Consider the following 144,179-nt stretch of genomic DNA (forward strand, 5'->3'; position numbering starts at 1 on the left):
TAGTGACCCATCATTGGTGTCAGTGGGAGGAATAGTGCCCCATTATTGGTGTCAGTGGGAGGAATAGTGCCCCATTATTGGTATCAGTGGGAGGAATAGTGACCAATCATTAGTGTCAGTGGGAGGAATAGTGACCCATCATTGGTGTCAGTGGGAGGAATAGTGACTCATCATTGGTGTCAGTGGGAGGAATAGTGCCCCATCATTGGTATCAGTGAGAGGGCTAGTACCCTAGTACCCCGGTGTCAGTAGCAAGAACTATGCATCACTGTTACTCACAGTGGGGGGGATTATGCCACAAGGGCCATAGAAAAGTAAGCAAAGGGCTGCAAGGCCACAGTTTGGAGACCACTGTTGCAGCAGTTGCATTCTGACCACCACTAATCACCAATGTAAGCAGCATCCACCCTCCAACCAACAATGAATTGATTTTAGCAGGGGGTTCCCTGAGTCCTGAAAATTATTTCAAGGGGTCCTCTGGGATAAAAAAAAAGGTTGAGAAAGGCTGCATTAGATGGATTTCAAATTCCAGTGTGTGAAAACAAGGCCATGGTATTCAGAGGGATTGCATATGTGTTTTGTACATTTTATATTTTTCTTTATTTTGGCCATCACTTAAAAATATATATTTTAGAACATTTGTAATGTGAAATGTTGCAAATATTTGATTTTCTGTTTATAGGCCATCAAGTAAAGAAATAGGATTGTTTTTATGTTCAAAGGCTCTCAGTTTGAGTTGTTAATGAAAGAACCCCCCCCCCAAAAAAAAAAAAAAAAAAAGAAAATCTGCATGCTTACCCCTCAAATCCTCTCCCTCCCCAAATCTCCTCTCCTAGAACCAATTCTATACCCCTAAAATTTCCCCTCTGAATATAAATCATTGTCCTTTTTCAAATCCTCCTTCTTAGCACAAAGCATCCTCCCCAATTATCCCTTCTGAGTCCTCTTCCCCACCAAATTTAGATGTACCCTATATATTGCACCACTGCCGCTACCTCAACATTCCTCCTCCCAGCACTAATCCTCTACCCCTCAATCCCCCCTCCGGACGCGCACCCGAGAACATCCGTGACCGATGGGTCCGGAGGACCCGGTGCATCACAGATCACGGTAAATAGTCGCTGATCGCGCCATTTACCACGTGCTTGTTCCGTCAAATGACGGAGTGATCACTTGTAAACAAACCGGTGTCACGTCATGATGCCGGTTCCTTCCTCCCCTCTCTGTACCGATGGGTACAGTGCAAGGGGAGAGATTGCAGCAATGCTGTGGGCTGGATGTTTAGTGCCCACAGTGCTGCTCAGTGTAAATAATCTGCAATACTCTGCAACACTGTGCAATACTCTGCCAATACCCTGCAACACTGCAATACTCTGCAACACTGCAGTACTCTGTCAATACTCTGCAAAACTCTGCCAATACTCTGCAATAAATTTTAACAGAAACAAAGAATTTTTTTTTTTAATCAAATTTTCAGTCTTTTTTGATTTATAGCGCAAAAAATAAAAAAAAACAGCCATCATTAAATACCACCAAAAGAAAGCTCTATTTGTGTGAAAAAAAGGACAAAAATGTCATATGGGTACAGTGTTGCATGACTGAGTAATTGTCATTCAAAGTGTGAGAGCACCAAAAGCTGAATTGGTCTAGTTAGGAAGGGGGTTTAAAGTGCCCAGTGGTCAAGAGGTTAAATATTGACACCAAACTTATTAAAAATAATGGCCACCAGATTGATACCTCTTTTACCCAAATGGATTTCTGCAGACCAAACAGGTTTCATCCCTTTCAGAGAGACAAGGGATAATTCTCTACGCACCCTCTTATTGATTCATCACGTCCGGAGGTGCTCCCAGTCCACCCTCCTCTTATCCACGGATGCTGAAAAAGTTTTTGATAGGGTGGACTGGGAATACCTTAAGATGACTCTCAAATACTTTGGGTCTGGGCCCCAAAATGTTTTACCGCATTTCTTCCCTGTATTCTTTCCCAACGGCCCAGATCAGAATTAATGGGACATTTAACGACCCTCTAACACTACATAACGGAACTAGATAAGGATGCCCCCCATCTCCCCTGTTGTTTGCCATCTCCCTTGAACCCTTTTTAGCACATATTAGACACAACAATAGCATCCAAGGAATCAAAGTGGGTCCCAGAGTACACAAATACGCAGCATATGCAGACAACATTCTGTTTTTTTATCCAACAACCGCAAATTTCCCTACCAAACCTCATGTCCGCTTTTCAAACTTTCCAAACTTTGTCTAATTTTAAAATAAATTTATCCAAATTGCAAATACTAAATATTAACATACCCAATTCGGCCAGTGCAAGATTAAAACCTCAATTTCCCTTTCAATGGAAAACAGACACGTTAAAGTACCTAAGTATTCATCTTACTCCTCATCTCCATTCCCTCTTCAGATGCAACTATATTCCCCTGCTCAACAGTATTAAATCAGACTTGAGACAGTGGTCATCTCTCCTACACTCCTGGTTAGGTAAAATAAACCTTATTAAAATTAACATATTACCTCGAGTTCTTTTCCTATTTCAAATGGTGCCTCTGGGTGTGCCTGTGGGGTTCTTCTCAATATTGCAGACCATGATATCCCGCTTTGTTTGGAAGGGAAGACACCCTAGAATTTCCTGAGAGACCCTTTTCCGCTCTAAAAATACGGGGGGTCAATCTCTCCCAAACTTTAAGGCATATTATCATGCAATTGCGTTATCCAGGATCGCAGACTGGAAATATGATATTGATACCAAATTGTGGGTACAACTGGAACATGAGCTTAGCGGCTCTGATCTGATTACCATGCCATGGATCCCCCGCTCTTCAAGAACATTCTCGCCTAACATGTCACGTTTAACTACTTCTTCACTTGCTATTTGGGACTCTTTGCACAAAAAATTATCTTGGGACTATAACTCTCCCATAATGCCATTACTGAATCACAACTTTTTTCTGTCTGGTAATATGGACACTGGCTTTAAATTATTGGTGCCTGAAGGCCCTCTTCTACTTTATCATCTCTTTCAATCAGGGAGCTTCAGACCCCTAGCGAATATCCTTGACTCTAAGCAGATCACTTTCTTGGACAGATGGAGATACAAACAGATACAGCAATGTGCCCGCTCTCTACCACGTCCAATACGGAATACACAAGAGTTAACACCGGTTGAATACATGTTCTTTCATAAAGATCCTCCCCTCCATTGTATTTCACAGTTCTATAAAGCCATCTTCCAGCTCCATAACCCTTCATACCCAGTTTTCCTTGCCAAATGGGAGTCCGACCTGAACTCTTACCTTTCAGATGAAGAGAGAGATAAAATATTACAGTTTGCTCATGTTTCCTCTATTTCTTCCAAGACAGCCAAAATTAATTACAAGCTGCTGACAAGATGGCACTATACCCCAGCTAAGCTGCACAGCATGTTCCCCTCCAGTTCCCCACTGTGTTGGAGGAATTGCGGGAACACAGCTTCCCACGCACATATCTGGTGATCGTGCCCAGTAATTCAACCCTTCTGTACAAATATCATTCAACTTGTGAATCAGATAACGAATTGTCTTTTACCCATGGACCTGTGAACTATACGCCTGCATAATACGGTGGAATCAGTTGGTTCTTACAAGCATTCCCTTACTCCACACCTGTTGAATGCCGCCAAGGCCCTCACCCCTGCCATCTGGGGTCAAACCCCCCCCCACACACACACACACACTGAGATGTTGGATACAGGCAGTAGAAAATATCTGCCTTATGGAAGAACTTACTCTTATAGCCAGAGACAACCTGATGCGCCACATCGCAACATGGGCCCAGTGGAACAAATTTCAAAGTTCCACTGAGTACAAGGATATTACGTATGTGCCCCCTGAAAGCTCATACCTATCCAGCCTTAAGATATGTAGACTTAGCCTATTGACATGCAATTCTGCTTGAATTGTGATACCATGTGAAGTCCATCGACTACCAGCCTTCTACCTTCCTATTCTCCTATTTCCCTTTCTTTTTCTGATCTCACCCTTTTCCCTCTATCTACTCCTCCCTGATTCCTCTTATCCCTCCTCTTCTTATATTTCTCTCCCTATTCCCTCAAAATACTCAATTGTTCGCTTCATTTATCATGTGAAATTGCACTTGCCACCCTCACACCCTCCCAGACCCAGGTCAATAGTCAGAATTATATGTTCTTTAAGATCAGATTTTCTGGTCCTGTGTGTCTCCGGATTAGGATTACTTCATACATGCATGCATATGTTTTTTCACTTTGCAATGTCCTTGTTGTACATTTTGTATGCCTTTTTCTTTGCCCAATAAATAAATATTAAACAAAAAAAAAAAAAAAATACACAGACCTCAGATGCTATGCAGCAAATACCTGTGAGATGCCCTTCTTCCCAGGCTCATCATCATGACATATCAGGGTTAAGGAGGTGCCCAGGGGAAGATGACGTAACAGTTTAGACAAGCAGACATCTGTGACAGATGTCAGCTGCTACAGGGCTATGGGATCAGTGTCGCACTGGAAATACCACTGTGCGTTGTTTCCTTACCCACCCTCTGCCCACATTTGTTGCGGGCAGATGGGGAAGAATAAACAAATAATTTACACAGGGGCAAGCCGGCAGTCCCGAACCAAAAGTGGCAGGAGCTGGAGGGCACAGAGAGCACAGCCCGTGCCTCCTCCTCTCCAGATCTGGCTTGTCTCATCCAGCACTAAGTTAACAGGAGTAGCAAAGCTGTTCTCACTACTTCTGTCAGCTTGTAGGTAGGAACTCTCCACACAGCACTTTGCCACCTTACATGATACCACTGCGCCCAGTCATGATTGCAGCAGAGCTTTCTGAAGGGACAGCATACTCAGTACACTGTCCCTTCAGAGGGAAGTGCGCATGCACTGGTGACTTCACCAGCTGCACAGCACAGACCAAAGATTTAAATGTCAATAAAACATGGATATTAGCTTTAAGAGCTCCAAGCAGGAGGACCCAATTTCACAAACTGTTGAATGACACACAGCCTGCTCGCTCATCTAGCGGAGATGGGAAAGTTCATGCAAAGACCACCATCAAGTTTGCAGGCAGAATTTAGAATGTCATGGATTACTACATTATAATACTTTTTTTCATAAAATACTTTTTTTTTGCAAATAAAAAAGTAGGTTATAATGTAGAAAATTGTCAGGACGCTATCCACAGCAGAGGCTCACAAAGACCTGGCATTCCTGCCAGTATCTTACATGGCTGCACAAAGGCACGCTGATGCAAACAAAAGTGCACTGGAGCACGGATGTGTGCACAAATGCGCACTGGCTCACAGCCGTACACGCTCCCGGCCCGGACTGTCAACAAACGGCCTTTATAAGGGAGCCAGTCATCCTCTGTGATTGATGGTTGATCTTCAGCTCTCCAGTGCATTTGTTCCTGTGTTACCTTGCATCTGTGGATACCCGTTAATGACTCGGCTTGCCCCTGGACCTGTCTTCTGCCTGCCTCCTGATCTGACTTGGCTTGTTTAACAAACCATCTTATCCTGCTCTCCTGTGTATGACCCTCGCTATCCTCTTGACTATGCTTGCTCTTGTCCACAACCGGTATCTGACCTTGGCTTTGAACTGGCTTCTCTCCTGACTCCTGCTCCTCCTGAGTCCTGCTACTTCCCAAGGGTGGCACCTGTCTGCAGACACTATCTTAGTATCCCATCTGAGTACCTGGACATGTCGTCTGAGAACACTGCAGTCAGGACATCTCTGAAAGCAATTCCAGCAGGCGACCCGTGCTTCTTTGAACCTGTGTTCTCCTGTTCCAACTTTAGAGGAGTCTGGAACTTAGCCGCAAAGGAAGCCCTCTCTCCATTGGCCTCCAGCACTAAGTATGTGATAAAAACATTTAAAAAATTTTGAAATAAAAATTGACCACAAAACATTATACTCTGCAGGGTTTTAGTTTTATTTAACTTAATCACAATCCATCAGTGAGACGTCTTTTTGAGTCCCAACACATCATTATCCTTTTAGGACTAAAAATGAACAAAGATTTTAGCTTCTTGAAAAATGACTTTTTTTGATGAATGTGGTACTCTAGTCAAGTACTGTATGTGGCAATTGTATTTGGCTAAAGTTCATTTTTTATGGCTTCTCCCATTTGAATCTTCCACTGCTAGACAGGGTTTCCTCTCTTGTGGATTCGGCTACTATGTGAAGCCAGGTCTGACTTCCTTTTAAATCCTTTCCCACAGTCTGAACAGGTATACTGAAGATCACTCTTGTGAATTATCTGATGCGAAGTAAGATTTGATTTATCACTAAAACATTTGCCACATTCGGAACAGGAATACGGCTTCTCCCCCGTGTGAAGTCTTTCATGCGTGATGAGAATAGATTTGTGGAAAAAACGCTTGCCACATAGAGAACAAGAAAATGGCTTCATCCCCGTGTGACGTGCCTGGTGTTTGGCAAGACTCGACCTTGTGGTGACACATTTCCCACACTCTGAACAGGAGTACGGCTTCTCTCCAGTGTGACCTCTATGGTGAACCGTGAGTAAATGTTTCGAAGTAAAACACTCCCCACATTCTGAACAGAAATATGGCTTCTCCCCAGTGTGAGATCTCTGATGGGAGATGAGGCGTTTTCTCTCAAAAAAACGCTTTCCACATTCCAAACAGGAAAAAGGCTTATCTCCTGTGTGAACTCTATAGTGTTTAATGAGTAGATGTTTATAGGAAAAACACTTCTCACACTCAGAACACGAATAAGGCATCTCGCCCGTATGAATCATCTGATGAGAAATAAGACGTGCTTTCTGGAAAAAAGATTTCCCACATTCCGAACATGAAAACGGCTTCTTGCCTGTGTGAGTTCCCTGGTGTGAAATCAGATGCTGCTTCTGAGAAAAACACTTCCCGCACTCCGAACATGTATACGGGTTTTCCCCGGTATGAATTCTTTCGTGTACTATAAGATAAGATTTAAAGAGAAAACTTTTACCGCATTCAGAGCAGGAAAATGGCTTCTCCCCAGAGTGCATTCTCAGATGTGCGGTAAGATTTGACCCTTTAGCAAAACATCGGCCACATTTAGAACATGAGTATGGTTTCACACCGGTATGGATCCTCTCGTGTTCAGTAAGACTGGATCTTTGAGTAAAGCCTTTCCCACAGCAGGAACATGAAAAAGGCTTGATGCCTCTGTGAATTCTCTCATGCTGAATGAGACTTGATCTCTCAGTGAAACCTCTCCCACATTCCAAACACGAATAAGGCTTCACCCCCGTGTGAATTTTCTGATGCTGAAGAAGATTGGATCTGCGAGCAAAACACTTTCCACATTCGGGACATGAAAACGGCTTTTCCAGTTTGTGATTGGCGCGGTGTGAAATAAGTTCTTCTATCTGGGTGAAAGACTCTCCACACTCATAACACGGGAAAGGCCTATTTTCTGTCTGCGATACTTGCTGGATGGTATGATAGGCATGGTCAGGAAACCACCCCCAACGTGTGGAAGCACTGGGTGGTGGATCTGCACTAGGAGGTTCTGGATGAAGATTTGCGGCTATGGGGCTTTCTTCTGAAGAATCAGATGTGACCTCATCATCATCTTCTATTTCACCGGCAGAAGGGGAAATGAAAAGCTTGTCGGTGTCACTTCTGTATTGTCCATCTGAAGGAAATAAGACAAATGATACTGTAACATAGCTCAGAAATATTGGATTCTTCTTTCTTTTTTGTTTGGTGAAGTAAATGATCTTTATTCCAGATGCACTGTGTAATGAAGTCAACTTATCTGCATGATTTGGTCTGTGAGCTCCTGTGTGGAGTATGAAATGAGGCTACATTCAGCAGGTATCCTGTACCAGGATAGAGCCAGACACCTCTGCACCCACAAACTGGAGATAAGATCTCTGGCTGAATTCAAAGTACCAGATAACAAATAAAAGAGTGTCAGACTGTTCAGTTTACTTCAGTGATGGGCAGAGGAGCTCATGGCTGCAGTTCTCACTAGGCTCTGAATTCCTGAGATAGATAGTTCCATATGGGCTGTGTTTTGGTTTCTGGACTGCTGGGATTTGTAGTCCTGCATTGCCTGTGTGGCTTTCTGGACTCTACTCTCCCCTCTGCTCTTCCTGCAACTGCTGTCTCTATGGGCCTGAAGCTGCAGCCAGAACACAAAGCCCTCTGAGGACCTGAAATGAGTTTGTGAAGGACCCTTTGCTGTCTGGAGCTCTTTTCCCCTGCCTCTCTGCTTGGACTTCCTCAGCTAAGGTTGCTGTTGGCTGGTGAGTGCCTGAACCCTTGTTGTGCCTACTGTACCCTGTCCTTCATTGTGCATGGATTGTTGCCCTGAACTTAACACCCGCTGTACCAGATTAAGGCCTGATACTCACTGTCCCTTCACTACTGGATTGTTGCCCTGTGCCTCTGGACTTACCTCTTGATGTGCCCTGTTGTCACCACGTTATATTTCTGCCTGTCTCTCACTGTGTTTGGATTATTGCTCTATGGAATCCACCTTATCTGACTCCCTGCTTTTTAAGCACCCCCAAATGAAGAACCCTTTGGCCAGGGGAACTAAAACCACTCTTGATCTCCATGTGTGTTCTGATCCACCCACACCTCCATCACAAATATGATTAATAAAGCTGGATTTCAGACAAATAGAAAAAGACACCCTATAGTTCACACATGTATTATTTTATTAAAAATAAAAATAAGGACAGTGATAAAAGGTTAGGAACTCTGAGGTTTTAATTGTCCCATATCACTAATACTAATTCACTTCATTTCTTGTCCTGGTGCCACAGTTTGAAAAAATGAAGGGAATCTCTTCAGTGGAGTCCCAAAGTGGAGTGGAGTTCCCAGCAATAAAAACCTTGTAGACAAATCCATCCAGCACCAGACCCTTAACACATGAGGTTTAGAGTGCACAATCAATGGCTCCAGGCCATGGTTGCACTTCAGCCTCCTCCACATACAATACAGGGTTAATAGCCCTGCATTGTACATGGTGATGCCAAAGAGCCAACCACATGCCAGAGGGTGAACAGAACAGAAATGGAGCAGGTCAGAGTGGGGATAAGGTAAGCAATAGCAAAATTCTCTACATGCAAATATAAGGTAGTCTCAATGTTATCTGTAGAATCTGCTCCTTCTCTTGGTTATCGATAAAGAAAGTTGGAGGGTTGACACCTTTTAGATAAATCTTAAAAAAGTGAAAAGTTTATTAGTGGAAGGTCCAGTGCCACATGACTGCTTACATGACTGGTCAGGACTCCTCCAAAACAAAGACATCTTTATTGATATCTTTGATAAGTTGCCATCAGGCAAAAAATGCAAATGGTTTGTGGATTGGTGACTCACTTTTTATAGCCTGCAGAACAGCAAAGACATCGACATGAAGTACAAACGTGCATGTGAACATACATACACAAAAGTGTACTATGATGTGTCAAATGGTCCCCTCACGGCCCCAAGCCTATACCAGCTGAGATACTATAAAGCCAGCCACCTTAGCCAAAAGGCCAGAATGATGGCCGAGCAACCCTACCAAACACTGATAAGAACAGATACTACACTTGAACTTAAATGAAACACAATGGAAGAGAAACAAAAAACTTTTACAGCAAGAATAAGGATTGGTGATTTTCTTTTACTACTCACCTGTGCTGATCTCTATAGGAATTGCCTCCTCTTTAAACTTCACATATCCTTTTTCCTCCTCCTCAGCTTTGACGTCTCTCTGAGTGTCTCTGGTGTCTCCGGGGTCTGTGAATAAAGATGAGAGTGAAGCCCCCTGTACTGAGATGTATGAGAGACCCCAGAGAGTGTGTGTGGGGGGAGACTGGTCACGTCTCTTGGCTGGTAACACACAATGACATGATGTGAGGAGGAGAGCCGGAGTCTAATAGAGGCTGATGGCTCCTGACTCCCCCACTGGGCACATACTGTCTCCCCATTACTGTCTACTGACAGAGGAGGGGGAGAAGAAGAGATTGTTGTAGTGACTGAACAAGGAGAATCTGGGACTCTTCTCTGGATTTAGTGTTTATTGCTCACCTGTGCTGATCTGTGAAGGAATGTCCTCCTCCTTACACCGCTTATCACTCATCATAGAAACTCCTTCCTCAATTTCAACTTTAACAGTAACTAGGCCTTCACCCTAGATAGAACAACATCATATATTTAAATAATAAATATGATGGAAAGAGAAGAATTTTAATGAAAACTTTTAGTTCCTACCTGATCCTCCTGAGGGATCTCCTGATGTTCCTGTGTGGAGTCCCGGGAATACAGAGGACGGGGACATCTCTCTGGGGGATTTCTGTTACTGGATCCATCTGTATGAAACACACACACTGACTGAATACATTGTTTCTATGTCTTTATATCAGAGGATATGTGAATCTAGGTGCATACTCAATACAAGAAATTAAAGTCTCCTCTTACCCGGTGATGTGAGGGTTGGCTGGCTCGCCATCATGACCTCATTCTACTGATCCTTATTTATTTTAAAATATTCCCACTCCCTTGCATGGGAGACTCTTCTTGAAATATCAGATGACTTTTGAATACTGCAATACATTGATTAAAACACAGCAATATTAAGGGTTCGTTCACACTATCAGCAATGACCTGAGTTTTTTCTGCAGTGGAACAACATAGGTCACTGCTAGGCTTCACATATAAAATATTTTTTTCCTATGTGTTCCATTGACATCAAAACACTGTGAGCTATGGAAAAATGTAGCTTAAACATAATTCTCCACAGCATACTGCATGCCACCACACAGCAACGCAAAGCAACATGCTGCTATGCACATGAATGGAGTGTCACTGAGTGACACTTCAAAAAAAGTTAAGAAAAAAAGACAAGTAATCAGCATAATACAGATCACAGAGAAGAGGTGACTGGTTACTATGGGCAAACATTAATTCCTTTCCTCAGGCTCTTTGGTAAACGAGGCCCAAAGTCATTATTGAGTTCATCAGGTTACAATTAGTGATGCACCGAAATTTCGGCCGCCGAAACATATCGGCCGAAAATGGCCTTTTCGACAAAATGCTGAAAAGGAAATCTCGCCGATAACGGCGCTGAAAATGGGGGTGGGGCCTGGGAGGGGCGCTCCGCAGTCCTCTCTTCTCTTCTCCTCCTCCCCTCCCTCCTCACCGTGATCTTCGTTGTGTCACGGAGCTTAACTACACAGACCGCAGTAACAATGTCCCGCCTCCTGTGGCAGATGGCACACTGATCCAATGGTGGGACATTGAATCAGTGTGACGTGATTACAGGAGACGGGACATTGTTACTGCGACCCGGGCAATTCCAATGCAGCTCTGTGACACACGGAGATCACCACTCTGATTCGGGAACTGGCAAGCTACATGACGGGCACTGGCAAGCTGCATGACGGGCACAGGTGAGGCTGCATCTTATAGGCACAGGCAGGCTGCATCTTATGGGCACATGTGGGCTGCATCTGAGGGGCAAATGTGGGCTGCATGACGGGCACTGGTGAGGTTGCATTGATCTCCTGTACCATGTCTGCAGTCTCTGACCATCTCCTGTACCATGTCTGCAGTCTCTGACCATTTCCTCTACCATGTCCGCAGTCTCTGACCATCTCCTCTACCATGTCCGCAGTCTCTGACCATCTCCTCTACCATGTCCGCAGTCTCTGACCATCTCCTCTACCATGTCCGCAGTCTCTGACCATCTCCTCTACCATGTCCGCAGTCTCTGACCATCTCCTCTACCATGTCCGCAGTCTCTGACCATCTCCTCTACCATGTCCGCAGTCTCTGACCATCTCCTCTACCATGTCCGCAGTCTCTGACCATCTCCTCTACCATGTCCACAGTCTCTGACCATCTCCTCTACCATGTCCGCAGTCTCTGACCATCTCCTCTACCATGTCCGCAGTCTCTGACCATCTCCTCTACCATGTCCGCAGTCTCTGACCATCTCCTGTACAATGTCTGCAGTCTCTGACCATCTCCTGTACAATGTCCGCAGTCTCTGACCATCTCCTGTACAATATCCGCAGTCTCTGACCATCTCCTGTACAATGTCCGCAGTCTCTGACCATCTCCTGTACAATGTCCGCAGTCTCTGACCATCTCCTGTACAATGTCCGCAGTCTCTGACCATCTCCTGTACAATGTCCGCAGTCTCTGACCATCTCCTGTACCATGTCGCAGTCTCTGACCATCTCCTCTACCATGTCCGCAGTCTCTGACCATCTCATCTACCATGTCAGCAGTCTCTGACCATCTCCTGTACCATGTCCACAGTCTCTGACCATCTCCTGTACCATGTGCACAGTCTCTGACCATCTCCTGTACCATGTCCGCAGTCTCTGACCATCTCCTCTACCATGTCCGCAGTCTCTGACCATCTCCTCTACCATGTCCGCAGTCTCTGACCATCTCCTATAATGTGTCTGCAGTCTCTGACAATCTCCTGTACCATGTCCCCAGTCTCTGACCATCTCCTGTAATGTTTCTGCAGTCACTAACAATCTCCTGTACCATGTCCCTAGTCTCTGACAATCTCCTGTACCATGTCCCTAGTCTCTGACAATCTCCTGTACCATGTCCCTTGTCCCTGACAATCTCCTGTACCATGTCCCTAGTCTCTGACAATCTCCTGTACCATGTCCGCAGTCTCTGACCATCTCCTCTACCATGTCCCCAGTCTCTGACCATCTTCCTATAATGTGTATGCAGTCTCTGGCAATCTCCTGTATCATGTCTGCAGTCTCTGACCATCTCCTGTACCACTGTACCATGTCCCCAGTCTCTGACCCTCTCCTGTAATGTTTCTGCAGTCACTAACAATCTCCTGTATCATGTCCCTAGTCTCTAACAATCTCCTGTACCATGTCCCTAGTCTCTGACCATCTCCTGTACCATGTCACCAGTCTCTGACCATCTCCTGTACCATGTCACCAGTCTCTGACCATCTCCTGTACCATGTCACCAGTCTCTGACCATCTCCTGTAATGTGCCCCCAGTCTCTGACCATCTTCTGTATAAAAATATTTTTAAAAACAGTCACTTTCGGTATAGGTGTTGTTTCGGTATTGGTTTTGGTTCTCGGCCTAGTGTATTTTTCATTTTTGGTATTGGTTTCGGCACCAAAAAACCCATTAAATGCATCCCTAGTTACAATCAATAAGCAAATTATGTGATCATTAATGATGGACTTAAAGCGGAACTTTACCCATAACAACTTGCTTCATGCTGGAGGCTTCCATTTACTGAAGCCCAGAGACCCCAAACAGCAGTAAATCATATAGTGGAACTAAACCCATTGATTTAACAGTTACATTTCTGGAATGCCGGGATTGCTAACTGTCACATTTGATTGTGTCCTCAACCAAACTGTCAAACCATCAAATAACTGGTGTCATCACTGATCACATGTGCAGCACCATGGCATTTGCAGTTCAAACAGAAGCAGCTTCCTTGACTGTAAAGGATAGAAGGGTTTAATTCTGCTTTATGGCTGTCAGCAGATTGGCCTCTACAAATTCAGCAGTGCCTAAAAATGGAGATCCACTGAGCATGTCCAGAGCAGGGTGAGACAGTGTATTACAGGGGGTCCCCTAGTTACAAACATCCGACTTACAAACGACTCCTACTTACAAACAGAGGGAGACAACAGGAAGTGAGAGGAAATCTACCCCTAGGAAGGGAAATTCACTCCTGCAAGAGCTATTATGGGAAAAAGGTGTCTCCACTGATGCTTTATCACCAAGGCTTGTTTCCACAACAACCCAAAATTTTCAAAATCCAATTGTCATTGGGACAGAAAGTGAGGTGAAATCTTCTGAACAGGGGCACACACAGCAAAACAAATGTTACAGGGGTAATAACCCTTCCCTATGCTATCTAAAAAGCTTAAAAATAGTTTTTTGGCTGCTGCTACACTTAAAAAATGTACCTGTTCCGACTTACAAACAGATTCAACTTAAGAACAAACCTACAGTCCCTAACTTGTTTGTAACCCGGGGACCCCCTGTACTGCATTTTAAACAGTATAGACACTTATTAGTAATGTTTTACATACAGTAGCTATACCTGCAAAATGGGCCAGCCTGAAGTCATCTAGTAGGACTTAATTTTCTTGGTCTTTGTTTAATCTGCAGTTGCCACGGTGCTACACATGTGATTAGTTATAACATCAGCCAGTTGATGATATGCCAGTTATCATTCACAGCATGCCTTAACCACTTCCGGACCGCCCATTGTGGATCTATGTCGCTACTTTGCCTTTAAATACCGTATCTTTTTAAATGGCGGGCAGCCACAAGATCACTTTTATGGGTGGCGGGAGAGGTGCCGGTGGTCTTGTCGCTTACTGGAGCCGTGGGTTGCAGCGGAAACAATCTGATCACCGAGATGGATGGGCAGGAAGTCAAGGGAGGGCAAGATGGCCCCCAGTCCATTCTTTGCCCTTGGAAGACCGGAGGTCTTTTTGACCCCACATCTCACAATAAAGAGGTCCTGTCATGCTTTTTTTCTATTACAAGGGATGTTTACATTCTTTGTAATAAGAATAAAAGTGATCAACTTTTTTAAAATAAATATGGATAAAAAAATAAATAAATAAAGTGCCCGTCCATCGATGCTTGCGCACAGAAGCAAACACATAAGCAAGTCACTCCCACATATGTAAACGGTGTTCAAACCACACATGTGTGGTATCTCCCCGATCATTAGAGCAAGTGCAATAATTCTAGCTCAAGACCTCCTCTGTAACTCTAAACTCGTAACCTGTAGAAAATTTGAAATGATGCCTATGGAGATTTTTAAGTACCAAAGTTTGTTGCCATTCCACGAGCGTGCACAATTTTGAAGTATGACATGTTAGGTATCAATTTACTTGGTGTTACATTATCTTTCACATTATAAAAAAGAAAAAAAAAAAAATGTGCTAACTTTACTGTTTGCTTATTTTTTAATTCAAAAAAGTGTACTTTTTCCCAAAAAATTGTGCTTGAAAGGCCGCTGCGCAAATGCTGTGTGACATAAAATATTGCATTAACTGCCATTTTATTTTCCAATGTCTTTGCTAAAAAAATATATATAATGTTTGCGGGTTCTAAGTAATTGTCTAGCACAAAATACAGATTTTAATTTGTAAACAACAAGTGTCAAAAATAGTCTCGGCCCAGAAGTGGTAAAAAAAAAAGTCACCTTCCTGGCACGTGTCGGGAATGTAACTGTCACATTGGTTGTGCTCTCAACCAAACTGTCAAATCATTAAATGGCCGGTGCCATAACTGATCACATGTGCAGCATCATGGCAGTTGAAGATCCAACAGAGGCCAAGATGGTAGCTTCCTTGGCTGAAAAAGATAGGAGGGTTTACTTCTGCTCTAAAGTCCAACACCTTTTTTACTCACCTAACTCCAGGTAAGTCCCTGCTCCTCTGAGAGCTGAATATGGTGACTAGCCTATGTTGTATATGTCCCCATTGACCAGTCAATTGATTATGAGGTCACCCTGTCGCTCCAATCTTTGGTTGCCCAAGAGAACCCTTTCCTGGGTAACTAACACAAAGTGTCCTTGTCAACCAGGAAACAACATGGTAACCTGAAAAGTTACCCTTCTACTCTGCAGTAAAGAAGACAGGAGACTCACCTAAGCCCAGGTAAGTCCCTGCTCCTCAGAGTGGAGAGTGATGATGTAGCACTGTTGTATGTATCTGTGCTGCTCAGTCCTTTGAGCCTCTGTCACTGCAGTCTTTGGGTGCATGGAAGAACCCTGTCCTGGGCAACCAGCGGAAAGTGTCCTTGTCAACCAGGCAACAATGTGGTAACCCACGTGTTGGAATGCTAAAGTGGAAGGTGAGCAAGAACTGGAGAGAAAGCACTGAGCAGCAGAGGATCAGCAGAGCTGAGGGAGCAGAGCAGGAGAAACTAGCACTGTCACACGTAGTGCACGGTGTGGGAGCAATATAACGGGAGGTGAGCGGGGACCAGTGAGAGAGGAGGATCAGCAAACTAAAGGATCAACAGAACTGGTGGTTAATACTGAGTGAGGGATCCGCAGAGCTGGGGGTTACTACTGAGCAGAAGATCAGCAGAGATGGGGGTTACGACTGAGTGGGGGATAAGATGAGCTGAGGGTTACTACTGAGTGGGGGATCAACAGAGTTGAGGGTACTATTAAGCAGGGGATCTGCTGATTGAGCATACTAATAAGCTGAGGATCTGCTGAACGAGGGTACTAATGAGCTGGAGATCTGCGGGGCCGGGATGCTATCTGGCCCCCTTTAAAACAAATTAAAAATCAACACACATACTAGGTTAATTAAAACTTAAAAAAAAAGCTTAATTGAAGCATCACAGAAGAATCAAAACACATCAAAAAAGCATGTTGAAGCAGTAGGGGCATGTGTGTTAAAGTCAAAGCAAGTGTAAACGAGCCCTAAGGAAGACAGAAGGGTCATATAAGTCTAGGTAAGTGCCTGCTCCTCTGAGAGTGGAGAATGGTGATTCAGCAGTTATATTTGTTTGCGTTGGCCAGTCCCTTCATCATGAAGTCCCCTTCTCACTGCAGTCTTCAGGGGCCTGAAAGAACCCTGTCCTGGGCAACTAACAGAAGGTGTCCTTGTCACCCAGGCAACAACATGGTAACCCAAAAACAGACCCCTCCACTCTAAAGGAAGACAGAAGACTTGGAACCAACATGCAACATGTTCTAATCAAAGCAGAACTTGACCTAAAAGGAGAAGTTCTGCTGTTGCGCACCCCCCCCCCCCCCCCACCTTCTCTACCACCTATGGACAGATTTTTTTGGGGGGGTGGGAAGACCTGGTTTTGACAGATACCCATTCCCATTTCTGTTTGCTCCCCCCTTTGCCTGCAGCTCTCTGGGACACATTGCAGGTTCCAGAAGACCGTGGGACCATTCACCAAGCACAGTGCACACTAAAGATTCCGGCACCGGGGACCTGAAGACCAGTAGAGCTGGCCCTCCTGTACCGGGCTCCATCAGTTTAGTAGAGGGTCCAGAGGCCGGGAGGGGCACTTTTGAACACACATATTAAAGTTCTCATTCATTCAGAAACAGGAGTTGGGGCCCCATCAGTTCGGAAGGAGGGGCCCAGGGGCAGAGAGGGGACTATTTACTAATTTTTTTAAGTAAACCCACCATACTGCGGCTCCTGTCAATTAAAATAAAGTTCAGGCCCAAGAGAAGATGGATAGCAAGCTCTTAGACTCCACAAAGAAATTTGTGGGCACCATGGGCGATGTACAGTATATGGATCCCATAGTAGAACCCGTGGCTTATCCTATCTTAAGGAGTGTTCCACTTTGTCCTCTAGCTTCTCTTCTCTGGTCTCTTTCTATTCTTTTTCCTTGATGTCTGCCCTCCTTCTTCTAACTACTCAGTTTGTCTCTTTCTGCACTTTTTTCTGGGTCTCCCTTTTCCTCTTTGATTATAGATTAAGCTATTGGTTGGTCACATTGTGGGGCTCGACCCCACTGCAAATCAGTTCAGGCTAGACATTTTGGTGTCCCCTGGGTCCCAGGTTCTCACTTGCAAGAGGGTTGGGACTTCATGACTCTATGGGCCTCATCAGACATTACTCCTTTGGAAAAAAAAAAACACTTGACGGTTTAAGATTTACACTTCAAGTGCCTTCTCAGGCCTCTAAGGCTCTGATTTGTTTTGTTTTTTTCTGTTTTATTGTTGTATCAATCCTTTGCACTAGTACATTGTTGTCACTCCCATTCTGTTCTACCTTTTTGACTATTTGAATTTGAACCCTTATACTTCATGTAATGTCAGGTTGCTCACAATTGTTTTCATGAGATGCAACTGCTTGTGTACACTTGTCACTTTTGCTTATGTCAATAAAATTGTATTAATAGTAAAATAAAGTTCCAGACTCCTCTTCTATATTAATGCGCCAAAGCAGGTCAGAACTTTATTTTCATTGTCAGGAGCCGCGGCACGGAGGTTTACTTTAGGGTTGCCACCTCTTTCCTTTAAACCCAAACACATATTAATTACACAGGTTCTGTGGCTGATTAAGGTGGTAATTAAACTCACTTGGTGTTTTATCTGCAATAAATTAGCGTTAAAACCTGTGTAATTAATATGTGTTTGGGTTTAATGAGATGAGGTGGCAACCCTAGGTTTACTTCACCTGATCCAAACAATTTGAGTGAATAGTCCCCTATCTATCCCCGACTCCTACTTCTGAACTAGGGAGCTTTTAATTAGTTGTTGGGAGCCACAGTTGGCAGCTGTGTGGGCTCTATCAGGCAGGCTATATGGGGCCCCACAAATCCTAACAGTGGCTCTGCGTCCAGCTTCATATCACACCTCCAGAGGGCCCCTGGGGATGCAAAAATTCCCCATAATAGACTGTCCTACATACAGTCGGCAATGTCCTCTTCAAGGTGCTGCTCAAGCGACTTGCTGCCTGTATACTGAGCACAGGGGGTCGCTCAATTGGCACCCGCACCATTCAGAGAACATCTTGTATTTTTTCAATGAATACTAGGTGTTCCCTGCTCACGCAATTTATTTGGGGTTCCAAACGATCAAGGTGCTCTAAAGCCCTCCTGGTCAAACATAGATTAGCAGGAGGTATGGGTTTACTTGACATTCATGATTATTTCCGAGCATCCATCCTTACACAACTTAAGAGCTGGTTCGACCCGGCACCAGACACTCTCTGGAGCAGCATCGAGCAGGATTTAAGTCCAACTAAAAATCTAAAGACTCTCTTACTCCTAGACGTATGGCGACCATTTTCCATACACAGATTATCACCTACTATCCAAGCCTCACTGGTAGCCTGGAGGGATCTCAGAAAATTACCACTTTCAACTACCAACAAAATAGATATCCCTATACCCACAATGATTCTTGCCCATGCCATTCCAAATCTCTCCATCACCGACTGGAAAGACAAGGGAATTAAGCTGATTGCAGACTTATACCATAATGACTCCCTCATACCCTTTGCCACACTCCAGAGATAATTCAACCTGTCGCCTACTGACTGCTACAAATACAAAAAAATCTCCCACCTCCTTTGATCTATCAAATCACATTACGTATATCTCTCAAAAGTGACATGGCGGTTTTACACCACTAACCCTACTTCCCTTAAGGGTATTTTTTTTTTTTTTTTTTTTTCGAAAAGCCAAAAACTTCCACCCGATGCCAAAAAAAGTGCACATACATAAAGAGTGAAATACAAAAACGTGCAATGGTTGTTACACTGATCCTCCACTAGGGAAGGACCTTACCCTGATTCCCCGGGGTGTTAGGCTCCAGACGGAGACTGAGGTACTTTACTTGGGTCCGTCTGGCCGAAACCAGACGGACCCCCGTTCTCTGGAAGGTCTGCCGAAACAGACCCACCCAAGTACTAGGTGGGACTCCCCCGAAGGGAGACCCCGTGAGAGAGGGAGAACCAAGCCAGAAGGCCTTTGTCCATCCCCTCCTACGACTTTCAGAGTAGGCCCGAGGACCCACACCCTACTCATCACACAGTGACAAACGTGTATACACATCAAACAAAAGAATACAAAAAAGTGACAAACACAGGGATAAATAAAAAGAAAGTGGGGAGAAGGAAGTGGGAGAGTGAAAAGTGGCCATTGTGTAATACAATGGCCGGGCCTCGGGTATTTCTCTATTCTACAATCTATTCCAACAAAAACTAAACTTCACTAAATCCCACCCTTACATGAAGTGGGAATCCGATCTAGGTACAACCATTACAGACTCACAGTGGAAAGATGCACTTTGATCACTTTATAAAGCCTCTAGGTGCATTAACCACTGGGAGCTGTCCCAAAAAAATAGCCCTTAGGTGGTACCTCACACAATACAGAATATCCAAATTTAGGCAAAACAACTCCCCAATGTGCTGGAGGAACTGTGGTGCGATAGGAAACCTACTCTGTATGTTTTGGGCCTGCAAACACCTAACCAGCTTTTGGAACTCCATCTTCCGCTCAATCTCAAGCATCACTGGGGTTCTAACACTCCCCAACCCAAGCCCGATAAATCCTAAACATAGGTATTGAAACCCCCCCAGTTTGAGTAGTGAATACACATATTCTCTTGGTGGCTAGAACATTAATAGCAAGACATTGGACAGCGGACAAAGCACCAAACACATCTGAGGTATTCATAACCACTCAAACCCACTTTGTATACAAATCTCTACTGGCTAGTAGATGTGGCAATAACAGTTTGATAATAAATGGAAAATATGGATAAACTGGTTTAAAGTTAACAGATGAATCACCTCTTTACAGTGTTACATATCACCTTCATCCAATTTCCCCCCCCCCTTGCTCATGTGAAGGTCAGACCACAGTTTGTGTCTGTATTTTCTATATACGTTCTTCTCTGTATATATTTGTCACCATATTGCATTTAATAGCTGATAAAATAGAAACAACCTCCTCGTACAGTCCCTCTTGGTCCAGTGGTCATTTACGTTATGGTTGAGACAATTAGGCTGACTATTTGGGATGGACAGGTTCAAACCACTCAATGTTGAAGGACTAATTATTTGTGCCTTGAGATTATATCTCCAACACATCCAACCGAATGTATATTCTTTTATCGTCATTTCTTTTTATTGATGTACTTCTTGTTCTTTTAAGCGGCTGTATACCCTATACGATCATTTTTCAATAAATTAATAATAGCAGGCTATAGTATAATTTGCCATTTCTTTATTCTTCTCTTACCTGCTTACTTACTGAGTAATCTTGTTTTTCTTTTAAATGACGTCATCTGCACAAGCGCCGTAAGAACTGATTTTTCGGCAAGCAACAGACCCTGCCGGAAAAAAATGCTGGGTCTATGCCGGGTGCGTCACTTCCTACTGTTGGCATCAGCCCCGAGATCCCCTGAGACTCCTACCCCTTCTGGAGTAAGGCAGAAATAGGATCGGCTCCTATTCGCTGTAGAAGGTTTCCGTAGTGACCGGAAACAAAAACGAGGCGTGGATTCGGCGAATAATGCGCGAAACTATGTCAACGGAAACCTACTGAGGGCACTGCACAAACACGGAAGGACCATAGTTGTGATGGCGGCGGCTAGGAACATGCGGGAGCGATCACAAGTCTCTTTATTTCTAAAAGTAAGAACACTTTTGGAGCATATCATTAGTAGCATTGTAATTGAAAATAACTAACTTGATTGATATATTGCTTAAATGGGGTATCATTGTCAGAGTTTACTACCGCTTTAAATACTGTAATTTGAAAATTTTTCAATAAAAACCAATTGGAAAAAAAAATACTAGGTGTTCCCTGATTGGATGAGACAGTGAGGAGGAGCAAATGCGATCACAATCTCTGAGAATGTCTTGTTTTTCTTTTCTTTTTTTTTTTTATTTTAATTTCTTTTTTTTCAATTAATACAGAAGTGCTCTCTGACTGGACAAGACAAATTGTGATTGCATTTGCTCCTCCTCACCTCCTCATCCAATCAGAGAACGCCTACTATTCATGGAAAAATACAAGACGCTCTCTGTATGGCGGAGGTGCTGAGCGGGCGGCCCCTCTGTGTTTAAACAGGCGCCAAGTTTCTTGACTATATGCAGCACAAGAATACGCCCCTAGCGCTATTAGCCCCAGCAGAGCCCCCCATCTAATGTTCTACATATAAGAGGACTTGCTGAAAGATAAGGCTTTGTGAAGGTGACATGACCCTCCCCCATTCAGTCCTCATAGAGTGCTGGCACCCCCTTCTCTTATAATAAGAACATCATTGTTATTATTACCTCCTCCTCAATGGACACTCTGCAGCCCGATTGGCAACACCAGGCATTTCCAGGAAGTATTAAAAAAATCTTCCTCTTCTATCTGTGGGCTCTAAGAAAATGGCCGCCACCCCCTTCAAACTCCCTAGCTTTGCGCCTTGTGATTAAATACAAAACAAATAAAAACTGCCGTCTAATATAGGAGCCGATAATATCAGATATTATCCACGATATTTTGTAAATACTTCTATCTAAAAAGCTATCTCTTTTTTTTAATTACAACGCTGTGGATGTAAGAGACATTTTGCCTGGGAGGGTTTGCCCTCTAGCGGATGCTCGGTGTTCCGCCGCCCGGGCAGTGGGCGGTGCCAGGTAGAACGGCGTACGGGCTGCAAAAACAAAGCCAAAGCCTGGTTGCTATGGTGACGATTCGCGCGTGCGTAATGTTAATAAATAGCTCTAGTCTCAGTGGAATACGGCGGCCATTTTCTTGTAGGTCAAATGGAGAACTCAGGGACTTTCTACTATTCCTGAGGGCAGGTAGGGGTGTGAGGCTGGAGAGTGTTCTCCTAGTGGGGGGAAATGTCTTGGTAGGAGAGGAGTTATTGTGAGGTCATCGCGCTATGAGCCTCTAAGTCTAAGGATGTTACCCTGGTCAGGTTTTCAGGTTTGATCATAGCTCCCAACTGTCCCTGATTGGGAACAAAGTCCCTCTTGTCCTCTTTCCTCCTCATTTGTGTCTGATCTACACTATATTGTCAAAAGTATTGTGACGCCTGCCTTTACACGCAAATGAACTTTAATGGCATCCCAGTCTTAGTCCGTAGGGTTCAATATTGAGTTGGCCCACCCTTTGCAGCTATAACAGCTTCAACTCTTCTGGGAAGGCCGTCCACAAGGATTAGGAGTGTGTCTATGGGAATGTTTGACCATTCTTCCAGAAGAGCATTTGTGAGGTCAGGCGCTGATAATGGACAAGAAGGCCTGGATTGCAGTCTCCACTCTAATTCATCCCAAAGGTGTTCTATCGGGTTGAGGTCAAGTTCCTCCACCCCAAACTCGCTCATCCATGTCTTTATGGACCTTGCTTTGTGCACTGGTGTGCAGTCATGTTGGAACAAGAAGGGGCCATCCCCAAACTGTTCCCACAAAGTTGGGAGCATGGAATTGTCCAAAATGTCTTGGTATGCTGACGCCTATAGAGTTCCCTTCACTAGATTCAACAACCCCACACCATAATCCCCCCTCCACCAAATTATTTAGACCAGTGCACAAAGCAACGTCCATAAAGATATTTATGAGCGAGTTTGGTGTGGAGGAACTTGACTGTCCTGTCCTGCACAGAGTCCTGATCTCATCCCGATAGAACACCTTTGGGATGAATTAGAGCGGAGACTGCGAGCCGGGCCTTCTCGTTCAACATCAGCGCCTGACCTCACAAATGCGCTTCTGGAAGAATGGTCAATCATTCCCATAGACACACTCCTAAACCTTGTGGACGGCCTTCCCAGAAGAGTTGAAGCTGTTATAGCTGCAAAAGGTGAACCAACTCAATAATGAACACTACGGACTAAGACTGGGATGCCATTAAAATTCATGTGTGTGTAAAGACAGGCGTCCCAATACTTTTGGTAATATAGTGTACCTGGGCTTCCAGGGGAGCTTAGCAAATGTTAACTAAATATCGCTTGCCCAGATATGAACCCACTAAAGTCATCGGGAACCGAATGTTGAAAAACCGTTCTGCCCATTTCCTAGGCCAGTATTTTTCAACCTTTTTCCAGTCAAGGCACAAATTGTGCACAATCTTGGGGAACACCAGTCTGAGGGCTCGCTCATACCAAGAAGAACATGCTTTTTTTTTTTTTTTTTTTTTTTTGTGCATTCCTGCCTGTCACATTTTTTAAATGGGCTGCTCTATGCAAATGAAACGTGCAAAAAAAGGTACCGGCATGATCTTTAAAATCACACAGCGCCAAAATGCATAGTACTGTAGTACCATGCATTTTAGCAGGCATGAACATACGCACATTTGCTAGATATTTGTGGTGTCATTAGGAATTAATGGTACCTATGCTCAATTGCAAAAAAAAAAAAAAAAATCACCCTTCTACCACAACCTCCCCCCAAATTCCCACTCCAAGCAAAAAAGCGCCCCTCACCACCCCCAGCACCCAAATCCCTCCTCCCAGCACAACTTCCCTCCAATTTCCCAATCCTAGCGCAACCCCCCCCCCTCCCAACCCCCCAAATCCCCCTCCTAGCACAAAGCTCCCCACCCCCAACTTCCAACCCCCCCCCCCCATCTCTTAGCACAACCCCCCTGCTCACAAATCTCCACTCCTAGCACAACATCTCCCTAAATCCCACACCTGATACAAAGTGCCCCCCCCCGCTCCTAAATCCCCCCTCGCACAAATTCTCCCCCAGCAACCCCCCCCCCCTCCAAAAAAAAAAAACACCTCCTAGCACAAACCCCTCCTCATAGAACTCCCCTCCCAAACGCCCACTCCGAGCACAAACTTCCTGCTCCCAAATCCCTACTCCTAACACAAAGCGCCTGCCTCACCCCAAATCCCCCCTCTTAGTTCACCCACACAAATCCCCCCTCTTAGTTCACCCACACAAATCCCCCCTCTTAGTTCAACCACACAAATCCCCCCTCTTAGTTCAACCACACAAATCCCCGCTCCTAGCACAAATTCCCTCACAGTAAGCCCCCTAAAACCCACCTCCTAGCCCCCCCCCATCCCCACTGCTAATAAAAACTGCCCGGGTCAGCGAGTGCCCATGGTGAAGATGGGAAACTGCACCCCTCTGTTCCCCTGTTGGGATAGAGAAGGGGACAAGGCCAATAGTGGCAAGTGCCAAAATGTTTGTCTTGTTTGTGGCATGCAATGAAACAGTACCAGTGAGAAAGGTTAAATTCATTAGGGGCTAACATACATATAGGACACAGAAGACACTTCTAGTGCTGACAATAATTTATTGAAATATCAAAGGTAAACTATACACTCACAAAATCAAATAAAAAGCCAGAATATAATGCAGTGAGTCTCAATGTGTCAGCTCAAGACAGACCCCACAGAGATAAGCATGATGACATCATGGGACCTCAGTTTCGCTCCCATACGCGTTACGTCCAAACTCAGGACTTTGAGGCCTTTTATCTGATTTTGTGAGTGTATATTTGACCTTTTTGATATTCCAATAAATTATTCAGTGAGCACTAGAAATGCATTCTCTGTCCTATATGTACCTGTGTGATGTGATGTGCCGAGGAGGATTGTTGGAGGATATAAAGAGGAACACAGTCCATGGAGTTGCACCCATTTATGGATAAAGCGTTATTGACTTTTTTATGTATCTTTAGAGATCAGATGTGGAGGTGAGCAGATCTACGTATCACTGGGTAGAGTGTTTTTTGGGGTTTGTCTTCTTGTGCATTTGGTGGATCAGTGGGGGTGTTATCATAGAAGGCTGTGGAGCTGATGGTTGTGGGTGTTCTTCTATCTATTTGATGGCACTTCACTAAGGATTTACTGATTTATTTATTATTTTTTTTTAATGTACACTATTTCTTTTTTGTACATTTAATCACATAATGTATTATATGTGCTCACTTGGTTATATTGGAAGTGTAATATAAAAAAAAAAAAAAAAAACAGCAATATATAGTGTTTTTAGGTAGCACTTCACTGTTTCCTATTATTTCAGACTCAATTAACCTCTTGGTCTTTTTTTTGCTCTTCTGACATTGAGTCTGAAATAATAGGAAACAGTGAAGTGCTACCTAAAAACACTATATATTGCTGTTTTTTTTTTTTTTTTTTTTTATATTACACTTCCAATATAACCAAGTGAACACATATAATACATTATGTGATTAAATGTACAAAAAAGAAATAGTGTACATTAAAAAAAATAAAAATAAATCAGTAAATCCTTAGTGAAGTGCCATCAAATAGATAGAAGAACACCCACAACCATCAGCTCCACAGCCTTCTATGATAATACCCCCACTGATCCACCAAATGCACAAGAAGACAAACCCCAAAAAACACTCTACCCAGTGATACGTAGATCTGCTCACCTCCACATTTGAACTCAAAAATACTTAGCCTGGAGCACTTCCAGGTTCAGAACTAGAATACATAGGAACATAGAAGAGATGATGTCCAAATCACTTGTGAAAGGAAGCAGCCAGTAGAAAAAATGTTAACAAAAGCCCGGTGGCTATAGTAGTGACCAGGAGTTTGTATGAATGGTAGTGATGAAGTAATTGTTTCATCTGGGGAAGCAACCCCATTGCACCCTTACAAACTTACAAGCAATCTTGGCTCCTCTTCTTCTCCAGGCTGCTTACTACAGGGACACATGTGCGTGCTTGCTCATGAACTAAGTGTGTCTATGGAGCTGTGCTCCGTAGACACGCGCAGCACAGCTTGGCCCCACCTCTACTTCTTCCTTACAGCATTTGGTTGACAGCAGCATGAGCCATTGGCTTTTTCTATTGCCCAAGTCACTGTGTAAAAAGGAAGAGATGAGAGAAGAGATTCAGCTGTGCACAGTGCTTGATCAATTGAGAACTCAGTTAAGTATTTAGAAGGGGGGAGGTGGGGGGTTGGGGATAGCAAATATTTGTTATACCCCAATGCAGGGAATGCATTAAGGTTAAAAAAAAAAAAAACATTTTGGCTTTAGAACCACTTTGAAGCCCAACTCTGGGAAACTTGAAAATTCTCCCTTTAAGGGAGAACACTTTAAGGGTTAACTGCTTGTTTAGGTCTAGGGAGTATAGACAAAATTATGTACTTATCCAATCCTTTGCTCCACTAGACCAGTACCCTCAAGGTTTTCTCCTCCATGCTCCTGCAGCCTAAAGGACATCATCAAAACTAGGGCTTTTTTTCTTAGAGAATAGGTGCAGGAATTCCCCCCTTTTGAGTCAATCCTTGTCTCAACACCCTACCCACCTCCGAGCACTGTTTCTTGGTTCCACCCCCTACCCACCTCCGAGCACCGTCTCTTGGTTCCACCCCCTACTCATCTCCAAAAAACAGTCTCTTGGTTCCACCCCCTACCCACCTCTGAGCACCATCTCTTGGTTCCACCCCCTACCCACCTCCGAGCACAGTCTCTTGGTTTCACCCCCTACCCACCTCCGAGCACCATCTCTTGATTCCACCCCCTTCCCACCTCAGAGCCTCATCTTTTGGTTCCACCCCCTCCCCACCTCCGAGCACCATCTCTTTGTTCCACCCCCTACCCCCCAGAAATATTAGATCCTCCCAGCAACAATACCCCCCAAGCAAAAATAGATTCACTCCTACAAAATAGACCCCCACCAGCAACAATAGACCCCCCCCCCCATCAGCCAGCATCAATAGACCCCCCAGCAGCCAACAACAATAGACCCCTCCTTCAACAGTAGATCTCTCCTAGCAACAATTGACCTCTCCAGTAGGGATGAGCTTCGAGTTCGAGTCAAACTCATGTTCGACTCGAACATCGGCTTTAAAAGTCTATGGGAGAAATCAAAAGTGCTAATTTTAAAGGCTTATATGCAAGTTATTGTCATAAAAAGTGTTTGGGGACCTGAGTCCTGCCCCAGGGGACATGGATCAATGCAAAAAAAAGTTTTAAAAACTGCATTTTTCTCGGGAGCAGTGATTTTAATAATGCTTAAAGTGAAACAATAAAAGTGTAATATCTCTTTAAATTTCATACCTGAGGGGTGTCTATACTATGCCTGTAAAGGGGCGCATGTTTCCCGTGTTTAGAACAGTCTGACAGCAAAATGACATTTCAAAGGAAAAAAAGTCATTCAAACTACTCGCGGCTATTAATGACTTGCCGGTCCGACAATACACATAAAGGTTCATTGATAAAAACGGCATGGGAATTCCCCACAGGGGAACCCCGAACCAAAATTAAAAAAAAATAAATGATGTGGGGGTCCCCCTAAATGCCATACCAGGCCCTTCAGGTCTGGTATGGATATTAAGGGGAACCCCGGCCAAAATAAAAAAAAAAATGGCGTGGGGTCCCCCTCAAAATCTATACCAGATCCTTCAGATCTGGTATGGATTTCAATGGGAACCCCGCGCCAAAATAAAAAAAAAAAATGGCGTGGGGTCCCCCCAAAAATCCATACCAGACCCTTACCTGAGCACACAACCTGGCAGGCTGCAGGAAAAGAGGGACCATACCAGGCCACATGCCCTCAACATTGAGAGGGTGCTTTGGGGTAGCCCCCCAAAACACCTTGTCCCCATGTTGATGAGGACAAGGGCCTCATCCCCACAACCCTGGCCGGTGGTTGTGGGGGTCTGTGGGCGGGGGGCTTATCGGAATCTGGAAGCCCCCTTTAACAAGGGGACCCCCAGATCCCGGCCCTCCCCCTGTGTGAAATGGTAAGGGGTACCCCTACCATTTCACTAAAAAAGTGTCAAAAATGTTAAAAATGATAAGAGACAGTTTTTGACAATTCCTTTTTTAAATGCTTCTTCTTTCTTCTATCTTCTTTCTTCTATCTTCTATCTTCCTTCGGTTTCTTCCTCCATCTTCTTCTTCTTCTGGTTCTTCCGGTTCTTCTGGTTCTTCCTCCGGTGTTCTCGTCCGGCATCTTCCTCCGCGGCGGCGTCTTCTTCCCTTCTTTTCCGGGCCGCTCCGCATCCATGATGGCATGGAGGGAGGCTCCCGCTATGTGATGCTTCTCTCTTCATCTTCTTCTCTTCATCTTCTTCTCTTCATCTTCTTTTCGGGCCGCTCCGCATCCATGACCGCATGAGGCCCCGTGATATTCTCCTGGTCCTCCACCCACCCACAGTGTCCCCCTGTGCCTCCCACCCACCCACAGTGTCCCTCTGTGTCCTCCACCCACAATGTCCCCCTGTGTCCTCCACCCTTGGTGTCCCCCCCCCAAAGGCTGCCCTGAGAGACACTATGCTGAGTCTGGAGGATCCCATCGCTCTGCTGTGTGCCCTGTGTTTTGGTTTGTGTCCTGCTATTTGCCCTACTGTGTGCCCTGTGGCCTGTGATGTGCCCCATGCCCTGTGACGTGCCCTGCTGTGTACCCCCCAGATGTGCCATACTGTGTGCCACATGCCCTGTGTTGTGTCCTTTGCCCTGCTATGTGCCCCATGCCCTGCTGTGTACCGCCTGATGCAACCTACTGTGTGCCCTGTGATGTGCTCTACTGTGTGCCCCATGATGTGCTGTGTACTCCTTGATGTGCCCTACTGTGTGGCCTATGTCCTGTGATGTGCCCTGCTGTGTACCGCCTAATGTGCTCTGTGATCCATGATGTGACCTACTGTGTGCCCCATGCCCTGTGCCCTGCTGTGTACTCCCTGATGTGCCCGTGCTTTCTGTGTACCCCCTGATGTACCCTGCTGTGTGCCCCATGCCCTGTGATGTGCCCTGCTGTGTTACGCCAAATGTGCCGTTTCCAATGATGTGCCCTGGGATGTGCCCCGTGCTCTGCTGTGTCCCTTACTATGAGCCACATACCCTGTGATGTGCCACATGCCCTGCTGTGTACCTCCTGATGTGCCCCGCTGTGTACCCCCTGATGTTCCTTGTGCCCCCTGTGATGCACCATGCTGTGCTCAATGTGCCCTGCTGTGTACAGGATAATAAACCCTGCTGTTTTCCCCCGTGATGTGCCCTGCTGTGTGCCCCATGCCCTGTTGTGTACCCCCTGATGTGCCCTACTGTGTGTCCTGTGATGTGCCCCATGCCCTGTGATGGTCTCAGTGCCCTGCTGTGTACCCCCTAATGTGCCCTACTGCGTGTCCTTTGATGTGCCCCATGCCCTGTGATGTTCTCAGTGCCCTGCTGTGTACCCCCTGATGTGCCCTTTGCCCCATGATGTGCCTTCCTGTGTGCCCTTTGATGTGCCCTACTGTGTGCCCCATGCCCTGTGTTGTTCCCTGCTGTGTACCCCTTGATGTGCCATGTACCCCATGATGTGCCCTGCTGTGCTCCCCATGCCTTGTGATGTGCCTGTGCCCTGCTGTGTGCCTTATTGTGTGCCCCCATGATTTATGTAGGTGGGGCTTTGTGTAGGTGTGGCTTGCATGTGGGTGGGGACACAGGGGTTCCCCATGATCTTCTATTGCCTGGGGGCCCCATGAGTTGTCAGTTCACCCCTGGTCAGGGTGATGTCCAGTGTTAGTTTTCCATCTCATCTGAACAGAGCACTTTCTTCAACATGTTTGCTGTGTCCCCCACATGGCTTCTCGCAAACAGGACTTCTTATGGCTTTCTTTCAACAATGGCTTTCTTCTTCCCACTCTTCCATAAAGGTCAGATTTGTGGAGCGCACACCTAATAGTTGTCCTGTGGACAGATTCTCCCACCTGAGCTGTGGATCTCTGCAGCTCCTCTAGAATTACCATGGGCTTCTTGGCTGCTTCCCTGAATGCTCTCCTTGCCCGGCCTGTCAGTTTAGGTGGACGGCCATGTCTTGGTAGGTTTGCAGTTGTGCCATACACTTTCTATTTTCGGATGATGGAGTGAACAGTGCTCTGTGGGATGTGCCAATTTGTGTTGATCTATTGCATAAAATCCTAAAAAATACATTTATGTTTTTGGTTGCAACAAGACAAAATGTGGAAAATTTCAAGGGATATGAACACTTTTTTAAGGCACTGTATAACCAAAAACCCTTCTTTTTAGTTCAATGCTGTCAAGGTTTTATTACTGTGTGTGCCCCTTGCTGGGGAGATTCACATTTTATTTGTCATGGTGACCCTTTAAAAAAATTCAAAATCTTATGACTGCCACCAAGACAAGAGGTGAAATGCTGCAATGGGGGACACTAGTTCCCTTGATAACTATCAGAGAGGGGATTTCTCCTCACTCTGGAGAGATTTCCTTTCATCTCTTGTTATGGCTATAGATATAGTTTTAATATTTTCTCATGAATAGGCACAGGTGAGCCTGCTCCCCTCAATCTGAGTAAAGCAAATCTCAAAGGGAACACAGCCAACAACAACCAGCCTATGGAAAGTCTCAATATGTGTGCTAGAGGTTCTGTGTTCTATATGTCCATATCCCCAATTTCACATATGTTACACCAAAAAAAATTGTCATGGGAATTTTTAGGATATATAGAAAATGACTCCACAAAAACAATTACATAAAGCCACTAAATTTATTGTACATAAAATTTTAAACTGCATATACATGTCCATTGTAAGGTTCTCGCATATTATTTCATCCAATTATCCACATGAGGACTCAACACGTTTTAAATGATCTTCCTCAGGAGCACAAGAAGAAGCCTTAAATTTCAGCAGTTTTTTTTTTGTTTTTTTAATTTACATTTGGTTACAGTGGAGAAAGGTTTGCTCCTATTGCAGATTTTTTTGCTTTCTGTAGCCGCACTGGGGAGTTTTTTTTTCTCCTTATTTCCTGTTGTGTCACCAGGACGGAAAGTGAGGGAAATCTCTCCACTATGGACACAGACAGTAGTAGGCACTTTTTAGTAAAGTAGTTAGACATTTTCATAGGGTCAGCTGTAGCACCATTGTAAGGTTTGCGTATTATTTCATCCAATAATCCGCATGTGAACTCAACACGTTTCAAATGGTTTTCCTCAGGAGCACGTGTGACTAAATATCACTATCATGTAGCACCATGTCCATTTTAAGGTTCACAGATGATTTCATCTAGTAAGTCACATGTGGGCTCAACACGTTTCAAATGATCTTCCTCAGGAGAACATGTGAATCAATATTACTATCATGTAGCATAAGGCTCAAAATTTCAAGTCCTGAGCTACTAGCCAGGCCTCAAGGGTTACTCGCCACCCCACCCCCTACCCTGCCCCACCCCTAATTATGTCCCTAAACACGCCCTAATAATTTATCTCATGAAATGACACTTAAATGTTTTATGCAGAATTAAGTTACAAAAATAAATATTAACAGCAACTTTATCAGTGGCTCTCAGCACAACCTCACCATTACCCACCAATGCAGGCTCATCAGTGCCCATCATTGTAACTTCACTGTACCCATCATTGCAGCCTCATTGTGCTCACAATTGCAACCTCACTGTGCCCACCATTGCAGCCTCACTGTGCCCACCATTGCAGCTTCACTGTGCCCACCATTGCAGCCTCACTGTGCCCATCATTGCAGCCTCACTGTGCCCACCATTGCAGCCTCACTGTGCCCACCATTGCAGCCTCACTGTGCCCACCATTGCAGCCTCACGGTGCCCATCATTGCAGCCTCGCTGTGCCCATCATTGCAGCCTCGCTGTTCCCACAATTACAACCATTGCAGCCTCGCCGTGCCCACCATTGCAACCTTGCTGCGCCCACAATTGCAACCTCACTGTGCCCACCATTGCAGCCTCACTGTGCCCACCATTGCAGCCTCACTGTGCCCACCATTGCAGCCTCGCTGTGCCCATAATTGCAACCATTGCAGCCTCACTGTGCCCATCATTGCAACCTCGCTGTGCCCGCCATTGCAGCCTTGCTGTGCCCACAATTGCAACCTCACTGTGCCCACCATTGCTGCCTCACTGTGCCCACCATTGCAGCCTCACTGTGCCCACCATTGCAGCCTTGCTGTGCCCATCATTGCAGCCTCACTGTGGCCACCATTGCAATCTTGCTGTGCCCGCCACTGCAGCCTTGCTGTGCCCATCATTGCAGCCTCACTGTGGCCACCATTGCAACCTTGCTGTGCCCACCATTGCAGCCTTGCTGTGTCCGCCACTGCAGCCTCACTGTGAAGATCATTTCAGCCTCGCTGTGCCCATCATTGCAATCATTACAGCCTTACTGTGCCCATCATTGCAGCCTCACTGTGCCCATCATTGCAGCCTCGTCCATTGTAAGGCCCCTTTCACAGGAGTGCCTCTGTTTGAGGGACTTTGCTTGCTCAGCGGGGTATCGCTCTGCTGATCCTTGCTGAGCAGGCGGATGACAGGTCAGTCTCCACTCACTATGCAGAGTGGAGACGGACAGAGTTACGCTCTACTCTATGGTGAAATTGGATAAAAATTAACCACCTGTCTGTTTTCATCCGATCCGATCCCATCTAATCTAAATAAGACCATAATCCATCTGGATTTGGCAGACAGGATCGGATAGCAGCGAGTGTCAGTGGACATGTCACTACTGACATTTGCCGCTCCATAGGAGTGAATAGATGGTCCGTTCATGTCTTTCTGAAAAACTGAGAGGCAGACCTGATCGGACAGCCCGTGTGAAAGGGCCCTAAGATTCACACATTATTTCATCCAATAATCCATATGTGGGCTCAACATGTTTCAAAAGATCTTCCTCAGGAATACATGTGAATGAATATCACTATCATGTAGCATCATGTCCATTGTAAGGTGCACACATTATTTTATCCAATAATCCATATGTGGGAACAACATGTTTAAAATGACCTTCCTCAGGAGCACATGTGAAAGAATAATACTATCATGTAGCACCATGTCCATTGTAAGGTCCATTCATTATTTCATCCAATAATCCATATGTTGGCTCAACATGTTTCAAATGATCTTTCTCAGGAGCGCATGTGAAAGAATAATACTATTATGGTGCACCATGTCCACTGTAAGGTCCATTCATTATTTCATCCAATAATCCATATGTTGGTTCAACATGTTTCAAATAATCTTTCTCAGGAGCTCATATGAAAGAATAATACTATTATTGAGTACCATGTCCATTGTAAGGTTCACACATTATTTTATTCAATAATCCAGCTGTAGGTTCAACATGTTTTGAGTGATCTTCCTCAGGAGGACATGTGAATGAATATCATTATCATGTAGCACCATGTCCATTGTAAGGTTCACACATTGTGGTTGATTTACTAAAACTGGAGAGTGCAAAATATGGTGCAGCTTTGCATGGTAGCCAATCAGCTTCTAGCTTTGGCTTGTTCAAATAAGCCTTGACAAAAAAAAAAAAAAAATGCACAACTGCACCAGATTTTGCTCTCTCCAATTTTAATAAATCAACCTCCCACTATTTCTTTCAATAATCCACTCAAGTGGACTCAAAGTGTTTTGAATGATCTTCCTCAGAAGCACATGTGAATGAATATGTCTATTGTGGAACCCAATCTGTTTAAAACAAAGGCTATACAGAGTTTGCTGGAACCGAATAAGTGTGAGACATCTTTTCCAAAAGAGGACCAAAAAGAAATGACAGTGGGCTAAAAGCATCAACTCCCTGTCTGGAGACACCATCACCAACAACACAGCCGCATAGTAATCCATATTCCCAAAAGAAAAAAAGGAGGTTAACCGTTCCTATAATAGTCAGTCAGGTAAAGATATAAAGTTGCTATTAAAGCAGAACTCCGGGAATGTTTTTTTTTTCTCTCATGCAATGCGGGCACAGAAAGGCTATACTCACCCGATCCTCCAGAAAACATTGTTCCCCCACATCCGGCTCCATCCTGATGTCCAAAGCCAGTCTATGGGCGTGAGAACGTCAAGAACAGCCAACCGCACAAGATCGCAGGGGGGAGAAAAAGCAGCAGGGACCAGTCTTGTGCTCAGAGAATCGGGAGATTAGGTAAGCATATCTCCGCTCTCCTCACCCCTAAACAAAAAATGAGCAGTACCCGCACTGCATGGGAAAAAAAAAAAAGTCCACATCTGGATTAATAGATGAAATAATGTCTGATCCTTACAATGGACACGGTGCTACAGCTGACCCTATGGAAATTCTAACTTGTAACTACTTTACTAAAAAGTGCTTTAACTACTCTCTGTGTCCAAAGTGGAGAGATTTTCCTCACTTCCTGTTGTGGTGACACAACAGGAAGTAAAGGAAAAACTTCTCCCCTGGGGCCACTGAAAGCAATAAAACCTGCAATAGGATCAAACCATCCTCCACTGTAACCAAGTGTAAATAAAGAAAAAACAGCTCTAATTTAAGGCTTCTTCTTGTGTAGATGGTGTGTAAGATAAGATGTAAGCTCTCATAGCTTTATGTGCCAATGGAGTTGAGTTCCAGTTACATTTTGCCACAGTTAGAACGTGGATTATTAATATGGCTTTAGCCCTATATGAACCCTTTCGTGTCTTTTGAGATATAATTTCTTTATAAATGCTTGACCGCACTGGGAACATTTATATACTGTTTTTGCTATATGAACTCTCTTATGTGTAGCTAAAATCCGACTTGTCCGAAAACGCATCCCGCATTCGGAACACGAAAATGGCATTGACTGGGTAGTGTGAGTTTTCAGGTGTTGTTCGAGATTGGACTTAAAAGGAAAACTCTTTCCGCATTCCGAACACGGAAAAGGCTTCTGTCCTGTGTGAATTCTCCGATGCAGGATGCGGTCGTATTTTCGGGAGAAGCACTTGCCGCATTCTGGACAGGCAAACATTTTCTCCCGCTTGTAGGATAACGGCTTGAGGTTTGGCATAATGGCTTTTTCTTCTAAAACATAGGCTGTGATGTCATTGTCAACCATTTCCCCTTCTTGAGGCACACTGGGATGTTCTTCTGTGTACCACCTGTATCGTCCATCTAGAGGAAACAAGCAATGAGTATAAGGGAAAATAATAAAAAAAAAAAAAAAAATAATTTACAGTCAGGTCCATAAATATTGGGACATCGACACAATTCTAATCGTTTTGGCTCTACACACCACCACAATGGATTTGACATGAAACGATCAAGATGTGCTTTAACTGCAGACTTTCATCTTTAATTTGAGGGTATTTACATTCAAATCAGGTGAACGGTGTAGGAATTACAACAGTTTGTATATGTGCCTCCCACTTTTTAAGGGACCAAAAGTAATGGGACAATTGGCTGCTCAGCTGTTCCATGGCCAGGTGTGTGTTATTCCCTCATTATCCCATTTACAAGGAGCAGATAAAAGGTCCAGAGTTCATTTAAAGTGTGCTATTTGCATTTGTAATCTGTTGCTGTCAACTCTCCACATGAGATCCAAAGAGCTGTCACTATCAGCGAATCAAGCCAACATTAGGCTGAAAAAACAAAACAAACCCATCAGAGAGATAGCAAAAACATTAGGTGTGGCCAAATCAACTGCTTGGAACATCCTTAAAAAGAAAGAAAGCACCGGTGAGCTCAGCAACACCAAAAGACCCGGAAGACCAGGGAATACAACTGTGGTGGATGACCGAAGAATTCTTTCCCTGGTGAAGAAAACACCCTTCACAACAGTTGGCCAGATCAAGAACACTCTCCAGAAGGTCGGTGTATGTGTGTAAAAGTCAATAATCAGGAGAAGACTTCACAAGAGTGAATACAGAGGGTTCACCACAAGATGTAAACCATTGGTAAGCCTCAAAAACAGGAAGGCCAGATTAGAGTTTGCCAAACAACATCTAAAAAAGCCTTCACAGTTCTGGAACAACATCCTATGGACAGATGAGACCAAGATCAACTTGTACCAGAGTGATGGAAAGAGAAGAGTATGGAGAAGGAAAGGAACTGCTCATGATCCAAAGCATACCACCTCATCAGTGAAGCATGGTGGTGGTAGTGTCATGGCGTGGGCATGTATGGCTGCCAATGGAACTGGTTCTCTTGTATTTATTGATGATGTGACTGCTGACAAAAGCAGCAGGATGAATTCTGAAGTGTTTCGGACAATATTATCTGCTCATATTCAGCAAAATGCTTCAGAACTCATTGGACCGCGCTTCACAGTGCAGATGGACAATGACCCGAAGCATACTGCAAAGCAACCAAAGACTTTTTTAAGGGAAAGAAGTGGAATGTTATGCAATGGCCAAGTCAATCACCTGACCTGAATCTGATTGAGCATGCATTTCACTTGCTGAAGACAAAACTGAAGAGAAAATGTCCCAAGAACAAGCAGGAACTGAAGACAGTTGCAGTAGAGGCCTGGCAGAGCATCACCAGGGATGAAACCCAGCGTCTGGTGATGTCTATGCATTCCAGACTTCAGGCTGTAATTGACTGCAAAGGATTTGCAACCAAGTATTAAAAAGTGAAAGTTTGATGGATGATTGTTAATCTGTCCCATTACTTTTGGTCCCTTAAAAAGTGCGAGGCACATATACAAACTGTTGTAATTTCTACACCATTCACCTGATTTGGATGTAAATACCGTCAAATTAAAGCTGAAAGTCTGCAGTTAAAGCACATCTTGTTTGTTTCATTTCAAATCCATTGTGGTGGTGTACAGAGCCAAAAAGATTAGAATTGTGTTGATGTCCCAATATTTATGGATCTGACTGTAATTATCCACTTGCTTCCAAAGACTAGTAGAGTAGTAGAGGCCCTGGAGAATAAAATTATGGATGTTGCAATTTTTTTATGTCACACAATATTTACCATATTTTCCTATTTTTTGGGGGAAAAAAATACACTTTTATGAAGTTTAATGCACAAAAATGAAAAATATAATATCCAATTGTTTGGTAAAATAGAAAAGATGATGTTATGCCGAGTAAACAGATGCCAAATATGTCACACTTTAAAAGTGTTTGAATGGTGACAAATTATGATACTTAAAAATCTCCATAGGCGACACTTTAAAAGCCATTTATAGATTACCAGTTTGGAGTTACAGAGATCTGGTGCTTATGCTCTGATGTTTGTGACGATACCTCACGTGTGGTGCGATCACCGTTCACATATGCGTGTGCAACCTACGTACGGGTTCAAGGAGGCCTTTTTGTTTATTATTTTTTTATGTTATTATTTATTTAATGTATTTTTTACACTGTCTCTATTTTTTTTTTTAGTCAACTTTATTGCTATCACAAGGGATGTACATCCCTTGTGATAGCAATAAAGTTGACTAAAAACATGGAGCTGTCTCTGCATGAGCAGAGACAGCTCCTCAAGACATCTGGAGTCTGTGAGACCCCGGATCTCTTCTCTGCCTTTAAAAGCTTCTGATCAAACTGAGATTGGGCATGAACACATATCTTATATGCCTATAGCAGAGAGGGAGTTTATACCCATTAGGACTGCCTATAGGTGCTGCTGTGTTCTTTTCTGCCTAGTGCACTACTTCTGTAGGTGGCACTCTAAACCCTATGGTCAAGAAAGACGAGAAGCTGTGTCCATCAATGAACGGAAGAGAGATTTTCTGGTAGAGAAAGAATGCAAAGAGAGAACCTTGGTGACAAGGAGAACTCACCCATTCCAATCTCTAGAATCTTCTTTTTAGCCTTCACTTGACTGTCTTCTTCAGCTTTTACATCTCTCTGAGTGGTTCTGGTGTCTCCAGGGTCTATGAATAAAGATGTGAGTGAAGCCCCCTGTACTGAGATGTATGAGAGACCCCAGAGAGTGTGTGTGGTAACCCCCAGCTCTTCTGATCCCCCACTTAGTAGTATCTCCCAGCTCTGCTGATCCCCTGCTCAGTAGTAACCCCCAGCTCTGCTGATCCCTCGCTCATTAGTAACTCCCAGCTCTGCTGATGCCCCGCTCAGTAGTAACCCCCAGCTCTGCTGATCCCCCGCTCAGTAGTAACTCCCAGCTATGCTGATCCCTCGCTCATTAGTAACTCCCAGCTCCGCTGATGCCCCGCTCAGCAGTAACCCCCAGCTCTGCTGATCCCCCGCTCAGTAGTAACCCCCAGCTCTGCTGATCCCCCGCTCAGTAGTAACCCCCAGCTCAGCTGATCCTCTGGTTTTCCGATCCTCCTGGTCATGTCTCTTGGCTGGTAACACACAATGACATGATGTGAGGAGGAGAGCCGGAGTCTAATAGAGGCTGATGGCTCCTGACTCCCCCACTGGGCACATACTGTCTCCCCATTACTGTCTACTGACAGAGGAGAGGGGAGAAGAAGAGATTGTTGTAGTGACTGAACAAGGAGAATCTTGGAATATTTTCAGGATTTAATGTGTATTGCTCACCTGTTTTGATCATCAGGAGAACTTCCTGTTTAATCTTAATGTGCCCTTCTTCTTTCTCCTCAGTTTTGACACTTCTGTGGGTCACTCTGGAGTTTTCAGGGTCTGTGAAAAAAAAATCTAGGAGCGATACTCCACGTATTGCTGTAGTATTGGGTTTTCAAAGGTTCATTTTTAAATCTAGCAGCTAAAGTAATAAGCAAGCTGCTTTTGTAAGGGAGACGGGCTCAACTGCAATGAGGCTGCATTAATGAGGACTGATCAGGCTGCACTGATGGGGACTGATACGTGGCACACAGAGACAGCATTGATAAGCTGCACTGATGGGGCTGCACTGATCATCAGGGCATTGATCATCAGTGCCCTAATTATCAGTGTAAATGCTGTACTCACTGTGTCCTGTCAGATCGTCTCTGTGTAAAGAAAGGAGAGCTGATAACGGGCAAGACTGTTTACATTGGACACAGCTGATCACATGGTAAAGGGCTGCTGTGATTTGCCCTTTACTCCGATCTGTGATCTGCTGTGTCCAAGGGACACAGTAATCACAGACACTTCCAGATGTGCTCCCCACAGTATTCCCCGAGGGATGTCCACGGAGGTCCTCCCAGAACGGGAGAGCTGCGCTGTAGCCATATGTCAGCTTTACCACAGTGGGCAAGTTGTTATTGAGCTATCAGAGCCAGAGTATTTCGAACAAGATGAATCAATTCTACCCCATTAAGGTATATTTTGGGGGGAATAATAAACCCTATATAATATGAAAAGTTGGGTCAATTTCTGGGATGAGGAGATTGGCATTAGAGGCTGTACCCACTGTGCCATTGTCCATTGGTCATCATTACATTCTTCTATGTCCTGTCTCCATCACTCCCCACAATGCAAAAACACCTTAGAAGAGGAAGTGTTTATTACTAACCTGTGCTGATCTCTGGAGGGAATGCCTCGTCTTTAATCTTCACATTTCCATCTTCCTTCTCCACAGACTTGAGGTTTCTCTGGGAGGCTCTGGTATCCCTGTGTCCTGTGAATAAAGATGAGAGTAAAGCCCCCTGTACTGAGATGTATGAGAGACCCCAGAGAGTGTGTGTGGGGGGAGACTGGTCATGTCTCTTGGCTGACAATTTTCTAAAATGAGTGCATATTCACCCGTTATGATCTTTGTATGAATCTCTTCCTTCTTGCATAGGTTATCAGCCCTCAGATATGTCTCTTCAGTTTCCTCTTTCACTTTTGTTTCAATATGCTTCAGCCTTTTATACTAAATAATATAAACAAGTTGAATTGGCACATTGCATTAGCTGAAGTAAAACTAAACAATATAATAGAAAGATCCCCTAAAGCCAATCAGTTTCAGCCAAGGAAGCTGCCATTTTGACCTCTGTTCGATCTTCAACTGCCATGATGCTGCACATGTGATCAGTTATGACACCAGACATTTGATGGTTTGACAGTTTGATTCACAGCACAACCAATGTGACAGTTACATTCCCCACATGTGTCGGGAATGTAACTGTTTTTTTTAAACTGTTAAATTGATGGTTCCACTTAGAAAACATATAATATATCATTCTACAACAACCTCAGTGTCATCTACCTGATAACAGCGCAGGATTTTGTGACGTTCCCGCACTGGATCCAAGGAATACAGAGGACTAGGACATCTCTCTGGGGTATTTCTGTTACTGGATCCATCTGTAGAAGACACTGACTGAATGCATTTTCTTTACATCAGAGGATGTGTGTGTATACGTGGATTCCCAATTCAAGAAATGAAAGTCTCCTCTTACCAGTTGATGGGAGGGTTGGCTGGCTTGCCATCATAACGTACAGAGCCTTGTATCCTTCTAAAGGCTTCCACTCTAAATTTATAATAAAAGATGGATTATATATTTCACACTGAAATAAATAAATGAATAAGTCAACCTCGTTGCACTTTATGAAGATATCACTATCCAAGAAAGCAAAAAAAGCAGACCTTCACTCCTGTAAAAGCACAGCTCTGGGAGAATCATATTGGCCTGTGCCCTCCTCTCTGACTTTTCCATAAAGATCAATAATACAACTATTAGTTCTTCCCCTCATGCCAGGGTACAATGTGTAATACTAGACTCTGACTTGTCGTCTGGGCCCCAAATCCAATCACTGTTAAAAGCTTGTAGACTTCAGCTCTGTAACATCTCCAAAACTTGCCCCTTTTTTTAACTAATGAAACCACCAAGCTACTCATTCACTCCCTTGTTATCACTCTCCTTGACTACTGCAACTCTCTTCCTATAGGCCTTCCTCTACGCAGGTTATCCCCCTTTGGTTTATCATGAATGCTGCTGCCAGACTCCTCCACCTTACCAACCGTTCAGTGTCTGCTACCACTCTCTGCCAATCCCACACTGGCTTCCAATTGCCACACAGTTATTACTTTTTATGCCACTTGCCCCACCCTATTAGATTGCAAGCTCTTATGAGCAGGGCCCTCCTAACCCTGTATTTTATTGTACTGTAATTGTGCTGTCTCCAGCTGGCAACAAAAGTGAAATTGTCCAAATTGGGCCCAAAGTGTCAATATTTTGTGTGACCATCATTATTTTCCAGCACTGCCTTAACCCTCTTGGGCATGGAGTTCACCAGAGCTTCACAGATTGGCACTGGAGTTCTTCCACTCCTCCATGACAACATCACAGAGCTGGTGGATGTTAGAGACCTTGCGCTCCTCCACTTTCCATTTGAGGATGCCCCACAGATGCTCAAAAGGGTTTAGGTCTGGAGACATGCTTGGCCAGTCCATCACCTTTACCCTCAGCTTCTTTAGCAAAGCAGCAGTCGTCTTGGAGGTGTATTTGGGGTCATTATCATGTTGGAACACTGCCCTGCGACCCAGTCTCCAAAGGGAGGGGATCATGGTCGCTGTCACAGTACATGTTGACATTCATGGTTCCCTCAATGAACTTTATCTCCCCAGTGCTGGCAGCACTCATGCAGCCCCAGACCATGACACTCCCACCACCATGCTTGACTGTAGGTAAGACACACTTGTCTTTGCACTCTTCACTTGGTTGCCGCCACACACGCTTGACACCATCTGAACCAAATAAGTTTACCTTGGTCTCATCAGACCACAGGACATGGTTCCAGTAATCCATAACCTTAGTCTGCTTGTCTTCAGCAAACTGTTTGCAGGCTTTTTTGTGCATCATCTTTAGAAGAGGCTTCCTTCTGGGACGACAGCCATGCAGACCAATTTGATGCAGTGTGCGGCGTATGGTCGGAGCACTGACAGGCTGACCCCCCCAACCCTTCAACCTCTGCAGCAATGCTGGCAGCACTCATACGTCTATTTCCCAAAGGCAACCTCTGGATATGACGCTGAACACGTACACTCAACTTCTTTGGCCGACTATGGCGAGGCCTGTTCTGAGTGGAACCTGTCCTGTTAAATCGCTGTATGGTCTTGGCCACTGTGCTGCAGTTCAGTTTCAGGGTCTTGGAAATCTTCTTACAGCCTAGGCCATCTTTATGTAGAGCAACAATTCTTTTTTTCAGATCCTCAGAGAGTTCTTTTCCATGAGGTGCCATGTTGAACTTCCAGTGTTCAGTATGAGAGAGTGAGAGCGATAACACCAAATTTAACACACCTGCTCCCCATTCACACCTGAGACCTTGTAACCCTAACAAGTCAATTGGGCTAATTGGGCCCAATTTGGACATTTTCACTTAGGGGTGTACTCACTTTTGTTGCCAGCGGTTTAGACATCAATGGCTGTGTGTTGAGTTATTTTGAGGGGACAGCAAATTTACACTGTTATACAAGCTGTACACTCACTACTTTACATTGTAGCAAAGTGTCATTTCTTCAGTGTTGTCACATGAAAAGATAGAATAAAATATTTAGAAAAATGCGAGAAGTGTACTAACTTTTGTGAGATACTGTGTATATATATATATATATCCCAGTCTTATGCCCCGTAAACACGGTCGGACATTGATCGGACATTCCGAAAACAAAATCCTAGGATTTTTTCCGACGGATGTTGGCTCAAACTTGTCTTGCATACACACGGTCACACAAAGTTGTCGGAAAATCCGATCATTCTGAACGCGGTGACATAAAACACATACGTCGGGACTATAAATGGGGCAGTAGCCAATAGCTTTCATCTCTTTATTTATTCTGAGCATGCATGGCACTTTGTGCGTCGGAATTTTGTACACACGATCGGAAATTCCGACAACGGATTTTGTTGTCGGAAAATTTTATAGCCTGCCCTCAAACTTTGTGTGGCAGAAAATCCAATGGAAAATGTGTGATGGAGCCTACACACGGTCGGAATTTCCGACAACAAGGTCCTATCACACATTTTCGTCGCAAAATCTGACCGTGTGTACGGGGCAATAGTCTTATTGAATTTCACTGCAACAGGCAACCATTTTTTTCTGAATGAAATCCATTCATTCAGTGTTTACTATTGTGATTAGCTATGATTGGCCACAGCTAATCACATGATACAGAAGGGCTGTTATTGGCCCTGTCTGTACCATGTGATCACTGTGACCAGCCATCCATTGTGTACAATCGCCATGTGATCTGCTGTGATTGGCCACAGCGATCACATGGTACCGGCAGCGGTCGGTAAACTGATCTGTCATCCTCTGTTTCCGGTGGAGCGCAGCCTGATCCTGAGAGGATGCCATATGATGTCCACCCTGAACGAGAGAACGTTGTTTTACTTTAGGCAGGGTGGAAGCTGTTAAATGCCCTAAAAAATTTGGTCACAGAGTTTCGGATGAAGAGGCAGATGGTATAAAGGCAAAATTCCCTAGGGCAGTGGTTCTCAACTCCAGTCCTCAGGACCCACTAACAGGCCAGGTTTGTAAGATAACTGAAATACATCACAGGTGATATCATTTGCTGCTCAGTGATTGCAGTATTCTAGTCTGCATCTCCCCAAGGTAATACTTAAAATCTGGCCTGTTGGTGGGTCCTGAGGACTGGAGTTGAGAACCACTGCCCTAGGGCAAAGAATAAAGAAATTATGTGGCGCATGTAGCAAGCCATGATGGATTATGAGTGTGACCAAATTTAGAGTGTGAGGGTCTTGAAGTGGTATGGTTAAATAAAACCTGAGTCTATTCTGCTATAGGTAAAACTTCAGACCATCCTCCCCCAATACAGACCACAGTCCTCCCCTGTACAGCCCTCCACCCTCACCCCACCTTCCAGTACAGACCTTTCCTCTCTGTTACGGACCTCTCCCCCATGTCAGGGCTGGGCTCAGCCCTTCCTTCTCTAAGCTGGCCGCTCAGCTGTCGGCTAATTGCCAGCTCCCATCTCTCCTCAGTTACTCAGCTTTTGATGATATCCCGCTCATCAGTCCTGCCTACTTAAGCTGTCCAGCCCAGAGGATCTCGGCCTTCACCTTAGTCAACATCACAGAAACGCTCTCCTGCATTCCTGTTAAAAGACTTCCTTGATTGACATCCCTTCTGGCTCCAGATCCTGCTTGCTGTTTTACTACGCTCATCTCCGGCTCCCTGACATTTGGCTTGTCTATCTGTTCCAGTTCCTGAACTCTGGCTATGTTTTGATTACATTTTGTTCTAATTACTTTTATTATTAAACATGTGTGATTTAACTGTACGTCTGCCTCGGTCTGATTTCATGGTTTCTGACACCCCCTTAGTATAAACCACAGATTGCCATTTCCCCAGTACAGACTTCACTTCCCCATTTCCAGTACAGACCACAGTCCCCTAGTACAGACCACAAACCACCCATTACAGATATACCACACAGTGTAGACCACAGACCCCCACAGTACAAATATCTCCTTTGGTTGTTATTGTTTACCTCCAGCATCCCAGGAGTGAGCTCTTTCTCTGATTCAAACTCCCTCACATGCACTTTCTCTCACCCTCAAACAATATGCTGAGCTCAGCATTTGAGAGCTCATTCCTGTGATGATGAGGGTGAACAGCAACAGCTAGGAGTGTCTTAGCAACATCCTAGCAGGACGGGATGATGTCATCTGTGGGAGTTTTTCAGCCTGATTTCAGGAGGTACGTAAATGGCCTACACCTATAGAAAGGGCATTACTCAACTTTAGTCAGAGCCGCACACTTTGTTTTTATCTACAGACACCCCTTACCTGCACGGGTAGTTTTTTGGTAAAGGTAAACTCTACCTTTAAGATAGACATTATTTTACATACCTGATCTAGAAGATGATAGCCTCTCTATTCAATTACATTTGTAGTTATCCATCATTTTTCACCACTGTACATGTTTAGTTTCTGTTGTGTTGCCTTCATAGTGAAGTTTTCCACCACTACTTTCCAAGAACATTTTCATGAATCTTAAATTGAATAAAGAAAAAAGAAAGGACCTGTCATTGCATTCTTGTTTTTCAAAGTGCATTTTCTGGGCTCATTCTCATGCTAATTTTTCAGTCATTTTTTTTTCATTTTTCAGGGCCCCTTTAACAAGCGGGCCCCCAGATCCTGGCCCGCCGTCCTAGGTGAATGAGTATGGGGTACATTGTACCCCTACCCATTCACACAAGGAAAGTGTCAAGAAATGAAAACACTACACAGGTTTTTAAAGTAATTTATTAAATCAGCTCTGGCGTCCCTTCCGATTACTTCTCCCCTCTCCGGCTCTTCTCCCTCCTCCGGTGATGTCTTTTCCCTCTGCTGGTTCTTCTCCCTCTCCGGTTCTTCTCCTTTCTGTGCTGTCTCCTCCCTCTTCTGCTGGGTCTTCTCTCGCTGCCGTCTTCTCGCTCTTTTGCCGGGTGTTCTCGCTCTGTTCTTCTTCCGATTTTGACCCGATGCAATCTCCCGGTGTAATGCTGGGTCCGCCGTGTGCCATGAATTATTGGCATGGGGCTGGGCCACCCGCTGATGTCAATCGGAGGCCCCGCCCCCTTGTGACATCACCGCCTGTGTCGTCGCAACCACACTATTTTTTTTTTCATTTTGGCAAGGGGTTCCCCTTTAATATCCTCAGCACACAAGTCGCACCGCAAGTCGAATCATCATGGTCCGACTTCTATTCAAATCAATGGGCTCCCATAGGGAACCATTGATTTTGAATAGAGGCAGAGAAATGCCTGACAAGGCTTAACACCCTGTATACAGCTTTAAACCTCATTTAACAGCTTTTACCAGTGTCTGGCGTTTTTACAGCTCTAGCGCTGGAACCTCAGAACGCACTGGTCCTGGGTTTTTATGGAGCTTAAAAACGTCTATGCCACTTACAGCTCAAAAACACCTGTGTATGTATGAGGTCATTGAGAGGCATTTTAAGCTGTTAAAAAAGCTCCTAAACGCGGCTCTAAAAATGCCCATGTGCATGAGGCCTAAAGATGACAATTCTTCCACGCTTTTGTTATAAATTGCAAACTCTTCCAATCTGCTTGTATCCCTCTTCCTTTATGTCTTACAAGGCAATGTGTTGGGCTTTCCTATGGAGTAACAGACCAGCTCGAATAGGATAGGCGAAGTTTGTGCTACCAAAATCCAGGGGTGGAATCGGTCTCCCCCCGATCTGCAGCGGTATTATTGGGCGGTTCATCTTGCTCGGGTGGTGGATTGGAAAGTGCACTCTTGCTGTAAAAGCTGTGTCAACCTTGAACATTTAGTCTTGGGCACAGAGCTGCGCTCAGTCCCTTGGCTCTCTAAAGAACATGGGTCGCCTAATTCAAAGGCTGCTCTTCATGCCTTTGATAGAGCATGTGCAGTACAAGCTTTATCTGCCAAGGTCTGCTCAATTACCCCTGTTAGAGGGAACCCAGATTTTCCCCCAGGTCTGTCTAAGACCTACCTGGCAGCAGAGTGGCCATATACGGAGATGCAGGTAAAGCATTTTTTTTGCAGAGGCAGATTCATGCGGCATAGGGAGCTTGCGGAACTCTCTAATACCAACCTGTTTCCATTATGGTTGGACATCCAACTGAAACATTACCTAGATAACCCATCCCATAAAGAAAGCTATACCAAAGCCCCTACAGCTTTTGAATCACTTTGCTCCCGGTCTTTTTCCCAGAGTCAACTTGATGTTATATGCCTCAATGTTTGAAGGGACTTAAGCTTCCTTGCGTTCTAATTGCACTTTCTGGGAATCCGCTCTAAACGCAGAGATTGATGACGCCAGTTGGGACCGCATTCATTTATATATTCACAAATGAATGTGGCAACCCAAGAAAATGGATACAAACTTAGAATGAGATGGTACAAAACACCAGACTTGCTTCATAAATTTATCCCGTATCTGACCGTTGTTGGAGATGTGCCAAAGAAACAGGCACCTTCCTCCATATATGGTGGACGTGCCCCCTGATCTGGTAATATTGGTGTAGGGTCTTTACTCCCATTGGAGTTTTCCCCAGCACAGTACCTCCTTCATTTTTCTAAGATACCCCCCAAAAAAACATTATAAGTCGGTAGCTAGGCATATGATCAACGCTGCTAGGCTTGCATACCGGTCCACTGGAGATCCAAATCCCCCCCTTCCATGAAGGAGTGGGTCTGTCATATCAACCATTTAGCAGCGATGGAGGAGCTGATATTTACTACCCTTGACAAAATATCCAAGTACTTGGACACATGGAAGGCCTGGACAGTATTTTGAAAATCACAATTACAGTATCTCACAAAAGTGAGTACACCCCTCATATTTTTGTAAATATTTTATTCTATCTTTTCATGTGACAACACAGAAGAAATGACACTTTGCTACAATGTAAAGTAGTGAGTGTACAGCTTGTATAACAGTGTAAATTTGCTGTCCCCTCAAAATAACTCAACACACAGCCATTAACCACTTACGGACCGCCCGCCATCCTTATACAGCGGCTGTTTGAAGGAGGATATCGTTGTTATGGCAGCAGCTAGCTGCCATAACCCCGGTATCCCCGTCTTTAGCGGGCGGTTGGCTACAAGATTAAAGGGGTCTCTGCGGCTGATTCGCCACAAGATCACTTTTATCGGTGGCGGGAGAGGGGCCTCCCCCTCCCGCCGCAATCTGGTGCCCTCCGCTGCTTACCGAAGCCGTCAGCAGCGGCGGAGGCGATCGCGTCTGTCCCCTGGGCTGACATGGAGACGAGTGAGGGGAAGATGGCCCCCACCCATCTCCATGACACTGAAGGGCAGAAGCAACGTCACTTCCGCCCATAGCTCTTAAAGGGCCAATTTATTTTTTTCATTTTTTTAAATGACAATTTTTTTTTTTTTTTTTATTGCATTTTAGTGTAAATATGAGATCTGAGGTCTTTTTGACCCCAGATCTCATATTTAAGAGGTCCTGTCATGCTTTTTTCTATTACAAGGGATGTTTACATTCCTTGTAATAGGAATAAAAGTGACATTTTTTTTTTTAAACAGTGTAAAGATAAAAGGTAAAATAAATTAAAAAAAAAAAAATTAAACGCGCCCCGTCCCGATGAGCTCGCGTGCAGAAGCGAACGCATACGCGAGTAGCGCCCGCATATGAAAATGGTGTTCGAACCACACATGTGAGGTATTGCCGCAATCGGTAGAGTGAGAGCAATAATTCTAGCCCTAGACCTCCTCTGTAACTTAAAACATGCAACCTGTAGAATTTTTTAAATGTCGCCTATGGAGATTTTTAATAAAAAGTTTGTCGCCATTCCACAAGCGGGCGCAATTTTAAAGCATGACATGTTGGGAATCAATTTACTCGGCGTAACATTATCTTTCACAATATAAAAAAAATTAAGCTAACTTTACTGTTGTCTTATTTTTTAATTTAAAAAAAGTGTATTTTTTCCAAAAAAAGTGCGCTTGTAAGACCGCTGCGCAAATATGCTGTGACAGAAAGTATTGCAATGACCACCATTTTATTCTCTAGGGTGTTAGAAGAAAAAAAATGTATAATGTTTGGGGTCTAAGTAACTTTCTAGCAAAAAAAAACTGTTTTTGACTTGTAAACAACAAATCTCAGAAAGAGGCTCGGTCCTTAAGTGGTAATGTCTAAACTGCTGGCAACAAAAGTGAGTACACCCCTAAGTGGAAATGTCCAAATTGGGCCCAATTAGCCATTTTCCCTCCCCGGTGTCATGTGACTCGTTAGTGTTACAAGGTCTCAGGTGTGAATGGGGAGCAGGTGTGTTTAATTTGGTGTGATCGCTCTCACTCTCTCATACTGGTCACTGGAAGTTCAACATGACACCTCATGGCAAAGAACTCTCTGAGGATCTGAAAAAAGGAATTGTTGCTCTACATAAAGATGGCCTAGGCTATAAGAAGATTGCCAAGACCCTGAAACTGAGCTGCAGCATGGTGGCCAAGACCATACAGGTTTAACAGGACAGGTTCCACTCAGAACAGGCCTCACCATGGTCCACCAAAGAAGTTGAGTGCATGTGATCAGCGTCATATACAGAGGTTGTCTTTGGGAAATAGACGTATGATTGCTGCCAGCATTGCTGCAGAGGTTGAAGGGGTGGGGGGCAGCTTGTCAGTGCTCAGACCATACTCCGCACACTGCATCAAATTGGTCTGCATGGCTGTCGTCCCAGAAGGAAGCCTCTTCTAAAGATGATGCACAAGAAAGCCAACAAACAGTTTGCTGAAGACAAGCAGACTAAGGATATGGATTACTGGATCCATGTCCTGTGGTCTGATGAGACCAAGATAAACTTATTGAGTTCAGATAATGTCAAGTGTGTGTGGCGGCAACCAGGTGAGGAGTACAAAGACAAGTGTGTCTTGCCTACAGTCAAGCATGGTGGTGGGAGTGTCATGGTCTGGGGCTGCATGAGTGCTGCCAGCACTGGGGAGCTACAGATCATTGAGGGAACCATGAATGCCCACATGTACTGTGACATACTGAAGAAAAGCATGATCCCCTCTGTACGGGCCGCAGGGCAGTATTCCAACATGATAACGACCCCAAATATACCTCCAAGACGATCAATGCCTTGCTAAAGAAACTGAGGGTAAAGGTGATGGACTGGCCAAACATGTCTCCAGACCTAAACCCTATTGAGCATCTGTGGGGCATCCTCAAATGGAAGGTGGAGGAGTGCAAGGTCTCTAACATCCACCAGCTCTGTGATGTCATCATGGAGGAGTGGAAGAGGACTCCAGTGGCAACCTGTGAAGCTCTGGTGAACTCCATGCCCAAGAGGGTTAAGGCAATGCTGGAAAATAATGGTGGCCACAAAATTTTGACACTTTTGGGCCTTATTTGGACATTTTGACTTAGGGGTGTACTCACTTTTGTTGTCAGTGGTTTAGACATTAATGGCTGTGTGTTGAGTTATTTTGAGGGGACAGCAAATTTACACTGTTATACAAGCTGTACACTCACTACTTTACATTGTAGAAAAGTGTCATTTCTTCAGTGTTGTCACCTGAAAAGATAGAATAAAACATTTACTAAAATGTGAGGGGTGTACTCACTTATGTGAGATACTGTATATCAGGGATTAGTACAGAAGGACAATTGAAATATGTGTATGGAATAATGGCCTGATTTGATAGTAGTGGAGCTCTTTAAAAAAAAAAAAAAAAAAAGTTTGCCTTTGGCATGTTACAAGTATGTGTTACCCAGAGATAGATGGGGAGGGTAGCTGGTGGGTTTCTCCCCCCCCCCCCTTTTTTTTTCATTTTTATTTTTTCTCAACTCCCCCTCCCCCCACACACACCTTTTTCCCCTCCTTTGCAAAAAAAAAAAAAAAAAAAATGGAACTACCACCATTTTCTTCTCTAGGGTGTCTGCTTTCGGAAAATATCATGTTTTGGGGGGTTTATGCAATCTTCAGCCCTAAAACGATTTAGTAAACATGTGCAAAAAACGCCAAAACGTCTCTGGCAGCGAAAGGGTTAAATAATAAGATAACTAATCGATATCTATTAGCATCAATTATTATAAAAAAGCCATTGACTGCAGCATTCAATATGTCCCCAGAGCTGACCATCTAATGTACTGTCTTCACATCACAGGACTTGCAGGAAGATGAGGATTTGTAGAGGTGACATGATCCCCTCCTCCCTAATAAGAAGACATTATTACCTCCTCTGCTTTCGGCATCCATTCTCAGGCTTGCACCCCCACCAGGAAGTTTCTTATGTCTCTATGTTCCTTCTGAACTACAACAAAATGGTCACCGACCTTCCTTCGCTGAACCAAACGTTCTATATACCAAATTTTAAAAAATGAAATGTAATACAATAAGTACATGTAATCTTTATTTTTTATTTTTTACATGTGTACTGTTTTTTTTTTTCCTTTTCCCCGTATCTGCGCTACAAGAAAATGTCCGCCTCTCTTCTGAAGGAAGAAAGTGTTTAGTAGAGTTTCGCCCTCTAGCGGCTGCTCACAGCGGCTCCTAAGCCTCCCAGCTGTATCTAGTTGCTATGGTGACGCGCGCGCGCAGAGGAAAGGATCAGTCAGGGAGAGCGGTTGCCATCTTGTGGACAAATTAGGGAACTGACTAGGATTTTTTTGTTTCTTTCCTTCAGTAGTAGGTTCAATAATGCCATGTTATGGGAAAAGAGAAGGGAGGTCCTAGACACCTTCTGAAACTTTTGTAACCCCTTTAAAAGCTTACATAATTTAGGTGTTGGGGAGTCATAGGTGGTGCATCATAGCATATTGGGATTTCTGTCTAAGAGTGAAAGGCTGGCAAGAGTTGTGTTATATTACACATTCACATGGATAGGACCATAGCGCTGAACTAAGGTAATATGGCAGGTGTGACAATATGTGTGATCAACGCACTGCTGATTATTGCAATACACGGGCAGCACAGTGGCAATATGTGGGCAATGCTCTGACAATTGTAGCAATCTATGGACAATGCACTGGCATTTGTGGCAATCTATGGGCAATGCCCGGACATTTGTGGTGATCAATGGGCAATGCATTGACATTTGTGGAAGACTATGGGCAATGCACTGCCTTTCGGGACAATCTATGGACAATACACTGCCATTTGTGGCAATCTATGGACAATACACTGCCATTTGTGGCAATCTATGGACAATACACTGCCATTTGTGGCAATCTATGGACAATACACTGCCATTTGTGGCAATTAGGGATGAGCCCAATGTTCAAGTCGATCGTAAGTTCAACTCGAACATCAGGTGTTCGCCGAACAGTGAACAATTTGGGGTGTTTGCAGCAAATTCAAAAGCAGCGGAACACCCTTTAAAAGTCTATGGGAGAAATCAAAAGTGCTAATTTTAAAGGCTTATATGCATGGTATTGTCATAAAAAGTGTGTGGGGACCTGGGTCCTGCCCCAGGGGACATGGATCAATGCAAAAAAAAGTTTTAAAAATGGCCTTTTTTCCAGGAGCAGTGATTTTAATAATGCTTAAAGTGAAACAATAAAAGTGAAATATTCCTTTAAATTTCGTACCTGGGGGGTGTCTATAGTATGCCTCTAAAGTGGCGCATGTTTCCCGTGTTTAGAACAGTCCTTGCACAAAATGACATTTCTAAAGGAAAAAAGTCATATAAAACTACTTGCGGCTATAATGAATTGTCGGTCCCGGCAATACACATAAAAGTCATTAAAAAAAATGGCATGGGATTCCCCCACAGTCCATTACCAGGGCCTTTGGGTCTGGTATGAATATTAAGGGGAACCCCAAACCAAAATTACAAAAAAAAAATTGTGTGGGGGTCCCCCTAAACTCCATACCAGGCCCTTCAGATCTGGTATGGATATTAAGGGGAACCCCGTGCCAAAATGTAAAAAAAAAAAAATGGTGTGGAGGTCCCCCTCAAAATCCATACCAGACCTGAATCTGGCATGGATTTTAAGGGGAACCCCGCACCAAAATTAAAAAAAAAAAAATGGTGTGGGGTCCCCCCAAAAATCCACACCAGACCCTTATCAGAGCACGCAACCTGGCAGGCCGCAGATAAATAGGGGGGGCGGGAGAGCGCCCCCCCTCCTGAACCATACCAGGCCACATGCCCTCAACATGGGGAGGGTGCTTTGAGGTACCCCCCAAAACACCTTGTCCCCATGTTGATGGGGACAAGGGCCTCATCCCCACAACCCTTGCCCAATGGTTATGGAGGTCTGCGGGCGGGGTGCTTATCAAAATCTGGAAGCCCCCTTTCACAAGGGGACCCCCAGATCCCACCCCCCTGTGTGAAATGTTAATGGGGTACAAATGTACTCCTACCATTTCACAAAAAAAGTGTGAAAATGGTAAAAATGACATGACAAGGCTTGGGACAAGTCCGTTATTAAAAAATTAAAAAATAAAACTGTCCCACAAAATCCATTCATCTTCTTCTCCTCTGCCAACGGACTGTAAAAAAAAAACGCGACCAACCTGCCTCCATGGGAGGCACCCTCCGTAATGACCGTCCTCTCAGGTGACAGCTCTTTTATAACTGAGGGCGGGGCTACACGGTGACATTGCCAGGTGACCCATCCCCCCTCTGATGTACAGAGACATCCCTATGGCTTTCCCGTAGTGTCAGACGTAACCGGGTGGCCCCGCCCCCTCTGACGCTACGGGAACGCCATAGGGATGTCCCCGTGCGTCAGAGGGGGGTCACTCGGCGACATCATTTGTACCCCATTACCATTTCACACGGGGGGAGGCCGGGATCTGGGGGTCCACTTGTTAAAGGGGGCTTCCAGATTGCGATAAGCACCCCGCCCGCAGACCCCCACAACCACCGGGCAAGGGATGTGGAGATGAGGCCCTTGTCCCCATCAACATGGGGACAAGGTGGTTTGGGGGGTACCCCAAAGCACCCTCTCCATGTTGAGGGCATGTGGCCTGGTACGGTTCTGGGGGGGTGCTCTCTCATCCCCCCCTCTTTTCCTGCAGCCTGCCAGGTTGCGTGCTCGTATAAGGGTCTGGTATGGATTTTTGGGGGGACCCCCATGCCATTTTTTAAAAAATTTTGGCGCAGGGTTCCCCTTAAAATCCATACCAGGCCTAAAGGGTCTGGTATGGATTTTGAGGGGGACCCACGCCAATAAAAAAAAAAAAAATTGGTTCCCCTTAGTATCCATACCAGACCTGAAGGGCCTGGTATGGAATTTGGGGGGACTCCCACGCAATTTTTTTTTTTTAATTTTGGTTCGGGGTTCCCCTCAATATTCATACCAGACCCTAAGGATCTGGTAATTGACTGTGGGGGGAATCAATTTCAATGACTTTTATGTGTTTTGCCGGGACCGACAATTCATTATAGCCGCAAGTACTTTTAAATGACTTTTTTCCTTTAGAAGTGTTATTTTGCTCTCGGACTGTTCTAAACACGGGAAACATGCGCCCCTTTACAGGCATACTATAGACACCCCCTTGTTTCACTTATTCACTTGTTTCACTTAAGCATTATTGAAATTACTGCTGCCGAAAAAAACGGCCGTTTTTAAAACTTTTTTTGCCAAATTTCCTCCTTTTTTCTTTTTTTTTTTTTTTTTTTCAAATTTCCTCCTTTTTTCTTTTTTTTTTTTTTCAAATTTCCTCCTTTTTTTTCTTTTTTTTTCAAATTTCCTCCTTTTTTCTTTTTTTTTTTTTTTTTCTTTCAAATTTCCTCCTTTTTTCTTTTTTTTTTTTTTTTTTAATTGAAATATGTACTTGAATTGTACTAACTTTAAATGGCTTTTCATCTTCTGTAATACTGAAAAAATTAATAAAAATGATCGTTTAAAAAACTTTTTTTTGCATTGATCCATGTCCCCTGGGGCAGAACCCGGGTCCCCAAACACTTTTTTATGACAATAACTTGCATATAAGCCTTTAAAATTAGCACTTTTGATTTTTCATGTTTGTGTCCCATAGACTTTAACAGTGTTTGCGTGTCTGAACAATTTTTTTTCCTGTTCGCATGTTCTGCTGCGAACCGAACCGGGGGGTGTTTGGCTCAGCCCTAGTGGCAATCTATGGAGGATACACTGTCATTTGTGGCAATACATGGACAACTCAGTGGCAATTATGATAATGTACCAGCAACACATAAGTTATTGTGGCACTAAGTGGGCAACACTCTGGGTTTTATGGAAGTTTCTGTGGGCAACACATTGAAAAGTGTAGCCCCTGGTAAGCAGCAAATGTTCACTGATAATCATGACAGTACAGCAGTCAGGTCATTGTGAGAATTAGGGCTAATGCATGGGCCATAAAATGCAGGGACCATAACTAGAGCCCTCTGGTTTCAGAGATCTCTTTACTGGTGCCAATCTATGGCAGCATACATGTGCTAGCACCCTGCCATTGATTGGCACCAGGACAGGGAAATTATGGTAAGTATTTGACACAATTTTCTCCTTCCTGGTGCCAACATGGCAGCATATTACCACATGTATAAGTAAGTGATAGTGTTTGCGCTGTGTGAGAGGGAGTGATATGAGATAAACTACTAAATGAAATAAGTGAAATTAATATCAAACATAATTTGCATGATAATAAATTCTAGCGTAAACGGGACAAAGCAAATAACATAATCATGTGAATAAAAATCCAGTGAAACGGATAAACGTAAATCACATAAATGAACGTGATAAAATCCAAAATGAGACTATATAGGTCTATAAAGAAAAAACAAATAACTGAATATTAAGTGAAAGCACAGGCGCCAATCCACGAACGCCGAGTTCGTAAGCCCCTGTAGAACCTGGATCTGCTCTTGCTCCAAGGCGCTCCCAATATAAACACCTCTGCTGCTAGTTCCAGCAATGTCTCCTCTGTACTTTCAGATCGGACACATTTGACACATTTTTGGGACCATTGACATTTATACAGCAATCAGTGCTATAAATATGCATTCATTACTGTGTAAATGTCACTGGCAGGAAAGAGGTTAACACTAGGGGGCGATCAAGGGGTTAAATGTGTGTTCCCTCAGTGTGTTCTAACTGTGTGGGGATAGGACTGACTAGGAGAGGAGACATATCATTGTTCCTACTTAGTAGGAACATACAATCTGTCTCCTCTCCCCTAAAAGCACAGAGATTTGTGTTTACACATACAAATCCCCGTGCTGGCTCTCGTGCACGCAATCGCACGTGGCCTGCAGCAATTGTGCCCGCCGGCCACACGCATCGGGTCCCCCACTGTGCAGCGGGTGCCTCCGGCGGTGCGTGCGTGCCCTCTGGCGGCTCTCCTGGGCACAGCCGTACCCATACGGGATTTCGCCCAGGAGAGCCATTCTGCAGCAGTACGTGGGCCTGAAAAGTGGCATATCTGTAGCATGTATACAACATGCTACAGCAAAAATTAAATTTCAAAAGAAAATAAAATGAGTCAAATCCCATTTAAAATGACTCGCAGTTACAAATAAAGAAAAAAATGTCATGGAGTCTCCCCCAGGATTTCAAGTAGAACCCCACACTAATTAAAAAGAAAAAAAAAATGGAATGGGGCAGAGCCTCCCCACCCCAAAGCACCTTGTCCCCATGCTTTGTCAAAGGCCTTTTCCCGACAACCCTGGGTTGTGGTTGTTGGGGTCTGCAGACAGGGGGCTTATCAGAATATGGAAGCCCACTTTCACAAGGGGGCCCCAGATCCCACCCCCCTCCCCATGTGAATGGGTATCGGGTAAATCGTACATAGGCAAGCGGCGGGTCCAGCCGAATACGTCACAAGGTGGCACCGACCCCTTCTGACATGACGTCAGAAAAGAGCGTTTTTATTTTTTTCTATTTTTCGGGTCCGATGGGCGTTTTGATTGACGATGGATTTACATTAAGGGACACTATTTTTTGATAAAGGACTTGTTAAAAACTGTTTCTTGTGGTTATTGCTTTTTGACACTGGCCCATTCAAGGGGGGTGGGGGGGTGGATCTGGGTTAAAGGGGGTTTCCAGATTTCAATAAGCCTTCTGCCCACAGACCCCGACAACCACAGCGCAGGGTTGTCGGGAAGAGGCCCTTGTCCTTATCAACATGGGGACAAGGTACTTTTGGGCGATGGGACAGACCCACCCAAAGCACCCCCCCCCATGTTGAGGGCATGTGGCTTGGCCTGGTATGGTTCGGGGAGGGGGGGGAGCTCTGGCGGGCTGCATACTCGGAGAAGGGCCTGGTATGGACTTCTTTTTTTTTTTTTTACCGCCACTTTTTTTCTTATTCATCTGTAAGCAGGGAAACCCACGGACAGCTGATGACTCATTGGTTGTTAAGGAAGCTGCGGCCGGCTTCCTGGCCCCGTTGTTTAACAACCAGCTTACACTGTGCCCTGATTGGGCAAAGCTTTGCCCTATCAAGGCACAGAATGCACTGTGCAGCATTCAGTGCATTGCAGGGTGTTCATCGGGGCGAACACCCGGCTAACATCCTGCTAATTTGGGTGTTCGGCGAACAGCGAACTGAAAATGTTCGGCCCGAACTCATGCTCGGCCGAACTGTTCGCCCATTCCTAGTTTGTACATGTAGAAAGAGATATGCACTATAAGTGCATTTAGGTCGCCCTTAATGGATATTTTTACTGGCCAAAAATGAGTATTTAATCTCATAGATTGTTTTATATAAAAGTGCACTAGAGTGCCATCTTTATTAAACACATTCAATATATAAAAGGTGACAGTAGAGAATACAATTATATAAAGTGCAAATACAAACACTGTACATTCAATTGCATATAGAGGATATAGCACCCATGTGCCTACAGCCCGCAGCCTGTATGTAGAAGATCAGGCGGATGAGGTGTATGGCACGTAACCCGACATGTTTCGGAAATAGGTATGTATTACTCCTTCATCAAGGGATTTATGATTAGGTGCTCAAATCTATCTGTAAATATCAAAAGACAATAAAAGAAGAAAAAAAAGTAGTAGAAAATATCTATATCGTCATGAATTGTATGCGACTGCATTTTTGCAATATATGCGATTTTAGTAATTATTGAAAAAGTAGTATAAGAAAAGTCTAGTATGGACTAATTATACTTACATCAATTTGATTCATAAAAACAGGCAGAAAATGACAAAGAACAGCGGTTAAACCAGTACAACTGGGAACAGGCTGGCTTCTGGTTCACATAACACAAGGTGGGCAACCAGGAGTGCAATGCAGAGCGTTGCAGCACTTTCACAAGGGATGGCCATCGGGATCATAAATCCCTTGATGAAGGAGTAATACATACCTATTTCCGAAACATGTCGGGTTACGTGCCATACACCTCATCCGCCTGATCTTCTACATACAGGCTGCGGGCTGTAGGCACATGGGTGCTATATCCTCTATATGCAATTGAATGTACAGTGTTTGTATTTGCACTTTATATAATTGTATTCTCTACTGTCACCTTTTATATATTGAATGTGTTTAATAAAGATGGCACTCTAGTGCACTTTTATATAAAACAATCTATGAGATTAAATACTCATTTTTGGCCAGTAAAAATATCCATTAAGGGCGACCTAAATGCACTTATAGTGCATATCTCTTTCTATAATTACATTTCCTAGGATATTGCCCCCCCCCCCCCCCTGTACACACCTTGCTCTCATTACCTTTTTACCTAGTTTGTACATGGCACACAGTAGGCTGCGGCACAAACTATAAACAAGTACCTTCTTAGCTCAGCAGTCACTCCATTGCACTGTGCAATCAGTATTGAGTGAAGGACAAGCTGGGATCACATGGTTAGGGTCCGGCTAATAGGAAACCAGGGTCAGCCAGAGGCAGTCTCAGCCCACCCAGTAGCTCTGGAAGCTGGAAGCACTGCACAGCCATAACATTTCACCAAGGTGGAAATTTAGATTTGCTCGTGAGCTGCTTAGGTTCAATTTTTTTAAGTTTATTTTTGTTTATTTCTTTATTTAACCCTGTGCCAACTGGCTCGCACCGATATACAGTATGTCGGCAGAAGGGCACGCACAGGCATATCAACATACCTGTACGTTGCCCTTAAAGACGCAGCATTTTGGGCGTGCCCGGGCCACTGCGAGCTCCGTGAGTGGGATTGGGGGTCCCGCAGACTCAATGTCTGCGGGGATACCCGTGATCATCTCACGGAGAAGAAGAATGGGGAAATGCTGATGTAAACAAGCATTTCCCCATTCTTCCTAGTGACAGGACACTGCTCACAACTCCCTGTAATCGGGGGCGGTGATCAGTGTCGTGACACACATAGCCCATCCCCCCTACAGTTAGAATCACTCCCTAGGACACACTTAACCACTGCAGCGCCCCCTACTGGTTAACCCCTTCACTGCCAGTCACATTTACACAGTAATCAGTGCATTTTTAATCACACTGATCACTGTATAGATGTGAATGGTCCCAAAATAGCGCCAAAAGTGTCCGATGTGTCCACCATAATGTCGCAGTCACAATAAAAATCACAGATTGCCGCCATTACTAGTAAAAAAAAAATATTAATAAAAATGCTATAAATCTATCCCCTATTTTGTAGACGCTATAGCTTTTGCGCAAACCAATCAATAAACGCTTATTGCATTTTTTTTTTTACCAAAAATATGTAGAAGATTACATATAGACCTAAACTGAGGAAAAAAAATCTTTTTTTATATATTTGTTGGGGATATTTATTATAGCAAAAAGTAAAAAATATTGCATTTGTTTCAAAATCGTCGCTCTTTTTTTGTTTATAGCGCAAAAAATAAAAACCGCAGAGGTGATCATTCCCCACAGTTACAAACTTTTGTACCACCTGCCCCATCCTATTAGATTGTAAGCTCTTCTGAGCAGGGCCCTCTTAATCCTCCTGTATTTTATTGTATTATAACTGTATTGTCTCCCTTTTATATTGTAAATCGCTGCGTAAACTGTTTGCGCTATATAAATCCTGTATAATAATAATCAAATACCACCAAAAGAAGGCTCTATTTGTGGAAAAAAAAGGACGTCAATTTTGTTTGGGAGCCACATCGCACGACTGCGCAATTGTCAGTTAAAGGGACGCAGTGCCGAATCGCAAAAAGTGCTCTGGTCTTAGGCCTGAAGTGGTTAAAGGGTGTATGTTTTTTTTTTTTTCTCTAATTTAGAAATCTTTAGTAAATTTAGTTCAGTGTTTTTTGTAATTGTGTTTCTTCCCTAATTTTGTTGATGTTTGTCATTTGTGCAAAGTTTTTAACTAGTTCCTGCCCACGCTATAGCCAAAAGACGGCTACAGTGGGACTGTCCAGTTCTGGTAAGATGTGCAATAGATGTCCTCCCATGTGCACGTCTCCCGTATGCCCCCTGGGGTGTGCACGGGGCGCGCTCTGTGACTGCTGTGTCCTTTGCACACAACTGATCACAGATTGAGGTAAAGAGACAATCACAGCGGCCCTTTACCATGTGATCGGCTGTGTCCAATCAGACTTGTGGGTTATTGGCATTTCTTTACTCACATGCTGTCTCTTTGTGCGGAAACGATAACCGGCAAGCCTGTCAGGGTACAGTGAGTACATTGTTTACACTGATAATCAGTGCAGCTCATCAGTGCCCATCAGTACCATCTATCAGTGCCCATCAGTGCAGCCTCGTTATTAGTGCCCATCAGTGACATCTCATCAGTGCAGCCTCACCAATGTCCATCAGTGCCTACTCATCAGTGCAGCTTATTAGTGTTGCCTCATCAGTGACCATCAGTGCAGCCTCGTCAATAGTTCCCATCATTACCCATCAGTGACACCTCATCAGTGCTCATCAGTGCAGCCTCATCAGTGCCCATCAGTGCAGCCTCGTCAGTGCCTACTCATCAGTGACCATCAGTGCTGCCTTGTCATTAGTGCCCATCATTACCAATTAGTGACACCCCATCCGTGCTCATCAGTCAGTGCAGCCCCACCAGTGTCCATCAGTGCAGCCTCATCAGTGCCCATCAGTGCAGCCTCATCAACGCCCATCAGTGAAGAAGAAAAATTACTTTTTTGCAAAACTTTATAACAAAAACAAAGATAATTTAGTTTTTTTATTCAAGATTTTGGGTATTTTTAAAAATGTATTTAGCAAAAAAAAAAAAAACAGTGGTGATTAAATACCACCAAAAGAAAGCTCTATCTGTCTCAGTCAAAACATGACAGCACTGAAAGCTGATAATTGGCCTAGGCAGGAAAGGGGAGAAAGTACCCAATATTGAAGTGGTTATTTTCTTTCTTTTTTTTCTTTTACAGAGGGTTTTTCAATCAATAACATAGGTGACTCCTCCCATAAGGTCTTGGCTCAAGCTGATCTGCATAAAGTAATATGATTACTGCAGTGTTGCCTGTTTAGCTAACCCACAGTTTTCTGGGGATCCTTTGTCATCTACTATTTTTATGTATTTGTAAAACAAAGATAGTATACAAAATTGTATATATATAAAAAAAAAAACTATATAGAAAAATCCAACGAGCCAAAATCATTGCATTTCTCCTTTAAAAAAACACAAAGGTGTTCATTTAGGACTATAACTGTATTAAATGATTTCATCATAGGAAATGTTTTGCCCAGACAACAAGTTTTGCAGTGTGTCAAAAAATGAATACAGCATTTCCTTCTGTGCTTGGTGTGGTTTAAAATGCTATAGAGGAAGGCATGGGGACTGGCAAGATCATCAGATGTTTAATGCTATCAGGTTGAATAGTTGCCCAGTGGCTGAACAAGAAGATAAACAACAAAGAAAATAAATCATGCATGGCCTGCCTAGAGCTCCATCTGCTGGTTCAAGAGAATACAAAATATTTATAAGCATTAGTTCATATCGACCTGACAAAAGAAATGTTTCTCGATATTTTATTTTTTTTCCCGTCCTGACCATAATAAATAAAAGGAAGATTATGTACAAAACAAGTATACATTTCCTTTAAGATATCATTTCTGGAAAAAAAGACCAGACATAGATCATCTATGTAGATTTTCACTTGAATGAACTTTCTGATGTGCAGCTAAAATCCATCCTGCGCGAAAGCGCTTTCCACATTCCGGACAAGGAAAAGCCCCCACCGCCGTGTGAGTGATCTTATGTTTATCCAGGCTGGATCTGTACGGAAAACTCTTCCCGCATTCAGCGCAAAAAAACGGCTTCTCCCCCGAGTGACTTCTGTAGTGTATGATGAGATATTTTTCATGTGTAAAGCGTTTCCCACACTCAGGACATGAATACGGCTTCTCCTCTTTGTAGCATACTGGCTGAAGAGTTGGAGTCATGGCTTTTTCTTTGGCCACGTAGGCTGTGATGTCCTCATCTACAATTTCACTGTCTGGATATTTTTCGGCGTTGTACCATCTGTATCGTCCATCTGCAGTAACAAGTGTAAATGAAACAGTTAGATATGATTAAATTAAAGTGGAACAAAACTTTCCTTTCATTTTCAGTAGGATGCACCGATACCGATATTGGTACCGATACCAAGCATTTATGTGAGTATCAGTACTAGCCCAAATGTTCCTGATACTTCAACCGATACTCTGAGGTACGATTTGCGGCAAAACAAACTAAATGGGCCCAAATCACACTGCAAAGAACTGCATGAAATTTTAACAGGAATGCAGTGCGATTCCCGTCCTAAACACATGCGATTTACTCCACCGCTCCTGTGTGTGCGTGTGTAGAAAGTGAAAAGTGCCATCTAATGGGGAGTTTAAAAAAATGATAGAACTCACAGTACATATCTGGCCGCATGCAAAATATTCTACATACAGTATCTCACAAAAGTGAGTACACCGCTGACATTTTTATAAATATTTTATTCTATCTTTTCATGTGACAACACTGAAGAAATGACGCTTTGCTACAATGTAAAGTAGTGAGCGTACAGCTTGTATAGGGCCCCTTTCACACTGTCAGAACATTCAGGTCCGCCTGTCAGTTTTCTCGGAGGACCTGAACGGGCGTTCCATGTTAGTCTATGGAGCGACAGATGTCAGCGGTGACATGTCCGCTGACATCCGACCCGGTCCAATCCGCTAAAATCAGACGGATTCTGTCCGTTTTTGTCCGATCTCTCTATAGCAACCAGCGGCACTCGACAAGCCCCTCCCCGCTCAGTGAGCAGAGAGGGACCTGTTATCCGCCGGCTCAGCGGAGATCAACGGAGAGATCTCCCGCTGAGCTGGAGGACAGAGACGAACTCCGTGGCAGCGGATCCGCCTCGTGGGAATGAAGCCTTACAGTGTAAATTTGCTGTCCCTTCAAAATAACTCGACACACAGCCATTAATGTCTAAACTGCTGGCAACAAAAGTGAGTACACCCCCTAAGTGAAAATGTCCAAATTGGGCCCAAAGTGTCAACATTTTGTGTGGCCACCATCAGGAGCATACCTAGTGCATTTGGCACCCGAGGCGGATCCTATATCTGGCACCCCCACCTTAAAATGTAAAAACACCCCAAAGTGCCCCCTGCATACCTCTGCATCCTTAAATATCTCTTTGTCACTACTGTGTACGTTACACAGCACCTCTGGACCCCTTTACATTACACAGCCATTGTACCTCTAGACCCCTTTACATTACACAGCACCCTGCACCTCTGGACCCCTTTACGTTACACATCACCCTGCACCTCAGGACCCCTTTACATTACACAGCACCCTGCACCTCTGGATCCCTTTACATTACACAGCACCCTGCACCTCTGGATCCCTTTACATTACACAGCACCCTGCACCTCTGGACCTCTTTAAATTACACAGCACCCTGCACCTCTGGACCCTTTACATTACACAGCCCCCCACATCTCTGGATGCCTGTATGTTACACAGACCCCCTACAGTGCAGACCCCCCCCATTCAGTACACACCCCCTACAGTGCAGACCCCCTCCTACAGTACAGACCTCCCCTACAATACAGACCCACCTACAATACAGACCCCCCTACAATACGGACCCCCCTACAGTGCAGACCCCCCTATAGTGCAGACCCCCCTACAATACAGCCCCCCCTACAGTACAGACCCCCCTACAGTACAGAACCTCCTCTACAATACAGACCCCCCCTAAAGTGCAGACCCCCCCTACAATACAGATCCCCCTACAGCGCAGAACCCCCCTACAATGCAGACCCCCCCTACAATGCAGACCCCCCCTACAATGCAGAACCCCCTATAGTGCAGACCCCCCCTACAATGTAGACCCCCCTACAGTGCAGACCCCCCCTACAATACAGAACCCCCCTACAGTATAGACCCCCCAACAAAACAGACCGCCCCTACAGTGCAGACCCCGCTCTTCAGACTCATAATGTACCTCGGGCCTCGGCTCAGATGATCAGCGCGGGACATTATGCACAGCACGTGTAGACTACACGGAGGAGGGGGAGGCAGCGCCAGCGGCTTCACTCTGCTCGGCTGTGTGAGACAGCCGAGACAGATCAGGGCCACGGCACAGCCACGAGAGAAGGGGATCATTGCGGGTCCCAGGTGCGCCGACGGGTGTCACACGGGTGTCACTCAGGTGCGGCGAACACCCCCCCATTTGCAAAGCCACTACAGGCTCTCCATGTGTGTACTGTGTTCTCACCTGCTGCTGCCTGTCACCGTGCCGAGCCACTGTGCTGCTTAAAGCCGCCCGCTGTCTCCGCTTCAGTTGCAGAGGGAGGGCGCCGGCACCCCCCAAGTGAGTGGCACCCTTGGCGGCCTGCCCCCCCGCCCCCCACATAGTATGCCACTGGCCACCATAATTTTCCAGCACTGCCTTAACCCTCTTGGGCATGGAGTTCACCAGAGCTTCACAGGTTGCCACTGGAGTCCTCTTCCACTCCTCCATGACGACATCACAGCTGGTGGATGTTAGAGACCTTGCGCTCCTCCACCTTCCATTTGAGGATGCCCCACAGATGCTCAATAGGGTTTAGGTCTGGAGACATGCTTGGTCAGTCCATCACCTTTACCCTCAGCTTCTTTAGCAAGGCAGTGGTCATCTTGGAGGTGTGTTTGGGGTCACTATCATGTTAGAATACTGCCCTGCGGCCCAGTCTCCGAAGGAAGGGGATCATGCTCTGCTTCAGTATGTCACGGTACATGTTGGCATTCATGGTTCCCTCAATGAACTGTAGCTCCCCAGTGCCGGCAGCACTCATGCAGCCCCAGACCATGACACTCCCACCACCAGGCTTGACTGTAGGCAACACACACTTATCTTTGTACTCCTCACCTGGTTGCCGCCACACACACTGACATTATCTGAACCCAATAAGTTTATCTTGGTCTCATCAGACCACAGGACATGGTTCCAGTAATCTGTGTCCTTAGTCGGCTTGTCTTCAGCAAACTGTTTGCAGGCTTTCTTGTGCATCATCTTTAGAAGAGGCTTCCTTCTGGGATGACAGCCATGCAGACCAATTTGATGAAGTGTGCGGCATATGATCTGAGCACTGACAGGCTGACCCCCCACCCCTTCAACCTCTGCAGCAATGCTGGCAGCACTCATACATCTATTTCCCAAAGACAACCTCTGGATATGACGCTGAGCACGTGCACTCAACTTCTTTGGTCGACCATGGTGAGGCCTGTTCTGAGTGGAACTTGTCCTGTTAAGCCACTGTATGGTCTTGGCCACCGTGCTGCAGCTCAGTTTCAGGGTCTTGGCAATCTTCTTATAGCCTAGGCCATCTTTATGTAGAGCACAAATTCTTTTTTTCAGATCCTCAGAGAGTTCTTTGCCATGAGGTGCCATGTTGAACTTCCAGTGACCAGTATGAGAGAGTGAGAGCGATAACACCAAATTTAACACACCTCCTCCCCATTCACACCTGAGACCTTGTAACACTAACAAGTTGCCAGTGGTTTAGAGTTTAGTTATTTCGAGGGGATTGCAAATTTACACTTTTATACAAGCTGTACACTCTCTACTTTACATTGTAGCAAAGTGTCATTTCTTCAGTGTTGTCACATGAAAAGATAGAATAAAATAATAAAATATTTACAAAAATGTGATATAATGTATGTATATATATATATATATATATATATATATATATATATATATATATATATATATATATATATATATATATACACTGCTCAAAAAAATGGAAGGAACACTTTCTAATCAGAGTATAGCATCAAGTAAATAAAACTCCTGGGATATTGATCTGGTCAGTTAAGTGGCAGAGGGGGTTGTTAATCAGTTTCAGCTGCTTTAGCATTAATGAAACTAACAACAGGTGCACTAGATGGGCAACAATGAGACGACCTCCAAAACAGGAATGGTTTTACAGGTGGAGGCCACTGACATTTTTTTCCCTACTCATCTTTTTTGACTATTTTTCACTAGTTTCTATTTCGTTAGGGTCAGTGTCACTACTGGTGGCATGAGGCGACACCTGGACCCTATAGAGGTTGCACAGGCAGTCCAACCCCTCCAGGAGGGCACATCCATATGTGCCATTGCCAGAAGATTGGCTATGTCTCCCAGCACAGTCTCAAGAGCATGGAGGAGATTCCAGGAGACAGACAGTTACTCTAGGAAAGCTTGACTGGGACATAGAAGGTCCTTAACCCATCAGCAGGACCAGTATCTGCTCCTTTGTGCACGGAGGAACAGGATGAGCACTGCCAGAGCCCCACAAAATGACCTCCATCAGGCCACTGGTGTGAAAGTCTCTGACCAAACAATCAGAAACAGACTTCATGAGGGCGGTCAATATCCTCTAGTGGGCCCTGTGCTCGCTGCTTGGCACCATGGAGCTTTATTGGCATTTGCCATTGAACACCAGAATTGGCAGGTCCACCAATGTGCTTTTCACAGATGAAAGCAGGTTCACCATGAGCACATGTGACAGATGTGAAAGGGTCTTAAGAAGCCATGGAAAACATTATGCTGCCTGTAACATTGTTCAGCATGACCGGTTTGGTTGTGGGTCAGTGATGATCTGGGGAGGCATAGCCATGGAGGGACACACAGACCTCTGCAGGTTAGACAATGGCACCCTGACTGCCATTAGGTATCAGGATGAGATCCTTGGACCCATTGTCAGACCCTACGCTGGTGCAGTGGGTTCTGTGTTCCTCCTGATGTACGGCAATGCCCGGTCTCCTGTGGCGAGAGTATGCAGTAAGCAGTTCCTGGAGGATGAAGGAAATGATGCTACTGAATGGCCCTCGCGCTCGCCTGACCTAAATCCAATAGAACACCTCTGGGACATTATGTTTTGGTCCATCCGACACCGCCAGGTTGCACCTCAGTCTGTTCAGGAGCTCAGTGATGCCCTGGTCCAGATCTGAGAGGATAAAAACCCAAGGACACCATCCGCCATCTCATTAGGAGCATGCCCCGACGTTGTCAGGCATGCATACAAGCACATGGGGCCATACAAACTACTGAGTACCATTTTGAGTTTCTGCAATAAAGTTTCAGCAAAATGGACCAGCCTGCTGCATCATTTTTTCACTTTGATTTTTGGGGTGTCTTTGAATTCAACCCTCTGTAGATTGATTATTTTAATTTCCATCAAAAATTGTGGCATCCTTTCCTTCCTAACACATTACCCATTCCATATCAGTATAGATATCCAGCACAATATTTTTCCCCATTGTGATCTGATGTGTTTTCAAAGTGTTCCTTTCATTTTTTTAAGCAGTGTATATACAGTATATATCAAAACGCAGCACAGGTGCTGCAGATGTGATGAGTTATGACACCAGCCATTTGATGGTTTGACAGTTTGGTTGAGAGCTCAACCAATGTGACAGTTACATTCCAGGCATGTGCTGGGAATATAATTTTTTTTTAAACTGTTAAATTGATTGATTTAGTTCCGCTTTATGACACCAGCCATCTGATAGTTTGGTTAAGAGAACAAGCAAATGTAACTATTTTTAAAATTGTTAAATCAATGGGTTCATTTCTGCTTTAAAGCGGAGCTAAACCCATTGATTTAACAGTTTCAAAAAACAGCTACATACTTGGCATGTGACGGGAATGTAACTGTCACATTGGTTGTGCTTTCAACTGTCAAACCATCCAATAGCTGGTGTCATAACTGATCACATGTTCAACATCATGTGATCAGATCAAACAGAGGCCAAGATGGCAGCTTCCTTGGCTGAAAATTAAAAGAGGGTTTTGTTCCGCTTTAAGTTTTTTTTTGACAAAGAGATCAAAACAATTGTGGTTAAAATTAGATAATAATATTTTTTTTTTTGTTGTATTTACTGTTTATTACTCACCCATGCCAATCTCTAAAATTTTCATTTTGGACTTTACACGTCTTTCTTCATTGTCAGCTTTAACATTTCTCTGAGTGGCTTTGGTGTTTCCGGGGTCTGTAAGAAAAAAAAAAAAAGGAGAGTGACACCCCCTGTCCTGACTGGAAACCCACACAAAAAAGATTAGGGTAGCAGCTTCAGGCTTCTGTATATCAAAATCAGGTGACTCCCGCTGAGGGTTCAGACTAGGGTAGAGCCCATCTTGGCTCAGTAGATGCAGATATGAGGAAGAAATACCCCAGGTGCCACACTTCCAGCGAGACCCAGCATTCTCTGTAGTAAAAGCACTCTCAGCCTGGGCTCCAGCCAAGCCACACCCCATCGCATTTCACCCCCCTCAGGACCTCCATGACTAAGCCATGTGGGCAGGGTCAAACGTGTCAGGTGCGTGGCCTGGACCAAACCCAGGCTAAGGCTACAATTACTATGTAGACTGCAGGGTCTTATTGGATGTGCGTCACCTGGGGTATTGCTTTCTTATACCTACTTGTACTGAGATGTATGAGAGACCCCAGAGAGTGTGTGTGGGGGGAGACTGGTCACGTCTCTTGACTGGTAACACACAATGACATGATGTGTGGAGGAGAGCCGGAGTCTAATAGAGGCTGATGTCTCCTGACTCCCCCACTGGACACATACTATCTCCCCATTACTGTCTACTGACAGAGGAGGGGGGAGAAGAAGAGATTGTTGTAGTGACTGGACAAGGAGAATCTGGGACTCTTCTCTGGATTTAGTGTTTATTACTCACCTGTGCTGATCTCTATAGGAACTTCCTCCTCATTATATAACTTTTCACTCTTTGGAGATGTCTCTTTAGCTTCGTTTTTCACATCAGTTGTAATATGCTTCAATCTTTTATACTGAATAATACAAAAAATAGAATGGCACATTGTATTATCTGAGAATAAACTAAACAATATAACAGACTGGCTAAGACCCTGAAAACATTATATAGAAAATATACAATGTAACTTGCTATAAGAACCTCAGTTTCTCCTACCTGATAACAGCGTAGGATCTTGTGATGTTCCTGTGTGGAGTCCCGGGAATACAGAGGACGGGGACATCTCTCTGGTGGATTCCCATTACCGGATCCATCTGTAGGAAACACATACACTGACTGAATACATTGTTTCTATGTCTTTATATCAGAGGATGTGTGTATCTAGGTGGATCCTCAATACTCTTCTCTCCTTTACAAGAAATTAAAGTCTTCTCTTACCCGGTGATGTGTTGGGTGGCTGGCTGTTCATCACGATGCCTTGTAGAGATACTTGTGTTCTTCTAAATGCTCTCTTCACCAAACTCGGAATAAAAGGATAATACATTTCATTGTTATAAATTAAAAGTTTACTTTGCTGTGCACCTTGCAAAAACACTATCCAGCCCAGAATTCCTGTACAGCAATGCTCTGGAAGAAACCAAGCTCCCTACCCTTACACATAGTGAGAGGTCCTTGTGTTTTTCAACATGCCCTTTAGTAGGCACCTGAGTATGTCCCAGTTCCTTGCCTAACCAAACCAAACCAAATCATTAATCTAAGGATCTTGAAAATATCATCTACCACAGTAGATTCCAAACTGCCAGATGTGACCCTTTGCTTGCCTTTATCCGGCCCTTGAGGCATTATTCTTGCCAATGACACCAACAATAGGGCACCATTTCTCCCACTGACACCAACCATTGGGTGCTACTCCTCCTACTGACACTAACCATTGGGTACTATTCCTCCCAATGACACCAACAATTGGGCACTATTCTTCCCATTGGCACCAACAAATAACAACTATTCCTCACACTGACACCAATGATGGGGCACTCTTCATCCTACTGACACTAATAAGGGGCACTATTCCTCCCACTGACACCAACAAGGGGGTACTAATACTAACCCTAATACCAAAGTTGGAGCATTGCTTACTCCCACTGGGCATAGTATAGCCCCGCTAAAGTCTGAACAACAATAAACTGGCCCTATGTTTACAAAGTGTGGAGGCCCCTGATCCATCACATGAGTTAAGGAGCAGCAATCACAGAGAAAAGGAGAAAGGGCCAGAAGTTAGTAGGAGTCTATGGCAGGCCATAGATGGCAAGATCTTCTTTCCAGGAAATTAAATCGCTCAATTTCCACATCAACGCAGTCAGTGTTGAAGGAGAAATCCCTCCCGTGGAGCTATTGTGTTTTCCCAGTAGGGTGGGGTGGGGGCACAGGGAGCCGTCCCTGCCGGGAGAACACTGCTAGCGGTCTAAGAAACGATAAGCGAGCCATTACGGCTTATGAAAGCATCTGATAAAACTGATCTTGGTTTGATCAGATGCTGTTAAGGACAGAAGAGAGATCTGAGATCTATTAAAATCCAAATGTCTCAGTAAAGAGGACCTGTCACAGCCCATGCTATCACAAGGGATGTCTATTTTTTCCCAAAAAAATTGCGTTTGAAAAAAAAACGCTGTGCAAACTTGGTGTGAATAATAATAAAAAATTACAACTCCCACTATTTTATTCTCCAGGGGCTTTTGCTTAAAATATATGCACAATATATATATATATATATATATATATATATATATATATATATATATATATATATATATATATATAAAACCAAAAGTATTGGGATGCCTGCCTTTACACGCACTTGAACTTTAATGGGACCCCAGTCTCCCATAGGGTTCAATATTGAGTTTGCACCTTTTACAGCTATAACAGCTTCAACTCTTCTGGGAAGGCCATCCACAAGGTTTAGGAGTGTGTCTATGGGAATGTTTGACCATTCTTCCAGAAGCGCATTTGTGAGGTCAGACACTGATGTTGGACGAGAAGTCCTGGATTGCAGTCTCCACTCTAATTGATCCCAAAGGTGTTCTATTGGGTTGAGGTCAGAACTCTGTGCAAGCCAGTCAAGTCCCCCCACCCCAAACTTGCCAATTCATGTCTTTATGGCCCTTGCTTTGTGCACTGGTGCGCAGTCATGTTGGAACAAGAAGGGGCCATCCCCAAACTGTTCTCACAAAGTTGGGAGCATGAAATTGTCCAAAATGTCTTGGACCTTGCTTTGTGCACTGGTCCAAATCCTATTGTGGAGGGGGAATTATGGTGTGGGGTTGTTTTTCAGGGGTTGGGCTTGGCCCCTTAGTTCCAGTGAAGGGAACTCTATAGGCATCAGCATACCAAGACATTTTGGACAATTTCATGCTCTCAACTTTGTGGGAACAGTTTGGGGATGACCCCTTCCTGTTCCAACATGACTGCGCACCAGTGCACAAAGCAAGGTCCATAAAGACATGGATGAGCGAGTTTGGGGTGAAGAACTTGACTGGCCTCAACCCGATAGAACACCTTTGGGATGAATTTGTGTGGAGACTGTGAGCTAGGCCTTCTCTGTCCAACATCAGTGCCTGACCTCACAAATTCGCTCCTGGAAGAATGGTCAAACATTCCCATAGACACACTCCTAAACCTTGTGGACAGCCTTACCAAAAGACTTGAAGCTGCAAATAGTGGGCAAACCCAATATTGAACCCTACGGACTAAGACTGGGATGACAATAAAGTTCATGTGCGTGTAAAGGCTGGTGTCCCAATGCTTTTGGTTATATATATATATCTATATATATATATCTATCTATCTATATAGATATATAGATATATATCTATATAGATATATATAGATATATATATATATATATATATATATATATATATATATATATATATATATATATATATATATCTATATATATAGATATATATATATAGATATATATCTATATATATAGATATATATCTATAGATATATCTATATATATATATCTATATATATATATAGATATATATATATATAATGTTTGGAGGTTCTAAGAAAAAAAATACAGATTTTTATACATGTATGTGAGAAGTGTCAGAATAGGCTTGGAAGGGAACTGGAACACGGTGGCTCTTAGAAGAAACAATTATCCATCAACCTGAATATTTTTGGCTGACAAATATTTCCCCGTAGAAAGGTTGTCATAAGAGGTGTCTTCCTGCTCTCCATTTATAATCATAAACATGTACACCTCACAGGCCATCCGGGTGTGCGTGTTTATGCCACGATCTTTATAAAAAATACAGATGGCTGATAATTATTCGCGTATTGGATTACAACATCTCGGAGAATGCGCCCCCCCAGAGCCATCATCCCCAGCCTCAGCAAAGCCCCCCATCCAATGTTCTACACATCAGAGGACTTGCACGAAGATGTTGATTTGTGGGGGTGACACGATCCCCCCCATCCAGACCCCCTTCTCTCATAATAAGAAGACATCATTACCTCCTCCTCATTCAGCATCCATTCTCAGCTCTGCACACACACCAGGAAGGAGATGCTTCTATTTTTCTTCTGAGCTACAACAAAATGGCCACCGTCCTTCCTTCCCTGAGCCGTCCAGATGTGCCCGGTTGCTATGGTGATGTGCGTGTGCAGAGGAAAGGAAAATGTCAGGGAGGGAGGTCACCATCTTGTGGAGAAATAAGAAACTGACTAGGAATGTTTGCTGAAGGTACATTGGACATTTTTCCATCTCCCCTAAACGCGTTTCCTCCTGGCAGCAGCGTTTTGGCAGAAGACGCATTTAGGTGCGTAAAGGTGTGGGTGTTAATTTATTAAAATGTATTCTGCCCATTGAAGTGAATTAACACTAAAGCATTAAACGCTCATTTAGATGCATTTATCACAATATTTCAAATGCACACATTCCTGTAGAAATGGCTTTGTGTATAAGTGGGTGCTGACGCGACCACCGGCTGGAACTAGAGGTTCACCGAATGGAAATTTTGGTGCTGAAACCAAAAATGCAGGATGCACTTATGGGCGAAAACCAAAACTGAAAATGACAGTTTTTAGCCACTTCAGCTCCGGAAGATTGACCCCCCTGCATGACCAGGCCATTTTTTGCGATACGGCACTGTGTTACTTTAACCACTTCAGCCCCGGAAGGATTTACCCCCTTCCTGACCAGAGTACTTTTTATGATACGGCACTGCGTCGCTTTAGCTGACAATTGCGCGGTCGTGCGATGATGTACCCAAACAAAATTGATGTCCTTTTTTTACCACAAATAGAGCTTTCTTTTGGTGGTATTTGATCACCTCTGCGGTTTTTATTTTTTGTGCTATAAACAAAAAAAAGCAATATTTTTTACTTTTGCTATAATAAATATACCCCAAAAAATGTATAAAAAAATAAATGTCTTTCTTAGTTTTGGCTGATACGTGTTCTTCTTCATATTTTTTGGTAAAAAAAAATTTAAAAAAATCGCAATAAGCGTATATTGAGTGGTTTGCACAAAAATTATAGTGTCTACAAAATAGGGGATATATTTATGGCATTTTTATTATTATTTTTTTTTTATTAGTAATGGCGGCGATCTGCAATTTTTATCGTGACTGCGACATTATAGCGGACACATCGGACACGTTTGACACTATTTTGGGACCATTATCATTTATACAGCGATCGGTGCTATAAAAATGCCCTGATTACTGTGTAAATGACACTGGCAGTGAAGGGGTTAAACACTAGGGGGCAATCAAGGGGTTAAGTGTGTCCTAGGGAGTGATTCTAACTGTGGGGGGGGATGGGTTACCACTGACATCACAGCGATCACTGCTCCCGATGACAGGGAGCAGTAGATCTCTGTCATGTCACAAGGCAGAACAGGGAAATGCCTTGTTTACATCGGCACAATGCTGTATCCTGGCCAAGGCCAACAAGGCCCAGGCCTAGAGCAGCACTTTGCAGGGGGGAAGCACGGAAAAAGTCCCCGCCGGCTTGCGCTACACTGTTAGTGTAGCGCCAGTCTTATGGGGCGGACTGGGCTGTGAGGCAAATTAGTCTGCTTCCGGTATGCGGGTGGCCGGCATTCGCAACTTCTAATTTTGACTGTCCTCTCATCCTGGACCACAAACCTTCCTCACTGTGCCATATGTTTTCTGCTGCACCATTGGCATGGCTATATCTTCTTAGTCTGAGTCCTCATTGGACTACCTTTACATACACTATCCCCCCTTTAGTCCATAATGAATGCTGCTGCAAGACTCATCCACCTTACCAACCGTTCAGCATCCTCCACCCTTCTCTGCCGATCCCTCCACTGGCTTCCACTCACCCAACGAATAAAATTCAAAGTACTAACAATAATTTACAAAGCCGTCCACAACTCTGCCCCCAGCTACATCACTAACCTAGTCCCAAAATACCTACCAAGCCGCTCTCTTCAGTCCTCCCAAGACCTCCTGCTCTCTAGCTCCCTTGTCACCTCCTCCCCTGCTCGCCTCCAGGATTTCTCCAGAGCTTATCCCATCCTTTGGAACTCTCTACCCCAATCTGACCAACTGTCCCCTAATTTATCCTTCTTTAGACGATCCCTGAAAACCCTTCTTTTTAAAGAAGCTTATCCTGCTTCTAACTAATAAACTGTTTTACTTCATCAGCTCATCCCCCACAGCCTTTTGTATTACCTTTTGTATAAACTGACCCTCCCTCCTAGATTGTAAGCTCTAGCGAGCAGGGCCCTCTGATTCCTCTTGTACCAAATTGTAATGCAACTGTAATGTCTGCCTTCATTTTGTTAAGCGCTGTGCAAACTGTTGGCGCTATATAAATCCTGTATAATAATAATAATAATAATTCACACCATAGTCAATACCGTCATGATTCTGACTTCTCTATAGATTCAGGCCGCATCGACTTGGGGTGCAGAGCACTGCACCCTGAGCCCACCTAGTTGTGTGACCATAGCAAATTAATATTCGTTATTGTCTTCCTGATTCTCCTCCCGGCCAATCAGGAAGGGGGTCACCCAATTGGCCAAGAGGAAAAGCAATCCTATTGGCCGCTGAGAAAGAAGAGGGAGGAGATGCAGGGGAAGTCGCCGTGATGCAGAGGAGGAGATGCCGGGTCAAGTTGCTGCCCGGTGGAAGCGCTGCTTGTAACCTAGATGGAGTAAGTGCGGGGCTGGTGCCCCATCGTGACCGGGGGGGCTTTGACCTGACCGACCACCAGCCGCCATTGCCTCTGACTGTATCACTCACCAGCCCACCTGGCTGTGTTCCTCCCTGGAGATTTGTCCGGTAGTGTTCTCCTGCTGTCCTACACTTGCTCCTGTGCCGCCAGTCAGGACACCTCTGTGTGTCAAGAAGATTGTGCTTTCCGCACCCAAGCCCAGGCCCGAGGTCACCCCCCCAGACTAGGGGTCTACCCTCAAGGGCCACCAACAGCCTAACACTCCATCTCCATCTTCCACCTAAACTCTGTTGCCCCAGCTGGGCTGACCCTGAGTATTTGAGGGGGCCTGCCCTCTGCCAACCCATCTGTTGAGGATTGGTTAGGGCCCTCAGAATACTTCAGGCAGCTCCTCCTCACCTCCACTCCCATTCTTCTAGAACACAAGATCTCCATCTTCCCCTCTGACAGCACGCTGTTCTGCCTTGTTTAAATAGGCAGACCGGCATTCTGCCTCTCTTGGGAATGATCGCCGGGTGTAGGCGAACATTGGGTCCACCAGACCCGCTGATTGGTTCCTGTTGTGTCTAATCACAGTGGAAGCTGGTTGCCGGCGGCATGCATGCGTGCCCCAGACTCAGAAATTGAAATGACGCACAGGTACGTGATTTTGCACTGAAGGGCCGCCCTGCCGCAGTACATGTACGTCTTCATAAATTTAGAGCAAAATGTCTTTGGTGAAAAAAAAATCAAAATACCAATAAGTGTATATTGATTGGTTTGTGTGAAAGTTAAAGTATTTACAAACCATGGTATATATACTGGAATTTACGCAGCTAAAGACACTATACTGGACTTCCGGTTCCGTAGCCGCATGGAGTAGCTGTTCTCCACAACAGCTCCTGCAGCATGACCCACAAAAAAAGCATAAAAATACTGCCCGGATCCCGCCGCTGCCCGCAGCCCCTCCAAGTGACTCCCCTACGCTCATGGACCACTTTCTAGTAAAAACCGGCCCGCGATCACAAACGGCACAGCCATTAGGGATGGTCCCGATGTTCGAGTCAAACGTAAGTTCGACTCGAACATCGGGTGTTCGCCTATTCGCCGAATAGCGAATAATTTGGGGTGTTCATGGCAAATTTGAAAGCCACGGAACACCCTTTAAAAATCCATGGGAGCAATCAAAAGTGCGAATCTTAAAGGCTTATATGCATGGTGTTGTCATAAAAAGTGTTTGGGGACCTGGGTTCTGCCCCAGGGGACATGTATCAATGCAAAAAAAAGTTTGAAAAACGTCTGTTTTTTCGGGAGCAGTGATTTTAATAATGCTTAAAGTGAAACAATAAAAGTGTAATATTCCTTTAAATTTCGTACCTGGGGGGTGTCTTTAGTATGCCTGTAAAGTGGCGCATGTTTCCCGTGTTTACAACAGTCCGAGAGCAAAATGACATTTCTAAAGTAAAAAAAGTAATTTAAAAGTACTCGCGGCTATAATGAATTGTCGATCCCGGAAACACACATAAAAGTTCATTGATAAAAACAGCATGGGATTCCCCCACAGGAGATCCCCAAACCAGAATTAAAAAAAAAAAAAAATGCGTAAGGGTCCCCCCAAATTCCATACCAGGCCCTTCAGGTCTGGTATGGATATTAAGGGGAACCCCGCACCAAAATTTAAAAAAAAATGGCATGGGGGTCCCCCTCAAAATCCATACCAGACCCTTCAGGTTTATGAACAACCTCAAACTGAGGGGCGTCCCAGAATCTATCCTCCCTAACCATCTCCTGCAAATTGCCCAGACCCTGTTCACCACCATGATGCCAGGCGCAACAGCTCAAGACCTCCTCGTGGATAGGATTCACAGGGTCCCCAAACCAACATTCCTCCCTGATGAAATTCCCAGATATGTCCTATTGAGAGTGCACTTTTATCACATCAAAGATCAAATATTACAAGCCTCACGTAAGCCAGAAAACATCCCTCAGCAATACGCCAACATCAGACTGCTCCCTGATCTATCCAGACACACACTACAATGCCGTCGCAATCTGCTGACGATTACCAAAGCACTGAGGAATCAAAATATCCTCCACAAATGGAAATACCCTGCAACCCTATCCATTACCCACAATGGGGCGACCATATCAGTGTCAAAGCTGGAGGAAGGGCTTGGAGCCCTACGCCAATGGGGCATTATTCCTGATCAAACCACTCAACCACCACCTTCCACAAGCCTGCAACCCATGCAAAACGAATGGCAGGTGGTATCCAACAAGCGTTCCTCTAAAAAAAAAAAATGGTGGGCACCCATAAATATGATCCACATTCATACTCAAACATCTCTGGGGTTGAGATATCTCAATTTGATTCACTTTTACACCCCTAACCTTCAAGTAGCAGCTACGACTGCACGAGGATCAGTTTATGGATCCATTTCTTATGTTAACCCAGTTGACCTTTCTTATTTTTCTTTGTTCTTCCTATTGTTTAGTGGATATACGCAGCATCCTCCGAAGCAACATGTACTCCATCGCTGAAGAAGATAAACACCAGATGCCCTCCTCACTTGAAATGGCAGTAATCCAGAGAAAACCCTGCTGGAACAGTAAGTACCTGCACAACACAACCATACAAACTCTCTCACTTTTACAATGACAATCAAATTTCTATCACTTAACGTCCGAGGACTAAACCACCTGGCAAAGAGATTCTCCCTATGGAAAGAAGCCTGTAAACAAGGAGCAGACATTCTGTGCGTACAGGAAACACATTTCCAACTAAATATTGTTTGCATAAGGCCTACCCAATAATATATATTACCTGTACCCCCAACAGCAAAAGAGGAGGCGTTCTATTGGCCATCAAAAACTCTTTTTCTTTCCAACCCAAGGATGTTGCTCTTGATGAGGGGGGTAGATATATAATTGTTACGGGAGACATCAACTCCAAACCATACACGATTGTTACGTTGTATGCTCCAAACTCTCACCAACTCTGTTTTATAAAGAAGGTTATCACCAAAGCTAATGCCATGAAATATGGCAACCTCCTGATATGAGGAGACTTTAACGTAACTTCTGATCCGTTATTGGACACTTCCTCAGGTAAACCTAAAGGCACCCTATCCCTTCAGACACTGCTCCACAATGAGGAACTGTTCGATGCGTGGAGATGCCTTCACGCCAACGAAAAAGACTATACCTTTTTCTCAAACAGACAAGGCTCTTATTCCCATATAGACATGTTCTTAATGGATAAATGGCTCCTGCAAAACATTGAAACAACAAAAATACATGATATTACATGGTTAGACCATGCTGCCATATCTATGTCTTTTGCGGAAAAGGAAGTCTCCTCTTCACCCCCCATCTGGCGCTGTAATACACGACTTCTCCTAGAACCACACTTCCAAAAGTCTCTGTCTCAGCATCTTAACTAGGGATGAGCTTCGTGTTCGAATCGAACGCATGTTCGACTCGAACATTGTGTGTTCGGCTGTTCGCCGAATTACGAACAATATGGGCCGTTCACGCCAAATTCGAGTGGCGCGTCACGGCCCATAATTCATTGCAGCATCGCAGTGCATTGCTGGCTGATAATTGGCCAAGCATGCACTATGACCCGCATGCCTGGCCAATCACAGCGCCGTGTGTATAGAGGGGCAAAGCCAGGGAGACTTTGGCCAATTACGGCTCAGGGGGTTTAGTACACGCCCCACACTATATAAGGCCGCCTGCGTGGCGGCCTTGTGTAGTGTGTTGCGGCAGAGAGAAAAAGATAGACAGTGTCATTTGATTTAAGTTAGATAGAGTAGGCAGGTCGAGTCAGTTAGCTGCACTTACAGTGTATTGTGTATATATATGCATCCCAGGTGTTGTATATATATATATATATATATATATATATATATATATATATATATATATATATATATATATATATATACATATATATATGTAGCGCTGGTAGATTTGCAATCTACCGCACGTTAGGTAAATTTAGTAATTTGTTCGTTAAGGAAGGTTAAGTTTGCTTCTGTTCCAGCTTGGTTGATGTTGTGTGTGTTTCCATGCTGACCGGTGGGTGTCGCTGTTATCACTGGTTAGTGTTGGAAAGGCAACGTGTTGAAGCTTATGGATGCTCTTCTGTCCCGGAGACAACTCAGTGGAGATGGTCCTCTGAGTTGCATTCTGGGCAAGAGTATTTATGGGACAGACGCCATGTTTTAGGGTTCATTTTTCAGCCACCTGCTGGCCCTCCTGGCCGACAGGTATGCGTTAAGGAGCTACCTCATGGTCCTCCGTTCCGGAGGCCCACGATACTACGGCGCAGGGGTGGGTCCAGAGGCTTGTCTGGGGCCTACTACCGCGACCGAGGAATGGTCCTGAGCTGTCGGTCTTGTGTGGCGAAGCTGGACAACCGAGGAGATCCCAGGGGAGGACACGTCTTGGAGGGATCACGCAGCGTGCTGGTCTGTAGAGGGGCTTGGTGGCTCGGTTGGAGGACGTATCCAAAAGTGACTGTGCAGCATAGTGTTGCCAGGTTGGCTTGAAGGTTCAGGCACTGTGACTGACATTCATTGCAGAAAATCTGATACATCCTGTGGCAGAGGATCGTGCGGATTTTGTTCCCGGGCAAGTCTGGGGCAGAGACTTTGATTCGTGCTGCGTGCTGGCTGCTGGGCTGGTGGGGGAGGCCTATCCAGATGAGCGGGGAGTGTGTCCCACAAGGGGAGCGCATTCCGTACAATATCTGAATTCTACCCGAACATCTGTTAAAAGAACCCTAAAGGAAGATGTTTGAGTTTCTTCTGCAGTTTCCCTTTTGTCTCTTTCCTGCTATTTCCCAAGTCAAGTGTTTAATTAAGCATTGAAAACGTTGTCCAGTGTTGGTGCGTGTATTGTCCAGAGGTGAACTCAACGGAACCCTAGACCCAGTGCCGGTGAAACAGAGGGAAGCAGTGTGAAGGTAACAGACCCGCTTAAACCAGCAGCTCCACCGAGAGTTATTGCTACATATATATATATATATATATATATATATATATATATACACACACTGTATTCAGTTTAGCTAGATTCGTTCCTGTTATTCTCTTTCTAATATACTGACAGGCAGGCAGGTGTTTTTACAGTATTTCCAGTTAGTGTACTGTGTACCCTGCACAGCTGTGCCTACAGTAGAGCTACCTGAAGACAGGTGCTTGTGTGCTTCTTCTGATCCTATTAATAGCACAGGCAGGCTCTTGAAGTATTTAGAGTTAGTGTACTGTGTAACCCTGCACAGTTGCACCTACAGTATAGCTACCTGAAGCCAAGTGCTTGTGTGCTTCTTCTGATCCTATTAATAGCACAGGCAGGCTCTTGAAGTATTTACAGTTAGTGTACTGTGTACCCTGCACAGTTGCACCTACAGTATAGCTACCTGAAGACAAGTGCAGGTGCTCTCATACTAATAATACTACAGGCAGGCAGTTGATTCTGCTAGCTGCAGTATAATCGGTATATATATACATCTAGTTTTGTGCAGCTACATCTCACTGCAGGCCAATAGTATGTCTGGAAGACCAACAAGGAGAGGCAGACAGTCACAAGCCAATAAAAGAGGGAAAGCAGGCTCTGTGTCTAGAGGCAGTGCAGGAGCTGGGGCAGGGAAATTTGCCTGGTACAATCTGATGTTGGTGTACCGGTAGCAGATTGCCCCCAAGTACTTGGCTGTGACACACCTAATTCTACACCTTCATTCCTCTCAGTGCAGGTCTCAGAGAGGACTGAAGCTATAGTGGGGTTGGAGATCCCAGCTGATGAGGAGCAAGGAGAGGTCCTCTTTGTTCTTTGGTGTGGGTCTTTCAGGTACGCTTGCCAACAAACTGCATGGCAGGTCAACACATGTCTGGTCAAGCATGTGGTGCCCAAGCGGGAGATGTTTTGGCCACGCGAGATAAGCTTGAGACATATGTTGCAAATAGCAGCGGTGGGATCTGATGCACTCATCTCAAAAAAGGCCCACACCAAAGAACTTTTGGAATAACGTGCAGAGACAGCAGCGCCCTGCACATGCAAAGCTCTGCGGTGTGATGCAGTCAGTGTGCTGCCCTTAGGCTGGCGATCTTCCTCCTCCTTCTCCTCCTCTCTCCTATCAGGCACCCACGTGGAGTCAGTAACCTCATCATCCCCTCCCTCCTCATCACTGGAGCAAACCTGGCAGTATGCTGCAGCAGGGGGTACATGACTGCCAGATTGCTGTCCTTCTTGGGCACCCCCTCTGTATGGGCTCATGTTACTGCCTTCCTCTAGCTGAGTACCATCATCAAAGCCTTCAAAACGCTGGGCATCCTCCTGGAGCATGTACCCAACACTGTGGTCAAACAGTTCGGGGGACTCCTCAGGAGGACATGGTGGGGATAGGGAACAAGTCACTGATGCCATTGAGCCGAGGGAATAGGCCGCGTTGGCAGCTGCTTTGCCAGACAAAGTACCCTGAGCCTGGGTGAGAGAGGATGAGGAGGACGGCTTGGTCATCCACTCGACCAAGTCTTCCACATGTTGCAGCTCAACACGGCCAGCTGCCGAAAAAAAGGCCAAGCGTGTCCCACGGCCACGTGCTGATGAGGATGCACCGTGTCCACTACCAGCACTGTTGCCTCTAGACACAGAGCCTGCTTGCCCTCTTTTATTGGCTTATGACTGTCTGCCTCTCTCTGTTGGCCTTCCAGACATACTATTGGCCTGCAGTGAGATGTAGCTGCACAAAACTGGGATGTATATATATACCAATTATACTGCAGCTAGCAAAATCAACTGCCTGCCTGTAGTATTATTAGTATGAGAACACCTGCACTTGTCTTCAGGTAGTTATACTGTAGGTGGAAATGTGCAGGGTACACAGTACAGTAACTGGAAATTATGGATGAGCCGAACACCCCCCTGTTCAGTTCGCACCAGAACATGCGAACAGGCAAAAAATTTGTTCGAACACCGTTAAAGTCTATGGGACACGAACATGAATAATCAAAAGTGCTAATTTTAAAGGCTTATATGCAAGTTATTGTCATAAAAAGTGTTTGGGGACCTGGGTCCTGCCCCAGGGGACATGGATCAATGTAAAAAAAAGTTTTAAAAACGGCCATTTTTTCGGGAGCAGTGATTTTAATAATGCTTAAAGTGAAACAATAAAAGTGTAATATCCCTTTAAATTTCGTACCTGGGGGGTGTCTATAGTATGCCTGTAAAGGGACGCATGTTTCCCGTGTTTAGAACAGTCTGACAGCAAAATGACATTTCAAAGGAAAAAAAGTAATTTAAAACTACTTGCGGCTATTAATGCATTGCCGGTCCGACAATACACATAGAAGTTCATTGATAAAAACGGCATGGGAATTCCCCACAGGGGAACCCCGAACCAAAATTAAAAAAAAAAATGACATGGGGGGTCCCCCTAAATTCCATACCAGGCCCTCTAGGTCTGGTATGGATATTAAGGGGAACCCCGGCCAAAATTTAAAAAAAAATTACGTGGGGGGTCCCCCTAAATTCCATACCAGGCCCTTCAGGTCTGGTATGGATATTAAGGGGAACCCCAGCCAAAATTTGAAAAAAAAAATGGCGTGGGGTCCCCCTCAAAATCTATATCAGACCCTTTAGGTCTGGTATGCATTTTAAGGGGAACCCCGCGCCAAAAAAAAAAAAAACGACATGGGGTCGCCCCCAAAAATCCATACCAGACCCTTATCCGAGCACTTTTTATGACAATACCATGAATATAAGCCTTTAAAATTAGCACTTTTGATTTCTCCCATAGACTTTTAAAGGGTGTTCCACGGTAGCTATACTGTAGGTGCAACTGTGCAGGGTACACAATACAGTAACTGGACATACTGTAAAAACACCTGCCTGCCTGTTAGTATATTAGGAAGAGAAGAACAGGATCTAGCTAAACTGAATACAGTATATATATATATATATATATATATATATATATATATATATATATATATATATATACAACACCTGGGATGCATATACAGTATATACACAATACACTGCAAGTGCAGCTAACTGACTCGACCTGCCTACTCTATCTAACTTAAATCAAATGACACTGTCTCTCTGTCTATCTCTCTCCACCGCAACACAATACACATGGCCGACGTGCAGGCGGCCTTATATAGTGTGGGGCGTGTACTAAACCCCCTGAGCCATAATTGGCCAAAGCCTCCCTGGCTATGGATAATTACGGCTCTCTGTACACACGGCGGTGTGATTGGCCAAGCATGCGGGTCATAGTGCATGCTTGGCCAATCATCAGCCAGCAATGCACTGCGATGCCGCAGTGAATTATGGACCGTGATGTGCCACTCGAATTTGGCGCAAATGGCCCATAACGTTCGTAATTCAGCGAACGACCGAACACACGATGTTCGAGTCAAACATGCGTTCAACTCGAACACGAAGCTCATCCCTAGTGATAAAGGGTGAATACTCGGAATGGTCAGGGGTGGGTAGTGCCGATCAGTGGCATCTCCTCACAGGGGACAGCTAGGAATGTAATCAGGTCACTGATGATCAGTGCCTTGATTACAATATTGTAAAATATTGTCACAAATCAGTGCCCACCATTGCCCACCAAGGCCAGCTATCAGTTCCCATCAGTTGCAGCAATCAGTGCCCACCACTGCCCACAAGTGCCACCAAGCAGTGCCCATTAGTGATGCCAGTCAGTGCTGGCAATCAGTGCTGCCTATCAGTGCTGCCCATCAATGCCCATCACTGCTGTCAATCAATGCCCATCAGTAATGCCTATCAGTGTCGCCCATCAGTGCAACCTACCAATGCCCATCAGTGCCCATCAATACCGCCTATCCATGCTGCCTCATCAGTGCCCATCAGTGCCTCTCATCAATGCCCATCCTTGCCCATCAGTACCACCTATCCATGCCGCCTATCAGTGCCCACCAGTGCCGCCTATCAGTGCCCATCATTGCCGCCTATCAGTGCTCATCAGTGCCACATATCAGTGCCACCTATCAGTGCCCATAAGTGCGGGATATTAGTGCCTCCTCATCAGTGCCCATAAGTGCCACCTCATTAATGCCCACCAGTTAAGCCTATCAGTGCCCATCAGTGCCGCCTAATCAGTGCACATCAGTGAATGCAAAAAATGACTTAGTTATAAAATTTACTGACAGAAAAAAAGTAAAAAAAACATTTTTTTTTTTCAAAATTGTTGGTCTTTTTTTTTGTAAAAAATGAATAAAAAAACAGCAGTGATTAAATACCACCAAAAGAAAGCTCTATTTGTGTGAAGAAATGTGTTTGGGTACAGTGTAGCATGACTGCGCAATTGTCATTCAAAGTGCAACATCGCTGGAAGCTGAAAAATGTCTTGGGCAGGAAGGGGGTGGAAGTGTCCTGTAGGCAAGTGGTTAAGGAGGGAGAATATAACTGATCTCTTAATTTTATTGTTCATGCCTTGAATATTCCAGGTGAAGAGTTTCAAGGAGACCATAGATCATGCAAGAAAAATTATGAGGCTCCAGGGTTCTCTGCGTCAATAGCACAGCTTATATCTATGCATGAAAAGTGTAGAGGAAGAACACTCAGTAATATTCTATTTAGTTTACTGTACCATTTGTCTCCGATCTGTACAGTGTACCTACATGTCTCTAACCAATAGAAAATACAATTCCCCTCCCTGCCCTGTCCCCAACTTGTGCGGGCATAATACCCAACCTGCCAACTTAGGAAAAACATTGTCCAACCTGTGAAGGAAATGCATAGAAACCATTGTGTGCATGGTACAGAATCAAGTACCTGTAAGCATTTCCCAGTTGTGAATAAAAAGGATATGAAGTGTTTCTCACAGGTATGGAAATTCATTGAAATGAAAGGGCTGCCCTACAAGCAATGCATGGGAACATGTAAAAAAAATACATGGAACCAACATGCTAGACTGCACTGTACTGGTGTAAACCTGACCTGAGAGTAAGCATTGGCTGATATATTCTGTATGATTTTTTATTGATTAGATAAATTGGAGGATCTATCTGGATCAGTGGGGCTGATGGATCCAACTGAAAGTTGATAAGTGATTACATAGCCTTGAAAGGGCAAAAAGAACTATATTTTCCCCAATTAAAATAGGTTCATCATATAAAAAAAATAAAAAGAAATAAAAAGAAAAGAAAACACAGTGCATGTGATATATATTTATTTTTTATTAGACATTTAGCATTTTCATAGCTAAATGATATTCCACATCAGGGGACTTCCAATTCAGGGTTTACATCCAGCAATTTTACATTTTAGACCCTCCAGCATTTTCCCGGCTAAACCCTTAAGCGTATCCAAGAAGACACCTCTTTTTACTTCTTCCTCTGTCATTTCTCCTCCATTGTCTTCATCAGCACCTCTCCTGTGAGAAGACATAGTTATTGTTACATAAAACAACATTGATTAATACACAAAAACTGTATTTCACTGGGACCAAAAATGTGTATTTTTAGGCCACATTGACTATTATTCTATGACCACATTAACATGCTAAAGGAATACTACACAAAACTTGAATCCCTTATTGAATAGCCAGCAGAAGCATTCAGATGTGTTTTTCGCTATGGCACAGCACTTTCCCATCAGTAAGTGGACATAGCTAAATCTGGTCATGCACCACTATAATTTCATTCATGTGGAAATTCAGAAAAATCATTCACCAGTCCCAACAGTTATTTGCTTTTTCATTGGTTCAGACATGCCCCCCCCTCTACCTCAGTGTATACAGGCATACCCCACTTGTAAGTACACAATGGGATTTATTTACTAAAGCTGGAAAGTGCAAAATCAGGCTCACTTCTGCTTAGAAACCAATAAGCTTCATAGGCGTGCCCAGTCTATTTCAAAGCTCAAACACACATCTGTATATATATATATATATATATATATATATATATATATATATATATATACACATACACAAACACTATATTGTCAAAAGTATTGGGATGCCTGCCTTTACATGCACATGAACTTTAATGGCATTCCAGTCTTAGTCCGTAGGCTTCAATATTGAGTTGGCCCACCCTTTGCAACTAGAACAACTTCAACTCTTCTGGGAAGGCTGTCCTCAAGGTTTAGGAGTGTGTCTATGAGCATGTTTGACCATTCTTCCAGAAGAGCATTTGTGAGGTCAGGCACTGATGTTGGATGAGAAGGCCTGGCTCACAGTCATTCTAAAGGTGTTCTATGGAGTTGAGGTCAGGACTCTGTGCAGGCCAGTCAGGTTCCTCCACCCCAAACTCGCACATCCATGTCTTTATGGACCTTGGTTTGTGTAGTAGTCCAAATAATTTGGTGGAAGGGGGATTATGGTGTGGGGTTGTTTTTCAGGGCTTGGGCCTGGCCCCTTAGTTCCAGTGAAGGGAACTCTTAAGGCATCAGCATACCAAGACATTTTGGACAATTTCATGCTCCCAATGTTGTGGGAACAGTTTGGGGATGACCCCTTCCTGTTCCAACATGACTGCGCACCAGTGCACAAAGCAAGGTCCATAAAGATATGGATGAGCAAGGGCGGTGGAAAATGACCTTCAAGTGCAAAAATGCACATTATAATAGTAACTAAAACATAGAAAATTAAGTGTAACAATCTAAAAAATAAAAATTCCAAAGTGCTATAATGGAGGGAACCTCCCAACTAAAAAGTTGTTGCACTTGAAGTGAATCTGTACAGCAAATATCTATAGGAGGGGTTTCCACAATCCCTGCTAAGTTTAATTTTATACAGTATGTCTTAAATTCAGTTTGATGTGTATCATATGTGAAGTTGTGTATCAGAGACCGTTATTGTGGTAATATTGAAGTTTATTGAGATTTCCATACATTAGAGGGTTCCTCCATTACTGTTAAGTTATTGATTAGTAAGTTAGCACTGCACTTTTTTTTTTTTGTGGAGTAGGAACACATAACAGTGCTTAGCGGCAAGCATTTTACTGACACTTTTTAATTTTACCTCCAGTAGTTTATTGTATATAGTAGTGAGGTGATTACCTATTATACTAAAGATTGGCATGTGCCATTAATAAACATCAACAGATTTCAGTTGTGCCCAACCAGGCCAGCCCTCCATGGACAATTAGCCTGGCTGCTGAGTTAATCTCCCCATCCCTGAACGCACTGCACTGATAGACACTGACAGGCAGCACTAATTGGCACTGATAAGTGCCACTGATTGATAGCACTAATTGGCACTGATAGGCGGCACTGATTGGCAGCACTGATAGGTGCCACTGATTGACAGCACTGATGGCCACTGATAGGCGGCACTGATGGCCACTGATAGGTGGCACTGATTGGTCGCACTGATGGGCACTAATAGGCACTGTTTGGTGGCACTGATAGGCATCAATGATTGGCACTGATAGGTAGCACTGATTGGCACTAATAGAAAGCACTGATTGGCAGCACTGTTGGGCGGCACTGATAGGCAGCACTGATGGGCCCTGATTGGCATTAATAGGTGGTACTGATTGGCAGCACTAATGGCACTGATAGGCTGTACTGATTGGCACTAATAGGTAGCACTGATTGGCAGCATTTGGTGGCACTGATTGGCAGCACTGATGGGCATTAATTGGCAGCACTGATGGGCACTGAAAGGCAGCACTTATAGTCAACACCGATGAGCACTGATAGGTGGCACTGATGGGCATTGATAGGCAGCACTTATGAGCACTGATTGGCAACACTGATTGGCACTGATAGGCAGTGCTGATGGGCACTGGTGGGAACTGACAGGTGGCACTGATTGGAAGCACTGATTGGCAGCACTGATAGGTACTGACAGGTGGCACTGATTGGAAGCACTGATTGGCACTGATAGGTGGCACTGATTGTCACTGATAGGAGGCACTGTTTGGCACTGACAGGTGGCACTGATTGTCACTGACTGGCACTGACATGTGATACTGATTGGCACTGACAGGTGCCACTGACTGAAGGGCAGCACTGATGGGACGGATGGGTGGCATTGGTTGGCACTAAAAGGCGGCATTGATTGGCACTGACAGGTGGCACTTATTGTCACTGACTGGTACTGACAGGTAGCACTGACAGGTGGCACTGATTGGACGCACTGATTGGGACTGACAGGTGATGCTGATTGTCACTGACTGGCACTGACAAGCAGCACTGGCACTGATTGGCACTGATAGGTGGCACTGATTGGAAGCACTGACAGAGGAGATTACATTGAGCAGATATTGGGGTTTATAAGATCCGCTCAGTGTTTGACACTGTCATGTATTGTAACTGCAGGCAGGGAGAGAGAGGAGCTGTCAGAATCCAGCGGTGATGTCGGGGGTGGGTGGGACTGAGCAGCTATTGAACACCAGCCAATTATTGGGCTGCTTAAGAATGGGGGGGAGCCACAAGCACGTAGTGGCCCGCCCAAACCCCATCCTATTGGCTGGTGTTCGATAGCTGCTCAGTCCCGCCCAACCCGGACATCACCGCTGAATTCTGACAGCTCCTCTCTCTCCCTGCATGCAGTTACAATACATGACAGTGTCGCACACTGAGCGGATCGTACAAGCCCCAATATCTGCAGTGCTCAATTTGATACTGTCTCAGTGCGGGCTACACATTGCTTGGATCTGGATGCAGCATTTCACAGCAACCCAGGCAGATCTCAGGAGACAGCCGGCATGGGACTACACAAACACTGCATGGGTGATTAGGGTGTGCCCAGCAGTGCTGGGACAAGGCCATTTGGTGCCCAGGGCAAAGATGGCAAACTGCGCCCCCCCCCCCCCATTTTTAAGAAAGAATCAATGTAATTTCAAAACAAGGATATACTTAAAACAATACAAATTCAATTAGGTTTAAAGCGATAGAAACAGAGTTCACTCACACCTTTTAATTATATGTACAGTCAGGTCCATAAATATTGGGACATTGACACAATTCTAATCTATTTGGCTCTATACACCACCACATTGGATTCCACCACTGGTCCACAGTGGGAGGATTCCCCCTTCCACCTGGAATGTGTAGATGGGGGAATTGGAACATTCTTTTTTTTTCATTCAACCTAATAGTTGAATGAAAAAAGTGATCAATGTAGGGGCAGCCCAAGAGCTAACACTAAGATAGTTTAACCTCTTGATATCCACGCTATAGCTGAATGACGGCCACAGCGCGGACCTGAATTTCCGGGAGTGCACGTGCCCTGTGCACGCTGTGATCACCGAGTCACTGAGTCCCGATCCCCTTACAATGTGATCAGCTGTCAATGACAGTCAATGACAGCTGTCAATGACAGCTGATCACATGATCAAAACAAAAGCTCTGTGATCGTTTTTTTTTTCTCCTCACGCTGACAGCGCGAGGAGAAAAAAAAGCTGATCACCGGCTCATCTGCAAGGGACATCGGTCCCGAAGAGGAAGAGGCAATTATGCCTCATCTGTGCCACCTGCCATTGCCACCTACCTATGCCCATGAGTGCCACCTATCAATGCCCACAAGTGCCACCTATCAATGCCACCTAGCAGTGCTGCCTATCAGTGTAACTGATCAGTGCCCATTATTGCCACCCATCAGTGCCGCCTCATCAGCGTACATCAATGAAGGAGAAAAATTACCTGTTTTAAAATTTTATAACAAAATATAATAACATTTTTTTTTTTTTTAATTCGGTCTTTTTACATTTTTTTTAACAATAAATAAAAACCACAGAGGTGATCAAATACCACCAAAAGAAATCTCTATTTGTGGGGAAAAAATGATAAAAATTTCATTTGAGTACAGTGTTGTATAACCGCGCAATTGTCATTCAAAGTGCGCCAGCGCTGAAAGCTGAAAATTGGTCTGGATAGGAGGGGGGTTTAAGTGCCCAGTAAGCAAGTGGTTAAATCTCAGCTGTTTCGAGCGGAGCAGACATGCATTGTTAGAGCTCCACACCGCTGAGGAGAGAAGAGAAGGACAAAGCGGAGCCTGCAGGCCTCAAAAGGTATCCATTTGAACCTTTTTGCCCCAGGGAACAAACTGTGAAAGTTTGGGCAGGAAATATGGTACTGGGAGGAAACCGTGGCAGAAATAAAAATCACCTCACAAAGAGCTCACAGGCACTCACTGCAGCTGAAGCAGCTCCAGTCACCTCACAAGATACAGCATCAGGGCGCTCTCACAGACAGAAAATGTCACAGCAAGACTCTCCATTTGAGTCAGATACAGAACAAATCCTCTCACAAACTTCTCCACAAGCCTCCTCAGCATCCCCAATAATATTATTACAATTTGAAAAGATGCTTCATAAGGCTTTAAAACAAACCTCAGACCAAATAACAAAAAGCCTAACCAAAGAAATAAGAGAGCTGGGAAACCGCACCGCAGCCTTAGAAATAAAAATGCATGAAATTGAAATTACAACCCAAGAAAATATAACAGAATTGGAACAATTAAAAAAAGAGAATTTAATACTTCAAACTAAGCTCGAAGATTACGAAAATAGAGCCAGACGTTCAAACTTGCGCATAAGGGGAATACCTGAAACTGTGACAGACCTGCAATCTACTATTACTGCTCTATTACAAGAACTAAAGCCAGATATCCCTATTGAACGTTTAGAACTGGACAGAGTACACAGAGCCCTCACAGCCAAAAAGAAAGATGGACCCCCACGTGATATAATCACAAAATTTCATTATTACAGAACGAAAGAACAAATACTAATTGCTGCAAGAGAAAAAAAGGAACTTAATTTTCAAGGACACAATTATCAAATTTTTGCTGACCTATCCCAACTTACTATTACTAAAAGACGATCCATGAAACCCCAACTAATGGAACTGCAACGCCACAACATTATGTATCAATGGGGCTTCCCCTTTTCAGTCAGATTTAACTACCAAGGTACAATTTACAGAAGCAGATCAGCAGATGAACTACAACAAACCCTTTTAAAATTAAATCTGACAGAACCCACAAGCAGCAACACTCCCACATGCAGAAGAATGGCATCATCTTCACCTTCAGGCAGCACCCAGAAAATTTCAGAACAAAATGGGAATCATCATTCTCACAAAAGAGGCCGTTATGCCACATCATCCATGAACCAAGAAGATTCAATGGACTGACATCCTAATTCCTGATATCTCTTCATTTATTATACTAAGAGATGGTTCTCTATAAAAAAACCTGTATTTATAACTGAATGTAACTGCATTCTGATAGTCACACACTGTATGGGATCAAGTTACATTCCAGTTATATTTCTTATTACTTCTGATTCATATAGCCTTAGAATATATAAGTGAAATAAGGAAATTCTTGTTCAGTTATATATTTTCAGGTAATAACAATAGATTTATTACTTTTTAGGACACATATGTTCAATAATCCAGAAGTAATGGAAGCTTTTTCTTTCTTTTCTTAAAACAAATATATTAGTACCTAACTAGTTCCTAGAACTATGTTTTTGTTTATTCTAATCTGAAGCAATACAACCTCAATTTTATGAGTTAACATATCTAAACAGTTACATATGAATAAAATATGTAATTGTTTACTCTAAAAGGGTTAAAATCCCAAAATAATTCAAACTATCTTCATCAATACCAAAGTTATTAACAGTACCTTTCTAACTGAATTATTTAGCCTAGGGCAAGACTAACCATATACAACCACCCTGGAATAAATAATTTCAACAAAAACTATATTCTGCACTCCAATTAATGAATCATCATTTTGATGTCTTTTGACATAGCACTTCTCTCCTGTAAGCGGAAGATCCGTGTAACCCCATTAGCCCTCCTCATTCTCCCAATCATATTATGTGGGAGTGTGACGAAGGCACTTATTCCCCTGAGAGAGATATTTATTCTCTTTCACGGGTAAATTGTGATTACTTGCAAAAAATAATTTATACAATGTATCATCTAATCTCATATGTTTTTTGTTTACTCTTTACTCCAGAATTCACTGGTTTCTTTTCTATCTTTTCATCTCTTCAGTCCACACAGGTTGATCTGCGCAGTCAGCTCTGCATAACAAAAAGTAAGTCAAAACTATTTGATCTGTTGCCATGGCACCACTGAATATACTTTCCCTGAATGTTCAGGGAATAAATGTCCCTCAAAAAAGGACCAAAGCCTTCCGTACTTTCCATAACAAGAAGGCTCACATAGTATGCCTCCAAGAAACACACTTCACCAAAGATTCTACTCCAAAATATATTTCTCCTTTTTATCAACAAATTTACAGGGCTTCTGCCTGTACCAAACAAAGGGGTACTCTAATTGCATTTCACCGATCCACACCATTCACCTTATCATCAGAAATTAAAGACCCAGAAGGTAGATACCTGATACTCATGGGTTATATAATGGATACAGCAATCACGGTGATTTCCTACTACGCTCCTAACAAACAACCTACACCATTCCTCTCACATATATTACAAGTGATTAATACACACAAAATAGGAACAGTGATAATGTGTGGGGATTCGAACCAGGTCCTCCTCCCATTTCTAGATAAATCACCTTTTACACCATCCAAAATAACCTCTAGATTACCTTTTTCTCAACTTCTTTCCAAATACAATCTGGTAGATTCGTGGAGAGAAAGTAACCCAATGAAAAAGAAATTCACTTATTTCTCGCACCCTCATCAAACCTTCACCAGAATAGATCATATTTTTCTAACAATAGGAATGATACCAGAAATTATTGCATCAGATATAATTCCGATTCCGTGGTCTGACCATAATGCAGTATACACTACTATAGCCTCAGCCATACCAAAAGCGCATGACCCAACGTGGTACTTACCGGACATAATGCTCAAACACCCACTACATCAGATGGCCATTGAACAAGCTTTAAAGGAATACATATCAATTAATAATACAACAGACATTTCCCCAATAACACTGTGGGAAGCTCATAAGCCTGTCTTGCGTGGTACAATACAAAGACAAATGGCACTATTTAAACGGGAACGCAAAAATCTAGCAAAAAAACTAGAACTCAATTTTAATGCAGCCTACATATCATTCCAAGATAATCCATCTCAGAGTACAAAATCTCATCTGGAAAAATCTAGATTGGAATACGATCTATTTCTCACTGAGTCAGTTGACAAATCCCTCAAACGCTCCAAACACAATTTCTACATGAATACAAACAAACCAGGTACATATTTGGCTCGGGCATTAAATTCAACTAACAAATCTTTCAAACCAATACGTTTGAAATTATCAAAAAATGTTTATACTTGTAATCCAGTTAAAATAGTCCATAAATTTCACTCACATCTCGCAACTTTATACAAGACAAACAATGAATTTAATCCTACAGAGGCTGAATCCTTCTTCTCAAAAATAACCTTACCTGAGTTGTCTCAGAATCAAAAAAGCAGTTTGGATGAACCTATAACTATAGATGAAGTTGCTAACGCCATAAAAGACCTAAAACTTAACAAAAGACCAGGCCCAGACGGCTACTCGGCTTTATACTATAAAACATTCTCAGAAATACTCTCTCCCATTCTCACTGAAACTTTTAACAAACTTCTAGAAGGACATTCTTTTCGGCAAGAAACACTAATGGCAATTGTTTGTATGATCCCAAAACCCCTTTCTGATGATACTTCCTGTGTGAATTATCGGCCTATCTCTCTGTTAAACCTTGATATTAAATTATTAGCAAAAATAATAGCAAAACGCCTCAATAGCATTATAGGAAAATTAATACATAGAGATCAAGTAGGCTTCATGCCAAATAGACAGGCAGGCGATAATATACGCAGGGCAGTGTTATTGGCACATATTGCTAAAAAACGGAAAATCCCTTTATGTTTTCTATCTCTCGATATTAAGAGGGCATTTGACACAGTATCCTGGCAATATATGCAATATTCATTACAAAAATGGGGTTTTGGACCCCACTTTTTAACTTGGATCAAAGCATTATATAATAAACCCAAAGCCTATATAAAATACGCTGGATACAAATCTGATGCCTTTAATATCGAAAGAGGTACCCGACAGGGTTGCCCATTATCTCCCTTATTATTTGCCCTTATACTCGAACCCATGGCCCAATACATCAGAACAAACCAAACTATAACTGGCATTGAAGTAGGAGGTATTACACACAAATTATGTATATTTGCAGACGATATATTACTTTTTCTATCATCACCACAGGTCTCTGGTCCTAACTTAATACCAGCTCTTGATGGATTTGCAGCCCTATCCGGCCTTATGATTAATCCTAAGAAATGCCTAGTGCTTAATATTTCGCTCACAAACATGGAATTGATTCCGGCTAGGGCTGCACTCCCATTCACATGGGCAGAAAAATCAATCCCATATCTTGGAATTCATTTAACAGCATCTCATTCTGACTTATTCTCAACCAATTATCCTCCTGTATTAACCACTTAAGGACCGCCTAACGCCGATTTACGTCGGCAAGGCGGCACGGGCAGGCAAAATCACGTACATGTACGTGATTTGCCTCTCGCGGGTGGGGGGTCCGATCGGACCCCCCCCCGGTGCCCGAAGCGGTCCCGTTCTGTTCCCCGGCGATCCGAGATGAGGGGGAGGCCATCCGTTCGTGGCCCCCCCCTCGCGATCGCCGCCGGCCAATGGGAACACTCCTTTGCTGCTGTATGCTAAACAGCAGCAAAGGAAATGATGTCATCTCCCCTCGGCTCGGTATTTTCCGTTCCAGCGCCGAGGGGAGAAGACATCAATGTGAGTGCACAACACACACACACACAGTAGAACATGCCAGGCATACAAAACACCCCGATCCCCCCCCCGATCGCCCCCCGATCCCCCCCCAATCACCCCCCCCCCCCTGTCACAAACTGACACCAGCAGGTTTTTTTTTTTTTTTTTTTTTTTCTGATTACTGCATAGTGTCAGTTTGTGACAGTTACAGTGTTGGGACAGTTAGTATTACCCCCCTTTAGGTCTAGGATACCCCCCTAACCCCCCCTAATAAAGTTTTAACCCCTTGATCACCCCCTGTCACCAGTGTTGCTAAGCGATCATTTTTCTGATCGCTGTATTAGTGTCGCTGGTGACGCTAGTTAGTGAGGTAAATATTTAGGTTCGCCGTCAGTGTTTTATAGTGACAGGGACCCCCATATACTACCTAATAAATGTTTTAACCCCTTGATTGCCCCCTAGTTAACCCTTTCACCACTGATCACCGTATAACTGTTACGGGTGACGCAGGTTAGTTCGTTTATTTTTTATAGTGTCAGGGCACCCGCCGTTTATTACCTAATAAAGGTTTAGCCCCCTGATCGCCCGGCGGTGATATGCGTCGCCCCAGGCAGCGTCAGATTAGCGCCAGTACCGCTAACACCCACGCATGCAGCATGCGCCTCCCTTAGTGGTATAGTATCTGAATGGATCAATATCTGATCCGATCAGATCTATACTAGCGTCCCCAGCAGTTTAGGGTTCCCAAAAACACAGTGTTAGCGGGATCAGCCCAGATACCCGCTAGCACCTGCGTTTTGCCCCTCCGCCCAGCCCACCCAAGTGCAGTATCGATCGATCACTGTCACTTACAAAACACTAAACACATAACTGCAGCGTTCGCAGAGTCAGGCCTGATCCCTGCGATCGCTAACAGTTTTTTTGGTAGCATTTTGGTGAACTGGCAAGCAAGCACCAGGCAGCGTCAGGTTAGCGCCAGTACCGCTAACACCCACGCACGCACCGTACACCTCCCTTAGTGGTATAGTATCTGATCGGATCAATATCTGATCCGATCAGATCTATACCAGCGTCCCCAGCAGTTTAGGGTTCCCAAAAACGCAGTGTTAGCGGGATCAGCCCAGATACCTGCTAGCACCTGCGTTGTGCCCCTCCGCCCGGCCCAGCCCAGCCCACCCAAGTGCAGTATCGATCGATCACTGACACTTACAAAACACTAAACGCATAACTGCAGCGTTCGCAGAGTCAGGCCTGATCCCTGCGATCGCTAACAGTTTTTTTGGTAGCATTTTGGTGAACTAGCAAGCACCGGCCCCAGGCAGCGTCAGGTTAGCGCCAGTACCGCTAACACCCACGCACGCAGCATACGCCTCCTTTAGTGGTATAGTATCTGAACGGATCAATATCTGATCCGATCAGATCAGATCTATACTAGCGTCCCCAGCAGTTTAGGGTTCCCAAAAACGCAGTGTTAGCGGGATCAACCCAGATACCTGCTAGCACCTGCGTTTTGCCCCTCCGCCCGGCCCAGCCCACCCAAGTGCAGTATCGATCGATCACTGTCACTTACAAAACACTAAACGCATAACTGCAGCGTTCGCAGAGTCAGGCCTGATCCCTGCGATCGCTAACAGTTTTTTTGGAAGCTTTTTATTGAACTGGCAAGCACCAGCGGCCTAGTACACCCCGGTCGTAGTCAAACCAGCACTGCAGTAACACTTGGTGACGTGGCGAGTCCCATAAGTGCAGTTCAAGCTGGTGAGGTGGCAAGCACAAGTAGTGTCCCGCTGCCACCAAAAAGACAAACACAGGCCCGTCGTGCCCATAGTGCCCTTCCTGCTGCATTCGCCAATCCTAATTGGGAACCCACCACTTCTGCAGCGCCCGTACTTCCCCCATTCACATCCCCAACCAAATGCAGTCGGCTGCATGAGAGGCATTTTCTTTATGTCCTCCCGAGTACCCCTACCCAACGAACCCCCCCAAAAAAGATGTTGTGTCTGCAGCAAACGCGGATATAGGCGTGACACCCGCTATTATTGTCCCTTCTGTCCTGACAATCCTGGTCTTTGCATTGGTGAATGTTTTGAACGCTACCATACACTAGTTGAGTATTAGCGTAGGGTACAGCATTGCACAGACTAGGCACACTTTCACAGGGTCTCCCAAGATGCCATCGCATTTTGAGAGACCCGAACCTGGAACCGGTTACAGTTATAAAAGTTAGTTACAAAAAAAGTGTAAAAAAAAAAAAAAATATATATAAAATAAAAAAAAATAGTTGTCGTTTTATTGTTCTCTCTCTCTATTCTCTCTCTCTATTCTGCTCTTTTTTTACTGTATTCTATTCTGCAGTGTTTTATTGTTATTGTTATTGTTATTGTTATTATGTTTTATCATGTTTGTTTTTCAGGTATGTAATTATTTATACTTTATTGTTTACTGTGCTTTATTGTTAACCATTTTTTTGTCTTCAGGTACGCCATTCACAACTTTGAGTGGTTATACCAGAATGATGCCTGCAGGTTTAGGTATCATCTTGGTATCATTCTTTTCAGCCAGCGGTCGGCTTTCATGTAAAAGCAATCCTAGCGGCTAATTAGCCTCTAGACTGCCTTTACAAGCCGTGGGAGGGAATGCCCCCCCCCCCCACCGTCTTCCGTGTTTTTCTCTGGCTCTCCTGTCTCAACAGGGAACCTGAGAATGCAGCCGGTGATTCAGCCAGCTGACCATAGAGCTGATCAGAGACAAGAGTGGCTCCAAACATCTCTATGGCCTAAGAAACCGGAAGCTACGAGCATTTTATGACTTAGATTTCGCCGGATGTAAATAGCGCCATTGGGAAATTGGGGAAGCATTTTATCACACCGATCTTGGTGTGGTCAGATGCTTTGAGGGCAGAGGAGAGATCTAGGGTCTAATAGACCCCAATTTTTTCAAAAAAGAGTACCTGTCACTACCTATTGCTATCATAGGGGATATTTACATTCCCCGAGATAACAATAAAAATGATTTAAAAAAAAAAAAAATGAAAGGAACAGTTTAAAAATAAGATAAAAAAGCAAAAAAATAATAAAGAAAAAAAAAAAAAAAAAAAAAAGCACCCCTGTCGCCCCCTGCTCTTGCACTAAGGCGAACGCAAGCGGCGGTCTGTCGTCAAACGTAAACAGCAATTGCACCATGCATGTGAGGTATCGCCGCGAAGGTCAGATCGAGGGCAGTAATTTTTGCAGTAGACCTCCTCTGTAGATCTAAAGTGGTAACCTGTAAAGGCTTTTAAAGGCTTTTAAAAATGTATTTATTTTGTTGCCACTGCACGTTTGTGCGCAATTGTAAAGCATGTCATGTTTGGTATCCATGTACTCGGTCTAAGATCATCTTTTTTATTTCATCAAACATTTGGGCAATATAGTGTGTTTTAGTGCATTAAAATTTAAAAAAGTGTGTTTTTTCCCCAAAAAATGCGTTTGAAAAATCGCTGCGCAAATACTGTGTGAAAAAAAAAAATGAAACACCCACCATTTTAATCTGTAGGGCATTTGCTTTAAAAAAATATATAATGTTTGGGGGTTCAAAGTAATTTTCTTGCAAAAAAAAAAAAACTTTTTCATGTAAAAAATAAGTGTCAGAAAGGGCTTTGTCTTCAAGTGGTTAGAAGAGTGGGTGATGTGTGACATAAGCTTCTAAATGTTGTGCATAAAATGCCAGGACAGTTCAAAACCCCCCCAAATGACCCCATTTTGGAAAGTAGACACCCCAAGCTATTTGCTGAGAGGCATGTCGAGTCCATGGAATATTTTATATTGCGACACAAGTTGCGGGAAAGAGACAAATTTTTTTTTTTTTTTTTTTTTTTTTTGCACAAAGTTGTCACTAAATGATATATTGCTCAAACATGCCATGGGAATATGTGAAATTACACCCCAAAATACATTCTGCTGCTTCTCCTGAGTACGGGGATACCACATGTGTGAGACTTTTTGGGAGCCTAGCCGTGTATGGGACCCCGAAAACCAAGCACCGCCTTCAGGCTTTCTAAGGGGCGTGAATTTTTGATTTCACTCTTCACTGCCTATCACAGTTTCGGAGGCCATGGAATGCCCAGGTGGCACAAAACCCCCCCAAATGACCCCATTTTGGAAAGTAGACACCCCAAGCTATTTGCTGAGAGGTATAGTGAGTATTTTGCAGACCTCACTTTTTGTCACAAAGTTTTGAAATTTGAAAAAAGAAAAAAAAAAAAAGTTTTTTCTTGTCTTTCTTCATTTTCAAAAACAAATGAGAGCTGCAAAATACTCACCATGCCTCTCAGCAAATAGCTTGGGGTGTCTACTTTCCAAAATGGGGTCATTTGGGGGGGGTTTGTGCCACCTGGGCATTCCATGGCCTCCGAAACGGTGTTAGGCAGTGAAGAGTAAAATCAAAAATTCACGCCCTTAAAAACGCTGAAGGCGGTGATTGGTTTTCGGGGCCCCGTACGCGGCTAGGCTCCCAAAAAGTCCCACACATGTGGTATCCCTATACTCAGGAGAAGCAGCTAAATGTATTTTGGGGTGCAATTCCACATAGGCCCATGGCCTGTGTGAGCAATATATCATTTAGTGACAACTTTGTGCAAAAAAAAAAAAAAAAAAAAAAAAAGTGTCACTTTCCCGCAACTTGTGTCAAAATATAAAATATTCCATGGACTCAATATGCCTCTCAGCAAATAGCTTGGGGTGTCTACTTTCCAAAATGGGGTCATTTGGGGGGGGGTTGTGCCACCTGGGCATTCCATGGCCTCCGAAACTGTGATAGGCAGTGAAGAGTGAAATCAAAAAGTTACACCCTTAGAAATCCTGAAGGCGGTGATTGGTTTTCGGGGTCCCATACGCGGCTAGGCTCCCAAAAAGTCCCACACATGTGGTATCCCCATACTCAGGAGAAGTAGCTGAATATATTTTGGGGTGCAATTCCACATAGGCCCATGGCCTGTGTGAGCAATATATCATTTAGTGACAACTTTTTGTAAATATTTTTTTTTTTTTTTTTTTTTGTCATTATTCAATCACTTGGGACAAAAAAAATAAATATTCAATGGGTTCAACATGCCTATCAGCAATTTCCTTGGGGTGTCTACTTTCCAAAATGGGGTCATTTGGGGGGGTTTTGTACTGCCCTGCCATTTTAGCACCTCAAGAAATGACATAGGCAGTCATAAACTAAAAGCTGTGTAAATTCCAGAAAATGTACCCTAGTTTGTAGACGCTATAACTTTTGCGCAAACCAATAAATATACGCTTATTGACATTTTTTTTACCAAAGACATGTGGCCGAATACATTTTGGCCTAAATGTATGACTAAAATTGAGTTTATTGGATTTTTTTTATAACAAAAAGTAGAAAATATCATTTTTTTTCAAAATTTTCGGTCTTTTTCCGTTTATAGCGCAAAAAATAAAAACTGCAGAAGTGATCAAATACCATCAAAAGAAAGCTCTATTTGTGGGAAGAAAAGGACGCAAATTTCGTTTGGGTACAGCATTGCATAACCGCGCAATTAGCAGTTAAAGCGACGCAGTGCCAAATTGGAAAAAGACCTCTGGTCCTTAGGCAGCATAATGGTCCGGGGCTCAAGTGGTTAAGACAGATCACAAATCTAATAAAACAATGGTCGCAACTTCCTTTATCCTGGATAGGGAAGATTAATGCAATCAAAATGACTATTCTACCCAAATTGCTTTATCTATTCAGAGTCCTCCCTATTCCAATTCCTTCCTATTTTTTGAGAATAGTACAAAAAAGAGCAACTTCATTTATATGGGGCTCTTCTAAACCACGTATACCTATACACACACTACATCTTCCCAAAAATAAAGGAGGCCTGGGATACCCTAATTTTACTAACTACTACAGAGCAGCACATTTGGCCAGTCTGTCCAAATACCATGCAAAACAGGAAATCCCATTATGGGTATTTATAGAGGCTTCAGAAAATGACCCTCTATTAATATCAAACTTGTTATGGCTTGATCCTAAAGACCGCTTTACAATTCATAATCCCATAACTAAACACTTCTTATCTCTCTGGGATAAACTAAAAACCAAATATCAGTTACAATCTCCACACAATCCTCTCCTTTCTTTTATCAGAAATCCGGCCTTTTATCCGGCATGGATCTACCCAAATTCTTTTAAAGCTTGGACAACATCAGGCATTCAGACACTAAATGACTTCATAGCATCTAAATCATTCCTTTCATTCCCATCGCTTAGAGAAAAATATGATCTACCAAACTCTGAGATATTTAGATATCTCCAAATCAAAAATTTCTATACACCATTCCTAAAGGGGGATACACCATTATCCCAATTATCCATTTTTGAATCAATCTGTACAAAAGATCCATTTGCTAAAGGTACAATTTCATCACTTTATAATCAATTATATGGAGTAGTAAATCTTAATAGACCCTCTTACGTTCAGAGGTGGGAGGAGGACCTGGGACGAACTTTAGAAGACACGGACTGGTCTAACATATGGCTCTCATCTAAGTCATCCTCACCCAACATCTTAGCACTGGAGACAAATTATAAAGTCCTAACTCGCTGGTACCTTGTAGGGATGAGCCGAACACCCCCCGGTTCGGTTCGCACCAGAACCCGCGAACGGACCGAAAGTTCGCACGAACGTTAGAACCCCATTGACGTCTATGGGACTCGAACGTTCGAAATCAAAAGTGCTCATTTTAAAGGCTAATTTGCATGGTATTGTCCTAAAAAGGGTTTGGGGACCCGGGTCCTACCCCAGGGGACATGTATCAATGCAAAAAAAACTTTTAAAAACGGCCGTTTTTTCGGGAGCAGTGATTTTAATGATGCTTAAAGTAAAAAAAAAAAAAGTGAAATATTCCTTTAAATATCGTACCTGGGGGGTGTCTATAGTATGCCTGTAAAGTGACGCATGTTTCCCATGTTTAGAACAGTCCCTGCACCAAATGTCATTTTTAAAGGAAAAAATCTCATTTAAAACTGCTTGCGGGTTTAATGTCATGTCGGGTCATGGCAATATGGATGAAAATCAGTGAGACAAACGGCATGGGTACCCCCCAGTCCATTACCAGGCCCTTTGGGTCTTGTATGGATATTAAGGGGAACCCCGCACCCAAATTAAAATAAGGAAAGGTGTGGGGCCACCAGGCCCTATATACTCTGAACAGCAGTATACAGGCGGTGCAAACAAGACAGGGACTGTAGGTTTGTTGTTAAGTAGAATCTGTTTGTAATTTTGAACATTTTTAACGTGTTTAGCTCCAGCCAAAAAATCTTTTCTAAGCTTTTTGGAAAACATAGGGAAGGGTTATCACCCCTGTGACATTTGTTTTGCTGTCTTTCCTCCTCTTCAGAAGATTTCACCTCACTTTTTTGTCCCAATGAAAAATGTTTTTTGAAAATTTGGGTTTTTTTGTGGAACAAGGATTGGAAAGCATCAGTGGAAAGGAGAAATTGTTTTCCCATATTAACTCTTACAGGAGAGAATTTCCCTTCCTAGGGGTAGATTTCATCTCACTTCCTGTTGTCTCCTTCCGTTTGCAAGTAGGAGTCGTTTGTAAGTTAGATGTTTGAAAGTAGGGTCCTGCCCTATATACTCAGCAGAAATTTGGGCCTTAGGTGTTGCTGTGGCCACAACACTGTAAGCCCTCACAGGGCCCTGCTGTGAAATATTAGATCAAGAATTGTAATTACATGCCCCTGTTGAACAGGAGCTGAAAAATTAGGCCTTAGGCACTGGTGCTGGTGCCACAACACTGCAACCCCTCACAGACACTCTAGTTGGAACGCAGGAACGAGCCCTGCTGCAAATTATTGCTTCAAAAATTGTAATTACACGCCCCTGTTAGACAGGGGCAGAAAAATTGGGCCTTAGGCACTGGTGCTGGTGCCACAACACTGCAACCCCTCACAGACACTCTAGTTGGAACGCAGGAACGAGCCCTGCTGCAAAGTATTGCATCAAAAATTGTAATTACACGCCCCTGTTAGACAGGGGCAGAAAAATTGGGCCTTAGGCACTGGTGCTGGTGCCACAACACTGCAACCCCTCACAGACACTCTAGTTGGAACGCAGGAACGAGCCCTGCTGCAAAGTATTGCATCAAAAATTGTAATTACACGCCCCTGTTAGACAGGGGCAGAAAAATTGGGCCTTAGGCACTGGTGCTGGTGCCACAACACTGCAACCCCTCACAGACACTCTAGTTGGAACGCAGGAACGAGCCCTGCTGCAAAGTATTGCATCAAAAATTGTAATTACACGCCCCTGTTAGACAGGGGCAGAAAAATTGGGCCTTAGGCACTGGTGCTGGTGCCACAACACTGCAACCCCTCACAGACACTCTAGTTGGAACGCAGGAACGAGCCCTGCTGCAAAGTATTGCATCAAAAATTGTAATTACACGCCCCTGTTAGACAGGGGCAGAAAAATTGGGCCCTAGGCACTGGTGCTGGTGCCACAACACTGCAACCCCTCACAGACACTCTAGTTGGAATGCAGGAACGAGCCCTGCTGCAAAGTATTACATCAAAAATTGTAATTACACGCCCCTGTTAAACAGGGGCTGAAAAATTGTGCCTTAGGCACTGGTGGTGGCGCCCAGAACCAAAAATGTTCTTACAAGCTATCAGCGTGATGATTGAGGAGGAAGAGGATAATTACTCAGGGATAGTCACTCAGCATCAGCATAGGCAGTCTTTGAAGGGATCTGAGATTTCAAAAAAAATTATTCGGTTACATCAGCATCAGGTGCTTGGTAGCTGGTGGTGATCCAAGACTCATTCATTTTTATGAAGGTCAGCCGATCGACCGAGTCGGTGGACAGACGCACCCTGTGATCGGTTACCACGCCTCCAGCAGCACTGAATGTGCGTTCCGAAAGAACGCTGGATGCAGGACAGGCCAGTAGCTCAATTGCATACTGTGCAAGCTCTGGCCAGTGATCCATCCTCAAGACCCAGTAACCCAGAGGATTTTCGGTGGGAAAGGTGTCCAAGTCTGATCTTGCCCCTAGGTATTCCTGCACCATGTAAAACAGACGCTGGCGATGGTTGCTGGAACCGATCATACCTTGGGGCTGCGGACCAAAAAATTGTCTGAACGCATCGGTCAGACGGCCACCTTCTCCACCGCTCCTTCTTTGACTGACCGAAGCCTCAGCAACACGTTGTCCAGAAACAGGAGTTTGTAACCTCCCAGTCTCTGGGAACGCGTTGCACAGACCTTTCTGCAAGGCCTCCCGAAGATGTTTCATCCTCTGCTCCCTCTGCGATGGCAAGATAAGGTCCGCAACCTTACCCTTGTAACGTGGATCAAGGAGGGTTGCCAGCCAGTATTGGTCCTTCTCCTTGATACCACGAATACGAGGATCCTTACGCAGGCTTTGCAGGATCAGGGAGGCCATGCAGCGTAGGTTTGCTGAGGCATTTGGTCCGGAGTCCTCTGGGTCACTAAGAACGACATGGTCCGCAGCCACCTCCTCCCAGCCACGTACAAGTCCATGTGTTTCTTGGGACTGATCCCTTAAAGACTGCTGCTGATGCTGAGTGCCAGGCTCCACCTCCATACTGACACAATCTTCCTCCTCCTCCTCTTCCTCCTCGTCCTCTTCCTGTGTGATCGGCGGGCACGCAGGAACACTGTCTGGATAAAGGGGGCCTTGAGAGCTAAGGAAGTCCTCCTCTTCCTGCCTCTGTTCTGCCTCAAGTGCCCTGTCCATTATTCCACGCAGCGTGTGCTCCAACAGGTGGACAAGGGGGACAGTGTCACTGATGCATGCACTGTCACTGCTCACCATCCTTGTGGCCTCCTCGAATGGTGACAGGACAGTGCATGCATCCCTGATCATGGCCCACTGGCGTGGGGAAAAAAAACCAAGCTCCCCTGACCCTGTCCTGGTGCCATAGTCGCACAGGTACTCATTGATGGCCCTCTGCTGCGTGTGCAGCCGCTGCAGCATGGCCAACGTTGAGTTCCACCTGGTGGGCATGTCACAGATTAGGCGGTTCTTGGGCAGGTTAAACTCCTTTTGGAGGTCCGTCAGCCGAGCACTGGCATTATATGACCGGCGGAAATGCACACAGACTTTCCTGGCCTGCCTCAGGACATCCTGTAAGCCCGGGTACCTGCCCAAGAACCGCTGCACCACCAAGTTAAGGACGTGAGCCAAACAGGGCACATGGGTCATTTGTCCCTGTCGGAGGGCAGAGAGGAGGTTGGTGCCATTGTCGCAAACCACCATTCCTGCCTTAAGTTGGCGTGGCGTCAACCACCTCTGAACCTGCCCCTGCAGAGCTGACAGAACCTCTGCCCCAGTGTGGCTCCTGTCCCCCAAGCACACCAGCTCAAGCACCGCATGGCATCTTTTGGCCTGCGTACTTGCGTAGCCCCTTGAACGCCTACGGAGCACCGCTGGTTCCGAGGAAGAGGCCATGGAGTAAGAAGAAGAGGAGGGGGTGGAGGAGAGAGGTGTGTCACAATCAGCATTTTGGAGGCGTGGTGGCGGAACAACCTCCAACACTACTGCACCTTGTCCTGCATCCTTCCCAGCTGCCAGCAGAGTCACCCAATGCGCCGTGAAACTTAGGTAACGTCCCTGTCCATGCCTGCTGGACCATGAGTCAGCGGTAATATGCACCTTACCGCTGACCGCCCTGTCCAGCGAGGCATGGACATTGCCTTCCACATGCCGGTAGAGAGCCGGAATCGCCTTCCATGAGAAAAAGTGGCGTTTGGGTACCTGCCACTGAGGAACCGCACATTCCACAAACTCACGGAAGGGGGCAGAGTCTACCAACTGAAAAGGCAGCAGTTGAAGTGCTAGCAATTTTGCCAAGCTAGCATTCAACCGCTGGGCATGTGGATGGCTGGGAGCAAACTTCTTTCGGCGGTGCAGCAGCTGGGGCAGGGAAATTTGCCTGGTACAATCTGACGTCGGTGTACCAAAAGCAGATTGCCCACAAGTACTTGGCTGTGACACACCTAATTCTACACCTTCATTCCTCTCACTGCAGGTCTCAGAGAGGACTGAAGGTCTAGTGGGGTTGGAAATCTCAGCTGATGAGGAGCAAGGAGAGATCCTCTTTGTTCTTTGGTGTGGGTCTTTTAGATACGCTTGCCAACGAACTGCATGGCAGGTCAACATATGTCTGGTCAAGCATGTGGTACCCAAGCGGGAGATGTTTTGGCCACGCGAGATACGCTTGAGACATATGTTGCAAATAGCAGCGGTGCGATCTGATGCACTCGTCTCAAAAAAGGCCCACACCAAAGAACTTTTTGAATAACGCGCAGAGACTGCAGCGCCCTGCACATGTGGAGCTTTGGGGTGTGATGCAGTCAATGTGCTGCCCTTAGGCTGGCCCCTGGAGGGCATCCTGCCTCGTTGGTGATGTGCTGCCGCCTCCTCCTCCTCCTCCTCCTCCTCCTCCTCTCTCCTATCAGGCACCCACGTTGAGTCAGTGACCTCATCATCCCCTCCCTCCTCATCACTGGAGCAAACCTGGCAGTATGCTGCAGCAGGGGGAGCATGACTGCCAGATTGCTGTCCTTCTTGGGCACCCCCTCTGTCCGCGCTCATGTTACTGCCTTCATCGAGCTCAGTATCGTCATCAGAGCCTTCCAAACGCTGGGCATCCTCCTGGAGCATGTACCCAACACTGTGGTCAAACAGTTCGAGGGAATCCTCATGAGGACATGGTGGAGCTAGGGAAGGAGTCACTGATGACATTGAGCTGAGGGAAGAGGCCGCTGCTTTGCCAGACAAAGCACCCTGGGCATGGGTGAGAGAGGATGAGGAGGATGAGGACGGCTTGGTCATCCACTCCACCAAGTCTTCCGCATGTTGCGGCTCAACGCGGCCAGCTGCCGAAAAAAAGGCCAAGCGTGTCCCATGGCCACGTGCTGATGAGGATGCACCGTCTCCACGACCAGCACTAGACACAGAGCCTGCTTGCCCTCTCTTATTGGCTTGTGACTGTCTGCCTCTCCTTCTTGGCCTTCCAGACATACTAATGGCCTGTAGCTGCACTAAGCTGGGATAGAACACCTGTAATTTTCTTCAAGTAGCTTTATATACTGTAACCAGACAAGCCTGCCTGTCAGTAGGAAGATAACAGGAACGGATCTAGCTGAACACTGTGAGCAGGACGCACTGTACTAAATGTAAATAGTCTAGCTGCCTGACCGTGGTACTAATAGGATCAAATAGAACACCTGTAATTTTCTTCAGGTAGCTTTATATACTGTAACCAGACAAGCCTGCCTGTCAGTAGGAAGATAACAGGAACGGATCTAGCTGTACACTGTGAGCAGGACGCACTGTACTAAATGTAAATAGTCTAGCTGCCTGACCGTGGTACTAATAGGATCAAATAGAACACCTGTAATTTTCTTCAGGTAGCTTTATATACTGTAACCAGACAAGCCTGCCTGTCAGTAGGAAGATAACAGGAACGGATCTAGCTGAACACTGTGAGCAGGACGCACTGTACTAAATGTAAATAGTCTAGCTGCCTGACCGTGGTACTAATAGGATCAAATAGAACACCTGTAATTTTCTTCAGGTAGCTTTATATACTGTAACCAGACAAGCCTGCCTGTCAGTAGGAAGATAACAGGAACGGATCTAGCTGAACACTGTGAGCAGGACGCACTGTACTAAATGTAAATAGTCTAGCTGCCTGACCGTGGTACTAATAGGATCAAATAGAACACCTGTAATTTTCTTCAGGTAGCTTTATATACTGTAACCAGACAAGCCTGCCTGTCAGTAGGAAGATAACAGGAACGGATCTAGCTGTACACTGTGAGCAGGACGCACTGTACTAAATGTAAATAGTCTAGCTGCCTGACCGTGGTACTAATAGGATCAAATAGAACACCTGTAATTTTCTTCAGGTAGCTTTATATACTGTAACCAGACAAGCCTGCCTGTCAGTAGGAAGATAACAGGAACGGATCTAGCTGTACACTGTGAGCAGGACGCACTGTACTAAATGTAAATAGTCTAGCTGCCTGACCGTGGTACTAATAGGATCAAATAGAACACCTGTAATTTTCTTCAGGTAGCTTTATATACTGTAACCAGACAAGCCTGCCTGTCAGTAGGAAGATAACAGGAACGGATCTAGCTGAACACTGTGAGCAGGACGCACTGTACTAAATGTAAATAGTCTAGCTGCCTGACCGTGGTACTAATAGGATCAAATAGAACACCTGTAATTTTCTTCAGGTAGCTTTATATACTGTAACCAGACAAGCCTGCCTGTCAGTAGGAATTTAACAGGAACGGATCTAGCTGAACACTGTGAGCAGGACGCACTGCACTAAATGTAAATAGTCTAGAAGATAACAGGAACGGATCTAGCTGAACACTGTGAGCAGGACGCACTGCACTAAATGTAAATAGTCTAGAAGATAACAGGAACGGATCTAGCTGAACACTGTGAGCAGGACGCACTGCACTAAATGTAAATAGTCTAGAAGATAACAGGAACGGATCTAGCTGAACACTGTGAGCAGGACGCACTGCACTAAATGTAAATAGTCTAGAAGATAACAGGAACGGATCTAGCTGAACACTGTGAGCAGGACGCACTGCACTAAATGTAAATAGCAGGAACGGATCTAGCTGAACACTGTGAGCAGGACGCACTGCACTAAATGTAAATAGCAGGAACGGATCTAGCTGAACACTGTGAGCAGGACGCACTGCATTAAATGTAAATAGTCTAGATAGAAGATAACAGGAACGGATCTAGCTAAACTGAATACAGTGTATATATATATATGCAACACCTGGGATGCATATATATACACAATACACTGTAAGTGCAGCTAACTGACTGACTGTTCTGCCTAATCTATCTAACTCAAATCAAATGACACTGTCTCTCTCTCTCTCTATCTCTCAGCACACCGGAACACACACTACACAGGGCCGCCGTGCAGGCGGCCTTATATAGTGTGGGGTGTGTACTAAATCCCCTGAGCCATAATTGGCCAAAGCCACCCTGGCTTTGGCCAATTACAGCTCTCTCTACTGACGGCGCTGTGATTGGCCAAGCATGCGGGTCATAGTGCATGCTTGGCCAATCATCAGCCAGCAATGCACTGCGATGCCGCAGTGAATTATGGGCCGTGACGCGCCACACGAATTTAGCGCGAACGGCCCATAACGTTCGCAATTCGGCGAACGATCGAACAGCCGATGTTCGAGTCGAACATGGGTTCGACTCGAACACGAAGCTCATCCCTAGTACCTTGTACCCGCTAGAGTGGCAAAATATTCACCTAATACCTCAGCTCTTTGTTTTCGAGGATGCCCAGAAATAGGCACACATTTACACATATGGTGGACGTGCCCAGTAATCCAAACCTTCTGGAAGGAAGTCTTCGTGATTGCATCTAAAATATTTAAAAAAATAATACAACCAGATCCATATATAACTTTACTTAATCTAAAACCGGAATGGTTAACACTCTCTCAATTCAAACTTATGATCCAACTAACAACGGCTGCAAAACAAACAGTGGCCAAAGCATGGAAATCTCCTACGTTGGTACTAGCAGAAACAATTCACAGAATGAATAATACAATGTCCCATGCTAAGATGGTAGCCATCGATCAAAATCAAATTCCAAAATTTGAAAAACTTTGGCATCCTTGGATAAAACAACAATTCCTGTCAAATTTCAATGACTCTGTCCTGTTGCCATGGTAACAGATTAAATGACTTACAGAGACACCCATTCTAAGGCTTCAAAGAGAACTAAAAAGAATAATAAACTGATGAGCGGGACAACCTTGTGGACCATACCTCTGCCTTTCTACCCTTTTTCTTCTTTCTCTTTCCTTTTCTCCACCTTACGATTAAAGCTCATTATCAGAATTTATTTGACCTATATACACTCTACTTGTAAACAATATGTATAGTAGGTATAAATCATTTAAATACCTACAAAAGTAACTAAGGAAATGATATATATTTTTAATTTAGGTTTACGTGAACCCAATGTTTAATATTTGTTTAATATTTGAAATTTCATGATATTTACCTATATTATCCCTACTGTAAAACAATGAGCTTACTTTATAGATCCTTGTAAACTTACTTTATGTATCTTTATAATATTGTATACTCAATAAACTTCTTTTGACAAGGAAATCTCAGCTGTTTCAGTGAGAACTGGCTGAGATTAGAACCATTAATGGACAGGCTGAATGTACCAAGTTGATCGATCAAATTGGGTACAATCAGCCTGCTGGATATTCTTATGATTATCACTAGCGGTTGCAATATCTGCTAGTGATAATCACTGTTTGTGGGGACAATACAATTGCTCAGCAGAAGGGATTCCCCTGTCAGCACTCACTGAGCTGACAGGGGAATCGTGTCAATTTCTTTCCTGAAATCTGTGGTTACTGGAAAGAAATTTGTACCATCTAATGTCTAACTGAAAGTGAAAGTGAAAGCTAGTGAATATCTTGAAAGAACATGAGGGGGAGGACAGATGGGGGATGGAGATAAAGACAGTTCAGTGATCACTGTGTACTGCAGTGTGCACATGACTCACCCAGGTCCAGGCTGGAAGATCAGGCATCTTTGGCACACAGGATTCTGCAGCTTTTCATATCTCCCGCCCACACATCCCTTCTCTTCAGATACATCTGCACGTCGGGGATAGTGTGGGCGGGGCAGAAAGTCACTGGAGGTGCAGAGGTGGGAGGAGCTGTATTCCTCCCTGATCTCCTGTCAGTGAGGGGGGAGGTGATGCGTTCGCTGGGGCTGTGTAAGTGTCACAGACGCTACAGAGCTGCAGCCACAGTCTCAGTATTTACAGACTGATTCTCCTGTCCTATGGATGGGAGAAATCAGTCTGTTTCTTCACAGTTACCAAGATAATGGGAGGCTTGTCCGCCCCTCCCCCTGCTGGTTCAATCCCCCCTGAAGTCGCTCTCCTCCCTGCCAATGAGGGGGAGGGAGCAGATCGGTCAGAGAGGCTCTCATATTATGCTCAGTCAGCGAGCAGAGGGAGGGGCAGAAATCCGCCCCCTCTCACACTCCGCCCAGGGCACCCGCCCCTCTCGCCCACCCCTTGTACCGGCCCTGGTGCCCAGGCACACTCGGCACACCCTGTGCGCACGCCTATGATGAGCTTCCAGGTTTTATAGCCAAAGCTTAACTGAACAATCTGGGGTTAGAAGCTAATTGGTTTCTATGCATAAGTGAGCCTTATTTGGTACTTTCCAGCTTTAGTAAATAAACCCCATTGTGTACTTAAAAGTGGGGTATGCCTGTAGATCTTAAATTATCCAGATAAAGCAAGACAGTCTTAACCAACCACATCACATACAATGTTTTGTTTTCCTTAGGTTTACGTGGTATTGCTGGGATGCTTGATGGGTCTCGGACTGATTGGAGCTCCGAACACCACCAAAGGGTTCTGTTACACTGACTATGAAGGTGACGGGAGATAATTAATAGCACCTCTGTTCACCCAGCGGGGACCTCGGTCATTCTTGATCTTTATAGAATGTTTTTATATAAGCTTGTAATTGATGTTGGAGGACTTATATTCTGTATTTTGTATGTACTGTATTCCATTTGGATTATTCTTCCAGTTGTATTCTTCTTTTTGAAAATTAATAAAAGATTGAAAGTGAAATCATTCATCAGAACATTCAATCTTGCCATTGTTGAGTCAACATCTCCTCCAGACCTACTACTTGGATGGAATCTCAGATATATTAAAATGTTTCTTTTGTGCTTTAGCACTTGCTCGTTACAATGTTGGCAATTTTTTTCCAAACAAAAATCACATTCATGGTTAGAATTTCACTCACTCAACCAAAATTTTCCATCCTGTTTCAGTAAATTTTCTCACCATTATGGCCAAAAACATTCATCAGTTTGAACCCACTAGCCATTAGCAAATCAAACGAAACTTCTAAAAATGAAAAATCTTCTGACAAAATTCTACCAGTGTATGGCCGGCTTAATAGGATACATGTAGAGGGGATTTCAAGATAACCTTATCCTTACTCAATTAGGAACTTTTCTCCACATATGGTGGACTTGCTCAATAGTATGGCACTTCTGGGAAGAAATATTTCAGATGACCTCAGAACTAATGATCTCTGTGGTCCCCTTCTTAGCTCTCCTAAACTTCAAACCTCCAGGCCTTTCCAAGATCAAATTCAAATTACTTGATAAAGGCAATAAGAGTATTGACGGCTCATCTCCAAATAGCATAAAGTAGAAGGAAAAAATGCCCCCTCGGGACTTTAACACAGTTCAAAATATTTAACACATTTATTGATATAGAAAAGATATATACTTTATTGTACAAAAAAATGTAAAAATCATCATGTTAATAATAAAATCGTATGTACAGTAATAGCTCTGACTAAGCCATAAATATCCCCATATTGGATTATTATATCCATCCAAAAATGTATAATATCAATCATAAAACAATACATAGAACAGCTTCTATTATGTATGCACTTTTTATGATTAATGTTATATATTTTTAAATGGATATATTATTCCAAGAGCTATTATATAGGATTCTAATATTCACATGATGATTTTAGATTTTTTTGTACAATAAAGTATATATTTTTTCTACATCAATAAATGTTGTAGTATAGTGTAGTATATTTTGAACTGTGTTAAAGTCCAGAGGGGGGATTTTTTCCTTCTACTTTATGCTATTTGGAGATGAGCTGTCAATACTCTTATTGCCTTTATCAAGTAATTTGAATTTAATCTTGGAAAAGCCTGGAGGTTTGAGGTTCAGGAGTGCATATTGAGCTAAAAAAGGGACCACAGAGACCATCAGTTCTGAGATCATCTGAAATATTTTGTTGCCAGAAGTGCCATGCTATTGGGCAAGTCCACCACATGTGGAAAAAAGTTCCTAACTGAGTAAGGTTAGGGATATCTTGTAATCCCCTCTAAATGTATCCTTTTAAGCAGGCCATACACTGGTAGAATTTTGTTAGAAGATTTTAATTTTCAAAATCATCATGTGAATATTAAAATCCTACAAAATAGCTCTGACTAAGGCATAAACATTAGACATGTGCACACTGAAATATTTTGTTTTGGAATTTTGTTTTCGTCCGAAAAATAAATGTATTTTGTTACTCCGAAATTCGTTTTTATTTATTTTGTTTTGTTAAAAAATGCATTCGTCCGAAAATCCGAAATAATTAAGGTTGAATCTGTCATTGAAGGCTTATGGTGTCTGTCAAATGTTCTAAGAAGATTTGACGGAGCAGCTAAACTGTACGACGCCGCAATCATACATTTCCGATCAAACGTTCTGCCTACAAGCTATAGTAGAATTCTAATGTTGTATGACACTAGTAATAATGATATTTACTAATTATTATTACAAGTCTACCAACATTAGAATTCTTCTATAGCCTATGGGCGGAGCATTTGACCATAAATGTCCACTCGCGGCGACTGCTTCGTCAGATCTTTATGTCAAATCTTTTCTCTCTATGTCGAATAATCTTGGACTAATAGTTAGGTTAGGCACATTCAACCTTTTTTGCTATTGTCTCTATAATGTCAAATCTTTTCTCTCTATGTAGAATAATCTTGGACTAATAGAGCTAAGGTTAGGCACATTCGACCACAGGTTCGATGGACACAGATTGTTATTGTCAGCGTCATGTCGAATCTCCTATCTGTATCGAACTGTTGTTGCAACGAAAACGAAAATAAAGCATTTGTTTATGTTGGATCTTTCGGTTTTCGGATTCTGCACGTTAGTTATTGTTTGTTGAAACGATAACGAAAATACCCGAAATTCGGATGAAAATGCATTCGGACGAAAACTAATGCACATGTCTAAGAAACATGATCCCCCATATTGGAAAAATATACCTATCCAAAAATATATACTATCAATCATAAAAAATGCATACACAATAAATAAATATAACAGGGGCTGTTATATGTATTTTTTATGATTCATATCATATATTATTGGATGCATATATTATTCCAATATGGGAATCATGTGGCTTAGTCAGAGTTATTATATAAGATTTTAATATTCACATGACGATTTTAGAATTTTTGGACAATAAAGTGTATCTCTCTCTTTTCTATATCAATAAATGTTTTAAACTGTGTTAAAGTCCCAAGGGGGCATTTTTTCCCTCTAGTTCAAATTACTTTTTCATGTTTTTACAGCAACCAAACAATTGCTAAAGCTTAGAAAATAATCCACTTTTTCTTTGGCCAAAACCAAGTCAAGAATCAACTTTGTGCTGCATGAAAAAAATAGAAGCCAGACTGACTGATACAATGAACAAATATTTGCCATATCCCTGGACCTCATGTTATCTTCTGGTGGGATTTTAGCTGGACCTTTTGATCCCCTGAATGGTGGTGCATCATTGGTATATACTTATCCTGTTCTTCCTCTCACCTTCCTCCCACCCCTGATTGCCCTCCCCCTCTTTCTCCTTCTCCGTTCCTCCCTTACCCTTCATTGTTACACATTCTCTGCCATACTCTTACCTTTACCACACCTTGGCCCTTAAAGATGTTGGGCATCTCCCAAGACATTCAAAGTAAATCTCTCACATTGGTGACTCCACTCTGCCCTTGTACAGTGTTAGGATTATTTGTCTCCATCTGTATTATTGTATGAGACCCATCATACCCAAATTTATGGATTCTAATATCACATGCATAATGTAAATGACCTTTGTACTCTCAAATACTGTAATTTTGTAACACTGATTGTTTGAAAATATCAATCTACACATGGAACAAGAAAAAAAATTGCCCTTCAATAAAGGAACATGTAACACAGTGCCTTTGTTTCCTATCCCCCAGTGGCACACCACCAATAGTGCGGCACAGTGCTTTCAAACTAAGCCCACTCATCAGCTCACTCAGTCCTAATTCAGACCTTAATTACCACATAAATCCCTCCTAAAATCTTCCCAAACCCACCAGTTAACCTCCCCACATTCACCTGCTGCCGAATTAGTCTCGGCACTCACATCTCCCCCAGGGTTAATGCTGGATAATATGCTCTCTCCTGTCTGTATATAGTATAGCAATGAAGATCTCTCCACCCCGGGGATTGTACTGTAGGTCAGGTTGACTTGGGACTCTCCACTGTCATCCTTTATACACCAGATAAACATCTTTAAAGAGCCACTGAGGATTTTTAAGCATGTGCATACAGATGAAGGAAAACTTCAAATAATTTTAAAAGCTCTGGTGAGATGGCTCCTGTGCAGCAAGGGTTCTTTCCCTTGGCACCAAAGATTGCTCAAGCTATTGAAAAAAAGAAAGGAGCATTAGACCAACAACAGATGGCACAGCTCTGACACACAGCACAGGTCTTGTGAACATCTCATCAATTAAAAACACAATTATCTTACTGGGACAGTAAGTGAGGAGAAATCTTTTGACTGGGACAACAATAAATACCTGACAGAGTTTCTAATTCTAGGAATATAGAATGGAGAACCAGATCAAAATTGGAAAAAAAAAAAATTCTGATAATTTAAATTGTTAGTAAACAAGTCATACAAAAATATCCAATGTGTTTTGGGGAACACCAATCCCCCTACATCAGGTCCTAACACAGGATTAACTTTGAATGGACTCACAGAAAACAGTGACCTCACAGATCTATATTAGAACCAATATTAGACTCTCTCAGCAATAGTCATACTTAAGTTCAGTCAAAACTTGTGTCCATCCAAAGTTTACACTTTGCTGAATCCTGATGATGGGGGAGTGGTGTTGTTCCAAAATGTGTTGGATGTTTTTAAATGACCTATTTTCCAACAATTAGAATCAATACTGGGACAGGTTCATCCAGTGCCTAGGTTAAGAACGGGCCCCCTCCTAATATATGCCAAATAGGTGTACCACCTTGTGTCCATTCTTTGCCCCATTGCTTTGGCTGCCGATGGCTGGCATAAAGTGTGCACTGCCCAATGCATGGCCAATCACTTGCTTTCTTGTGGCTAGAAAGTAGTTCCACATGCCTGGTGTGTTTTTGTGTCAGCCATAGGTGAATGGGGTGGAGAGAGGTTATGTTGGAGCACAGCTTGACAGCAATAGCTGACAGCAATAGCTATCAGAGCAGCCATGAAGCTGCGAAAACTGGTTGATAACCTCTTATCTGGAGCTTGTGTGGGTGAGGGTATGCCCTCCCCTACTGCTGTGCCCTGAGCAGCTAACCCTCCTGTCCACCCCTTGTCCTGGCCCTGATTACAATTATCTTTGGACTCTTCCATCTTTTTTGGCCTAGTGCTCCTTTCTGTTTTGCAATTGTTTGAACAATAAATACTCCCATTGACAGCACACTCCACTGTCACCACTTACACCTTGGGGCCACCACTCAGTCAGCCCATCCTCTTGCCTGGTCTGTCAGTTGCTGCCAGAAAGAGATGGGTGGTGCTGAGATGTTGGTGTAGCCGTAGCCACTGTTACCTGCAGGAGTTTGTTTGAGGAACAGTTGCAATGTTGGCTACAGGGGTCTGAATGGGAACTGCTGCCATGGCTCTTCTCCTGATCACACTGTCATTGGTAAGATGTGGTGCCATTAATTGTAAAAGGCACCCCCATGCACCTTCCAATGGATCTGCTTAGCAGTACAACAAGCAGTAATGGACAAACTTCCATATACCATTTTTAGACAGTAGACACTATGTTGTGCAAGTGATAAGGTTTGTTATGGTGACATTTAATTGAATGGCACTGCATCACACTAACGTATGTAATGTTTTGCAAGACATTTTGATTAAATGTGAAATATTGCAATGCACATTGTGGTGATAGTCCATAACTGTCATGCACATGTGTTGTGGAACCATTGGCTGCAGAAGATGGAAAGGTACTGAGCTGGGTTTGAGGACTAAGCAAAGACCCGCAGGTCAGTACTCCAGCCATATGCTGCTCTCTGTGTATGGGAAGGTGCCATGAGTCACCCCTCTTTTCAACACTGCCCCCCCACTTCATTATTGTGCCTGCACATCCACTCTGAACACTGTTCCTGCACCCATCACCCCCACCCTCACACCTGTACACTTAACCAAACTCCTTCCATGCTCACATCATCACATCTAACCTCACCTGTAATAATTTAAGTAGGTTTCAGGGTCTCTTTAGAAGGGGACAGCCAATCAAATTTTTCTTTTGGTTTGTTTTAAACAGGGAAGAATTAGAAACTCTGCTGCCCAGCAACTGCTGTCACATTGTTGCTCTATGTGCAGAGATCAATACCGGTTCTAATATAGATCTGTGAGGTCAATGTTTTTCCAAGTCCATCAAAGATTTATTCTATGTTGAACCCTGATGAAGGGGGAGTGTTGTTGTTCCTGAAACATGCTGTCTGTTTTTTTTTGTTTTTTTTGTGACCTATTCACTAACAATCAAATTTGTTTAATGCCCCGTACACACGGTCGGATTTTCCGACGGAAAATGTGTGATAGGACCTTGTTGTGGGAAATTCCGACTATGTGTAGGCTCCATCACACATTTTCCATCGAAATTTTTCCGACACACAAAGTTTGAGAGCAGGATATAAAATTTTCCGACAACAAAATCCGTTGTCGGAAATTCCGATCGCGTGTACACAAATCCGACGGACAAAGTGCCACGCATGCTCAGAATAAATACAGAGATGAAAGCTATTGGCCACTGCCCCGTTTATAGTCCCGACGTTTTACGTCACCGCGTTTAGAACGATGGGATTTTCCGACAACTTTGTGTGACCGTGTGTATGCAAGACAAGTTTGAGCCAACATCCGTCGGAAAAAATCCTAGGATTTTGTTGTCGGAATGTCCGAATAAAGTCCGACCGTGTGTACGGAGCATAAGACTTTATTACTCCACTTTTGGTCTGGGGCTCCTTTCTGTATTTCTAGGATTAGAAACTCTTCCAGGTTTTTCTTGTTGTCCCAATAGAAAAGATTGGCCCTCACTTGCTGTCCCAGTAATATAAATGTGTTTTTAAAATAAAAGTCATTGATGAGATGGCCACAATCCTCATATATGTATTTTACCTATATGCTTAGCCGTTTGTCCAGAGTAGGCCTTAAAAGTCTATAGTTATTTAAAAAAATAGCTATTATACATACTTACTCTTGCTCACAAAAAGATAAGGTGATGGTCCCAAGAAAGAAAAGGAGTAAGAGGGATTTCTTCAAGGTGAACATCTTTGAGCTCTGTGGATAATTTGGATTAATGGAAAGAAGACACAATGGAAAAGATAACTTGAAAATAACATGAGGCATCCTAATGTTAGGCACACATAAAACGGTTGTTCTAATACAGGCATGAGCCCACGGTTCGACTCGAACATTGGGTGTTGGTTTGTTCTAAAACAAACTGAACATATAAGGTGTTGATGGAACATTAGAGCACCACGGAACGCCCCATAATGCACGGCAAGATCGCTGTGCATTGCTGTATGATGATTGGCCACACCCCACACCCCCCACACTATATAAGGCTGCTTACATAGCGGTGAGTTAGATTAAGCAGGCAGGATATATATATATATATATATATATATATATATATATATATATATATATATATATATATATATATATATATATATATACACAACACAAGTATCTTTGAGGAGTTACAGTGTTGTGGCACCACCACCACCCAAGGCCCAATTTTTCTGCCCCTGTTTAACAGGGACGCATACTTACAATTCTTGATATAATATTTCATATCAGGGCCCGTTCCTGCGCCCAACAAGTGTAACTGTGAGGGCTTACAGTGTTCTGGTACCACCAACACCTAAGGCCCAATTTTCTGCAGGGTATATAGGGCATGCCATATAGTATATATACTGCTCTTCAGAGTATATAGTGCCTGGTGGACCCCCACGTCATTTTTTTTTTATTTGGGTGCGGGGTTTCCCTTAATATCCATACCAGACCTGAAGGGCCTGGTATAGATTGGGGGGTGGGGGGGGGGACATCCACACCATATTTTTTTTGGTATTTTTGGTATTTTTTTATCTATATTGCCGGGATCCGACAATACATTACAGCCACGAGTAGTTTTGAATGACATATTTTTTCCTTTAGAAATGTAATTTTGTTGTGGCACTGTTATAAATATGGGAAAGTTGCGCTACTTTACAGGCATACTAAGGACACCCACCAGGCATGATATTTAAAGGAATATTTCATTTTTATTGTTTCACTTTAAGCATTATTGAAATCACTGCTCCTGAAAAAACGGCCATTTTTAAAACTTTATTTTTGCATTGATACATGTCCCCTGGGGCAGGACCCAGGTCCCCAAACACTTTTTATGGCAAAAACTTGCATATAAGCCTTTAAAATTAGCACTTGTGAGTTGTCACGTTTGTGTCCCATAGACTTTAACGGTGTTTGCGTGTTCAAACAAATTTTTTGCCTGTTCGCATGTTCTGCTGCAAACTGAACCGGGGTGTGTTCCGGTCATCCCTATTCCAATACCATAAAAGGTCCAATGTTTGTTTGCTCTAACCCAACACAAAAGATCCAGTACACCTGACACCCATTATGGGCAGGTTAAGTGTTTTTTAATTACATGGATTTGCTTGATGCTTTCCAGACCTTACTTGTTCTGGTTTCTCATGGATAAAACAATGATTAAGGGGCCCTGATCTATTGTGTTCCTCAATCCCACAAAAGGAAGAGCACAGCAGGTTCTTAGATGTCATTGGAGCTGGTTCACAAGAACCAAAGTTCAAACCTCCATTGTTTATGGTTTCCAGGGATGTCTACCTTAAATGAGGATGCTTGTTGCATCACCTGTACTATCCACGCTAGTCCTCACTCAATCATTGCTAAAGGATGTTGGTTATTGTAAAAAAATGCAAAGCATGTTAGATTGAAAATATTTTTTTTATTTATTTACTAACTATACTAATGGTTTCTAGAGGGTTTTTCTTGTATGAATGAGAAGAGTCCCCAGATAATGGCCTCTGTGATTTAATTTGTTCCAGGTTTGGAGAGAAGGTGAATGAGGCTTTTGGGATTATGTGTAAATAAATAATCATTATAAGTAATATAACTTATGAATGTTAGCTTTCTACTGTATTATTTCCTAATAAAGATAAGTTATTTAGGAATTGGAGTTTAATAAAAGTTTTACCAAAATTGAAAAAACAAAAAGGCACCACAATGCTCCTTTCAGGACACAAAATAAAACATTGACTGGTTCACTTCATAATGTTTTTAACAAGCTTACAATTAGGATTGAGAAATATGTACAATATCTGGTTTGTTTCTAGGTTAGCCACCTCTGGAATCAATTAGAATTTTCACATTCATTGTGCAAAATAAGCCATTATGAGAAAAATGATATGAGGAACCTTGCTATCATTTATAATCAAAATAAAACATAGGAGTCAGTTAAACTTTACTTGAAAACTGAATGCCAAGAATTATTTCCTTATAAATAATTATAATAGGATTAACCACTTGCTGCCTGCCATATAGCAATACGACATCGGCAAAGTGGTTTAGTTATCTTGATCAGACCTCATATGACGTGATCAGGATAACAAGCCAGTGCACACCCGCGGGGGTGCGCAGCGTGGCGATCAGAGGTGCTATGTGTCAGTCTGACACACCATAACTCTGATCGTGGTATGGAGCCTCTGACGGAGGCTTCTTACCATGTGATCAGCTGTGACCAATCACAGCTGATCATCGTGTGAACCACCACAATCGGTGGCTCTCCCTGTCAGAGGGGGGGTCTGCGTTGATAATCAGCACATTGATTATCAGTGCAGCCCCCTTTAGAGGTACCCATCAGCTGCCAATCACTGCCCATCAGCTGCCAGCCTGTGCTCCATAAAGAACACCTTCACAGGCGGCACAGTGGTGTAGTGGGTAGCACTCTTACTTAGCAGTAAAAAGGGTCACTTTGCATGTTCTCCCTGTGTCTGCGTGGGTTCCCTCCGGGTACTCCGGTTTCCTCCCACACTCCAAAGACATACTGGTAGGTTAATTGGCTTCTGTCCACAATTGGCCCTAGTATATCAATGTGAGTTGGGGACCTTGGATTGTGGGCTCCTTGAGGGTAGGGACCAATGTGAGTGTGCAATGTACGTGTGGAGCACCCTGTGTAAATTGACAGCACTATATGGGTACCTTAAATAAAAAATAGGGATAATTGTAGACATGCACCCACACTCTCTCAGGTTGAACTGGATGGACTGGGGTCTTTATTCAACCTTACTAACTATGTAACTATGTAGTCTGTCAGTAACCTGCCAATCAGTGCCCCATCAGCAATGCCTGTCAGTGTCCTTCAGATGCCACTCAGTAATGCCTGTCAGTGCTGCCTATCCAGTGCCATCTCTCAGTGCCCATCAGTGCCACCTATTAGCATACCTCCCAAGTTTTTGGGATGGGAATGAGGGACACCTATCAGCAAAAGTATGCAGGCATAGAACACACCCCCTGCTACGCCCCCTTAAAGGAGAATTATGCAAGAAAACAAGATTGGTTAAACCCACAAGGGCTTTTTTACCATTACTATTCCTTTGTATTGGCTTTTGGAATTTACAAATGCAGCAATTTAGAAATTGAGTGACAGGTTTAGTACTGGGAAACACTTTGTGATAGATAAAAAGTGCATTTTATATACATCTATATAGATCAGATCAAAATGAGGGACAAATGAGGAGGAATGAGGGACAGAGGGACATTACTCCAAATCAGGGATAGTCCCTCCAAATCAGGGACAGTTGGGAGCTATGTATTAGTGCTGCTTATCAGTGCCCATTCGTTTTTTTTTTCAAAAATGTTGGTCTTTTTAAGTTTGTTTAGCAAAAAATAAAAACCCCAGTGGTGATCAAATACCACCAAAAGAATGCTGTATTTGTGGGAAGGAAATTATAAAAATGTAGTTTGGGCACAGTGTTGCATTACCGCGTAATTGTCATTCAAAGTGCAACAGCGCTGAAAGTTGAAAAATGTCCTGGGCAGGAAGAGGCGAAAGTGCCCGATATTGAAGTGATTAATAGTAAAATAATTATCCAGCATCTACTTACCGGATAGTTCAGTTGGTGCTGAGAATGTAGACAGCTGGAACACTTTGGTGAATGTCTATACTACGAAGAACGGGGTTGGCTTATATAATCAAAGAAAAACAAGTTGAGTACACAGAAATTTTAAATAAAGTTTGTCTTAAACGTCACATTTTTCTTAGGAACACATACCTGATATCTAAAGTATTTATTAAAATATTTACCTACTTCATGTGGGACAAATATTATCACCCACTAAGCATCCCAAATATCTCCTGATCTGATATTGAGTTTTAATATATAATAAGTTTAAGTGGAATTCCAGCCCAAATCTTTGTTTTGTTTTATATAGCATGGAGCCATTCAGGGCAGTTATTTACTTCTGTTTAAGTGTTTGGTCAGTTTTGTCTAAAATAGAGAGAGCAGACATCCCCAGTGTCCAGGGACAGATCCTGCTTTCAGTAGGTTGTCTCTGGGTAAAAAATTGTGCCCCCAATTGTGCCCCCAGCAATGGTGGTGCTCAGGACATCATTCAGACTTCTGTCAGGCTCGTTCAACATCTTTTCTAAATAATTATAATAAAATTAATAATAATTTATTGGACACACTCAGCTGCTATTGTGCTGTGCTGGGCTTCTGGCATTTTGTAACTAAAACCTTTTTAATGCAAATTGTTAGACAGTACAATTGTTTCGTTTTTTGTTTTTTTTTTGCTGGCTAGCTGGTAAATGTGCTGTGAAAATTCTATTTGCCAGTCCAGATCCCTGTCTTCACAGGCTTGCAGCAGTACACATATACAGCTGTCTCAAGCCCTTTCTTCCTCGGGCTCCAGAAGCCTTGTATCTCCCATCTGTTGGATCCTGTGAGTGAAGCTTAAAGCGGGATTCCGGCCAGCCAAAAAAAAAAATTAAAGTCAGCATCTAAAAACACTGTAGCTGCTGACTTTAAATAAGTAGACTTACCTGTCCTGGGTGCCCGCGATGTCAGCCGCCCGAGGCCAAACCGTCCCCCGGCTCTCGGGTCCCGGCATCGCCATCCTAGGTAAGGGAAACAGGCAGTGGAGCCTTACGGCTTCACTGCCAGTTTCCTACTGCGCACGCGCGAGCAGCACAGCAATCTGTAAATGGCCCCGTGGTGTACTGGGAACACACACAGTTCCCAGAAGACAACGGGGCCGCTCACCGAGGAGAAGAACACACCACGGAATAGGAAGAGGCAGATTAGGAAGACTGCCTAGCAACAAGGGTTTAGGTAAGTATATATTTATTTTTTCCAAATGTTTTTTTTTTTTAATTTTTTTAGGAATTTTGGTGGCATTTTTTTTTCCAGGGTGGCCCTCCGCTTTAACTCAATCAGCCTTGTTGGCCAAAAACAATCCTTACTAGCCCAACTGCTAGGGACAAGGCCGATCCTAGGGTCACAGACGCCTGGGTGCAGAAATTTTTCTGACACCCCCACGTGGGCATGGTCATCTTACCAACTACTCCCCTTTACAAATGTTTCTATGGCAACGACTCAAAAAAAGAGATAATCCCCTAAGAACTCTTCGTTACCCTGGGATCCTCCCATGATCTTTTAACAATAAAGAAAATACAGGAAGAGTGTACACAGGAGATGGTCAGAGACTGCAGACATAATACAGAAGATGGTCAGAGACTGCAGACATGGTACAGGAGATGGTCAGAGACTGCAGACATAATACAAGAGATGGTCAGAGACTGCAGACATACTATAGGAGATGGTCAGAGACTGCAGACATAGTACAGGAGATGGTCAGAGACTGCAGACATAATACAGGAGATGGTCAGAGACTGCAGACATAGTACAGGAGATGGTCAGAGACTGCAGACATAATACAGGAGATGGTCAGAGACTGCAGACATAATACAAGAGATGGTCAGAGACTGCAGACATGTTACAAGAGATTGTCAGAGACTGCAGACATGATACAGGAGATGGTCAGAGAATGCAGACATGATACAAGAGCCCGTGGCTGCAGTGGCGTCACTAGGGCTGGTGTCACCCGTTGCGGTAAAACATGGTATAACCCCCTCCACCAACTATTGTCGCCCCTTAGTACAGACACCCCTCCACTAAGTATATACCCCCCTCCATCAGTGCAGACCCCCCACTAAGTATAAACACCTCCCTCAGTATAGACCCCCCCAGGACAAAACACCCCCCTTTATCAGAATAGACAAACCACCCCTCCATTAGTACAGACTCCCCCAGGACAAGCCACCCCCTCCATTAGTACAGAACCCCCCAGAACAAACCACCTCCCTCCATTAGTACAGACTCCCCCAGGACAAACCACCTCCTCCATTAGTACAGACCCCCCTCAGGAAAAACCACCCCCTCCATTAGTACAGACCCCCCCAGAACAAACCACCCCCCTACATTAGTACAGACCCCCCAGAACAAACCACCCCCCTCCATTAGTACAGACCCCCCAGGACAAACCACCCCCCTCCATTAGTACAGACCCCCGCGACAAACCATCTGCCCCCTTCCATTAGTACAGACCCCCCCCAGGAAAAACCATCCCCCTCCATTATTACAGTCCCTCGCGATAAACCACCTGCCACCTTTCATTAGTACGGACCCCCCAGGACAAATCACCCCCCCTAAATTAGTATAGACCCCCCAGGACAAACCACCTCCTCTACTTTAGTACAGACCCCCAGGACAAATCATCCCCCCTACATTATTATAGACCCCCAGGATAAATCATCCCCCCCTGCATTAGTATAGACCCCCAGGACAAACCACCTCCTCTACATTAGTACAGACCCCCCAAGGCAAATCACCCCCCCACATTAGTACAGACCCCCCCAGGACAAATCACCCCCCTACATTAGTTTAGACCCCCCAGGACAAATCACCCCCCCTACATTAGTTTAGACCCCCCCGGACAAACCACCCCCTACATTAGTACAGACCCCCCAGAACAAATCACCCCCCCTACATTAATATAGAGCCCCCCTCCATTAGGCTAATTAAAAACACCCGGGCGGCAGCTGGAGAGGACGGTGTGCAGCCGTGCTGCCGGGGTGGAGAACAGAGCTCAGGCTTGGGCAGCAGGCAGGACTCGGAGTCACACACAGGAGAAGTGGAACACGTCAGGCTCGGGCCACCCCCCCACCTGTGACGTCACTGCGCGGCCGCAGCTGGTCTCTCTCTGAACACAGAGACAGCCGCTCCGGTCTCCGGCTGTCTCGCTCCCCTCCTCTGACAGGAGGAGGGAGGGGGGATGGTGGGCACAGCAGCGGAAGTGGCGGTGACCGGCCGAGAGAGCCGCCTACGGACAAGGAGAGGAGGAGGGAGGGGAGCACTCTGGTGCTTCAGCGACAGCGCCCCCACCTCTGTGGCGCCTGGGTGCACTGCACCCTGTGCACCCCGGCCAGGATCGGCCCTGGCTAGGGACAGGCACAGTCCAGGCTGCAGTAGCAGCAAATCCTTTCTTCTCCCCTCTCTCACTGTGCTTTCCATCATTGTAAGTTAAAGAGCAACAAGCTTCAGGAAGAAACAATCTGCTGAGCTGCTTAAAGGGACTGTCAGACTGAACACTCCCCCCCCAAGCAATGGTTGGGTTTTTTTTTATTTCAACAGAGAAGCTATAAACCAGCAACAAGGTCCCAAATCTTGTATTTCTCTCCAATATGTTGACGTTAAAAAGCTGTAAACTGAGCATTAAAGACTGCAGTGTGTTTTAGATATGTTTCCTGAAGAGCACCAGATGCAGTTCCATGTGCTTTTTTCTGCACAAAATGCATGCACAGTGTTTTCCATGTATTCCAATAACTCTAGTTCACACCATGCAGTCAGTTTTTGGTCAGTTTCCGGTCAGTTTCTGCACAAGAAACTGACCGGGAACTGACTGCATGGTGTGAACTAGAGCCATTGGAATACATTGAAAACACTGTGCATGCATTTTTAGTGCAGAAAAAAGTACACAGAACTGCATCTGGTGTGAACTGGCCCTAAGTTTAAAACAGAACAAATCATCATAATTGGTACTTTTAGATATGTGTACAGTTGTGCTCCTCTAAAGTGATTGTAAAGCAGGGGTAGGCAACCTCGGTCTTCCAGCTGTTTTGAAACGACAAGTCCCATGAGACATTGCAAGACCCTGACAATCACAAGCATGATTCCTAGAGGCAGAGGCATGATGGGATTTGTAGTTCTACCACAGCTGGAGGGCCGAGGTTGCCTACCCCTGTTGTAAAGGTTCGAATAAAAAAAAACATGTTATACTTACCGGCTCTGTGCAAGGGTTTTGCGAAGAGCAGCCCTGATCCTCCCCTTCATGGGGAACCCCCATGGAGAGCCACTTTCTATGGGGGCACCTGAGCGGGCGCATGCCCAAGTTCAGGTGCTGCATCCATTGACACAGACAGCAGGACTCGGCCACGCCCCCCACTCCCGTGTTACTGGATTTGATTGACAGCAGCGGAAGCCAATGGCTCCTGCTGCTATCAATCTATCCAATGAGGACAGAGACAGCAGCTGGAGCTGCTGGGCTCATGAACATCACTGAAATGGATGGGCTCAGGTAAGAAAAAGGGGGGTGGGGGGGCTCTGGGGGGAGCTGAACAGAAGGTTTTTCTCCTTAAGGCCCCTTTCACACTTATGTGACTTGTCCTGCGACTTGGGACTGCAAATTCGAATGACAAGTCCTACCCCAATATTTTTAATGCGTACCATTCATATCTGTGCGACTTCAAGTCGCACCGACTTCAAAGTAGTCCCTGTACTACTTTGGTTTCAACTTTGATGCGAGTTGACACAGTTTACACAGACATTCCTTGAAATTGCGGCAAAAGCGCGGCCGTAAAATCGTGCGACTTTTAAGTCGCAGCAGTGTGAAAGGGTGTGAAAGGGTCCTAATGCATATAATTCATTAAGTTGAAAAACCTTGAGACTTTCCAATCCCTTTAAGTTGACTGACAGATTGTTGCTCCTGGCTTCAGAGAACTTTCCTCTCTGTACGTAATGGACAGGCAGGGAGAGGGACGTTGGAGAGAGAGATCTCATTGGCTGCTGCTTGCAAAGGCTTTCATACAAGAACCGGCTGCTGCTGAAGAGTTATCAGGAGTCTGAAAGGAGTGCCCTGGGGCTGAATCTGCAGTAAGTCATGGAGAATGTTGCTGGGAATAATGAACTGGCTTCATGTACACGGGACGTTTTTACATCCTCTCCTTAATGATTTAACTTGACAGATAGTAACCTGCGTTTAAAACATCCGTTTTGCCGCATTTACATGTTGCGTTTAGCAGCGTTTTGCCATGTTTAAAATTTTTTTTTAGTTTTTTGTTTTTTTTTCAAAATAGCCAAAAATTAAAAATGCCTGTAAACGAAACACAGCTAAACGCGAGTTACCGGCGCTTAGCCACATTAAACTGCTTTTGGAAGCGTTTGGTGCTTGAAATGCCTCTAAACTCAGCTTCTGAACCCATTTTTTTTTCGTTCCTAAAAAAAAAAGCCTCTAAACTCAACTGCCTAGAAACGACTGTAGACGACCCTGTGTACATGTACTGATAAGATAACATAGAGGAGAGGTCAGGAGCAGTTGAAAAAAATGCCCAATTGCTCCTAAACGTCCCTTTACCAGCAGCAGTGTACATGAGGCCTAAGCTGTGGGGTGCTGAGCTGTCCGGAGTGTACCAAGAGGTCAGGGAGAGGCTGCTATAGGAAAGACCATGTGTCTGCTGAGCTGTATGCAAGGCCATAACACTGGTCTAATGTGCTTTCTGAAACTGTTACTTAAGGGGGAACTTTAACTTTGTCTCTTCTGCATTAAAATGACCTACTTGCCTTTCCACTCCTGCAAAGGGAGCTGCACATGTTATGCCCCGTACACACGGTCGGATTTTCCGATGGAAAATGTCCGATCGGAGCGTGTTGTCGGAAATTCCGACCGTGTGTGGGCTCCATCGGACATTTTCCATCGGATTTTCCGACAAACAAAGTTTGAGAGCAGGATATAAAATTTTCCGACAACAAAATCCGTTGTCGGAAATTCCGATCGTGTGTACACAAATCTGACGGACAAAGTGCCACGCATGCTCAGAATAAATAAAGAGATGAAAGCTATTGGCCACTGCCCCTATTATAGTCCCAACGTACATGTTTTACGTCACCGCGTTCAGAATGATCGGATTTTCCGAAAACTTTGTGTGACCGTGTGTATGCAAGACAAGTTTGAGCCAACATCCGTCGGAAATAATCCTAGGATTTTGTTGTCGGAATGTCCGAACAAAGTCCGAACATGTGTACGGGGCATTAGTGTGTAAAGGTGTGGGGGGGGCTGAGTGTATACAGGTGTGTGTGTGTGTAGGGGGCTGTGCATTGGAATGGGGCAGAGCTGTGTGTGTACAGTTGTCAGGTGTGGGGGGCTGAGTATGAATATTTGTGGGGTACAGAGAATGAACTGGTATGGTGGTGCAGAGTGTGTACAGGTGTGGGAGGGCTGGGGGTGTATAGGTGTGGGGGAGCTACACATATAGAGATGTGGGGCAGAGCTGTGTGTGTATAAGTGTGGGGGGTGGCTGTGTGTGTGCACAAAAGACAAATCAGGTGCGCACAACACTTGGGGGAAGGGGGCACAGTGTGGCATCATCACTCTGGGCACTGAATGACCTTGTCCCGGTGTCTTGCCGAGAAAGTTCCCTCGGCGGATAAGGACCCCCCCTGGACTGCGCAGGCGCAGCGCCTGCGCAGTATGAACTACTATCAGCCGCCGGAGATAGCCGAAGCTCAAAATCTTCAATCAGCTGTACACGGCGCCTGCGCCCTGGGTCCAGGTTCCTTCCCCACCATCCAAGTGGACCTAGAGGGGGAATCAAAAAGAGCCAAGCGAAGCGAGGCCGTGCCCGAAGCGTGGCGAGCGAAGCGAGCCCGCGAGGGGCCCTCTTACAGGCGCCGTGTACAGCTGATTTTCACCTATTCACCTTTGGCTATTTCCGCCGCATCCTACTGCGCAGGCGCAGCGCCTGCGCAGTAGAGGGGGGTCCTTATCCGCCGAGCGGAACTTTCTCGGCAGAACACCGGCACTGCTGAAGACCACATGTGACCTTCAGCTGACACATATTAGGTTGATTTTTATCTTATCAAAGGAGAAGTATGGCCAACGCTCTTTTGGCCATACATCTGTGGGTCACAGGAGTGCATTTACTGTAGTTGCAATACAAAAGTTATCCCCGCACTAGTTTAGGTCTCACCAGGTGTAAAGCTGATCTTGCTCTCCAGAGATGAGAGCTGGCTCATGCTAGTAGAGACTATGTGCAAACGAGAAGATCTGGACAGCCGCACTCCAGGAAGTAATAATCCAAGTTTCTTTATTTTAAAATCAGGAACACATCAGATACAGGACATCATAGACAGAGTGTACAGATCATAGGCTAATGCGTTTCACACAAGTGCTTACTCATAGCTCATAATGTCGGGATGCACCCAGATGCCTGACTGGCAGCTGGCTCAGCCTCTCAGTGCACTGCTGAGATCCTGAACCAGCCTCTCCTGCCCCTTCACAGTCCAGCACTCCCATGAGCGCTGGAGGGGCAGAGCAAAGGGTGGTGACTGACAGTCACTGCTCTGTGCTCAAAGTGAACCGAGAACAGAGCAATCAGACATCTTTTATCGCTCAGTTCTTGGTGTAGAGCCGGCGGGGGACAGCTAAAGCTCTGGTTGATGCTGCAGCCGTCTAGGTGAGTATGACTGTCTATTTTTTTAGAACCCACACTTCTCTTTTAAATATTTGTTCATTACATCAGTGTGTGGTATTACTTAACCAAATCATAAAAACATATTGATACATACACATCCATATACACATAAATAAATCACATGATTGAAGACATAAATAAAGCATATTAGGCGGTCTATACATAAACCTTTTTACCCAAGATTCACACATTTTCATTCTTCTTTTAAAATTTACACATTTTTCGTAAATGTATTTCATTTAAAGAATATGTGAAAGATTTTTAAATCTTGATTGCAATTAGTAGAAATAGACCCTTCAGACAAGTGCTAAAAAATAGCATTGTGAAACTAGAAAGAAAAAATTATTAATTACTGCATACATGTATGTATGTAAGTATTCAAATGCAAATTTAGATTCAATTTAGGGTTCAATATTGAGTTGGCCCACCCTTTGTAGCTATAACAGCTTCAACTCTTTTAGGAAGGATGTCCACTAGGGATGAGCTTCGAGTTCGAGTCGAACTCATGTTCGACTCGAACATTGGCTGTTCGCAAGTTCGCTGAACAGCGAACAATTTGGGGTGTTCGCGGCAAATTCGAATGCCGCGGAACACCCTTTAAAAGTCTATGGGAGAAATCAAAAGTGCTAATTTTAAAGGCTAATATGCAAGTTATTGTCATAAAAAGTGTTTGGGGACCTGGGTCCTGCCCCAGGGGACATGGATCAATGCAAAAAAAAGTTTTAAAAACGGCCGTTTTTTCAGGAGCAGTGATTTTAATAATGCTTAAAGTCAATCAATAAAAGTGTAATATCCCTTTAAATTTCGTACCTGGGGGGTGTCTATAGTATGCCTGTAAAGGGGCGCATGTTTCCTGTGTTTAGAACAGTCTGACAGCAAAATGACATTTTGAAGGAAAAAACTCATTTAAAACTACCCGCGGCTATTGCATTGCCGACAATACACATAGAAGTTCATTGATAAAAACGGCATGGGAATTCCCCAAAGGGGAACCCCGAACCAAAATTAAAAAAAAAAAATGACGTGGGAGTCCCCCTATATTCCATACCAGGCCCTTCAGGTCTGATATGGATATTAAGGGGAACCCCGGCCAAAATTTAAAAAAAAATGACGTGGGGTTCCCCCTAAATTCCATACCAGACCCTTCAGGTCTGGTATGGATTTTAAGGGGAACCCCGCGCCAAAAAAAAAAAAAAAACGGCGTGGGGTCCCCCCAAAAATCCATACCAGACCCTTATCCGAGCACGCAACCTGGCAGGCCGCAGGAAAAGAGGGGGGGATGAGAGTGCGGCCCCCCCTCCCTCCTGAACCGTACCAGGCCACATGCCCTCAACATTGGGAGGGTGCTTTGGGGTAGCCCCCCAAAACACCTTGTCCCCATGTTGATGAGGACAAGGGCCTCATCCCCACAACCCTGGCCGGTGGTTGTGGGGGTCTGCGGGCGGGGGGCTTATCGGAATCTGGAAGCCCCCTTTAACAAGGTGACCCCCAGATCCCGGCCCCCCCCCTGTGTGAAATGGTAAGGGGGTACTTATACCCTACCATTTCACGAAAAAAGTGTCAAAAATGTTAAAAATGACAAGAGACAGTTTTTGACAATTCCTTTATTTAAATGCTTCTTCTTTCTTCTATCTTCCTTCATCTTCTGGTTCTTCTGGTTCTTCTGGCTCTTCTGGTTCTTCCTCCGGCGTTCTCGTCCAGCATCTCCTCCGCGGCGTCTTCTATCTTCTTCTCCTCGGGCCGCTCCGCACCCATGGCATGGGGGGAGGCTCCCGCTCTTCTCTTCTTCTTTTCTTCTCTTCTTCTCTTCTTCATTTTCTTCTCTGGGCCGCTCCGCAATCCATGCTGGCATGGAGGGAGGCTCCCGCTGTGTGACGGCGCTCCTCGTCTGACAGTTCTTAAATAACGGGGGGCGGGGCCACCCGGTGACCCCGCCCCCCTCTGACGCACGGGACATGACGGGACTTCCCTGTGGCATTCCCCGTGACGTCACAGGGAAGTCCCGTCAAGTCACCGTGCGTCAGAGTGGGGCGGGGTCACCGGGTGGCCCCCCCCCGTTATTTAAGAACTGTCAGACGAGGAGCACCGTCACACAGCGGGAGCCTCCCTCCATGCCAGCATGGATTGCGGAGCGGCCCGGAGAAGAAAATGAAGAAGAGAAGAAGAGAAGAAAAGAAGAAGAGAAGAGCGGGAGCCTCCCCCCCATGCCATGGGTGCGGAGCGGCCCGAGGAGAAGAAGATAGAAGACGCCGCGGAGGAGATGCTGGACGAGAACGCCGGAGGAAGAACCAGAAGAACCAGAAGAACCAGAAGATGAAGGAAGATAGAAGAAAGAAGAAGCATTTAAATAAAGGAATTGTCAAAAACTGTCTCTTGTCATTTTTAACATTTTTGACACTTTTTTCGTGAAATGGTAGGGGTACATACCCTTACCATTTCACACAGGGGGGGGCCGGGATCTGGGGGTCACCTTGTTAAAGGGGGCTTCCAGATTCCGATAAGCCCCCCGCCCGCAGACCCCCACAACCCCCGGCCAGGGTTGTGGGGATGAGGCCCTTGTCCTCATCAACATGGGGACAAGGTGTTTTGGGGGGCTACCCCAAAGCACCCTCCCAATGTTGAGGGCATGTGGCATGGTACGGTTCAGGAGGGAGGGGGGGCCGCACTCTCGTCCCCCCCTCTTTTCCTGCGGCCTGCCAGGTTGCGTGCTCGGATAAGGGTCTGGTATGGATTTTTGGGGGGACCCCACGCCGTTTTTTTTTTTGGCGCTGGGTTCCCCTTAAAATCCATACCAGACCTGAAGGGTCTGGTATGGAATTTAGGGGGAACCCCACATCATTTTTTTTTTTAAATTTTGGCCGGGGTTCCCCTTAATATCCATACCAGACCTGAAGGGCCTGGTATGGAATTTAGGAGGACTCCCACGTCATTTTTTTTTTTAATTTTGGTTCGGGGTTCCCCTTTGGGGAATTCCCATGCCGTTTTTATCAATGAACTTCTATGTGTATTGTCGGCAATGCAATAGCCGCGGGTAGTTTTAAATGAGTTTTTTCCTTCAAAATGTCATTTTGCTGTCAGACTGTTCTAAACACAGGAAACATGCGCCCCTTTACAGGCATACTATAGACACCCCCCAGGTACGAAATTTAAAGGGATATTACACTTTTATTGTTTGACTTTAAGCATTATTAAAATCACTGCTCCTGAAAAAACGGCCGTTTTTAAAACTTTTTTTTGCATTGATCCATGTCCCCTGGGGCAGGACCCAGGTCCCCAAACACTTTTTATGACAATAACTTGCATATAAGCCTTTAAAATTAGCACTTTTGTTTATTCATGTTCGTGTCCCATAGACTTTAACGGTGTTCGCATGTTCGAACGAACTTTTTTCCTGTTCGCATGTTCTGGTGCGAACCGAACAGGGGGGTGTTCGGCTCATCCCTAATGTCCACAAGGTTTAGGAGTGTGTCTATGGGAATGTTTGAGCATTCTTCCAGAAGCACATTTGTGAGGTCAGGCACTGATGTTCGACGGGAAGGCCTGGCTCGCAGTCTCTGCTCTAATTCATCCCAAAGATGTTCTATTGGGTTGACTCAGGACTCTGTGCAGGCCAGTCAAGTTCCTCTACTCCAAATTTGCTCATCCATATCGTTATGGACATTGCCAGATGCACTGGGGCATATGTGGGGCATCCTCAAACAGAAGGTTGAGGAGCACAAGGTCTCTAACATCCACCAGCTCCGTGAGGTCATCATGGAGGAGTGGAAGAGGACTCCAGTGGTAACCTGTGAAGCTCTGGTGAACTCCATGCCTAAGAGGGTTAAGGCAGTGCTGGAAAATAATGGTGGCCACACAAAATATTAACACTTTGGGTCCAATTTGGACATTTTCACTTAGGAGTGTACTCACTTTTGTTGCCAGCAGTTTAGACATTAATGGCTGTGTGTTGAGTTATTTTGAGGGGACGGCAAATTTATACTGTTATACAAGCTGTACACTCACTACTTTACATTGTAGCAAAGTGTCATTTCTTCAGTGTTGTCACATGAAAAGATAATACAATATTTACAAAAATGTGAGGGGTGTACTCACTTTTGTGAGATACTGGGGTAGATTTGCTAAAACTGGAGCACTCAGAATCTGGCGCAGCAATGCATGGTAGCCAATCAGCTTCTAACTTCAGGTTGTTCAACTGAGCTTTGACAATAAAACTTGGAAGCTGCAGAGCTGGATCAGATGTTTCACTCTTCAATTTTAGTAAATAACCCCCACTATATATATATAATTTTTAGGGTTTTTTTTAATTCACATATATTTACTTAGCGCTTTAATTTAACAGTTCAATAACTAATATCAAATGATGAGGAGGAGTATCCAGATCTTCACAATGCTATAGCTCTTCTCAAACCTTTAATAGACATTCCAACTACTTAAAGATAGTCCTGGTATACATTCCTTTGGTCACAGACACTGTACTTCCTGTAGAGCGCTCATATTTTTTCCCTTCAGAAGTCAGACAATCCTCTGTCCTGCACATAAGCAGACAGTATTTTCAGAAGGAGGTCAGCAACAGCAGCCCCCATATTTCTTAGCACAGATCTTCTATAAAATGATGCCGGTGATGTTTATTTTTCTCACCTATTATTTTTATGTGAAGTTGTGCCTTTCTTAAGACCGCATGTGATTTCAGTCTGACACATAATAAACTGTTTTTATTTCTCCAAATAATTGCTTAGAGCGGTATTTGTGTTGACAGGTAACACAACTAATGGGAAAATACTTTTCCTGGAATTACCAAGTTTCATGACAGATTACTGCACACTGGATTTTCTTGATTTTTATACTTATGAACTCTTTGGCTTATTTTGGCTATACCATATCACTTGTACTGTATATTTTGATTATTCAGGACATTTCACATATATTTTGGTTTGATTCACTTTTTTACACTTATGAACTTTCTGAATCCTTTTTGCTGTATTCTATCACTTGTATACTTTGATCATCCAGTACATTTCACATGTATGTGGTTTGACTCGCGTTAAAATTTATGGTATTGGGAATTATACCCCTGAACCACTGATTTATATTGTTTTCAGTTTTTAAAAAACAATATTTTTTTAGTGCTGCACTAGTGTTTATTTATTCCTAAACCCGGCACTGACTGCAGCATGATACATACTCCTAACTCTTGCACTCTTTACAATGAACACCCCTGACCTCTGCACTGTGTCTTATAGACTCCTGAACTATATACACTATATTGGACATTATATATTTCTCAAAAAAGTATTTATTGTCCCAACAGTTGTTGGTTGCTAAGCAGTCCCTTACTATTGTAATGACATTCTTCTTTAACTAGTTGCCGCCCGCCCACCATCAAATGACAGCGGGGCAGTGCGTCTCTCGTTCTGGGATGCCGTCACATGACGGCGTCCCAGAACGGCTGCTCTCGCACGCCTGCGGTGGTGTGCAGCGTGGCGATCGCGCTCGCGCCGTTTTGCTAGAAAGAGGGCGCAACCCCGATCTCTGTAAAGAGCCGCATCCGCGGCTCTTTAACCATGTGATCGGCTGTGTCCAATCACAGCCGGTCACATGTAAACATAGAGATTCCGGTGATCGGCTTTCCTTGCTTCACACTGACAGAGTGTGCGGCGAGGGGAGCCAATCAGCGGCATCTCCTCATAGGAGACATCTACACATGTAATCAGGGCTATTTTGCAAAGAAGAATGGGCAAAAATGTCCCTCTCTAGATGTGCAAAGCTGGTAGAGACATCCACAAAAAGACTTGCAGCTGTAATTGCAGTGAAAGGTGGTTTTACATATTTATTTGTAAAAAACTTTGAAAACCATTTATCATTTTCCTTCCACTTCACAATTATGTGCCACTTTGTGTTGGTCTATCACATAAAATCCCAGTAAAATACATTTACATTTTTGGTTGTAACATGAAAAATGTGGAAAATTTCAAGGGACGTGAATACTTTTTCAAGGCACTGTAAGTGGGGGCCTCACCTCCCAGGCTTTGGTTGTCATTGCAGGGAATAGAGCAACAAGCTTCATGAAGAAACAGTCTGCTGAGCTGCTTCAATGGGCTGCCAGCCCGACACCACACAAGTAATGGTTGGTGGTTGTCATTTCAAAAGAAAAGAAATAACCCAGCAACAAGGTCCAAAATAATTTACTTTTCTCTAATCTGAGGAATGGAAAGTTATATTAAAGGTAATTTTGTTTTAAATAACAAACATGTTATACTTACCTGCTCTGTGCAATGGTTTTGCACAGAGCATCCCCAGTCCTCACCTTCTCGGGTTCTCCGCTGGTAATCATGGCTCCTCCTTTTCTCTGAATGCCCCCGTAGGCAGCAGCCCTGCCTGGCTCTCTCCACAGACCCTTGAGTTCACCAGACTACCAGGGAGCCATCTAGGGCCATTAGCACAGCGCTCCTCCAGCCACTTGAAGGATAGTCCATGGCTCCGGCCTGTGCATGGGAAGTGGCGGCCATCTTGCTTCACCCGGCAGCTGTGTCATCACCCCCTCTTGGCTCTCCAGGCTCTTGTGTGTCCATCTCCCTTCTTTCAAATCACCGGGGCTGTCCATTCTTACACCCGCTGCCGACAAGATGAGCTAAGGCCACGTTCCTAATTAAAAGGGGGCTCATGTGCAGCGAGATGCAGATCAACAGCTCTATGTAGGAGTTCCATCAAACCAGCGGAGATATAATGCAAACCTCAGGAAGAAACCATCACAAATCACCCCAATTTCTATCGCCACCTCTGCAGGACACACCAGTGCATGCTGTCTGGCAAGAAGGCGTACCGTCGCCATTCACACCAACATTCTTTGATCACTTATCTGCTGCGCAATAAGGAGCAGGAGAAAATGTCTCAAAAATGAGCCGGTTCTCCACAGCCTGTACAGTCTCCTGAATCAGAATACGACCCTCCACAGGAGTTTGTTTCCACACAAAATAACAGTAAGTACTCCTCTCAGCTCACAAAAGCTGATTTAGATGCCAGCTTAGCTAAGATTTATGAAAACTCGCAGCTAAAATACAGAGTACTCCTCTAAGCTCAGCTCACCCTGACTCCCAGCTTTTATATATTATTTATTTATTTATTTTATTTATTTCAAGTACTTATATAGCGCCGTCAATTTACGCAGCGCTTTACATATATATATTATAGGTTCACATCAGTCCCTATACCCTCAAGGAGCATATTATTTCTAAGAGTTTTATTAAGTTAGTCTATTTTTACAAGTTTTTGAAAAGGTCTAACAAAAATATTTTTTTTTTTTCCTTAAGGTGTTATACAGTATATGCTTAATCATATGCAATGCAATATTGATATTTTCTTTAAGGTTTTAATTACTGTTGTTCTACTGGATAGATACGCTAATCTCCATATTTTGTGAGTTTAAGAACAATATAAGTAAACACTTTGGCTATATAATTCTAGTTTTAGTAATCCCTACTATAGGAAATATCGCTTACTATCATATCAGATCAATCTTTACCTATGAGTTCTACAATGTATTATCACACAATGTTCAAGGTTTTAATTCACCTTGTAAACGTAAAAAAGCATTTCGTAACTATAAAAGATTAGGTGCAGATATTATTTTACTGCAGGAAACCCACTTCGCCACCAATAACCACCTGCAATATTTTGACAAATCTTATAGCCAGCATTATTGTACAGACTATATTTCCAAGACTTGTGGTACTGCCATCTTCAGAAAGGTGGTCACTAGTCATGGAAATACCAACATATACAAGGACCCAGAGAGTAGATTCCTGATCCTGAAAGGCATCCTCAAAGGTCGCCAAATCACTATTGCCTCAATTTATGCCCCAAATGAGACACAGGCTACATTTTTCAATCTTTTTTAAATATTCTTGACTGATATAATTCCCCCCACCTAATAGTAGGAGGAGACTTTAATTCGGCAGCAAATTCTGTACTTGATATAAGTAGAATTGTCCCATCGTCAAAGGCATTCCCTAAATCTCTTTCCCGTTCCCTACACAACCTTCAATTAATAGATACCTGGAGAGCTCATAATGTTGGCATAAGGGCTTATACTTTTTATTCTCATCCACATGAAAGCTATGCAAGATTAGACTATAATTTTGGAAACCCAATCCTTTTAGCTAACTCATCTAAAGCTGACATCCATATATGCCCTTGGTCTGACCATCACATTGTTTCTTTCACTACATCTCACATAGGCATGGCCCCTACTCCATATAAATGGCGTATTAATGACTCTCTATTAACAGACTCCACTATTACTCAACAACTTTCAACACAATTAGCAGATTACTCATAACATAACTTCTGACATACCTACTGCCACTTTATGGACAGCACATGAGGCAGTTATGAGAGGTCACCTAATTAATTACGCCTCAGCCAAAAATAAATCAAAATTAATTGATATTAATGTCATAACTAAAGAATTCAACAAAATATATTACAAACATTTCCAATCCCCATCTCCAGATTTATATAAGCAAATCCAAGATAAAAGAAGAGCTCTTGACACATTGTTGTCTACAGACACAGAAAAGGCCTTGAGATGGTCCAAAGCAAAATTCCTACTATATAGCAACTCTGCCTCTACCATGTTTGCTAGAAAGCTAAAACAATCTTCAAACCTCCCACATGTCTATAAATTACGCAATTCCAACAAGATGTAGTCTCTCACCCTAAAGAAGTTATGGAGATTTTCTCTGACTTCTACAAGAATTTACTGTCGGCCCTCAATCTTCACCAAGGCAGTCTTCTCTGGATTGGCTTGGTGACATTTTGCTTCCCACTCTGTCTGTCCAGCAAATTGAGAAACTAGGTGCACCATGTACCGCTATTGAAATAACCAAGATTATCAAGTCCCTAAAAAACTCCACAGCACCTGGTCCAGACGGGTATTCTACCTTATATTATAAAGAATTTTCCCATATTCTGGTCCCTCATTTATCCAAATTATACAATTCCATTTTACAAGGCAATACATTCCCAAAATAAATGCTTCTAGCCAATATGTGTTTATTACCAAAGCCTCATAAAGATCACACCTCCCCACCGAACTTTCGCCCAATATCAGTAATAAATAATGATCTCAAAATTTTTGGCTGTTTGCTGGCGGACAGAATGGCGGCGGTCATCACCTCATTAATCCACCCAGACCAAACGGGTTTTATTCCCGCCAGACAGATTATAGACAATTTAAGGCTTGTCACAAATATAATACAGGATGCTCATTTACATGCAAACCCAGTAGTTATTCTCAGCCTTGATATCCACAAGGCTTTTGATATCGTGAGTTGGTCGTACCTGGAACTACTGCTCCCCAAATAGGGTCTTTGCAATGAATTCATGCATGGTTTTAGAGCTTTATATACAATTCCTCAAACTAGAATTAGACTTCCAGGAGAAAACTCAGAGTTCTTTGCATTGGGTAGAGGAACTAGACAGGGGTGCCCCCTTTCCCCTCTCCTTTTTGTCCTGGCCATAGAACCCCTCGCATGTGCCATTCGAAATAGTGTTAATATTAAAGGCCTTAAAGACTTCTAACTAAGCCTATACGCTGGTGACGTTTTGCTGTTCCTTTCAGACCCCTTAATATCCCTTCCAAACCTTATCATAGATCTCACTGGCCTAGGGGTTAATTTATCCTAATGTACTGCAATGCCTATAAATATTCCACCATTGTGAGCAGCATCTTTGCAGGAGAGATTTTCTTTCACCTGGACCTCACAAGCTTTTAAATATTTGGGCATCCTCCTCACCCCATCTTATAAAACTCTTTTTCAAACCAATTACCCATCACTATTCACAAATATCAAAACACTACTAAAACTATGGTCTAATTATCACATCTCATTTTTGAGGAGAATAACAGCTACCAAAATGGTGATTTTACCTAAACTGTTATTTTATTTTAGAGCTTTACCCATACTGATCCCTAAAAGCACTTTAGACTCCCTTCAAAGAGAAATTAACAAATTTATATGGCTCAACAAAAAAAAAACGAGATTTGGTTACTCTCTTATGCATAAATCTAATTCAAATGGTGGTTTAAGCCTTCCTAAATTATGGTGTTATTATCTAGCTGCAAGAGTTACACAGTTAGCTCAACGGTTTGCTCCTTCAAATCAAGTGTCTTAGTTACATTTTGAAAAAAAGTCAATTATACCATTCCATCTTTAAGGTATTTTATGGTCCAAGTCAATTCAACCCAGAGAGATCTTTCCTTTAAATATGGTGGCGGTTCATTCATCAATTGTGGCACAGATATAAAGATAAATTTGACTTGATTTGACTTGATTTCTTCCACCCACCCTAGCATCCTTTATAAGAGACCCCCGCTTCTCACTGGCCTTTAGAAATAGCAACACTTTCTATATATGGAAACTACATAACCTCACTACCTTGAAATCCCTATCCCTAAATAATATATTTCACCCTTTTTCAGAGTTTTGTGAACTATACAATATACCAGTTTCAGAATTACCCCATTATACTCAAATTGAAAAATTCTACCAAAAATACTTCTAACATTACATCCCCCTTATTCCCAGTTTGAACAAATCTGCATCTCCTCACCGAGAGATAGGGGATTGATCTCTCGTATTTACTGCTGTTTAAATAAATTTTCTCTTTCAGAAAAGTCAAAACCAATGCTTCAATGGGAAATTGACTTGGATCAATCTTTTACACTACTAGAATGGACCACTATGACCCAAAACCTATTGAAATGTACTTGCTCAATTTTAACGAGAGAAACAGCCATGAAGTTACACACCAGATGATAACTAACCCCGTACAAAATAAACTCATTTTATCCATCAGTATTTTCCACATGTTTTAGAGGATGCCCAGATCAAGGTACCATCTTACACACATTCTGGAACTGCAACATTTTGAAACCCATACGGCTACAAGCAGCTACTAAGATTGAACATATTATAGGAAAAAAATTCCCCTCACCCCTAAGATGTGTTTATTGTTTGTACCTATACCAAAATGTACCCATACAGCATATTAGACTAATACATACACTGTTTAACTCAATCCACTGGATGATAGTTTTTAATTGGCATTCATCAACACTCCCTTGGTCCCAGGTATTGAGTAGAATGGATCATATAAAACTCTCAGAGTGTATCCACCATACACTCTTTGACACCATGCACATTTTCAAAAAAAAAAATGGTCCCCTTGGGACACACAATTTTCTTAAATATCACCTTGTATAGCCTAATAATGCATATCATTATAAAACAAAACAGTGTTTTTTAAATTATATAACCTGATAGGAAATATACATACCTAGATCACACTATAATTGTTCTTATATTGTATTTCTATGTTCTTATATGTACCATTCACCTCATATTAAGTACTTGATATATCGGATGTACCTGTGTTTTGGTTACACATTTGTGCTAACCTTTGACCTTTTACATTAATAAAAATTGTTTGTAAACAAATTGTTTCCTTCTTATTCCCCACTTTGTTAGGGAAACTGTGACAAGAAGGGATCTTTGTTGCACACTTGGAGGAAGTGTCCTACAATCTACCCGTTCTGAGTCAGTGTTTTTCAACTCAGCAATGGCAATCCTCCTAATAACTATGAGTGTTGGCCAAAACATCATCTTCCTTTCATCATTCACTGCATGGTCGCAGCTAGGAAATCTACTACATGTAACTGGAAGCAAGCAGAATCTCCAGTACTCTCATCGTATACAGTCAATCTCAACACTCTGACTCAATTTGAACTTATGTTCTCCATCAAAAATGGCAATGGCCAATACTTCTGGTCTCAATCGTCATCTTGGTTACAACAATCGTCCTGCACAGAGCATTCATAATGATGTCACAATAACACCCACTGACTTCTCTGGGAAGCCATCCTTCATGTTTCACAAAAAAGAGTAAATGAACCGGCACAACAGACAAAATAAACAGAGGACAACGCCAATCCAACAACACCAAACAACATCTACACCTGCAGTTCCCACAAGCAGCGCAATGCCCGTGAGATGGACGGGATAGGCTCCCTCAAGCACCAGATGAGCATATGATACAACTTGCTTCTGTGTTAAATTGTACATCTTGTGTATAAATTGTACATATTATTTTAATATTACACTTAGGTCAGAGCTTCCTGTTTTCTTTCTTTATGTTTCACAAGACTATCTCTTGTTTGCTTTTTTAGAAGTACCATGTTGGGTTTTCTCCCTTGGGTTGTTAAAGTGATTGTAAATCTTCGTTTATTTGCTTTTTAAATAACAAACATATCTAACCTCCACTGTGCAGTTAGTTTTGTACAGCGTGGCCCCAAACCTTGTCTTCTGGGGTCCCCCGGCGGTGCTCACAGATCCTCCTCACATCGGTAAACCCCCTGGGAGAAGCGCTCTCTCAGGGGGTTACCTTGCGGGCACGCTCCCGAGTCGAGAATTTGCGTGCATAGACACAGAATGCTGGACTTGGCCCCACCCCCTGGTGCCCACATCATTGGATTGACAGCAGCGGGAACCAATGGCTGTGCTGCTATCAATCTATCCAATCAAGAGCCGAGAAGCCTGGGCAGAGAGGAAGAGTGTATCTCCACCAAGGGAACGAACGGGCTCATGTGAGTAAAACAGGGGGCTGGGGAGCCGTTCACTGTCAGAAGTTTTTTCACTTTAATGCATAGGATGCATTAAGGTGAAAAAACACAAGGGTTCTAACCCCTTTAATCTTAGTTAAATTAATTTCATTATCTATGCACCTGCATGTTTTTTTGCAAAACCCTTCTCCTTATACCTGAACAGCCTAAGGGCTCTTTCACATGGATGTATCCGTGTACGGAGCCCTCTCTGCTCAGCGGGGGATTGTTCCGTCGATCCCCACTGAGCAGGCAGATGACAGGTCCGTCTCTGCACACTGTGCAGTGACGGACCTGTCAGAGCGCCGACCTCCCCTATGGGGGATCGGATGACGATGAACCGTAGAGTCCGTCTTCACCCGATCCGATCTGCAGACAGATGAAAAAGTAGGTTTTTCCTTCGTCACACTTTTTTGGATCGGAGCGGGTCGGATGTCAGCGGACATGTTACTGCTGACATCCGACGCTTCATAGAGGTCTATGGAGCGATCATTCAGGTCCGCCTAAAAAACTGACAGGCAGACCTGAATGGATTGTCCGTGTGAAAGAGGCCTTATAGAGATCACTTTAGACCCACCCACGGACGTGGCTTGCATCTAATCACTGACCACGCCACACGCTATAACATCTAACGCCCTATGTATGGGACATTATCCCTAATTACCTGTCAATATGTTGCAGTATAATAGATGCCTGATGCTAATTGAAGATTGGATAGCCATTTTTGAGTTATCATTTCTTGAAATCTATGTTAATGTATACCTGTTGCAAAACTGTTTTGCTGATCTTTGTTTATATACCTTCTAAAATTAATAACATATGATTGATACAAAAAAAAGGAGGTCTTCATGGTGTATGCCCAACTTTTATTTTTACTTTGGTAAATAGGGTGCAGTGAATGTATAATATGAATGTAAAACATAATGAAAGGTGGTTTAGGTGCAGTCCTTTGTATTCTTTCAATCTTTTTCTCCTGCAGGAGAGAATAATGTAAATAAACAAAAGTGTGTAAAAATAAATAATAAAAAAAATAAAGAAAGAAAAAATAGCTAGAACAGGAGTTTGATCTAGGCCAGTGCTAGGGTTAATGTTAGGGTCAAGGTAAGGGTTAAAAGTCAAGGTCAGGGTCAAAAGGACAGGTCAGTATATTTTGTAATTTTTTTAAAACTAATCATATACTCAAAGGTGTCTTCCCTTAAACCCCATACATACAATATGTGAAGCTGCCCCTTTTAAGTATGAAAAATGTCACCTTCCATAAATGATAATAACAAAAAAAGAGAGAGGTGCTTTCACAATCAAGTAATACTTTTTTGGTATTATAAATGTTTAAACTCATATCAATGTCAGTGTCAGTGTGTTTTCGATAGAATAAAAAAAAAATGTGCACCATCAATTCTGGACATAAACAAGCACATATGTGGTATAGCTACAATCATAAAGAGCTTGAGAATTTATTTGGGGCTGTTATTTGGTGGTAAGTTATGGTATCAGCAAGAAATGATAATAAAATCTGTTGATGTCCATTACCACTAAAAGAAAGCTCAATTTGTCCTGAAAAAACAAGAGATAATACACCAGGATACACAAAGTAGTTGCAATGATATACAGTTTTACTAACACATGTCAAAGTCGCAAAATTGTTTTCAGGCTTTAAGATTTGTTTGACTCTCTTTCACTAAGGGGTTAAAAGTTACACTGGTTTTGTTTAGTATTCTCACCTATTATTTGTATCTGAAGTCATGGCTTTCTTAAAGCCACATGTGATTTCAGTCTGACACATAATATGATGCTTTTATTTGTCCAATTATTTGCTTAAAGCCATGCATGTTGACTCATAATCAAAGCCTAAAAACATTTTGATAAATATAAATTCCTACAAATTCACCTTTGTTAACCTTAAAACACAGGAAAAAAATAGATCCATATGACAATACTGATGGGAAAAGCCGTCTACTACAGTTATCAAGTTGTTGGTTTTTATTTTACTGGTTTTCTTTTATAAGGGGGGTAGGGGTGTTGGATTGTGGAACAGGAATTAAAAGTTGGTTTTGCAAATATAAGGGCTTGAGCAAAGGTACAGAACTTACATTTCAGCCCTGTGAGGCCACCATGTTTCTAAGGTTGACCATACCTATTACAATTTGATTACAGTATGTAATGTCTTAAAATCTACAAGCTACGTAGGTAAAGAAACTGCCTGATTGGATGCAGTTTGAGCAGGTTGTTGAGGCAGGCCATCAGGGAGGGACTACAGG

At 43.9% G+C, this 144,179-nt stretch overlaps 3 protein-coding genes and 1 long non-coding RNA gene across 7 annotated transcripts; all 4 read right to left on the reverse strand.

Moving 5' to 3' along the window:
* Positions 1-5,949: 5,949 nt before the first annotated feature.
* LOC141104594 (uncharacterized) lies at positions 5,950-21,936 on the reverse strand. Of its 2 annotated transcripts, XM_073594219.1 has the most exons (6): positions 21,793-21,936; positions 10,458-10,582; positions 10,251-10,348; positions 10,068-10,170; positions 9,672-9,776; positions 5,950-7,674 (listed from the first exon to the last, which is right to left on the reverse strand). In XM_073594219.1, exons 2-6 carry the CDS (start codon positions 10,489-10,491, stop codon positions 6,173-6,175), a joined length of 1,842 nt encoding a protein of 613 aa, XP_073450320.1. In that variant the 5' UTR covers positions 10,492-10,582; positions 21,793-21,936; the 3' UTR covers positions 5,950-6,172. The 2 variants fall into 2 exon arrangements, with proteins under 2 accessions (XP_073450320.1, XP_073450321.1); XM_073594220.1 differs by lacking the exon at positions 10,458-10,582 and having other exon boundaries at positions 21,793-21,886.
* Positions 21,937-33,933: 11,997 nt separating this feature from the next.
* LOC141104636 (uncharacterized) lies at positions 33,934-50,957 on the reverse strand. 3 transcript variants are annotated; one of them, XM_073594296.1, is made up of 9 exons: positions 50,677-50,954; positions 44,853-44,995; positions 40,437-40,508; positions 40,244-40,341; positions 39,796-39,907; positions 39,566-39,670; positions 38,650-38,766; positions 37,926-38,018; positions 33,934-35,305 (listed from the first exon to the last, which is right to left on the reverse strand). In XM_073594296.1, the coding sequence occupies exons 3-9, from the start codon at positions 40,468-40,470 to the stop codon at positions 34,815-34,817; spliced, it is 1,050 nt and encodes a 349-aa protein (XP_073450397.1). In that variant the 5' UTR covers positions 40,471-40,508; positions 44,853-44,995; positions 50,677-50,954; the 3' UTR covers positions 33,934-34,814. The 3 variants fall into 3 exon arrangements, with proteins under 3 accessions (XP_073450397.1, XP_073450394.1, XP_073450396.1); XM_073594293.1 differs by lacking the exon at positions 44,853-44,995 and having other exon boundaries at positions 50,677-50,957; XM_073594295.1 differs by lacking the exon at positions 44,853-44,995 and having other exon boundaries at positions 38,650-38,751; positions 50,677-50,952.
* A 10,341-nt stretch (positions 50,958-61,298) lies between these two features.
* LOC141104639 (uncharacterized) lies at positions 61,299-72,187 on the reverse strand. The gene is made up of 6 exons (XM_073594299.1): positions 72,043-72,187; positions 68,953-69,035; positions 68,731-68,828; positions 68,479-68,590; positions 67,689-67,784; positions 61,299-61,818 (listed from the first exon to the last, which is right to left on the reverse strand). Exons 1-6 carry the CDS (start codon positions 72,051-72,053, stop codon positions 61,421-61,423), a joined length of 798 nt encoding a protein of 265 aa, XP_073450400.1. The 5' UTR covers positions 72,054-72,187; the 3' UTR covers positions 61,299-61,420.
* A 12,724-nt stretch (positions 72,188-84,911) lies between these two features.
* On the reverse strand, positions 84,912-121,713 carry LOC141104666 (uncharacterized). The gene is made up of 2 exons (XR_012235492.1): positions 121,561-121,713; positions 84,912-85,132 (listed from the first exon to the last, which is right to left on the reverse strand). It is a non-coding gene; the product is annotated as an uncharacterized lncRNA (long non-coding RNA).
* Between the last annotated feature and the right edge of the window lie 22,466 nt (positions 121,714-144,179).

The sequence above is a fragment of the Aquarana catesbeiana genome, linkage group LG08, assembly GCF_042186555.1.
Source record: "Aquarana catesbeiana isolate 2022-GZ linkage group LG08, ASM4218655v1, whole genome shotgun sequence".
Taxonomy (NCBI): Eukaryota; Metazoa; Chordata; class Amphibia; order Anura; family Ranidae; genus Aquarana; species Aquarana catesbeiana.

Excerpts from the sequence above, each read along its gene's own strand:
- LOC141104594 (XM_073594219.1), bottom strand. The coding sequence starts at position 10,491 with ATGATGGCGAGCCAGCCAACCCTCACATCACCGG. Across the intron at positions 10,349-10,457 it reads GCCAACCCTCACATCACCGG|ATGGATCCAGTAACAGAAAT; the intron begins GTAAGAGGAGAC and ends TGTTTCATACAG. Across the intron at positions 9,777-10,067 it reads TCCTTCACAGATCAGCACAG|ACCCCGGAGACACCAGAGAC; the intron begins GTGAGCAATAAA and ends CTTTATTCACAG.
- LOC141104636 (XM_073594293.1), bottom strand. The coding sequence starts at position 50,698 with ATGGATGCCGAAAGCAGAGGAG. Across the intron at positions 38,019-38,649 it reads TCTCCTGATGATCAAAACAG|ACCCTGGAGACACCAGAACC; the intron begins GTGAGCAATACA and ends CTTTATTCATAG. Across the intron at positions 35,306-37,925 it reads GATTCTAGAGATTGGAATGG|ATGGACGATACAGGTGGTAC; the intron begins GTGAGTTCTCCT and ends TGTTTCCTCTAG.
- LOC141104639 (XM_073594299.1), bottom strand. Across the intron at positions 68,591-68,730 it reads AGATCCTACGCTGTTATCAG|TATAAAAGATTGAAGCATAT; the intron begins GTAGGAGAAACT and ends TGTATTATTCAG. Across the intron at positions 61,819-67,688 it reads AATTTTAGAGATTGGCATGG|ATGGACGATACAGATGGTAC; the intron begins GTGAGTAATAAA and ends TTGTTACTGCAG.